The following is a 144,179-nucleotide window of genomic DNA, read 5'->3' on the forward strand; positions in this document are numbered from 1 at the left end:
TGTTTGTATTCCCTTGCACTTAGTCAGCGTAGGGACCGCCGCCCAGTTGTACCCCGTCGCCTAGGGCGGGTCGTTGCAAGTAGGCAGGGACAGGGCGGTGGGTAGATTAGGGCTCACTTATCCCCTCCTTCCTGCCATAACATAATCACAAGCCTATACCTAGTCTACCCTTTCTTCTACTCTATCATGGACCCCCTTGAGACCCTGACCCAGCAGATGCAGGGCCTCTCCCTACAGGTCCAGGCCCTGGCTCAGAGGGTCAACCAGCCTGACGCTGCCATAGTAGTACCCCTCGCCTCACCTCTAGAACCTGACCTCAAGTTACCTGACCGGTTCTCAGGGGACCGTAAGACTTTTCTCTCCTTTCGGGAGAGTTGCAGACTTTACTTCCGTCTAAAACCTCACTCCTCAGGTTCCGAGAACCAGCGGGTGGGAATCATTATATCCCGACTCCAGGAAGGGCCCCAAGAGTGGGCCTACTCCTTGGCTCCTGACGCCCCTGAACTTTCCTCCGTTGATCATTTTTTCTCTGCCCTCGGACTCATTTACGACGAGACTGACAGGACTGCCTTGGCCGAGAGTCAGCTGGTGACCTTACGTCAGGGTAGGAGACCTGTTGAGGAATACTGTTCTGACTTTAGAAAGTGGTGCGTAGCTTCTCGGTGGAATGACCCTGCCCTAAGGTGCCAGTTTAGGTTAGGCTTATCTAACGCCCTGAAGGATCTGCTTGTTAGCTACCCCTCTTCTGACTCCCTAGACCAGGTTATGGCCTTAGCAGTACGACTTGACCGACGTCTCAGGGAACGACAGCTTGAACGTTTCAGTGTTTTCCCCTCTGACTTCCCTGCGATTCCCCCCGAGGTCCCGTCTCCTCGCTCTTCCACGGAAGACTCGGAGGTACCTATGCAACTCGGGGCCTCCGTGTCCCCCCGACAACGTAGAGAGTTCTGCAAGAAGAATGGTCTCTGCTTCTATTGTGGGGATGACAAGCATCAACTGAACACCTGTCCCAGGCGCAAGAATAAGCAGCCGGAAAACTTCTGCACCTAAGTGATCATCGGGGAGGTCACTTGGGCGCACAGGTATTTCCCGTTAATATGAAACGCAATTAAATTTTGCTTCCCTTTCAGGTCTCGTTTGGTGGTCGGTCTGCCACCGGCAGTGCCTTCGTGGATTCAGGCTCATCTGCTAATATCATGGCTGTGGAATTTGTTATGTCTCTAAAAATGCCTTTTATTGATTTGACTAATCCTGTCCCGGTAGTGGGTATCGACTCCACTCCTCTTGCTAATGGTTATTTTACTCAGCATACTCCTGTTTTTGAACTCCTTGTTGGCTCCATGCATTTGGAGCAGTGCTCTGTACTGTTGATGCAGGGATTATCGTCCGATCTGGTATTAGGTCTTCCCTGGTTGCAGTTGCATAATCCCACGTTTGATTGGAATACTGGGGATCTCACCAAATGGGGTAGTGAATGCCTGACGTCATGTCTTTCGGTTAACTCTATTACTCCCCGTGAGGAGGTAAACACGCTACCTGAGTTTGTTCAGGACTTCGCTGATGTTTTCTCTAAGGCGGCCTCCGAGGTGTTGCCCCCTCATAGAGATTACGATTGCGCTATCGATTTGGTACCAGGTGCTAAGCTTCCTAAGGGTAGGATATTTAATCTTTCATGTCCAGAACGTGAAGCCATGAGGGAATATATCCAAGAATGCCTGGCCAAGGGTTTCATTCGCCCCTCTACTTCTCCTGTAGGTGCTGGCTTCTTCTTCGTGGGGAAGAAGGATGGTGGTCTTAGGCCGTGCATTGACTATAGTAACTTGAATAAGGTCACTGTAAGGAACCAGTATCCCCTTCCTTTGATTCCGGATCTTTTTAATCAGGTTCAGGGGGCCCAATGGTTCTCTAAGTTTGATCTACGGGGGGCGTATAACCTTATCCGCATCAAAGAGGGGGATGAGTGGAAGACTGCGTTCAACACGCCCGAAGGTCATTTTGAATACCTGGTCATGCCCTTTGGGTTGTGTAATGCCCCTGCTGTCTTCCAGAATTGTATTAATGAAATTCTGAGAGATTACCTGGGAAATTTTCTTGTAGTGTACCTTGATGACATACTGGTGTTTTCCAAGGACTGGTCCTCCCACGTGGAGCATGTCAGGAAGGTGCTCCAGGTCCTCCGGGAAAATAATCTGTTTGCGAAAACCGAAAAATGTGTGTTTGGGGTACAGGAGATACCATTTTTGGGTCAAATCCTCACTCCTCATGAATTCCGCATGGACCCTGCCAAGGTTCAGGCTGTGGCGGAATGGGTCCAACCTGCCTCCCTGAAGGCGCTACAGTGTTTTTTGGGGTTCGCTAACTATTACAGGAGATTTATTGCCAACTTCTCGGTCGTCGCTAAGCCTCTTACTGACCTCACTCGCAAGGGTGCTGATGTCCTCCACTGGCCTCCTGAGGCCGTCCAGGCTTTTGAGACCCTCAAGAAGTGCTTTATCTCAGCCCCTGTGCTGGTTCAGCCCAACCAAAGGGAGCCATTTATCATGGAGGTTGACGCGTCCGAGGTGGGAGTGGGGGCTGTCTTGTCCCAGGGTACCAGGTCCCTCACCCATCTCCGCCCCTGTGCTTACTTCTCCAGGAAGTTTTCGCCCACGGAGAGTAACTATGATATTGGCAACCGCGAACTTTTAGCCATTAAATGGGCTTTTGAAGAGTGGCGTCACTTCCTGGAGGGGGCCAGACACCAGGTAACGGTCCTTACTGACCACAAGAATCTGGTTTTCCTAGAATCTGCCCGGAGGCTTAATCCGAGACAAGCTCGATGGGCGCTATTTTTTACCAGATTTAACTTTTTGGTTACCTATAGGGCTGGGTCCAAAAATATTAAGGCTGATGCACTGTCACGTAGTTTCATGGCCAATCCTCCTTCTGAGAAGGATCCTGCTTGTATTTTACCCCCTGGTATAATCGTTTCTGCCACTGATTCTGATTTAGTCTCTGATATTGCGGCTGATCAAGGTTCAGCTCCCGGGAACCTCCCTGTGGACAAGCTGTTTGTCCCCCTGCAATACCGGCTAAGGGTACTTAGGGAAAACCATGACTCCGCACTATCTGGTCATCCTGGCATCTTGGGTACCAAACACCTCATTACCAGAAACTATTGGTGGCCTGGGTTGCCTAAAGACGTTAGGGCTTACGTCGCCGCTTGTGAGGTTTGTGCTAGGTCCAAGACCCCTAGGTCCCGACCTGCGGGCTTACTACGTTCTTTGCCTATTCCCCAGAGACCTTGGACCCATATCTCCATGGATTTTATCACCGATTTGCCTCCATCTCAAGGCAAGTCGGTGGTGTGGGTGGTAGTAGACCGCTTCAGCAAGATGTGCCACTTTGTGCCCCTTAAGAAACTACCTAACGCCAAGACGTTAGCTTCTTTGTTTGTTAAACACATTCTGCGTCTCCATGGGGTCCCAGTCAATATCGTTTCTGACAGAGGGGTACAATTTGTTTCTTTATTTTGGAGAGCCTTTTGTAAAAAGTTGGAGATTGATCTGTCCTTCTCCTCCGCCTTCCATCCCGAAACTAATGGCCAAACGGAGAGGACTAATCAATCCCTGGAACAATATTTAAGGTGTTTCATCTCTGACTGTCAATTTGATTGGCTCTCATTCATTCCCCTCGCTGAATTTTCCCTGAATAACCGGGTCAGTAACTCGTCAGGGGTCTCCCCGTTTTTCTGTAATTTCGGGTTTAATCCACGGTTCTCCTCCGTTTCTCCTGGTAGTTCCAATAATCCCGAGGTAGAGGTCGTTCATCGGGAACTGTGCACAGTCTGGGCCCAGGTTCAGAAGAACCTATAGGCGTCCCAGAGCGTACAAAAAACTCAGGCTGATAGAAGACGTTCTGCTAACCCCCGGTTTGTCGTCGGGGATCTGGTGTGGTTGTCGTCTAGGAACTTGCGCCTTAAGGTCCCGTCCAGGAAGTTTGCTCCCCGATTTATTGGGCCTTATAAGGTCATTGAAGTCCTCAACCCTGTATCCTTCCGTCTGGAGCTGCCCCCATCCTTTCGCATACACGACGTCTTTCATGCCTCCCTCCTTAAACGCTGCTCCCCGTCCTGGTCCCCCTCGAGGAAACCTCCTGTTCCCATTCTCACCCCTGAGGGGGTGGAATTCGAGGTGGCCAAGGTTGTGGACAGTAGGATGATCCAGGGCTCCCTCCAGTACCTGGTCCATTGGAGAGGATACGGGCCGGAGGAGAGGACTTGGGTACCTGCTCGAGATGTTCACGCTGGGGTATTGGTCAGGAGGTTCCACCTTCTCTTCCCCACTAAACCAGGTCCTCTTAGTAAGGGTCCGGTGGCCCCTCATAAAAGGGGGGGTACTGTAAAGGATCTGCCAGGCACTACGTCTGTGGATACTCCCAGGATTAATCAATCGACACCTGAGGCCGGACCTCTTAGACTGACTCCGGCTCCCACCAATCAGGGTGGCAGGCTCAGGAGTGGGAGAGCCTATCGCGGCCTGGTCAGTCGGAGTTAGCTCCGCCCCCTGTCCATTTATACCTGCCGTTTTCTCTTCCTCATTGCTTGTGATTCTTCCTGGTTTCCTGGCCCTGCTACAGCCTTGCTCCAGCCTGCTACTGCCTTGCTTCAGCCTTGCTACAGCTTCCGCTTATCCTGCTTCGCTCTGACCCCGGCTTGCTTCCTGCTCCTTGCTCTGCGTTCGTATACTTGGTGACATCCTGATTCTGACTGGCTCGTTGACCACTCTGGTTTCCTCACGGTGTTCCATGGGCTACTGCCCCTTCCCTTGCTTGTTCCCTGTTTGTATTCCCTTGCACTTAGTCAGCGTAGGGACCGCTGCCCAGTTGTACCCCGTCGCCTAGGGCGGGTCGTTGCAAGTAGGCAGGGACAGGGCGGTGGGTAGATTAGGGCTCACTTATCCCCTCCTTCCTGCCATAACAGTGGCACTATCTACAGAGGACACTGTGGCATTATCTACAGTCGTGTGTGGCATTATCTACAGTGGGCCCTGTGGCATTATCCACAGAGGGCACTGTGGCAATATATACAGAGGGCACTGTGGCAATATATACAGAGGGCACTGTGGCACAATCTACAAGGGGGCTGTGAGGCTCTTTCTACAGGGGGGTTGTATGGCACTATCTACGGAGAGCACTGTGGTATTATTTACAGAGGGCACTGTGGCACTATCTACAAGGGGCCATGTGGCATTATCTACATGGGGCACTGTGGCAATACCTACAGGGAGCAGTGTGTAGAACTATCTACTGGGGAACCAATGAAACACCATCTACAAGGGGCACTGAGTGTGGCACTATCTATGCTGGTTTTTACACTACCAGTAGTGGTCACCACATATCGCCTAGCCCTAGTGATAAAGTGAGACATCATCTGCCTGTATACAACTAGATACTCAGAGAGATACAGGCCACCATAGTAGTTGTCAGCCAAACTAGTGCAGACATTTTTGTTCATTTATTTGTATGCAGAAATTCTGGGAAGAAAGCCAAGCCCACACAATAGGATTATATATAGAAGTCCAGCAGACAGCATCACACATGATAGAATTAGATACAGGGACCAGCAGACAGTATCACACACGGTAGGATCACATACAGCAGTCCAGCAGACAGCATCACACATGAAAAGATTAGATACAGCAGTCCAGCAGACAAATGACACTTGATGGTCTTAGATACAGGGCCCAGCAGAGAGTATCACACATGATGGGTTTAAATACAAGGCCTAGCAGAGAGTATCACGCATGATAGGCTTAGATACAGGGCCCAGCAGACAGGATCACACATGATAAGCTTAGATACAGGGCCCAGCGAACAGTATCACGCATGATAGGCTGGGATACAGGGCCCAGCAGACAGTATCACGCATGATAGGCTTAGATACAGGGCCCAGCAGACAGTATTACACATTATAAGCTTAGATACATGGTCCAGCAGACAGTATCCCACATGATAGGCTTAGATACAGAGCCCAGCAGACAGTATCATACATGATAGGATTAGATGCAGGGCCCAGCAGACATTATTTTTATATTTACCCTCCTCTCTCTTGAATCGGGTCCTCTTTATTTCCGGGCCGAGCGTCATGATGGAGCATCATTTAGCGTCATGATGTTTGTTCGCGGCCTGGACCTGACTCGGGAGTGATGTGGGTAAGTATACTGTAACTGTAGTAACACTGGCCCCAGTTAATACAGTAACTGTGGATAGATGTGGCGAGGTGGGCAATGGGCCCCCAGCTTCGAGGCCTGGTCGACCGCTGCGACCTCTATAGCTACGCCACTGTCAAATTTTACCACAAATCCGTCAGAGATGTCAAAATGAGGCAACTTTATTAAGAGGTGTGCACTTTTTCATAAATTTGGTGCAAATTAATCTTCTTCTCTTAGTAAATGTGGACCAACTAAATTAGATAGTTGGAGTTATTTGCGCAAAATTTATTAAAAGGTGCACGTCTCTTAAAATTTGTCGAATTTTGCACTGTCTAATGAGTGGCAGAAAAAAATCTACATCTGCTATGAGCACTCATAATAGATTTGCAACTACATTTGTGGCATTTCAGGCTTTGTAGGGGCGTAGCTAGGGGGGGGGGGGCAGGCAGGGCATGTGCCCCGGGCGAAACATAGAGGGGGCGCCAGCGCCACCTCCTCCTGCCCTATAATTGTACCTGTGTCTATAGGACACAGGTACAATTTGAAGCAATGAATGGCCGGGTACGTTCCGTGCCCAGCTATTCAGCTCTTTTGTACCAGTGAAGTGACATCGCGCTTCCGTCGCTGAAAGGCGCTGACTGAAAGGGAAAGTCATTCTGCCCAGCCAATCAGCGCCTTTCATAGACGCTTCGTTCAACCCCAGGAGACCTGCGCAGAAGAGAGCAGGTCTCCATTGCTGCCGGCCGGCGTGGGAGCGGGATTAAGGTGAGTTTAAATAGTTTATTTTATTGTAATAAACAGTGTGTGGCATTATCTACAAGGGGGGCTTTATCTTTGGGGGGGGGGGCTTTACCGGGGGGGGGGGCTTTATCTACGGGGGGGGGGGCTTTATCTACAGGGGGGGCTTCATCTACAGGGGGGCCTCTATCTACAGGGGGGCTATACACTGGGGTGGGCTATCTATGGTGCACCATATACAAAGGTGGGCTATATCTGCAGGGGGGCTATATACAGGGGTGGGCTATCTATGGAGCACTATATACAGGGGTGGGCTATATCTACAGGGGGCTATATACAGGGGTGGGCTATCTATGGAGCACTATATAAAGGGTTGGGCTATATCTACAGGGGGGCTATATACAGGGGTGGGCTATTTATGGAGCACTATATACAGGGGTGGCATATATCTACAGGGGGGCTATATACAGGGGTGGGCTATCTGTGGAGCACTATATACAGGGGTGGGCTATATCTACAGGGGGGCTATATACAGGGGTGGGGTATCTATTGGGCACTATATACAGGGGTGGGCTATATCTACAGGGGGGCTATATACAGGGGTGGGCTATCTGAGGAGCACTATATACAGGGGTGGACTATGTGGACCACTATACACAGGGGTGGACTATATGTGGAGCACTATATACAGGGGTGGACTATATGTGGAGCACTATATACAGGGGTGGACTATATCTACAGGGGGCTATATACAGGGGTGGGCTATATCTACAGGGGGGCTATATACAGGGGTGGGCTATCTGTGGAGCACTATAGGGGGAGCTATTTGTGGAACACTATATACAGGGGTGGGCTATATGGGTGCACTATCTATGGGGGCACTATCTACAGGGGGCTCTATGGGGGCACTATCTACAGGGGGCACAGTGTGTGTGTGGGACACAGCGTATGGTGCTATTATAATTAGAGGTGCAGTGCAATATATTAGACTGAAATTTATACGAGTACAAACAGACTCTCAAGGCCAGACTCCATTAGTCAGTATCCTAATTAGGATATTTCACCGATATATATCGAGAGAGGAGAAGAAAACACACAGACACGCTGAAATGTTCAAAATGCTCCTCTGAAGGATTTATTACCAAACTCAAACTGTTAAACTGAAATTCAGAAGGGGTGTAGGCTTGAGGTAAACCAATCAGAGACAATGTAACAATATTTGTTATTCAGTAAAAAGCATACAATAAAATACATCCCAGATACATCATTATAATTCTTCACACATTACGTTTTTGTAGGTGTCTTATCTCTTTTGGACACAATATTCTCGTGGAGATGGGGGGAGACCTTCCCTCACGCATACTTGCCACCCTCCCATCTCCCTCCCTGTCCATCTTCGCATGGGAACCAAGGTCAAAGATAAAACATACGAAATCAACATTACTTGTATTAAAGGAACAATGACTTTCCTATTCACTACAATAAAACCAAGATGGGAACTCCAGACAAGATGGCTGCTGCACGAAACTAAATCATTTAAACATTATCATCACTTTCATGGCTTGAATTGCTGGAGGGTGAAGACATGGGTGAGCAGGATCAGGTAAGTAGCTGGGTTAATGTAGTTAGGGGCAGTAGAAAGGGGTCAAAGACAAGGAAGGCCGATCCGGTTTCTGACATTCCAGGCAAAATTGCCAAGTTGGGTGATGATGCGAGGGTGTCAGTCTCAGAAATGGCAGCCCTAGTGGATACTGATCTCCCTAACAGCCGGGAGAACAGCCCAGCTAGTAGTCGGCGGGATGGTAATGCAGGTAAGCCAAGACAATTGATAGTCGTAGGGGATTCTATAATCAGGAAGACGGATAGAATTATTTGTCGCCAAGACCACCTCAACCGAATGGTTTGCTGTCTCCCTGGTGCCAGGGTTCGGCATGTGGTGGAACGGGTGGACAAATTGCTGGGAGGGGCTGGTGATGATCCAGCTGTCGTGGTCCATGTCGGTACCAACGACAGAATAAATGGTAGGTGGAGGAGCCTTAAGAATAATTTTAAAGAACTAGGCTACAAGCTGAAGGGAAGGACCTCCAAGGTTGTATTCTCAGGAATACTGCCTGTGCCATGCGCATCACAGGAAAGACAGCGGGAGCTTAGGGAGTTAAATGCATGGCTGAAGTCTTGGTGTAGAGGAGAAGGATTTGGGTTCCTAGAGCACTGGGCTGACTTTTCATTGGGGTACAAACTGTATTCTGCAGATGATTTGCACCTAAATGGAAGGGGGTCCGCTGTGCTGGGGGAGAGAATTCTAGCTGGGGTGGCGGAGTATTTAAACTAGGGCTGAGGAGGGATGTCAATGTAGAAAAAAAAGGGGTAGCCAGGTTAGAGAGGGGTCAGACTATATTGGTGGGGGGAGAAACAGAATGTGGGGAGAGGACTGGACAACAGGATAAGGAGATCCTTTCGTTACAAAACATCAGTGTAAATAAAAAGGACCGATTAATGTCAAATCACATTTCTGATAATAAAAGTGAAAAACTGACAGGCAAGTTAAAGTGTATGTTCACAAATGCCAGAAGTCTAGCAAGTAAAATGGGGGAGCTGGAGGCCTTGATACTGGAAGAAAATATAGATATAGTTGGTGTTGCTGAAACATGGCTGGACTCTTCACATGACTGGGCTGTAAATCTACAGGGTTTTACACTTTTTCGGAAAGACAGGACAAATAGGAAAGGTGGTGGTGTATGTCTGTATGTGAGAAATGATATGAAGGCGAGTGTGAAAGAGACAATAGTGGGTGAATACTGTGAGGAGATTGAAACCTTGTGGGTGGAACTAGAAAGGGAGGTAAACACTGAAAAAATTACTTTTGGTGTAATCTATAGACCCCCCAATATAACTGAGGGGATGGAAGTTCAGCTATATAAACAGATGGAGCGGGCTGCACAGGCGGGTACTGTAGTGATAATGGGAGATTTTAATTTCCGGGATATTAATTGGTGTCATGGTTCGGCTTCAACTGCAAAGGCGAGACATTTCCTCAACCTGTTGCAGGAAAATTTTATGGGCCAGTTTGTGGAAGACCCGACTAGAGGTGAAGCTCTGTTGGATCTGGTCATTTCTAATAATGCAGATCTTGTTGGGAATGTCAATGTTCGTGAAAACCTCGGTAACAGTGATCACAATATAGTTACATTTTACCTATACTGTAAAAAACAAACGCAGGCTGGGAGGGCAAAAACATTTAATTTTAAGAAAGCCAATTTCCCCAGGATGAGGGCTGCAATTCAGGATATGGACTGGGAAGAACTAATGTCAAATAATGGAACAAATGATAAATGGGAGATTTTCAAATCTACTTTGAGTTATTATAGTGCAAAATTTATTCCTACAGGTAATAAGTATAAACGACTCAAATTAAACCCCACATGGCTTACACCTTCTGTGAAAGGGGCAATACATGACAAAAAAAGGGCATTTAAAAAATACAAATCTGAGGGTACAGCTGTAGCCTTTGTAAAATATAAAGAGCTTAATAAAATCTGTAAAAATGTAATAAAATTAGCAAAAATACAAAATGAAAGGCAGGTGGCCAAGGATAGTAAAACAAATCCTAAAAAATTCTTCAAGCATATAAATGCAAAAAAGCCAAGGTCTGAACATGTAGGACCCCTAGATAATGGTAATGGGGAGTTGATCACAGGGGATCAAGAGAAGGCAGAGTTACTAAATGGGTTCTTTAGCTCTGTATATACAACTGAAGAAAGAGCAGCTGATGTAGCCGGTGCCAGTGCTGTTAATATATCGGCTGATATACTGAATTGGATGAATGTAGAGATGGTCCAAGCTAAATTAAATAAAATAAATGTGCACAAGGCTCCGGGACCAGATGGGTTACACCCTAGAATTCTTAAAGAGCTTAGTTCAGTTATTTCTGTCCCCCTTTTCATAATATTCAGAGAATCTCTAGTGACTGGTATAGTGCCAAGGGACTGGCGCAGGGCAAATGTGGTGCCTATTTTCAAAAAGGGCTCTAGGTCTTCCCCGGGTAATTATAGACCAGTAAGCTTAACATCCATCGTGGGGAAAATGTTTGAGGGGCTATTGAGGGACTATATACAGGATTATGTGACAATAAATAGCATTATAAGTGACAGCCAGCACGGTTTTACTAAGGACAGAAGTTGTCAAACTAACCTAATCTGTTTTTATGAAGAGGTAAGCAGAAGTCTAGACAGAGGGGCCGCTGTGGATTTAGTGTTTTTGGACTTTGCAAAGGCATTTGACACTGTCCCCCATAGACGCCTAATGGGTAAATTACGGACTATAGGTTTAGAAAATATAGTTTGTAATTGGATTGAGAATTGGCTCAAGGACCGTATCCAGAGAGTTGTGGTCAATGATTCCTTCTCTGAATGGTCACCGGTTATAAGTGGTGTACCCCAGGGTTCAGTGCTGGGACCACTATTATTCAACTTATTTATTAATGATATAGAGGATGGGATTAATAGCACTATTTCTATTTTTGCAGATGACACCAAGCTATGTAATATAGTTCAGACTATGGAAGATGTTTGTGAATTGCAGGCAGATTTAAACAAACTAAGTGTTTGGGCGTCCACTTGGCAAATGAAGTTTAATGTAGATAAATGTAAAGTTATGCATCTGGGTACCAACAACCTGCATGCATCATATGTCCTAGGGGGAGCTACACTGGCGGATTCACTTGTTGAGAAGGATCTGGGTGTTCTTGTAAATCATAAACTCAATAACAGCATGCAGTGTCAATCAGCTGCTTCAAAGGCCAGCAAGATATTGTCGTGTATTAAAAGAGGCATGGACTCGCGGGACAGAGATGTAATATTGCCACTTTACAAAGCATTAGTGAGGCCTCATCTAGAATATGCAGTTCAGTTCTGGGCTCCAGTTCATAGAAAGGATGCCCTGGAGTTGGAAAAAATACAAAGAAGAGCAACGAAGCTAATAAGGGGCATGGAGAATTTAAGTTATGAGGAAAGATTGAAAGAATTAAACCTATTTAGCCTTGAAAAAAGACGACTAAGGGGGGACATGATTAACTTATATAAATATATTAATGGCACATACAAAAAATATGGTGATATCCTGTTCCTTGTAAAACCCCCTCAAAAAACAAGGGGGCACTCCCTCCGTCTGGAGAAAAAAAGGTTCAAGCTGCAGAGGCGACAAGGCTTCTTTACAGTAAGAACGGTGAATTTATGGAATAGCCTACCGCAGGAGCTGGTCACAGCAGGGACAGTAGATGGCTTTAAAAAAGGGTTAGATAATTTCCTAGAACAAAAAAATATTAGCTCCTATGTGTAGAAATTTTTCCTTCCCTTTTCCCTTCCCTTGGTTGGACTTGATGGACATGTGTCTTTTTTCAGCCGTACTAACTATGTAACTATGTAACTATGTAACTATGTAACTATGTAACTATGTAACATATTACATATCTTAGTAATTCGGCCTCCTGCTTGATAATTCACAATGTAAATTCATACAGAGAATATAAGCAAATAAATCAACCTTCACAGTCTCATTGGAGACCACACCCACTTTTCTTATCGCTTCAAATTTAGCGAGTGACAAGAAAAGTGGATAATTTTAAAGCATGTTGCAATTTGTGATTCTTTTGTCGCAGTGTACAACAAAACCTGGCGTAAACAGCATGATGAATGCGGGCCTGTGTCTCTATAACATTCAGCTTGAGCGAACAGGAAAAGTCATGAAAGCGCTACAGCACAGCGGCCGTGTTTGAAAAACTAATTATGCCGCCGCATACCAGCCCGCTGTATGACAAAAGGACACCACAGGTAATTGGGGCCCCACGGGATATGTTTGGCATATACACCAGGAACTCTACAGGCGAACAATGAACGTAGTTCACAAACGTAATGTGAACACAGCCTGAGAACTATGATCGGAGACTGCACCCTACCTGCAATGCCTAAATAAAGTAGTGTGAATACTGCCTTGTATCCGCCGATAGCCGTCCGCATTCTCGGCCCATGCTCCCTTATAAAGTAGGGGAGCGCGGCCCGTAAAACGTAAAAGATAGGACATGTCCTATCTTTTGCGGTACATTTCTACGGCCCGGACACCTTCCTGTAAATAAATGGGAAGTTGTTCGTGGACAATAGTAAATGGGTCCAGACCGCAATTGTGGTCCGCAATTAAGGACGATTTTTATGGTCGTGTGCATGGGGCCTTAAACGGGGGGAATATCGTATAAAAATGTTTATATCGAGTAAACGTTCCCAATCATTGGCTAGCGTAAACATGTTCAGCTATTGCTGGTTGGTCGTTGATCTAAAGAGGAAACGGGAATAGAGGCAAGTTCAGAAAAAAACCCTGATTATTGTTACATATAAATGCATGTTTTTCAACTGTATTCGCTATATCGTCGATTGATGCTTGTTTCTACAAATGTACCTTGATGTGTAAAAACCAGTGATTACAGGTATTATAACAGGTTGCTTCAATTGAGGGACCTAATCTATTGCATATTGTGAAACATGGTCGCGAAATGTGTGTTATCTTCTACTGCAAATTCGACAGTGTGAGGTTATTACATAAGACTCACTGCGTAAAATATAACACCCAAAGCATCATCTCAACGGTTACCAGAGATAAACAACTTAGCAACATAAGGCCTGTGCGTGTGTTACCCTGGAGACGCCGCCAGAGGGACAGTCCCGATCGTTGCCGCCTGTGTCTCTATGGAGACGGACGCTAATCTGCGGTGCATTTTGGGATGAAACAAATTGCTTAGAAAAGAACCAGGAGCTGCCGTGCTGGATAACCAATAAGAATACGTGTGGGTGAACAGCTGGCCAATCAGAAAGTGCGTGGGAAAGCAAGGCGGTAAGTAATAGAGGCTGCAGTGCAGCGAGATAGCGTGTTGCAGACTACGCTGCCGCTGGAACATACACATAGCGACCCACTTTTTATTCTTTTTCTTTTCATTACGGTAAGCTGAGGCTGCAGTGCGGGGGAGACAACGTGTGAAAGACATCGTCGTTTTATTGGAAGCAGCCGCAGAAACACCCACACTCCGTAAGTTCGCGTAAATCCATTTTTCTCTACGGTAGGAGTTGCCACGGGTTCTGGGCAAAGGGTAACGTTCTGGAGCTGTTCCATTTCATACCCTAGAATATAGTTTGGTGCAGCTAGGTGTTCCATAGATTGGAGTAAATTCTGTATTGATCAGTCCCTGTACCCGTAGGCCGTCATGTCTGAGAGGAAAGCAGTCATCAAGAATGCCGACATGTCGGAAGAGATGCAGCAGGACGCGGTGGAGGTCGCCACCCAAGCCCTGGAGAAATTCAACATCGAGAAGGATATAGCTGCTTGTATCAAGAAGGTGAGCGGCTCTCCTATGGGCATATATACCGACGTACGATACCTAGTATATAACTTACATGTGCTATCGGTGCTGCAAACGTCTTCATATGTGACTAGTCCGTGGATCTTGTCCGGCAGGTTACTCTCTTTCCCCTATTAATGCTCTATGGTAATGTGTGTGTGGTGCTTCTGGAACTTTTCTCGCTGAATGTTCTATAGTACGGTTGACAAAAACGCATGTCCAAGTTCAATCAAGGGAAGGGAAAAAATTCTACACATAGGAGCTAATGTATTTTTTTTTTTTTTGTTCTAGGAAATGATCTTTGGTTGAGTTAAAGAGGCTCTGTCACCAGATTTTGCAACCCCTATCTCGTATTGCAGCAGATCGGCGCTGCAATGTAGAGAACAGTAACGTTTTTCTTTTTCAAAAATGAGCATTTTTGGCAAAGTTATGAGCATTTTTATATTTATGCAAATGAGCCTTAAGTACAACTGGGCGTGTATTGTGTGTGTAACATCTGGGCATGTATTGTGTGTGTAACATCTGGGCGTTGTGAATGGAAGTGTATGATGCTGACGAATCAGCATCATCCACTTCTCTTCGTTACCACCCAGCTTCTGGCAGTGCACAGACACACAGCGTGTCCTCACGAGATCACGCTGTGACGTCACTCACTTCCTCCCACAGGAGGAACGAGCTAGGACACGCTGTGTGTCTGTTCACTGCCAGAAGCTGGGTGGTAACGAAGAGAAGTGGATGATGCTGATTCGTCCGCATCATACACTTCTATTCACAACGCCCAGCTAGTAAAACAAGTAAACACGCCCAGATGTTACACACACAATACACGCCCAGTTGTACATAAGAAAGCCTCATTTGCATAAATATAAAAATGGTCATAGCTTGGCCAAAAATGCTCGTTTTTTAAAAAAAGAAAAACGTTACTCTTATCTACATTGCAGCGCCGATCTGCTGCAATACGAGATGGGTTCGAAAATCTGGTGACAGAGCCTCTTTAAGGCTATGTTCACACGGGGTATTTTGCAGGAGGAATATCTGCCTCAAAATTCCGTTTGGAAGTTTGAGGCAGATATTCCTCTCCCTGCACGCCGATTTTTGCGCCGTTTTTCGCCCGCGGCCATTGAGCGCCGCGGGCATAAAACAGCGAGAAATACGCTTTCTCCTGCCTCCCATTGAAGTCAATGGGAGGTCAGAGGCGGAAGCGCCCGAAGATGGGGCATGTCGCTTTTTCCCGCGAGGCAGTTTTACTGCTCGCGGGAAAAAGACGCCGACACCTCCTATTGGAATCAATGGGAGGCGTTCTCGGGCCGTTTTGGCAGAGTTTTGCGACGCGGTTTCCGCGTCAAAACTCTGCAAAATACCCTGTGTGAACATAGCCTAAGGCTATGTTCACACGGGGTATTTTGCCGAGTTTTTGGACGCGGAAACCGCGTCGCAAAACTCGGCAGAAACGGCCCGAGAACGCCTCCCATTGATTTCAATGGGAGGCGTCGGCGTCTTTTTCCCGCGAGCAGTAAAACTGCCTCGCGGGAAAAAGAAGCGACATGCCCTATCTTTGGGCGCTTCCGCCTCCGACCTCCCATTGACTTCAATGGGAGGCAGGAGAAAGCGTATTTCTCGCTGTTTTATGCCCGCGGCGCTCAATGGCCGCGGGCGAAAAACGGCGCGATAATTGCCGCGAAAATCGGCGTGCAGGGAGAGGAATATCTGCCTCAAAGTTCCAAACGGAATTTTGAGGCAGATATTCCTCCCCCAAAATACTCCGTGTGAACATAGCCTAACACAGTTTTTTACAGGAGGAAAATCTGTCTCAAAATTCAGTTTGGAATTTGGAGGCAGGTTTTCCTCTGCCTGCACGTCGATTTTTGTGGCTTTTTTTCGCCTGTGGCCGTTGAGTGCCACGGGCATTAAACCCTGTGAAATACTCTTTCTCTGCCTCCCATTGATCAATGGGAGGTCAGAGGTGTAAACGCCCGAAGATGGGGCATGTCCCTTTTTCCCCACAAGCCAGTTTTTCCGCTTGCGGGAAAAAAACAAACTCCTCCGCCTCCCATTGAAATCAATAGGCAATTTCGGCCGTTTGGCGCGGTTTCCGAGTCAAAACTTAGTGTGAACTGGCCCTAAGCCTTTTTTAAAGAAATCCCTGCTGTTACAAGCTCCTGCTGTAGACTGTTTGATAGATTCACAGTAAGGCCCTGTTCACACTGAGTTTTTTGACGCGGAAACCGCGCCAAAAAAACTCCTCAAACTGCCCGAAAATGCCTCCCATTGATTTCAATGGGAGTTGGATGAGTTTTTTTACCGCGAGGAAAAAAAAACGCGTCGTGGTAAAAAAGCGTCATGACCCATCTTGAGGCGGTTTCCCCATTTCAATCAGAGGGAAAAAAAACCTTGACTAGTTTTTGTCAAACCACTGCAAAAACCTACTGGAGCAGTTTTTGAAGGAGGAATTTTCCTCTTGCAAAAAAACTGTGTGTTTGCTCACATGGTGGTTTTTTGCAGGCAGAAAATTCTGCCTGGAAAAACCAGCCCCAGGTTTGTTTTTTTTAAGTGGTTTTGCACCACACGTGATTTTTGACTTTTTTTTTTTTTTTTTTTTTAAGCGATCTCAAACAGAAAGATGGTATAACCGCAAGTGTTAAAAATCGCGGCAAAAAAAAGCATTTATTTCCATCTCCCATGATTTCAATGGAGTTTTTGAGGCGGTTCACGCCTGAAGATAGGGCATGTCGTTTCTCTCTACCACAAGCGTTTTTCTGCTCGCGGTAAAAAGAACGCCTCCACTTCCCATTTGAAATCGATGAGTTAATTTCGGCTGTTTTTTGCCACAGTTTTTACAAAAAAAACTCTGAACAGGGCCTAAAGAAGTCTTGTTGATTTTGTTTCAATCTGCTTGCAATTCACGAACATCTTCCATAGTCTGAACTATATAACATAGCTTGGTGTCATCTGCAAAAATAGAAATAGTGCTATTAATCCCATCCTCTATATCATTAATAAATAAGTTGAATAATAGTGGTCCCAGCACTGAACCCTGGGGTACAACACATAACCGGGGACCATTCAGAGTAGGAATCATTGACCACAACTCTCTGGATACGGTCCTTGAGCCAAGTCTCAATCCAATTACAAACTATACTAAACCTATAGTCCTTAATTTACCCATTAGGCGTCTATGAGGGACAGTGTCAAATGCCTTTGCAAAGTCCAAAAACACTAAATCCACAGCGGCCCCTCTGTCTAGACTTCTGCTCACCTCTTCATAAAAACAAATCAGGTTGGTTTGACAACTTCTGTCCTTAGTAAAACCGTGCTGGCTGTCACTTATAATGCTATTTATTGTCACATAATCCTGTATATAGTCCCTCAATAGCCCCTCAAACATTTTCCCCACGATGGATGTTATGCTTACTGGTCTATAATTTCGTGGGGAAGACCTAGAGCCCTTTTTGAAAATGGGCACCACATTTGCGCTGTGCCAGTCCCTTGGCACTATACCAGTCACTAGAGAATCTCTGAATATTATGTAAAGAGGGACAGAAATAACTGAACTAAGCTCTTTAAGAACTTTAGGGTGTATCCCATCTGGTCCCGGGGCCTTGTGCACATTTATTTTATTTAATTTAGCTTGGACCATATCTACATTCATCCAATTCAGTATATCAACTGATATATTAACAGCACTGGCACCGGCTACATCAGCTGCTCTTTCTTCTGTTGTATATACAGAGCTAAAGAACCCATTTAGTAACTCTGCCTTCTCTTGATTCTCTGTGACCAACTCCCCATTACCACTATCTAAGGGGGAGCTCACACAGTTTTATGACGTGGAAACCGCGCAAAAAATGCCTCCCATTGATTTCAATGGGAGGTGGAGGCTTTTTACCGCGGAAGAACCATCTCGCGGTAAAAAGGGACATGCCCTAACTTCAGGCGTTTACGCCTCTGACCTCCCATTGACCGTATTTTGGCTGCGGGCAAAAAACGGCGTGCAGGCAGAGTAAAATCTGCCTCAAATTCTAAACTGAATTTTGAGGCAGATTTTCCTACTACAAAAAACTCTGTGAACCCAGCCTTCGGATCCTACATGTTCAGACCTTGGCTTTTTTGCATTTATATCCTTTTTTGGGATTTTTTTTACTATCCTTGGCCACCTGCCTTTCATTTTGTATTTTTGCTAATTTTTTTACATTTTTACAGATTTTATTAAGCTCTTTATATTTTACAAAGGCTACAGCTGTACCCTCAGATTTGTATTTTTTTAAATGCCCTTTTTTTTTGTCGTGTATTGCCCCTTTCACAGAAGGTGTAAGCCATGTGGGGTTTAATTTGAGTCGTTTATACTTGTTACCTATAGGAATACATTTTGCACTATAATAACCCAAAGTAGATGTGAAAATCTCCCATTTATCATTTGTTCCATTATTTGACATTAGTTCTTCCCAGTCTATATCCTGAATTGCAGCCCTCATCCTGGGGAAATTGGCTTTCTTAAAATTAAATGTTTTTGCCCTCCCAGCCTGCGTTTGTTTTTTACAGTATAGGTCAAATGTAACTATATTGTGATCACTGTTACCGAGGTTTTCACAAACATTGGCATTCCCAACAAGATCTGCATTATTAGAAATGACCAGATCCAACAGAGCTTCACCTCTAGTCGGGTCTTCCACAAACTGGCCCATAAAATTTTCCTGCAACAGGTTGAGGAAATGTCTCCCCTTTGCAGTTGAAGCCGAACCATGACACCAATTAATATCCCGGAAATTAAAATCTCCCATTATCACTACAGTACCCGCCTGTACAGCCTGCTCCATCTGTTTATATAGCTGACCTATCTCTATAGTTATATTGGTCTATAGATTACACCAAAGGTAATATTTTCAGTGTTTACCTCCCTTTGTGATGCATGTTATCACACATTACCTCTTCTAAAATATATATTTTTTTCCTCCTTCATTTTCCAGGAGTTTGACAAGAAGTACAACCCTACATGGCACTGCATTGTAGGCAGGAATTTTGGCAGCTATGTCACACATGAGACCAAACACTTCATTTACTTCTACTTGGGCCAAGTTGCAATTCTCTTATTTAAATCCGGCTAAGAGGATGAGGAAGACTCAAAGGACTGCTAAAAAATAGTCAGGTTTGAGGGAACCATGCCCTTCCACCCAACTGCATCATGTTACTGGGACTCCAATGTTACGTGTACTGTCTTCACACTGGTTATAAAAAGATCTTTAAAAAATAAATGGAACTGTATTTATTTTGTAAGTTTTCTCTTTCTAAACATTAAATTTTTTTTTTTTATTTTTTTTTTACAATGTTTATGTTCCATGACTGAGAAGACTCTGAGAATGTGATACCTGTTCGTGTCAGTCTTTTGGTATCTCCTCCATTTGTTCTACATTGAATATAATGTTCAAACTGTTTTAGAACACCATTTGAGGGCCAGCTCCACGTTTAAGGTTTATTCCCAGAATAGACTATCACCTAATCACAGGATAGGTGAAAAGTGTCTGCTCTCTATGGGTTCCACAGATCACTGAGGGTACCTGTTTCTACTCACTGCACAATCGCGGTGAAGGAAATTTTAAATAGAAGCGACGACAAGCATTCATGCAGCCACTCTGGGACTGGCAGAGACAGCCAAGTACAGGTCTCTCTCTGGTGGTCCAATAGACATTAAATTGAGTGACAGGGTGCATTCTTCATCCACTTAATATGTATGTTGCTTGTTTCATTAAAGAGAACCTGTCAACTAATCAGTTCAACTTATGATCTAATGACTCTGAGGGTATGTTCACACGTAAGCGGCCCAGAAAACAGCAGAAAAATCTGAAGCGGAACGCCTCCAAACATCTGCCCATTGATTTCAATGGGAAAACGGCATTCTGTTCCGATGGGGCGTTTTCAAAATGGCCGTGAAAAAGAAGTGTATGTCACTACTTCAGCCGTTTTTCATAGACTATAGAAAAACCGCTAGAAAATCGGCCGTTAAAAACGCAACTGATCAGGAGCTGTTTTCCCTTGAAAACGGCTCCCTATTTTCAGACTTTTTTATTTTTTTTATTTTGTGTGTGCACATACCCGAATACTCCTGTCGCCCTGATTCCTGCACTGGGGTTTTTTTTTCTCCTCCTGGACCCACCCCTCCCTAGTTTCAGAGATGTCGCCCACTGCTGTTGGCTCCCTATATGCTAAATTGCTCTTAGCCAATGGGGTGAAGCTAGCTTCCCTGCCTCTGATGCTGACCAATCCGTGCGATGTAGCTTGAGGGTAGTTAACGCCCTATTGGCTATCTACAGCAAATTGGCATAGAGGGAGCCAAAACAACCATGCACTAAGGCCCCATGCACACTAACGTATATATTTTTTTTCCTCCCGTAAATACGGGTCCTTTGTCACCAGTATTCCACCCGTATTTACGGACCAGTTTTCTCTGCACTAACCGGCAGCCCCTTTTATCAGTGCTGGATAGAGAGAAAGGGCAGCCCTTTCGGGCATAGTGTCCGAAGCGACAAAGTACGTTGTCTTGGTGACGCGTCCCTCTTTTGACATCCAGTCTGACGTCACATGGGATGAAACTTCATCCCGGGAGGCTGGACTGGAGGAAGAAGCAAGGAGTTCTGGGTAAGTATTAACTTTTAATACTATTAACTCCAGCGGTAGTCACTGTCCTGGGTGCTGAAAGAGTTACTGCCGATCAGTTAACTCTCAGAACCCTGGACAGTGACTATCCCGACGTCGCCTAGCAACGCTCCCGTAATTATGGGTGTGCACACGTAGCCACCCGTAATTACGGGAGCCCCATAGACTTCTATGGGCCTGCCCGTGCCATAATTACGGCCTGAAATAGGACATGGTCCATATTTTTCAATGGCTCTGGCACCTTCCCGTAAGCAAACGGGAAGGTACCCGTGGGCAATAGAAATCTATGGGCCTGTAATTCTAGGTGTTTTTAAGTTTGTGTGCATGGAGCCTAACTCTGGAACTAGAGGTCCCGTAAACCAGTTCCACTTACATGACCTAGTGACAGGTCCTTTTTAAGCTCCAAATGAATGCATTTTGTACGACGGTTGCATTGTACTGACAGTAATAGCCTGTATTAGTGTATGCTCACACTAGGTGGATTTCATAGCAGAAGATCTGAAGCGCATTATCGTAACAGCCAAGTGGATCATATTTGAATACATTTCAACCACACGCTGCAGAAAAAAAAAACTGGCAAAACATGCATATATGGTCGTTTTTTTTTTTTTTTAATATTCTATTGCATGGATATAATACATGTACATTAGAAGTGTGCTTTACTATTCTATAAATTAAACTAAGTGGGCAACCCCCTTTTAAGTCTCATTGCACAAGCTAAGTTGTTAGAAGTAGTTTATTTTTTTATTTTTTTTAGAACAAGCTTATTGGTATTGTCAACTATCAGTATTGTGAATGCAGCTTTGGGCTATAAATATAATAGGGCTGGGTAATTATGATCAAAATGACAATTAATGATTATTTAGGCCATGCCCCCTATCTGTATGCTACACCATTGAATTTATATAAATCTGCTGAGCCTCCTGTATATAATATGCGCCCACATAACCCCAATAGTGCTTGATAAAATAAATGCTCACCTAACTCCCATTCCATCAGCAAGTAGCACTGATGTCTGCTCTGGCTCGGTGCGGACAGGCGCAATTCAGTGAGCGGCTGGTGTTGCATAATTGTGGAGGACACCGATACAGTTGAAACCGGGGTCAAAAACACGAACTAAGAACACATGCGCAAGATGACATCCGTTGTCTACACTGAATTATTATTTTTCTTTTTAAGTAATTGCCTAGACAATAAAATATTGGTAGTTCATAGCTGCTTTCGCAATTTTGTGGGCTTCAGAGCTAAAGGCCAGCTCTTGCTTGCTGGCTAAATGGCTGCACAGAGATTTGTTCTGGTACTTTTCTTCCAAGAGAGTAATCTATAAGGCCATGTTCGCATGTGACAATTTCCATAGCGATTTATAGCCTTTTCATCCACCTGTTTGTCTTGAGTATTTCACTCTGCTTTGCAATAGATAAAATCTGCTGCAAAAAACCTTAACAAATATGGCATGTTTTGGTGGCATTGAGGGATCTACGCTATATTATGTGGATGATTTTAACCCTAAGGCTGGATTCACACGAACGTGGCGTTTTTGCGGACGCAAAAATCACTTGCCAGCTCCGTGTGTCATCCGTGTATGATGCGCGGCTGCGTGATTTTCGCGCAGCCGCCGTCAGTCACTGTCCAAGGTGCTGAAAGAGTTAACTGATCGGCAGTAACTCTTTCAGCACCCTCAACAGTGAATTCCGATCACCATATCTAGCAACCTGTTAAAAAAAAAAGAGGTTCGTACTTACCGAGAACTTCCCAGCCGTTGCCTTGGTGACGCGCCTCTCTTGACATCTGGCCCCGCCTCCCTGGATGACGCGGCAGTCCATGTGACCGCTGCAGCCTTTGCTTGGCATGTGATTGGCTGCAGCTGTCACTTGGACAGAATTGTCATCCCGGGAGGTCAGACTGGAGGAAGAAGCCGGGAGTTAGCGGTAAGTCAGAACTTTTTTTTTTTTTTACTCGTTCATGTATATTGGGATCGGAAGTCACTGTCCAGGGTGCTGAAACAGTTTAACTCTTTCTGCACCCTGGACAGTGACTATATCCGGACGTCGCGTACCGGAAATTTTTTTGCCGGGTTCGGCCAAAACGAGTTCGGCCGAACCCGGTGAAGTTCGGTTCAGTTGTCCGGGTTCGCTCTTCTCAAAAACACTCCGTTTGGATGTTTGTAAATAGAAAAGCACGTGGTGCTTTTCTGTTTACATTCATACTTTTGACAGCTCTTGCGCGAATCACGCAGTTCGCACGGAAGTGCTTCCGTGCGGCATGCGTGGTTTTCACGCACCCATTGACTTCAATGGGTGCGTGATGCGTGCAAAACGCCCAAAGAACGGACATGTCGTGACTTTTTTTCAGCGGACTCACGCTGAGCAAAAATCACGGACATGTCTGCACGGCCCCATAGACACATATAGGTCCGTGCAACGCGCGTGCAAATCACGCGCGTTGCACGGAAGTTTTTCACATTTGTCTGAATAAAGCCTTAACGACATGTCACACACTGATAAGCGGCAGCTGTTAAGGGAAAGTATGGAGCGGGTGATGGCTGTTATACAGCAGACACCTCACTACAATGGGCAGAATCAAAGATCTGCCCGTTTAACACTTTAAATGCCACAGTCAATCGTGGCCATGGTATTTAAATTGTTAGAATCAGGGGGCGCCACCCCGTGGCACGATCGGCCGTTCACAGGGGTTGACGTGGCAGCCTGGGGGCCTAATAAAGGCCCCCCGGTCTGCCATCTTTGTACTCCTTTTGAAGTTCTGCCTCCGGCAGGGCTTCATAAAAAAACTGTCAGAATCATGATATACTGCAATATATTGGTATTGCAGTATATCATGCAAGCGATCACTACTTCAAGTCTGGTGGTATTGGATGAAAAATTATTTCTATATAATCTATAATTGTCTTTTTAGTTGGCTCTGTAGCTTTTTAGTGTTCCCACACCATGTGCTAATGAGCATAAGGGTATGTGCACACGAGAACTGTCTTTTACGTCTGAAAAGACAGACTGTTTTCAGGAGAAAACAGCTGCGTCGTTTCAGACGTAAAAGCTCCTCGCATTATGCGAGGCGTCTTTGACGCCCGTAATCTTGAGCTGCTCTTCATTGACTTCAATGAAGAACGGCTCAAATTACGTTGCAAAGCAGTGTCCTGCACTTCTTTGCCGAGGCAGTCAATTCACGCGTCGTCGTTTGACAGGTCGTCGGCACAGTACGTCGGCAAACCCATTCAAATGAATGGGCAGATGTTTGCCGACGTATTGGAGCCATATTTTCAGACGTAAAACGAGGCATAATACGCCTCGTTTACGTCTGAAAATAGGTCGTGTGAACCCAGCCTTTGAGTCAAATCTTCATTCCTCAAGTCTTTCTGCGTTTACCCCGCCTCCTTACTTTTGATTGACAGCTCCTCGCCTTCCCCAGCACACAAAATCCCACGCTTGTGCATTAATGGCCTCTTCTGGGGTGTGCGCACAAAGGGACGCCGGATTATTATCATAAAAGGCGCAAAATGTTTGCAGACCGTTATTTAAAGTCGGAGGAGGAGTTTAGGAAAGGGGATAGCGGTAATTAACTTTTGATAGCAGCGGCCAGTGAGGGATAAGTAAAGTTCAATAGGTGAAATGCTGGTGACAGGTTCCCTTTAAATAAGGAGTTTTATAATGCTCCCAAAAAATTAAAATAGGAAGCGTTCAAATAAAACACCTTTTCCCTTTTTTTTTTTTTTTGCCCTAAAGCAATGTTAAAAAATAAAAGTTAACATAACATGCGTCCGTAAAAGTCCGAACTATCACAATATAGCGTTGTTTAACACGCTCGGTGAACGACGTAAAATAAATATATATAAAACATGCAAATTGCTGGTTTTTTTTTGTGCAAAATTTAATCCCTCACACCGCTTAATTGATGGAAAAATAAAAAAAGTTATGGCTCTGAGTGTGGCGACAACTTTTTTTTTTTTTTTTGTAGGAAATAGTGTTGTTTTTTTTTTTTTAAATGGTAAAAGAAGATTGCATATCAACCTGTAGAATAAGGGGTGAATATGTAGTTTTTGCTGCCTGATGGGTGCCGTAAAAACACCACCCCCCCCCAAAAAATAGTGTAATCATGTTTTTTTCTTTTGCCCATTTCACCCCAGAAATGTTTTTCAGATACCCTGTACATTATACGGTATAATAAATGGTGCTGTTAAAAACTACAACTTGTCCTGCAAAAAACTAGACCGTATGGCTATATAGACGAAGAAACAGAAATGTTATGGCTTTTGGAAGGTGGGGAGGAAAAAACGAAAGTGAAAAACTCAAATTGGCCTGGTCTTTAACTCCTTAAAGGGGAAGGTGTCATGAATTTTTTTTTTTTTTATCATATTGCTTTTAATATAATATTTAAAAAAAAATGTTATTTAATTGTGTTCTCATGTTTTACGTTTTAATGTTTTCTGACTTTTACTTCTCTATGGGGGCTGCCATTTTTTTTTTTCCATCTCTGTATGTGTCGATTAACGACACATACATAGATGGAATACGGCACATACAAACCCATAGAGAATGCGAACTGGAGCCGTTCCATTCTCAGTTGCGGGCACCGTCTTTGTGGGAACGGCGCATGCGCCGTTCCCACACAGACCAAAACGAAGCTCATTCGTAGAGCGAAATCCGGCGCCATTTTCATGTAGACCGGAAGCCGCTGCCGGACAGTAAGGCCCCATGCACACGAACGTGTTTTTGCGGTCGCAATTCCCCCGAAAATCCACGGGAGAATTGCGGCCCCATTCTTTTCTATGTGGCCATGCACACGACAGTAGTTTTTACGGTCCGTGCATGGCCCGGGAACTTGCACCGCAGAAAGAACGGGCATGTCCTATTACGGACATCTTCTGCGGTCCAGGCTCATTAAAAACAATGACGACAGCCATGTACACGTCCCGCGATTTGCGGGCGGCGCGGGGCTGACAGTCCGCAGCCGGCCGACCCGAAAATCACGGCCGTGCACACGGCTACGGTCGTGTGCATGACGCCTAAGATGACGACTTCCGGTCTCGGCTTCCGGCCATATGTTCAATGAAGCGAAGGCGCAAGGAAGAGGAGCGGAGGCGGCAGGAGCAGGTAATTTATGTTCGTGTATGTGATGTGTGTATTATGTTCATGTGATACTGTCTGCTGAGCCCTGTATCTAATCCTCCTACACTGTGCAGTCGCTCAGAAAATGGCAGCACACAGTGTAGAAGGTTTGAAGATTCAAACCCCTCCTCCTCCTGGCACTAGCCAGAAGGAGGGGGGATTGTGTGAGGACACTAGAGGAGAGTGTGTCCACCCCAAATTTGCAGCATAAAGCAATGAGGTTGCTTTACCACAGTGACCATGCTGCAATTTTGGGAACTGCTCCCTCTAGTGGCCAGCACATGGAAATGTTATCAATTAGAATCTAATTTATAATATTTCCTGACTTGTGGAAAAAGAAAAAATGTGTAATCACTTAAATACTAATTGTTTAACTGAAAAAAAATATATTTCTAGCAACACATTCCCTTTAAGGACGCAGCCTAGTTTTGGCCTTCGAGAACCTTTCACCTCTCAATACATGTGCAGCATGTAATGGGGAGGGCTGCACAAACCCTGGGGCACTTTAAAAAAAAAAAAATTCTACCTTCCTCCGTTATTTAGATATCTGTGCCGTTATATTTGGCGCACAATATTTAAATAACCCCCTGAATTGTCAATGGGGCGTGTTACTATGGCTGTGACACTGTCCAATCATATATGGAGTGTTACAGCAAGATAGAGGAGAGAGCTCCCCAGATCTTACACTGTCCGTAGCAGTGATACGCCTCCTTGCCAGGTCGGCAGACAAAGTACAAGACTGATCTCTCGCAAGAGATGAGAGCGCGCGTGCGCGCTCTCTCCTCTCCAGAGCTCTTACACTGTCCGTTGCAGTGACACGCCCCCTTGCCAGTTCGGCAGAAGACTAATCTTGAAAGCTGAAGAGTGAGAGCGTGTGCACACTCTCTCCTCGCTCTAACACTGTCCATATCTAATTGGACAGTGTCACAGCCATAGTAACACGCCCCCTTGCCAGTACACGCCCCGTTGACTGTTCAGGGGGTTATTTAAATATCGGGCGCCAAATATAACAGCACTGGTATCTAAATAATGGAGGAGGGTAGAAAAAAAATGTAAAGTGCCCCAGGGTTTATGCAGCCATCCCCATTACATGCTGCACATGTATGGGGAGGTGAAAGGTTCTCTTTAAAGAGGCTCTGTCACCACATTATAAGTGGCCTATCTCCTACATAATGTGATCGGCGCTGTAATCTAGATAAGTGTTTTTTTTATTTTGAAAAACGATCAATTTTGAGCAAGTTATGCACAATTTTAGATTTATGCTAATTAGTTTCTTAATGGACAACTGGGAGTGTTTTACTTTTTTTTACCAACTGGGCGTTGTAAAGAGAAGTGTATGACGCTGACCAATCAGCGTCATACATTTCTCCCCATTCTTGGGAGTGAATAAACATCGCCTCCAGCCAGGACGCGATGTCTATTCATCACTCCCGACACTTTGGTAAAGTTTCTGTCAATAAAAGCACATGTGATCTTGCTGTGTTGCGAGTACTGCTAAAAATGAATGGAGAGAAGTGTAAGAAGCTGATTGGTCAGCATCATACACTTCTCTTTACAACGCCCAATTGGTAAAAAAGTAAAAACACGCCCAGTTGTCTATTAAGAAACAAATTAGCATAAATTGCTAAAAATTTATTCTTTTTCAAAATAAAAACCACTTATCTATATTACAGTGCCGATCACATTATGTAGGAGATACACTTATAATGTGGTGACAGAGCCTCTTTCAGGCTCAGAGCTCATTTTTCAAATCTGACATATTTCACTTTATGTGGTAATAACTTTGGAATGCTTATACCTATCCAAGCGATTCTGAGAATGTTTTCTCGTGAGATGTTGGGCTTTATGTTAGTGGTAAAATTTGGTCGATATATTCAGTGTTTATTTGTAAAAAAAATAGCAAAATTTGAAAAAAATTCATTTTTCTGAATTTAAACGGATCTGCTTGTAAGGGGGGATTCACACGAGCGTGTATTCGGTCCGTGCGGGCCGCGTGGTTTTCACGCGGCACGCATGGACCAATACAAGTCTATGGGGCAGTACAGACAGTCCGTGCTTTTTGCGCAGCGTTTGTCTACTGCGCAAAAAGCGCGACAGGTTCAATAACTGCGTATTTCGCGCATCACGCACCCATTGAAGTCAATGGGTGCGTGAAAACCACGCAGGTTGCACGGAAGCACTTCCGTGCGAACCGACTGAAACAGCGCACCAGCTGTCAAAAGGATGAATGTAAACAGAAAAGCACCACGTGCTTTTCTGTTTCCGAACATCCAAACGGAGTGTCTTTGCGATGAGCGAAGCCGGACAAGCGAACCGAACTTCACCGGGTTCGGCCGAACTCGTTTTGGCCGAACCCGGCAAAAAAATTATCGGTACGCGACGTCAGGAGATAGTCACTGTCCATGGTGCTGAAAGAGTTAAACTGTTTCAGCACCATGGACAGTGACTACCGATCCCAATAAACATGAACCTGTAAAAAAAAACGAAGTTCTGACTTACCAATAACTCCCGGCGTCTTCCTCCAGTCTGACCTCCCGGGATGACAATTCAGTCCAAGTGACAGCTCCAGTCAATCACAGGCCAAGCACAGGCTGCAGCGGTCACATGGACTGGCGCGTCATCCAGGGAGGTGGGGCCCGATGTCGAGAGGCGCGTCACCAAGGACGCGTCACCAAGGCAACAGCCGGGAAGTTCTCGGTAAGTACGAACTTTTTCTTTTTTTTCAACAGGTTTTTCGATATTGTGTTCGGCATTCACTGTCGAGGGTGCTGAAAGAGTTAGCTCTTTCAGCACCTTGGACAGTGACGGGCGTCGACTAGCCTCATCTCTATGATGGCGGCTGCGCGAAAATCACGCAGCCGCGCATCATACACGGATGACACACGCAGCTGTCAAATGGTTTTTGCGCGCGCAAAACGCTGCGTTGTTTGCGCGTGCAAAAACGCAACTTTCGTCTGTATCTGCCCTAAGACAGATGGTAATACCACCAAAAATAGTTACTAGTTCACATTTCCCATATGTCTACTTTGTTGGCATCCTTTTTTGTACATTCTTTTATTTTTCTAGGATGTTACAAGGCTTAGAACATAAGCAGCAATTTCTCATATTTTGAATAATTTTTTTTATTTTTTTTTAGGTACCAGTTCAGTTCTGAAGTTGCTTTGAGGGGCCTATATATTAGAAACCCCCATAAAACAACCCATTTTAGAAATTAGACCCCTCAAAGTATTCAAAACAGCCATTAGAAAGTTTATTAACCCTTTAGGTGTTTCACAGGAATTTAAAGCAAAGTCGAGGTGAAATTTACAAATTTCTTTTTTTGTCAGAAAATCCTTTAATTTTTTTCTGTAAAACAGAAGGTTTTACTAGAGAAACACAACTCAATACTTGTTGCCCAGATTCTGCCGTTTTGAGAAATATCCCACATGTGGCCCTAGTGCGGTAATGGACTGAAGCATCGGCCTCCGAAGCAAAGGAGCACCTAGAGGATTATGAGGCCTTCTTTTTTTATTACACACCATGTCCGATTTGAAGAGGTCTTGTGGTGCCAAAACTGTGGAACCCCCCCAAAACTACACCCCTCAAGGAACTTATCGAGGGGTATGGTGGGCATTTAGACCCCACAGGCTTTTTGCTGCATTTTGTGGAATTTGGCTGTATAAATTGAAAAACACATTTTTCCGATTAAAAGGTACAAATTTTTTATTTTGACAAGAAATAAAGGAGAAAAAGCAGAGCTCAGAAGGGTTAGGAGCGCCATTTGGCATGTAGATTTTGCTGGATTGGTTTCTGGGCGCCATCTTGCATTTGCATATGATGCGCGGCTGCGTGATTTTCGCGCAGCCGCCATCATTATGACACTCCATTTGGATGTTTGTAAACAGAAAAGAACATGGTTTTCATTCATCCTTTTCACTGCTGTTGCGCGAATCACGCTTGTCCCAAGGAAGTGCTTCCGTGTGACATGCGTGGTTTTCACGCACCCATTGACTTCAATGGGTGCGTGATGCGTGAAAAAGGCAGAAACGCGGCATAAAAATCACGCACATGTCTGCATGGCCCTATAGACTAATATAGGGCCGTGCGACGCGCGTGAAAATCACGCACGTTGCACGGACGTATAGCCCGTTCGTCTGAATAAGCCCTTATTGTGAGACACAAGGTGTGGTGATGAATTTAACCTCCATGTGCCTCACATTAATAGTAATTAACCCCATTATGTACCTTACACATTAACCCATTATGACTGAGAAACATGATGGAGTTTATTACTATTAATGTGAGGCACATTCAAAATTCAATAACACCTCGCGCCTCACATCAGAAAATGGAAGAATTTTTTTTTCTATTATTGTTGGCAAAGTATCGTTTTGGTATCGAAATCGCAATACTACACAAAGTATCGGTATCAAAGTCCAAATTCTGGTATCGTGACATCCCTACACTGCACTACATGCGTAGTTAAGTGTATTAGTGCGGACAGCAAGCATAGTGGATTCTGGCTTTGTCAGGACACACTAGGCTTCCATAGATGGCATAGCAGGAGGCCATTGCTAGGTCTCCGGTTGCCATAGCAACCATCGCCGCACACTATTATGTAGAGGGGCGATGATGGTGGTTTAACCCTTAAGAAGCCGCGATCGCTATTGAACGCAGCTTCTAAGTGATCAGAGGGGACACCGTGATCGTTCCCCACTAAAGGAGCTGCGGCAACTGCTGTACGAGACAGCAGTTGTCACAGCTCCTGTATGCGGCGGGAGGACGGTCGAAATGGCTGATATTCCCGTAACGTACTATTAGGTCATGGAGCGCGAAGGATACACTTACCATGACCTAATAGTACATCCAGGAGCGGGAAGGGGTTAATGTTATGGCTGATAGTTGTACATCAAAGGGTGCAGTCACATGTGACACATTTTGAAATAAACTCATCTGAATGGAACTTGCAATAAATCCATACAGCTGCTGCAGAAACAACCCCATTCAGATGAATTGAATTGATTTTGTTGCAGAAATGTCTGCACCCTAAGGCCTCATGCACACCACTGTGTTTTGTTTTTACTGTCTGCAATTACGAATCCGTAGTCATCCACATATCTGCCACGCTGTCCGCAGTGCATCCATATTTACGGATCTGCAAAAAGAGGCTACAAATTATGTCACCAACATGTTGCAACTCCTCAAAGATCACATGATCGCTCAGGCGCCATTTTCTTGGGAATTCCCTGCCGTCGGAAAGCAATGCTTAGACAATTACGGACAGCTACAGCTGCACATTCGTAACCATCTGGAATTTTGACCTCTATGTGCAAGTCTGTGCCGTATCTGCGGACAGGAATAGGACCTGTTCTGTGTTTTGCGAGCCCGCACACATACCTGTAAATACACGAAAAGGTGTCTGTGGCGTATAGAAATGAATGGGTATGCAGATTATCCATAATTACGGATAAAATCTACGGTCGCGTCAAAGTACGCAGCATATTCGACCTAGAACCCGCAGAGAATTCCGCACCTGAAGTTCATACTTACCCTGGGCCACGTACTTCTGTTGTCTGACCTCCTGCGATGATGCTGCAGCTGTCACATGGGATGGAATGGCATCCCAGGAGGCCGGGCTGCACTGGTACGATGGAATGCATTGCTATGACAACGGCCGGGGCAAAGTATAAGCATTTGTTTTTGTGGTGGAATCGCATAATTTCCGCCACAAAAGTTGCAACACTTGGTTATTTGTTGCAGGTTTTACATCTCCATTGAATTCAATGGGAAAAAATTTGCAATAGAAGAGGAACGAATGCATAGCCTAAATCTAATATGCTGCGGACTTAAAATCCGCACCACAGGTCGACTTATGAATGTTTTCTCTGCAGATTTTTTCGTTTGCATATGCATTAGTATTCTTCAAATCTCATTCACTTTGTTGCTACTTTATGTGCCACGGAATTTCTGCACAGAATTCTGTTGCAGAAATTCAGCATTTTTTACGTTAAGACCAGGTTCCCATGGGTCAGATACGCTGCATAAAATTCACACAGCGTATCCGACCTGGATGGAATTTCCACTGCGTAAAAAAAAGCGCTCCTACTTTCCCCCTCCCTGCTTCGACGTCCACTCTGGCCTTCTACGATTATGTTGCAGGCCATGTGATGCTGCAGCAATTGATTGGCTTCAGCTGTCACATGGGATAAAACATCCCAGGAGGCCGTCCTGGGTAAGGCCGCATCCACACGACAGTATTTTTCATCAGTAAATACTTAGGGTATGTTCACACGCAGAGTCAAAAACGTCTCAAAATACGGAGCTGTTTTCAAGAGAAAACAGCTCCTGATTTTCAGAAGTTTTTTGTGCCACTCCTGATTTTCGCTGTGTTTTTTATGGCTGTTTTTGGAGCTTTTTTCAATAGAGTCAATGGAAAACGGTCCCAAGAAGGGTCCTGCACTTTTTCGCTGCCGTTTTTTTACGCGTAAAAAAACGCTGTGAAAAACGCTCCATCGGAACAGAACGCCGTTTTCCCATTGAAATCAATGGGCAGATGTTTGGAGGCGTTCTGCTTCCGATTTTTCTGCCGTTTTTCGTGCGTTTACAGGCCGAAAATAGGCAGTGTGAACATACCCTAACAGTAATTACGGATCCGTTCATTTCTATTGGCCACGGACACCTTTCAGTATTTTTACTGATGGGTGTCCGTGCTGAAAAATAATAATAGAACCTGTCCTATTCTTGTCAGTAAGGCCCCATGCACACGACAGTATTTTCATCTATCCCGAAATACTGGCAGTAAATACGGAACAGTAGGCATCCGTATTTCATCAGTATATACGGATCCATACAAAAAGGCCCTATGCACACGAACATAAAAACGCCCGGAATCACGGGCCGTAATTACGGGCCCATAGACTTCTATTGGCCCACGGGTACCTCCCCGTATGCTTACGGGAAGGTGCCCGGGCCGTTGAAAAATATAGAACATGTCCTATTTTAGGCCGTAATTACAGCACGGGCAGGCCCATAGAAGTCTATGGGGCTCCCGTAATTACTGGTGACTACGTGTGTGCACCCATAATTACGGGAGCGTTGCTAGGCGACGTCAGTAAATAGTCACTGTCCAGGGTGCTGAAAGAGTTAAACGGTCGTCAGTAACTCTTTCAGCACCCTGGACAGAAACTACCGATCACAATATAGATCAACCTGTAAAAAAAAAAAAAAAAGACGTTCATACTTACCCAGAACTCCCTGCTTCTTCCTCCAGTCCGGCCTCCCGGAATGACGTTTCAGCCCATGTGACCGCTGCAGCCAATCACAGGCTGCAGCGGTCACATGGACTGCGCGTCATCCAGGGAGGTCGGACTGGATGTCAGGAGAGGGACACGTCACCAAGACAACGGCCGGGTAAGTATGAATTACTTTTACCTCGGAAAGGGCTGCCTCTTCTCTCTATCCTGCACTTATAGAGAGAAGGGGCTGCCGATTAGTGCAGTGCAATTTTGCAGGGAAAACTTGCCCGTAAATACTGGTGCAATACGGGTCGAATATGTGTGACCAAGGACCCGTATTTACGCCAGTATTTACGGGAGGCCAAAGAGGGAGGTTGTTGACTGTTTTTCCCAATTTTTTTTTTTATTTTTCTTTTGTTTCATTGAAAACTTAATAAAAATATTGAACACTAAAAAGAGGGAGGTTGCAACTGATGGCATCAACATGTTGCCTAGCAATGCTTCCGTAAATACCATTTATCATTTATCCGTAAATACCAATATAATTTTTTCAGCACGGACACCCATCAATAAAAAAGCTGTCCGTGGCCAATAGAAATGAATGAGTCTGTAATTACTGTCAGTATTTACTGTCCGTAATTACTGATGAAAAATACTGTCGTGCCTAATTACGGCAAGGACTCTCCCATTAAGGCCTCATGCCCACTTCAGTGTTTTTCTGACGGCTAGCACACTGACCCATTCATTTCAATGGGGCCATGCACACTTCAGTTTTTTTGACGGTCCCGTTGCCCCGTTCCGATCCAAAGTAGAGCATGTCCTACTTTGGTCCGAGATTCCATGAACGTGAGGCCCATGCAAGTCAATAGGGCCGTCAAAAAAACTGAAGGCACACGGAGCCATTGCCTAGCAACGGCCGGGCGGGCAGAAATATATTACAGATATATTACACTAATCGGCAGCCACTTGTCTATCAATCACTGATCGAGAAAAGAAGCTGCTGATTAAAAATAAAATAAAAAGCAGTTCATATGTACCCGGTCGTTGTATTGGTGACGAGTCCCTCTTCTTCCTCCAGTCCGTCCTTCCTACTTATTTTTTTTTATTTCATAAAATTGTATTTTCGGAGCGTCGAGCATGGTACTGCCCAGGGTGCTGAAAGAGTTACCGCCGATCAGTGCAGCCCATTAACTCTTTCAGCACCCTGGACAGTACCATGCTCGGCGCTCGGAAACACAAAGTGCACACGGCCGCTAAACCGGGCACACGGATCCGTCAAAAACGGCCGTGAAAACGGTGTCGGAAGTGTGCACGAGACCTTAACCCTATGGGAGCTTCCGTAAATACGGACGGTTACTGATGTGCATCCGTATACTGTCCGTACTGAAGCATTGCTAGGTAACATGTTGATGACATCATTTGCAACCTCCCTCTTTTTGTAAGGATCCGTATATACGGATGCAATACGGACCGTATTTACGGACAATATTTCGGGATAGATGAAAATACTGTCGTGTGCATGGGACCTTAGTGATTTTTTATTTTTTAACGGAGTTGCAATTACGCTGCAAAAGTCGCAACACTTGGCTTTCTGTTGCAGGTTATGCGTGCCCATTGAATTCAATGGGGAAAATCCGCAAAAATGCAGCATAAATTAACATGCTGCAGAATTAAATTCCGCACCGCAGGTCAATTTATTAATGTTTACGCTGCATTTTGTTTCCCCGCAGCGTGGGCATGAGATTTACTACATCTCATCCACTTTGCTGCTACTGTAAATGCTGCAGAATTTCCGCACACTTCCGTTGCGGAAATTCTGCAGCGTTTACGCTACGTGGGAACCCGGCCTAAGGCTACATTCACACGAATATAGCCCAGCTTGGACGTGAAAAACAACAGTTTTCCACGTCCGAGGTGGACCCGTGCAGCGTGATCCCCCAGAGACTACAGTCTATGGAGGGGTGCGTAACACGCAGTAAAATAGGACATGTCCTATATTTCAACGGACCGTTCACACTCCATTGAAACAACGGTCGTGTGAACGGCCCCATTGAAATACATGGGTCCATGTGACAGCCGTTGTTTTAACGGCCGTCACACGGACGAGATTCACGTTCGTGTGAATGAGCCCTTAGGGTATGTACCCACACTTGGATATGCAGCAGAATTTCAATAAAACGCTGGTAAATCTGTGCCGGAAATACGTACCAAATAATGCAGTGGTTTTTTTTTTCCTGTAGCTGTTTTACCTGCGGATTTAGTGTTAAAGAGGCTCTGTCACCAGATTTTGCAACCCCTATCTGCTATTTAAGCAGATAGGCGCTGCAATGTAGATTACAGTAACGTTTTTATTTTAAAAAAACGAGCATTTTTGGCCAAGTTATGACCATTTTCGTATTTATGCAAATCAGGCTTGCAAAAGTACAACTGGGCGTGTTGAAAAGTAAAAGTACAACTGGGCATGTATTATGTGCGTACATCGGGGCGTGTTTACTACTTTTACTAGCTGGGCGTTCTGATGAGAAGTATCATCCACTTCTCTTCACAACGCCCAGCTTCTGGCAGTGCAGACACAGCCGTGTTCTCGAGAGATCACGCTGTGTCGTCACTCACTTCCTGCCCCAGGTCCTGCATCGTGTCGGACCAGCGAGGACACATCAGCACCAGAGGCTACAGATGATTCTGCAGCAGCATCGGCGTTTGCAGGTAAGTCGATGTAGCTACTTACCTGCTGATGCTGCTGCAGAATCAACTGTAGCCTCTGGTGCCGACACGATGCAGGACCTGTGAGTGACGTCACAGATCTGCACTGCCAGAAGCTGGGCGTTCTGAAGAGAAGTGGATGATACTTCTCATCAGAAAGCCCAGCTAGTAAAAGTAGTAAACACGCCCCGATGTACGCACATAATACACGCCCACTTGGACTTTTACTTTAAACACGCCCACTTGGACTTTTGCAAGCCTCATTTGCATAAATACGAAAATGGTCATAACTTGGCCAAAAATGCTCGTTTTTTAAAAATAAAAACGTTACTGTAATCTACATTGCAGCGCCGATCTGCTGCAATAGCAGATAGGGGTTGCAAAATCTGGTGACAGAGCCTCTTTAAAGAGGATCTGTCATTAGTTTATTAATGTCCCATCTCGCTATGATTCTAGTAACTACAGTGTTTTTTTTTTAAAAACATTTATTATTTGTAAAGTTATGAGCATTTTTCTAAATATGCTAATTTGGCTATACTTGCCAAATGGAATGTAACACTTTTTTTTTCCACTCTGGGCGGTGTAATGTTTTCTATATGACAGTGTCTAATCCGCATCACACAGTTCTCCTCTTCCCAGCCCAGCAACACAGCGTGATCATATAGTATACAGCTTCTATTCCCGACTGTTTTCAACTGATGATACCTCCGGTTGTAGAACTGCAATCCTGGTGCTATACGAAATACTAGAATTCTATCTTTCATATGCCACCAGAACCGCTGTTCTTTGTGGTCCATAGCTGGAGAAATGGCTATTTTAAGTGATTCCCCCTTCCCTCCAGCCTGAGGGTATGTTCACACGCTTACTAAAAAACATCTGAAAATACGGAGCTGTTTTCAAGGGAAAACAGCTCCTGATTTTCAGCCTTTTTTTTTTTTTTTTTTTTTTTAGCAACTTGCGTTTTTCACTGCCATTTTTGGAGCTGTTTTTCTATAGAGTTAATGAAAAACAGCTCAAGAAGTGACATGCACTTTTTCGCGGCCGTTTTTTTATGCAGCCTTTTTTCAAAACAGCCGCGTAAAAAACCGGCCCGTTTTTCCCATTGAAGTCAATGGGCAGATGTTTGGAGGCGTTCTGCTTCCGATTTTTCGGCCGTATACGGCCCAAAAAACGTCTGAAAATAAGCCGTGTGAACGGTATACCCTCAGGCTCTTACACTGTGTGAAGCAGCTTCATGCTGATTGGACAGCGTCAGAGGCTGTGTGTAGCTCCACCTCCAGAGAATCACTGGTGTTGACACCCACTTGTCTATTATAGCCTCATTTGCATATTTAGATAAAAGTTCATAACTTAAAATCTTTTTGGGACACACTTTCACTAGCATTATCAGTGTGACAGCAACTATCAGATTAGCTAGGAGATTGGGCATTACTAAACTAGTGACAGATTCTCTTTAAAGAGGCTCTGTCACCAGATTTTGCAACCCCTATCTCCTATTGCAGCAGATCGGCGCTGCAATGTAGATAAGAGTAACGTTTTGTTTTTTTTAAAAACGAGCATTTTTGGCCAAGTTATGACCATTTTTATATTTATGTAAATGAGGCTTTCTAAAGTACAACTGGGCGTGTATTGTGTATGTACATCTGGGCGTTTTTACTACTTTTACTAGCTGGGCGTTCTGACGAGAAGTATCATCCACTTCTCTTCACAACGCCCAGCTTCTGGCAGTGCAGACACAGCGTGTTCTCGAGAGATCACGCTGTGACGTCACTCACTTCCTGCCCCAGGTCCTGCATCGTGTCGGACGAGCGAGGACACATCGGCACCAGAGGCTACAGTTGATTCTGCAGCAGCATCAGCGTTTGCAGGTGAGTCGATGTAGCTACTTACCTGCAAACGCTGATGCTGCTGCAGAATCAACTGTAGCCTCTGGTGCCGATATGTCCTCGCTCGTCCGACACGATGCAGGACCTGGGGCAGGAAGTGACGTCACAGCGTGATCTCTCGAGAACACGCTGTGTGTCTGTGCACTGCCAGAAGCTGGGTGTTAACGAAGAGAAGTGGATGATGCTGATTCGTCAGCATCATACACTCCCATTCACAACGCCCAGCTAGTAAAAGAAGTAAAAACGCCCAGATGTTACACACATAATACACGCCCAGTTGTACTTTAACTTTAAACACGCCCAGTTGTACTTTAGAAAGCCTCATTTACATAAATATAAAAATGGTCATAACTTGGCCAAAAATGCTCGTTTTTAAAAAAAACAAAAAACTTTACTCTTATCTACATTGCAGCGCCAATCTGCTGCAATAGGAGATAGGGGTTGCAAAATCTGGTGACAGAGCCTCTTTAAACATTGATTATAGCAAAGTATATGTGCATCTGCAGATTTCCAGCGGCTTTTACAGAGTTTCAGCTGCATAAATTTAAAAACTGCAACAAAACAAATCTGTTGCGGAATTTATGCTCCACATTGAAGTCTATGGGCCAAACATGCAGCACACTATCCGCACAACGTTGTGTTGTCCCCCTGCAGCGTGGGCATGAGATTATCTAAATCTCATTCACTTTGCTGCTACTGTAAATGCTGCGGAATTTCGATAGCCTAAAGGCTTTGTAAACTTTTATTTTTTTTATTGTAATGTATGTATATTTTAGTAAGCACATTGTAGTATACATTAAAAAGGTTGTACCGTTTTAGGGGCGGAGCCTGACCGCGGAGAGTGATGGCAGCTTAGCTCTTCAGCTCCTCACACACACGACCTAGAATCACCGAAATAGCAAGGCACAACCACCGAAATGGTCAAAATTGGTAAGACCGACACAAGGGAACAACAGGGGACGCTGAAAACCCCAAAAGGTCAGGCCGATCTGGACAAATTCTTAAAAATTAAATTGTCTCAGAGCCAGGCCCGCCAACCTAAAATGGCGCCGCACACCATCCCAGAGATGAGACCGGAGGATAAATCTGAGGACAGTGATCAAGAGACTGCTTCTGCTTCTACAGTCTCGCGCACTGAGAAGGCTCCGATTTCTCGGGCTTACCTTAAGAAAACTATCTTGCAAGCACTTACGCCGATGATGAAGGACCTCTCAGACATCAAGGCAGACGTCCGCCATATTGGCAACCACGTGGAGCATTTGGAGTCTGTGGTCACGGACTCGGTCAGCTTCTGTGACTCATTGAGCCACAAGGTACAACAGCAAGAAGTTCAACTCAATCGTGCAATGACTCTCCTGGAGGATCAGGAAAATAGAAGCAGGCGAAAGAACGTCAAGGGCATACCTGAATCCTTTGCGTCTGAGGCATTACATGCGGTGGCTATGCAGATATTTTCGGACATGCTGGATCAAGAACGAGCTTCTGCTATTAAACGGATTCACAGAGCATTGCGTCCAGCACCAAAAGGGTCGGATCCTCCTAGAGACGTTGTCTGTGGATTACTTAGCTTTGTGGATACATCGGCCATTTTACAAGCTAACAGAGCACGTGTAGATATTATGTTGGAAGGTGTGCAGATTCAACTATTTCATGATGTAGCGGCATCCACTCTGTCGAAGCGCAGAATGATGCGTCCCTTACTACTCAAACTCCAAGACATGCGGATCTCATATAATTGGATGTATCCCTTTGGTCTAGCCATATTGAAAAATGGTAAAAGAATCGTCATACATACAACGGAGGATTTGGAAGATGCCTGGAAAAACTGGGTATTGCTCCTCTGGGTATTCCTTCTTGGATGCCTGCTCATACTGACCTACATCTGCTGAATCTACCACAGCTTACTTCATGGGCGACGGCGGGAAAGCTGAGATCTCCTAGGCCCAAGAAAGCTCAAGCAAGAGTTGAAGATAAGGACTATACTGGAGTATAATCTTCCTTGGTTGATATTTCACGTGGTTCATTTAATGTCTTTGCCTTTTAGTTACGTAAAAGGAAGGGTATACCCCAGTTAATTGGGAATTCCCTCATATAATGCATAAGATTTTCTTTTTCGTTTTGATTCTCTATTGTGCCTTAACAATCTGGAACAATGTGTATTTTGATATAGTGGTTCTAGATCAGGTATCGGTTCAGGGTAAATGTTTCTCCGTTCCCCACAGTCTTGGTTCAGTAGTGGTTACCCTAATGATATATACATGTTGTGTTTTACCATGATGACTGGTGACGTGCTGTACTTGAGCCAGGCTCATTTGATTGCCCCAGGGTCTGAGAGTCGAGGGCTCCCTGACAGAGGTTCGATTCTTGGACTCTGGCTGCATTTTTTCTTTGTTATGTACATAAGTTATTGTTCCCTGTGTGTCTTCTGTGTTTCCTAGCTTTCCCACCCTCTTCCACTCATGACAATCACTACAATACTACGGTTGGTGTTGGTTCACGGATCTGAACACTCCGCTATAGTATGGCTGAAATTAATATAGTTACGTATAATGTGAGGGGCTTGAAATCCCTGAATAAGCGGAACCATGTATTGACGCTGTTAAAAAAAGAGAAGGCTTCTATAGTGTTTTTTCAAGAAACACATTTTTTATTTTCTTCCAGTTATACAAAACCATACAACAAATAAGAGCACGCAGGCTCAAACATATTAAACAGTATTACTACAAAGTGTAATATAACAAATAAAGAAATTTGCACATTTGTTTGTATCAAAAAAAAAATAAAAATAAGAATATTCATGAAGCAGTAGTAAGGAAAAAGGGGTACAAACCCCTCCCACCTTCTCGGGAAGAGAAAATCCTAGTTTAGTTTGATAAGAAATTCAGCTGTCCCGCAAATGCAGACGACCCAGCGTACCCTTTAAGACTTCCAACAAGTACCATTTGGTAAGCGTGAAGGGAGACACCGCCTGTTTAAGTTCCGATTCAGATAAATGCCGTATCATAAATGCCTTCCATTTTATGAAAAATTGTTTGGTTTTCATACGTTCTGCATCTAATCGTTCTATGTGTAAACATTGCTTTAGTTGGTTCACTACAGTTTGCATAGTTGGTATTGTCGATACCAACCATTGTTGTAGCAGTAGTCGCTTAACTACCAAACAGATCAGATGAAACAGTTGAGGCAGGTGTCTCCCTTCCGCTCTGCCACCATCCGTCTCCTCCTCCTAATAGTAGAAAAGGACATGTGACATTGGCAAAGTCAATCCCCACAGTGTATCCATCATGTCACGGACCTGAGACCACAAGAGCTGAATTGCCGAACACTGCCATAAACCATGGAACAGATCTGTTTTTTGAATATGACATTTAGGACAGGCCACCAGGCGGTCAGGCATAGCAGTGCTCGGCGGTATAGTAAAACCGAAGATTGCCCTGTGCATTATGCGAAACTGAGTATCTCGCCACACCTCCCTCATCACATGTTTCCGAACTGAAACCCATCCTATCAAAATTTTGTCCCTGAGGTCCCCGTCTCCTAATTGTTCTTCCCATTTTATAAAAAATTGTTCCGGCGGAGTAACAATCAAACTATCCCTAATTTTGCAGTAGATATGTGATACAGACAGCATTCCAGGATGTTGAAAAATTGCTTTATCCATTTTGTTTGCGATCACCTCTCGACCCACTTCCCTTAGCGCATTCCCAAAGAAATGCTGGACCTGAGCATATTGGATACTTTGGAAAGGTCTCAACCCAAATTTATCTATCAATTCTTGACCCGTAAGCCATCTCGGATCCGTGCCATGGAGTAGATGTTCCACCCTTAGAATGCCCCTCGCCCTCCATTCTGCAAAAAGACTACTATGTCTTCCTTGAGCGAATTCTGGATGATTCCATAGGGGAAGATGTTTGGAAATTCGAAAAGATAAACCATAACTCCGTCTCATCGCCCTCCAAGTCATGAAAGTATCTCTACAGATCACCGATTGCTTTATGTACCCAGGCATGGCTGATAGGGACGAATGTAGGAGCGTGCAGAGGTCCCATGGGGCACAAAAATGTGATTCAAGCGCGTGATCTGAATGATAACTAGTAGACGCCACCCAGTCTATGACATGTCTTGCTATACAGGCCAAATTGTACCCTCGTATATTAGGTAAGTTAATACCACCCCTCTCCTTGGTGGCCATGAGCTTGTCTATACGGATTCGAGGCCTCCTCCCTTTCCATAAAAAGTGACCAAAAGCCGACTGTAGTCTTGAGACATCTGTATGCTTCAAAAGAAGTGGCAGGGTTTGTAAAGGGTACAATAGCTTCGAGAAGCTCATCATCTTAAGAAGGTGATTCCCACCCAGTAGAGAGAGTGGTAAACCATGCCACCTTTTCAAGTCATGTAAAATCTTCGTAAATAAGGGGAGATAGTTCAAACGATAATGGGAGTCGGCTGTGCGCCCAATATTTATACCCAGGTATTTGATGGATCGTTTGGCCACTGGAATATTGTACAACTGAGTGGGTAACCACCCCCCCCCCCCCCCGTGGGTCTGTAGTGCCCAGAAACAGAGCCTCACATTTTGACACATTCAGTTTGAATCCCGAAAAAACGCCAAAATCTGATATGACCTCCAGTACTTTAGGCAGCTCTGTATCCGGGTGAGCCATAAATAAGAGGATACCATCCGCAAAAAGAGCCAGCCTCAGAGTCGCACCCCCCCCCCCCCCCCGATCGAGATACCCTGAAAGGTCCGGTCTGTATCCAGGGACCGGGCCAAGGGCTCTGAAGCCAGATCAAATTATCAACCGTTTTAAAAAAAATTACCGTCGCAACTTACATCTTACACATTCACACTGGAAGGAAATGCTGCAAATTTTCCACAGCAAAACATGCACATTTTCTGTGTGTACTTTGCTGTGGATTTCACCCCTTCTACATTGAAAGGCTGAAATCTGCAGTGAACATCCAGAAAAAGAATGCTGCGGTTCTGAAAAGTCAGCAGCATGCTCTTATTTCCACTTGGGAAAAACGTTCAGCAGCACGTGGATGAGATTTGTTCAAATATCCTCATTCACATGGCTGGAACTGCAATCCACTACAGATTTTTCGCAGGGAACATCTGCACCTTTTCTGGCCTGCGAGTCCAGCCTAAGACCTTGTTCTCACACAGTGCAGATTCTGGATATTTTTTTTTTTTTTTAGCCAAACCAGATTTAGGTCGAGGACCCTTTATTAAGGCCTTCCTTTAAGTATTTCTTGATTAGTTTCCGTTCCTGGCTTTGGCTTAAAACATACTTGCAAAATCTGCATAAAATCTGCTCTGTGTGAACTTGGCCTTAATCTGGCCACTTTCGATGGGAGTTGGTCGTTCGGCTGATAGCTATTCCTCCTGACTCCCCCATACACATGCATGCTCTAATTGGCTGAGCATGTATTTGTTTTCAATAGGGAGAAAGCCGCTGACAGACTCCCCTGACAGCGGCTTATGTACTAATGAACAAAAGGATAGGGCATGTTGTAATTCAACAGGCCTGACCCTTTTTCCCCCCTGATATCTGCCGTTGGGATGCTGCCATACACATTCGATGGTCTGGCTGACATGCATCTAATGTGTTTGGCCAGCTGAAGAGTGGTGCTGGCGAGCCCATCTAGACAACATACTGCATTTGAATGTCTGGTGTGCTGTAGGACAAATATATGGCTGAAAAAAGGCTTCTCCAAGTGCCGGACCCATGGCCAGGCAGCTGTTTTTTAAACAACTGGTTGTCTTGATAAGACAACCACTTTGGAGGAATAATTTAATCACACATGAAAAAAAATAATACCCGTGCTAATATTATAATTCTACTCATTTAGTCTGGTGCAGAAACACTGCAAAGGTCTGTGCTACTTGCCAGGCATAAATTGCAGAAAGTGCAAGCATTGGCTCTTGCTCTTTGGATCCCATTTTCACTACAATTTATGTTACACTTTGCACAGTGAGATTCTGTGCTTGGTACAGGTTTTGTCTCATTAGATCCAAATGATTCTGCACTCTAGGCTCTGTGCATATTTGGAGCGAACATATTCTGGGAAGTTGGGGAAGGCTTTTCTGACATTGACAGGATTCTACTCTAAATGTATGTCTCACATGCAGAACTGTGATATATTATGTGCATGTACCCTTGATGTTCAGCAAACAGCAGAAACTTTGGATAGATTGTGATGCTCTTTCACAGAGATGCTGCAGAGAATACGGCAATATTAAAGCGGCACTCCGGTCCGGGACAACATTTTAAATATGATGGTGTATATGAAGAAATAATATCTGATGCCCTCCAGTTGTGCCCTTCTGCCGTTAATCTGCTGTTTTAGGGTCCCCTTTGTACTGTCCTAAAATGGCTTCAGCGCCTCTTATACGGAGTCTGAGACACTCCCACTGCTCTCGGATTGGCCAGAGCTTCTCACATGAGTTCTGTCCAATCTGTGAACAGAGGGCGTGTCTTAGACTCAATCTGAGAAGAGCTGCGGCCAATTTGAGACAGCACAGAGGGGACCTTAAAATGGTGGATCCACAGCAGAGGGGAGCAACTGGAGGGCACCAGGAAATATTACTCCATATACCCCATCACATTTAAAATTTTGTCGTGAGAATAGAGGGTCACTTTATTTAATGCACATAGTAGATTCTAAAATTTTTCTTAAAGGGGTTTCTCATTTTGATATATCACGTACCCACAGGATAGGTGATGAATGTCTGATCGGTTGGGGTTTCACTGCTGGAACCCCCACTGATCCAGAGAACCGTGGTCCTGGATAAATCAGAATGATTGTGGATGCTATTGCCTGTTGCAACTTACTGGTTAGGTTCTGTTCATCCCATGTTTGGGTTTGGAATATATCCAGTTGTATATTGTAATGTTTCCTTAGACCAGGGATGGGGAACCTTTTTTCTGCCAAGGGCCATTTGGATATTTATAACAGCATTCGCCGGCCATACAAAATTATCAACTTAGTAATGCCACCCCATAGCTGCCCTCCACACAGTATAGTGCCCCCCATAGCGGCCCCCACAGTATATTGCCACCCATAGCTGCCACATACAGTATAATGCCCCCCATACACTATAATGCTGCCGCATACAGTATAATGCCCCCCATATAGTATAATACCCTCCATAGCGGTCCCATACAGTATAATGCCCCCCTTAGCTGTCCCATACCCAGTATAATGCCCCCTCAGCAGCTACCAGATGATCCCCCCCCCTCCCATACCCAGTATAATGCCCCCATAGGTATGTACCTAATAGAAAAACAATAACATAGTTACTTACCTATCCCCGTTCCCACGACGGGTGGAGGATCCTCCTCCTCTGCACTGTGCTGTGACTCGGCGCACTACATCACTACATCGCGCCTGCCTGCGCCGAGCCGCTCCACGGCACAGTGAATGCTGGAGCAAGGCTCCAGCATTGAACCCAACTGAATGTGCATCCTGCAGACGCAGATTCATTTGGAAGCAAGACCAGCGCTGTGTGTGAACGTGTACCCCCCAGGCTTAGGGGCCTGATCGCAATTGCGACTGTTAAGACCCTTATAGCTACACCACTGCCGGCCTGGGAGTGGACCAGTCCGGTCACGTGACCTCACGCCACTGACTCTGGTCAGGTGACCGGACTGATCTACTCCCAGGCCGGCACGCACCGACCTCCGCTGCCATGCTTGGCTCCTAAATGTGAGTGAGTAGGGCGGAATCACGGCAGCAGCGGCGGCGGAGGTCAGAGTGAGGTTGGGCCGGACCAAATGATCCTGCAGGCCTTATACTGCCTGGTTTACTTTTTTTTGGGGGTCAATGGCATACATCTCCAATATGTTTCTTAAAACATAAGCTACCTATGACCATAGTCACCGAATATGGTGAGAACAGAGCCTTAATAGGCTCTGTCACCAGATTCTCAAATCCCTATCTCCTATTGCATGTGATCGGCGCTACAATGTAGATAACAGTAACGGTTTTTGTTTTTTTTAAACGTTAATTTTTGGCCAAGTTATGAGCTATTTTATATATATGCAAATGAGGTTTGAAATGGACAACTGGGCGTTTTTTTTTCGTTATGTCCAACTGGGCGTGTATTGTGTTTTTAACTGGGCGTGTTTACGTGTATGACGCTGACCAATCAATCACCAGTCAGCATCATACACATCTCCATTCATTTACACAGCAGCGATATGCAGCCACATAAACAGAGATTAACGTTAATCAAGTGTCCTGATAATGAATACACATGATCATCCAGCCTGGACGTCATGTGTATTCAGAATCCTGACACTTCTAAATCTTTTCTTTGACATTTCCAGCAAGGAAAACAAAATCTCGCGAGATTACGAGGTAAACGAGATTTCGTTTCACTTGCTGGAAATCTCACAGAAAAGATTCAGAAGTGTCAGGATTCTGAATACACATGACGTCCAGGCTGGATGATCATGTGTATTCATCATCAGGACACTTCTGAATCTTTTCTGTGAGATTTCCAGGAAGTGAAACAAAATCTCGTTTACCTCGTAATCTCGCGAGATTTTGTTTCTCTTGCTAGAAATCTCACAGAAAAGAGTTAGAAGTGTCAGGATTCTGAATACACACGACGTCCAGGCTGGACTTCATGTGTATTCATTATCAGGACACTAGATTAACGTTAATCTCTGTGTATGCGGCTGCACATCGCTGCTGTGTAAATCAATGGAGATGAGTGTATGATGCTGACTGGTCACTGATTGTTCAGCGTCATACAAGTATACACGCCCAGTTAAAAACACAATACACGCCCAGTTGGACATAACGAAAAAAAAACGCCCAGTTGTCCATTTCAAACCTCATTTGCATATATATATAAAATAGCTCATAACTTGGCCAAAAATGAACGTTTTAACCCCTTAAGGACGCAGCCTAGTTTGGGCCTTAAGGCTCAGAGCCCATTTTTCAAATCTGACATATTTCACTTTATGTGGTAATAACGTCAGAATGCTTAAACCTATCCAAGCGATTCTGAGATTGTTTTCTCGTGACACTTTGGGCTTCATGTTCGTGGTAAAATTTGGTCGATATATTCAGTCTTTATTTGTGAAAAATTGCAAAATGTAGAGAAAATTTACAAAAAATAGCATTTTTCAGAATTTAAATGCATCTGCTTGAAAAACAGACGGTTATACCACCCAAAATAGTCACTAGTTCACATTTCCCATATGTCTACTTTAGATTGGCATCGTTTTTTGAACATTATTTTATTTTTCTTGGACGTTACAAGGCTTAGAACATAAACAGCAATTTCTCATATTCTTAAGAAAATTTCAAAAGCCTTTTTTTGAAGGTGCCAGTTCAGTTCTGAAGTGGATTTGAGGGGCCTATGTATGATAAACCCCCATAAAACACCCCATTTTAAAAACTAGACCCCTCAAAGTATTCAAAACAGCAGTTAGAAAGTTTTTTAACCCTTCAGGCATTTCACAGGAATTAAAGCAAAGTGGAAATGAAATTTGCAAATTTCATTTTTTCTGCTGAATTTCCATTTTTTTCAATTTTTTTTTTAGTAACAGAGAAGGTTTTACCAGAGAAACACTACTAAATATGTATTGTCCAGATTCTGCAGTTTTTAGAAATGTCCCACATGTGCCTCTAGTGCGCTCGTGGACTAAAACACAAGCCCTAGAAGCAAAGAAGCACCTAGTGCATTTTGAGGCCTCTTTTTTATTAGAATATATTTTAGGCAGCATGCCAGGTTTGAAGAGGTGTTGAGGTATCAAAACAATGGAAACCCACCAGAAGTGACCCCATTTTGGAAATTACACCCCTCAAGGAATTCATTTATGGTTTTTGTTATCATTTTGACCGCACAGTTTTTTCACAGCACCTATTTGAATTGGGCTGTGAAATGAAAAAAATGATATTTTTTCCAATAAGATGTCATTTTTGATCAAAATTTCTTATTTTCACAGGGAACAACATACCCCATTTTGTTGCCCAATTTGTCCTTAGTGCGGCAATACCCCATTTGTGGTGATAAACTGCCGTTTGGGCCCATGGGAGGGCTCAGAAGGAAAGGAGCGCTATGTGTTTGTTGGAGTCCAAATTTTGCTGGATTGGTTTTCGGGTGCATGTCGCATTTGCAGAGCCCCAGAGGTATCAAAGCAATGGAAACCCACCAGAAGTGACCCCATTTTGGAAACTACACCCCTCAAGGAATTCATTTATGGATTTTGTTATCATTTTGACCGCACAGTTTTTTCACAGCACCTATTTGAATTGGGCTGTGAAATAAAAAAAATGATATTTTTTCTAATAAGATGTCATTTTTGATCAAAATTTCTTATTTTCACAGGGAACAACATACCCCATTTTGTTGCCCAATTTGTCCTTAGTGCGGCAATACCCCATTTGTGGTGATAAATTGCCGTTTGGGCCCATGGGAGGGCTCAGACGGAAAGGAGCGCTATGTGTTTGTTGGAGTCCAGATTTTGCTGGATTGGTTTTCGGGTGCCATGTCGCATTTACAGAGGCCCAGAGGTATTAAAGCAATGGAAACCCACCAGAAGTGACCCCATTTTGGAAACTACACCCCTCAAGGAATTCATTTATGGTTTTTGTTATTATTTTGACCGCACGGTTTTTTCACAGCACCTATTTGAATTGGGCTGTGAAATGAAAAAAATTATATTTTTTCCAATAAGATGTCATTTTTGATCAAAATGTCTTATTTTCACAAGGAACAACATACCCCATTTTGTTGCCCAATTTGTCCTTAGTGCAGCAATACCCCATTTGTGGTGATAAACTGCCGTTTGGGCCCATGGGAGGGCTCAGAAGAAAAGGACCACCATTTGGCCTACTGGAGCTTTTCTGGTGCTAAGTCATGTATGCAGAAGCCCCTGAGGTACCAGTACAGTTGAAACCCCCGAGAAGTGACCCCATTTTAAAAACTACACCCCTTAAGACATTCATCTAGAGGTGTAGTAAGCATTTTGACCCCACAGGTACTGTGTAAAAGATAATGCGCAGCAGATGGTGCAGTGTGAGATTTGCAATTTTATATATATATATGCCATTTCCGTGTCCAATATATTGTGCCCAGCATGCGCCACCGGAGATATACACCCCTTAAATTGTAATGTGGGTTCTCCTGGGTACGGCAATACCCTACATGTGGCTGTTATCAGCTGCCTGGGCATACGGCAGGGCTCAGAAGGGAAAGATGAGGGGGGTAAGCTGTGCGGAGTGCATCAGGGTAAATTAAAAATCAAGGGATGTATGATACATTTTAAAACAATCTTTTATACAGAGCCCTGGTTTTTCGGGACACGTGTCACATTGGTATATTGTGTTCTACCTTATCCCCCTCTTATAGCAGACTCTGCACCTCTTTTGACTCTTTCCCTTTCCACCGGTTTGGGGAACTTCTCCTGGAAAGTGTTGCCCTGGTACGATGCGTGTGGCCCCGCTTCCAGAAGTACTGGGTGCCCCCCCTTCCTGGTCCCTAAAGATTAGATCTTGAAATTCCAGGAAAGTTCCCCTCTGGCCTGCACATCGACGTAGCACGTACACATTGTACAAAGCCATCTGTATGATGTGCCCGGCCAGCTTCTTCTACCACACCGCATGGCGCTGTAGGGCTTCAGGACTTGATTTGACAAGTCCACCCCTCCCATGTACCTATTGTAGTCCAGGATGAAGTCTGGTTTTGGGGTGGCCTTTCCTTCATATATCCTAAATCTGTAGGTATACCCTGATGCACTCTCGCACAGCTTATACATCTTCACGCCATACCTTGCCCTCTTACCTGGCAGGTACTGGCGGAATTGAACCCTCCCTTTAAAATGTACCAGGGACTCATCAATAGAAAAACACTTCTCGGGGGTGTATGCTTGGCAAAACCGGGCACTGGAACGGTCTAATAGGGGTCTCCATTTATACAAACGGTCAAAACTGGGGTAATCTTGGGGTGGGCACGGCTCATTATCAGTATAATGTAAGAAGCGAAGTATTGCCTCATTTATTTATTTTTTTAGGTTCCAGTTCAGTTCTGAAGTTGCTTTGAGGGGCCCATATATTAGAAACCCCCATCAAACACCCCATTTTAGAAACTAGACCCCTCAAAGTATTCACAACAGCATTTAGAAGTTTATGAACCCTTTAGGTGTTTCACAGAAATTTAGAGCAAAGTAGAGGTGAAATTTACTCTTTTTATACCATTTTTTTTATAACACAAAAGGATTTATCAGAGAAACGCAACTTAATACGTATTGCCCAGATTCTGCAGTTTTGAGAAATATCCCACATGTGGCCCTCGGGCGGTAATGGACTGAAGCACCGGCCTCCGAAGCAAAGGTGCACCTAGCGGATTTTGAGCCCTCTTTTTTATTAGGCACCATGTCTGGTTTGAAGAGGTCTTGTGGTGCCAAAACATTGGAAACCCCCCAAAAGTGACCGCAATTTGGAAACTAGACCCCTTGAGGAATCCATTGTAGTTTTCTTGGGGTGCATGCGGCTTTTTGATCAGTTTTTATTCCATTTTTAGGTGGCGTGGTGACTAATAAACAGCAATTCTACTATTGTTTTTGTATACTTTTTTTTTTTACAGCGTTCACCGTGCGCTATAAATGATATATTCACTTTATTCTGCGTGGCGATACGATTACGGCGATACCAGATGTTTATAGTTTTTTTTTATGTCTTATGGCGTTTGCACAATAAAATACGTTTTGTAAACAATCATTCACTTTTGGTGTTACCTTATTCTTAGAGCCAGAACGTTTTTATTTTTCAATCAATAAAGCCGTGCGAGGACTTATTTTTTGCGTAACGAACTGTAGTTTCAATCATTACCATTTTTCGGTACATGCGACTTTTTGATCTCTTTTTATTCCATTTTTTGGGAGGTGAAGTGACCAAACAATTGTGATACGGTTTATTAATATTTTTTTTTACGGCGTTCACCGCGCGGGATAAATAACAAAATAATTTTGTAGTTCAGGCCGTTACGGACGCAGCGATACCAATTATGTATAGTTTATTTGTTTGTTTATATATTTTTATTAATAATAAATGACTGATAAGGGAAAAAGTGGGACTTTTACTTTTAAAACTTTTATTTTCTTATTTTTACACATCTTTTTTGAACTTTTTTTTTACTTTTTTACTTTGTCCCACTAGGGGACATGAGGGCAGGAGGCCCTGATCGCTATTCTAATACACTGCACTACATGCGTAGTGCAGTGTATTAGAGCTGTCAGCTACTCACTGGCAGCAAGCATAGTGGGTCCTGACGTTGTCAGGACCCACTAGGCTTCCGTCTATGGCATAGCCGGACGCCATTGTTTGGTGTCCGGTTGCCATAGTCACCATCGCCGGCCGCTATCGTGTAGCAGGCCGGCGATGGCGGATTAACCCCTAAGAAGCCGCGATCGCTATTGAACGCGGCTTCTGAGGGGTTAATCGGCGGGGGAGCTCCGCGATCGGTCCCGGCACATTGAGCAGTGATAGTCTGCTGTCGGAAACAGCAGCTATCACAGCTCATGAACGCGCCCCGCGCGAACGGCGCCGTGTTTACTCCATGACCTACTATTAGGTCACTGAGCGCGAACGCTACAGTTAGCATGACCTAATAGTAGGTCATGGAGCGTTAAGGGGTTAAAAAAAACAAAACCGTTACTGTTCTCTACATTGCAGCGCCGATCACATGCAATAGGAGATAGGGATTTCAGAATCTGGTGACAGGGCCTCTTTAAGCCTAGTTCACACAGAGGAGTTTTCAGGCATAAAAAATGTACCTCAACATTCCTTCAGGAAATTTGTGGCAGATTTTGACAGACCTGCACTGTCTTGCCGCGTTTTTCACCCGCGGCCATTGAGGACCATGGGCAAAAAAACCCTGCTTGATTCCAATGGGAGGTCAGAAGTGGAACCGCTTTTTTTCCCACGAGTGGCTAAAAGCCGCCTCAGAAAAAAATGCCTCCGCCTCCCATTGATATCAATCAGACGTGGTTTCGGACGTTTTTCTGGCGCGGATTCAGAAGCGGTTTCCGCGTCAATCAGCGCCAAAGAACTGGCCATTACAGAGCATTCGAATGGTTTAAAAAACAAAACAAAAAAAAACACAACAACACCCTCCAAATCATGAACGTTTTAGTACGCTTAGTTTAAACACCACCAAAGATATCTTATGTTAGCCATAGACAGTATGACCGAGGGTATACAGAAACCAATTCTAATATTGGAGGATGAACGATAAACATTCCAAGTAAGCGAGTAGATTTTCACAAGTTGGAACTGATAAATTTTAATACCATAGACCACGGCTTCTCACCTTGCAGTACACATACCGAACCAGGAGATCAGGGCTAGCAGAGAAAGCACAAGGAAGTCCTTCTAGGTACACTATATGGACAAACATATTAGGACACCTACACATTAGACCTACAGGAGCTTTTATGACCCCACTAATTCCACAAGCATTAATATGGAGTGTGTCCCTCCTTTGCAGCGAATACAGCTTGCATTATTCTGGGAAGACTTTCTATAAGATTTTGGAGGGTGTCTGTGGGAATTTTTGCCTATTCACCCAGAAGAACATTTGTGAGGTGAGACACTGATGTTGGATGAGAGGGCCTGGCTCGCAATCTCTGTTCTAGTTCATCGCAAAGGTGTTTGATGGGGTCGTGGTCAGGGCTATGGCCAGTTAAGTTCTTCCACACCAAACCATGCCTTTATGGACCTTGCCTTGTGCGTTGGGACACAGTCACTGGAATAAAGGGGCCTAGGCCAACCAATGAAAAACAACCCATAGCATTATCCATCATCCACCAAACTTTACAGTTGGCACAATGTAGTCAGGTATGTAATGTTCTCCTGGCATTTGCCAAACCGAGACTCGTCCAACAGACTGCCAGATAGAGAAGTGTGATTCATCACTCCACAGAACACGTTTCCACTGCTCCAGGGTCCAGTGGCGGCGTGCTTTACACCACTCCATCTGATGCTTGGCATTGTGCTTGGTGATGTAAGCCTTGCATAAAGTTACTTGGCCTTGAAAACCCATGCCATGAAGCTCCCAGGGCACAGTTTTTGTGCGGAAGTTAATGCCAGAGGAGGTTTGGAACTCTGCAGTTATTGAGTCAGCAGAGCGTTGGCGACTTTTATGGAGTATGCGCCTCAGCTCTCGGCAACCCTGCTCTGTAACTTTACGTGGTCTGCCACTTCGTGGCTGTGATTAAACACTTCCACTTTGCAATAAAACTACTCACAGTTGATCGTGGAATATCTAGGAGGAAAGAAAATTCACAAACTGACTTGTTGCAACGGTGGCATTCTACTATAGTACCACACTGGGATTCAGTGAGCTCTTTAGAAGGACCCATTCTTTCACAAATGTTTGTAATGACAGACTACATGGCGAGCTGCTTCATTTTATATACCTGTGGCAATGGGACTGAATGAAACACCTGAATTCAATGAATAAGTTGTGTCCCAATACATTTGTATATATAGTGTATGTGTGCATATATTTGTATGTGTATCTATGTATTTATGTCCGTGTGGAATTTATGGGGCCTTTAAAAAGCACTGATTGGCAGCATTAAAGGAGTTGTTGCAACAATCCAATCCAAAGCCGCCTGAAGTCAAGTTTCTGTAGTTTTGGCCAACCACATATGTAATATTACATGGTGTCCATTCGAAGGGATTGGCCAGTCAACCAGAGTGGGAGCTTCTTTGGCTAATAGAGTAGGTTCTGAATGATGTCCATTTGCTCTAATTGGGCATATGGACAGGGGTTGTAGTCATGAGAATGTATTCTCAGAAGATTACATTACAATCAGGCTTTTGTAATGAAAGTATTTTTAAACATTTGTGATTTGTTTCTTTAATATTACAGTTGTTACACTAGCCATTAGAGCAAAAGAAATAGGCAGACATTTCCTGTTCTATGCAGCGCACATCTCAGCTTTGCTGTATAGACAGGACGAGCAGAGACGCACATGCTGCACATATGTTGCAGGCATTTCTGCGATTGTGCCATTCATCTGAATGGTGCTTGAAGAAATCAAAGCACAGGCTGCAGAAATAATCCCAAAGGGGGCTGTATGGCGTTATCTACAGGGGGGGCTGTATGGCGCCATCTACAGAGGGGGCTGTATGGCGCTATCTACAGGAGGGGCTGTATGGCGCTATCTACAGGAGGGGCTGTATGGCGCTATCTACAGGGGGGTCTGTATGGCGTTATCTACAGGAGGGGCTGTATGGCGCTATCTACAGGGGGGGCTGTATGGCGCTATCTACAGGGGGGTCTGTATGGCGCTATCCACAGGGGGGTCTGTATGACGCTATCCACAGGGGGGTCTGTATGGCGCTATCCACAGGGGGGCTGTATGGCGTTATCTACAGGGGGGCTGTATGGCGTTATCTACAGGGGGGCTGTATGGCGTTCCCTACAGGGGGGGTCTGTAGGGAACGCCATACAGACCCCCTGTAGGGAACGCCATACAGCCCCCCCTGTAGGGAACGCCATACAGCCCCCCCTATAGGGAACGCCATACAGCCCCCCCTATAGGGAACGCCATACAGCCCCCCTATAGGGAACGCCTTACAGCCCCCCCCTGTAGGGAACGCCTTACAGCCCCCCTGTATGTTTTTTACAGCGGTTTTTGGAGCTTTTTTCAAGTCTATGAAAAACAGCTCCAAAAACGTCCCAAGAAGTGTCCTGCACTTCTTTCTCGCGGCCGGTTTTTACCCTAAGATGTATGGCACCTTAAAAGCAAATATGTCAGAGGGGGCTGTATGGCGCCATCTACAGAGGGGGCTGTATGGCGCCATCTACAGAGGGGGCTGTATGGCGCCATCTACAGAGGGGGCTGTATGGCGCCATCTACAGAGGGGGCTGTATGGCGCCATCTACAGAGGGGGCTGTATGGCGCCATCTACAGAGGGGGCTGTATGGCGCCATCTACAGAGGGGGCTGTATGGCGCCATCTACAGAGGGGGCTGTATGGCGCCATCTACAGAGGGGGCTGTATGGCGCCATCTACAGAGGGGGCTGTATGGCGCCATCTACAGGGGGGACTGTATGGCGCCATCTACAGGGGGGGCTGTATGGCGTTATCTACAGGGGGGGCTGTATGGCGTTCTCTACAGAGGGGGCTGTATGGCGTTCTCTACAGAGGGGGCTGTATGGCGTTCTCTACAGAGGGGGCTGTATGGCGTTCTCTACAGAGGGGGCTGTATGGCGTTATCTACAGAGGGGGCTGTATGGCGTTATCTACAGAGGGGGCTGTATGGCGTTATCTACAGAGGGGGCTGTATGGCGTTATCTACAGAGGGGGCTGTATGGCGTTATCTACAGGGGGGGGGGGCTGTAAAAAAGGCACTATCTACAAGGAGGGGGGGGGGGGTTGTGTGACACCCAGAGGAGGGGGGGCCCCAGTTAAAAGTTTGCTATGGGGCCCAGTCTTTCCTAGTTACGCCCCTGCCAACAGCTATCTGAGGGTATGTTCACACACTAGACTAAAAACGTCTGAAAATACGGAGCTGTTTTCAAGGGAAAACAGCTCCTGATTTTCAGATGTTTTTGAAGCCACTCGCGATTTTCGCTGCGTTTTTTACAGCGGTTTTTGGAGCTTTTTTCACACTTACCCAGAACTCCCTGCTTCTTCCTCCAGTCCGGCCTCCCGGGATGACGTTTCAGCCAATGTGACCGCTGCAGCCAATCACAGGCTGCAGCGGTCACATGGACTGCCGCGTCATCCAGGGAGGTTGGGCTGGATGTCAAGAGAGGGACGCGTCACCAAGGCAACGGCCGGGTAAGTATGAATTTCTTTTACTTTTACTGTGGAAAGGGCTGCCCCTTCTTTCTATCCTGCACTGATAGAGATAAGGGGCTGCCGATTAGTGCAGTGCTATTTTGCAGCGAAAACGTGCCCGTAAATACGGGTGGAATACTGGTGACACCGGACCCGGATTTATGGGCACGGGTCCGTAAATACTTGTGCAATACAGGTCGAATACGTGTGACACCGGACCCGTATTTAGGGGAGGACAAAAATACGTTAGTGTGCATGAGGCCTAAGAGCTGGAGAGAGGAGAGCGCGCATGCTTCAGCTCTTGAACTGTCCGTAGCAGAGACACGCTCCCTTGCCATTTCGGCAGAATAGTACAAGACTGTGATCTCTCGCAAGAGATCACAATCTTGTCCTTGCCTGCCGAGAGCTGAAGAGTAAGAGGGTGCGCGCTCTCCTCTCTCCAGCTCTTGCACTGTCCGCAGCAGTGACGTGCCACCTTGCCATTACACGCCCCCTTGCCAGTTCGGCAGACAAGTACAAGAATGTGTGATCTCTCGCGAGAGATCAGTCTTGTCCTTGTCTGCCGAAAGCTGAAGAGTGAGAGCGTGCGCGTGGGCACACGCTCTCCTCTATCCAGCTCTTGCTGTAACACTGTCCGTACTGATTGGACAGTGTCACAGCCATAGTAATACGCCCCCTTGCCAGTACACGCCACATTGACAGTTCAGGAGGTTATTTAAATATCGGGCGCCAAATACAACGGCACCAATATCTAAATAACGGAGAAGGGTAGGAGAAAAATCTAGAGCGCTCCAGGGTTTGTGCAGCCCTCCCCATTACATGCTGCACATGTATGGGGAGGTGAAAGGTTCTCTTAAACAACTTTCTCATATGTATGATAATGTTAATTATAGAGGGTGCCCTGCTAAATTTAACAAGGTATGGGGCCTATGGCGTATTTCTAATTCCATTTTGCAGACACAAGATGGACGATAAACTTTAGCGGATTTCAGTACATGAGCTTTTTTTTACGCAGGTTGTTCTGGTTACCAGTTATGTTTGTTGCTCAGACATGATGTAAGGGCCGGTTCAAATCAGCGTTGGCTTTCCGTTGAGGGGTTCCGTCGGAGGTTTCCGTTGTGGAACCCCTCAACGGAAAGTCAAACGGAAACCTTAGCTTCAGTTTGCATCACCATTGATATCAATGGTGACGGAAACATTGCTAATGGTTTCAGTTTGTCACCGATCCGGCAGGTTTCCGTTTTTCCGACGGACTCAATAGCGCAGTCGATATCAATGACGATGCAAACAAAAGCTAAGGTTTCCGTTGAGGGGTTCCACGATGGAAACCTCAGACGGAACCCCTCAATGGAAAGCCAACACTGATGTGAACCGGCCCTAACTGTCCTTAGATGTGCTGCAGCTGGACTGCGTTCTGGCTCACACAATGTATATTTACTGTTCTCTATCTGCAACATCTTAAATAAAATAAAAAATTGCATATTTATCAACATACTAAACATTTTCTCCTATACTTTTACCAAACATAAAACTTCTGACCTTGCTGTATCATGTAGTTGTATTTTCCCCACCTTTAATGAATACATAATGAACAAGTTTAAAGCAAAGTCTTTATTAAAAAAAAATAATTTACACAAAGTTTCTTTCCACATCAACTTTACAGCTTCCTTCGTTTATAGTTACATATTCTTATTACAGTGTCTGTATCTAAATAGTATCATAATTTAAAACCTGAGTGGACTGCCACAACACCAGATGTCAAATTGCGATAGGTAACCTTGAAAAAGCCAGCGTCTTCAATCATTTCTTTATACTCCTCCTATAATGAAAAAGAAAAATGAATGCTTATCTTAGGACCAGCACTATGAATCACATGATAATACAGTGGTATACAGTCTTAGATTAGGGCCTGTTCACATCACAGTTTGCTTTCCGTTCCGGGGTTCCGTCGGGTGAACCCCGCAACGGAAAGTCAAACTGAAACCACAGCTTCCGTTTCCGTCACTATTGGTATCAAGGGTGATGGAAACATTGCTAATGGTTTCCGTTCGTCACCATTCCGACAGGTTTCCGTTTTTCTGGCGGAATCAATAACGCAGTCGACTCCGCTATTGATTCTATCGTTAAAACAGAAACCAGCCGGAATCGTGACGAACGGAAACCACTAGTAAATTTTTCATCACCATTGATATTAATGGTGACTGAAACGTAAGCTGGGATTTCAGTTTCACTTTCCATTGCGGAGTTCACCCGACGGAAACCGGGAACGGAAATAATATTTTTTCAGTTTTAAAACGCTTATAGAAAAAAGAAATCATGAATTTCCAGAATTTTTCACAAGTGTTTATAGTAATGTTTTTTTATTTTGAAACATTTTGAACCTGTGTTTTTTCAGACATTTTTAAACTATAGAGAAGCCTATCGGAAAAATGGCAGAAAAAACACTATATGCAGAGTGTTTGGAAGAAAAAAAAAAAAGCCACTGACCCCAAAAAGCACGAAGCTAAAACTTGTTTCTATATTTTACTATGCACTTTAAAAGTAACAAATAACTGCAGTGTTTTTAACTTAAAACAAAGAAAAGAAAAAAGGTAATGAAAAGCGCGGGGCTGTGCGCATGGGTGGCGGGGCTGTGCGCGCAAGTGGCGGTGCTGTGCGCTATTTTTGTGCAGCGGATTATGCGCGGGCTCCGCTGATCCTCCACACACACAGTTCTTTTTTTACTAAACAAGTTTTTAAAAAACGCTTGCGATTTTCACGCACGTCGCACGGACCTATGTTAATGAATGGGGCCGCTCAGACTGTCAGTGAATTTCACGCAGCGTATGTGCGCTCCGTGAAACTCATGACATGTCCTATATTTGCCCGTGTTTCGCGCTGCACGCACCCATTGAAGTCAATAGGTGCGTGCAAATCGCGCTCGGCACACGGAAGCACGTTACAGTACTAAAAACTATGAATGAAAACAGAAAAGCACCACGTGCTTTTCGGTTTGTAAACATAAAACCAGAGTGTCATCATGACGGCTGCGCGAAAATCACGCAGCCGCGCATCATATGCTGATGACACACTGACCTTTTGCGCGCGCAAAATGCAGCATTTTTGCGCGCGCAAAATGGACACATTCGTGTGAATAAGGCCTTAGGGTATGTGCACACATAAAATCAAAAACGTCTGAAAATACGGAGCTGTTTTCAAGGGAAAACTGCTCCTGATTTTCGGACTTTTTTTTTTAGAAACTCCGCATCGGAACAGAACAACGTATTTCCCATTGAAACCAATGGGCAGATGTTTGGAGGCGTTCTGCTTTCGATTTTTACGGCCGAAAAACGGCCGAAAATAAGCCGTGTGACGTAAACGTCCCGAAAAACGGCTGAAAAATCGGAAGCAGAACGTCTCCAAACATCTGCCCACTGATTTCAATGGGAAATACGACGTTCTGTTCCGACGGGGCGTGTTTTTACACCTCGTTTTTCGTTCACTCTATAGTAAAACAGCTCTAAACACAGCGAAAAACGTGAGTTTGATTAAAAAACGGCTGAAAATAACGAACTGAAAATCAGCTCCGTATTTTCAGACATTTTTTTAGTAAGAGTGTGACCCTTAGCCTTTTGGTGTGTCCTATAGATTCTGCCAGCTGCCATTTGTACAATCACTCCCAAAATGGTAGCCGGACAATGCTTAGCAATTTGAAGACACCTTTTCCTGGCTTGTAGCCAAAAATAGGGAGGGGGTGAGATTCCCTCCCACATTTACAGCAGCTGTGAGTCAGGTTGCTTTGCCTTATTCACCTTGCTGTAATTATGGGAAGTGGTCCCTCTGGTGGCCAACATAGGAAAACACGTAAAATTATTATTTTATTTTTAATACTTTCCACCATGTGCAAGAAAGAATAAAATATAGCTAAAAACGTAAAAAATATAATAGAAATAAGTAACCTACTTAAAAAAACAAAACGTTTAATTCGCGACACATTCCCTTTAAAGAGGTTTTTTTTGGGCGATTTTCACTCTGACCACTGAGCCTCACAATAGACTACAGAACAGGAAGTGTCAGAGATCACTTCTCAGAAGTCATCTCATTATCATCACAGGCACGATTACAATGAAAGATAACACCTCCATATTGATAACACAGGATCCACCTTGTCAATAGGTGGTGGATACAGCCCCTCTCCTATCCCTTCCTGCACAATGACCTCTGCACTAGAAAACTGACCCATAGAAGTCACAGGTTCCTACAGGCCATGTGGCTGTTGTAAAGCATATCGCTAAATGCTGATAGCAGCTCATAATAATGTACAGAAAATAGAATAAATAAATCTACAATAAAAAATAAAAACATGTTTAGGCTTTGTTCACATCTGCGCCATGGCTCCGTTCCGCCCTAACAGACACAAACCGTAGGTTTTCAATGGTGACGGATCCGGTGCCAATGGTTTCCGTTTGTCTCCGTTGTGCAAGGGTTCGGTCGTTTTGACGGAATCAATACCTTAGTCTACTATGCTGTTCATTCCGTCAAAACAACGGAACCCTTGTACAACGGAGACCAACGTAAACCATTGGCACCGGATCCGTCACCATTAAAATCAATGGTGATGGAAATGGAGACCTACGGTTTCTGTTTATCAGGGCTCCGTTTAGATAGAAAGCTCTGATGGAAAGTCGGAATGGAGCCCTAACGGATATCTTGGGGAAATTTTTTTCACAATCTGGCTTTAATTAGGAAAAAAGTTATACATTCCCTTTAAAAATACAAAGAAAACATTTTTCTATTTTTTTTTTAAATAATGTAATAAAAAAAAAGTAGTATATAAAAGTACGAACTATAATAATAATCTATTATAATAGTTCGTACTTTTATTGCCCATTTTTGCTTATCAAGTCCTTTATTATTGAAAAAAACAATAATAAACCATACATATTTGGTATCGCCGCGACCGTAACGGCCTGAGCTATAAAAATATTATGTTCTTTATTCCACGCGGTGAAAGGCGTAAAAAAACAAAATGTAAAAAACAATGGCAGAATTTGTTTTTTGGTCACTTTGCCCTACAAAAATTGTAATAAAAAGTGATCAAAAAGTCGCATGTATCCAAAAATGGTACCTATAAAAACTATAGCTCGTCTCGAAATAAACAAGCCCTCATACACCTCCGTCGACAAAATTTTTTTTAAAGTTATGGTTCTCACAACATGGCGACAGAAAAAATACATTCTTTTTACAAAAGTAATTTTATTGTGCAAAAAGTTGTAAAACATAAAAAAGTGCTATAAATTAGGTATCGTCGGAATCGAACTGACCCGCAGAATAAAGTTAACATGTAATTTATAATGCATGTTGACCACGCTGTATAAAAAAAACGAAATAACTATGCCAGAATTGCAGTTTTTTCTGGTCACCTTGCCTTTAAATAAATAGGATAAAAAGTGAGCAAAAAGTCACATTTACTCCAAAATAGTACTAATAATAACTACAGCTCGTCCCGCAAAAAAACAGCCCTCATACCGCTACGTCTATGAAAAAATAAAATTAGTTATGGCTCCAATAAGCCAGGAAATAAATAATATGCAGTTGTGCTGGCCCGGGGGGAACATTTCTTCTGTTTCAAGAGACGATTTATCAAGGCCCTAAAATTAGGGAACCAGGAAGGGGAGGCCCAAACATATCTGCTGGAAGCAAGGGTGCCCGTTTTATACCAGGACAATACTGCCCAGCAAAATTCCCCAAACTGCAAAGGTGCGGAACGTGTCCAAACAGCCATTTATTACCACATGTGGGGTATCGTTTTACTCGGGAGAAATTACTTTACAAATCTGGCGGTGGAAAATGAGAAAAAATAAGCTAAACCTACATTTTCTTTGAAAGAATGTATATATACATTCTTTCAGCCTACTTACAATAATTTCTGCAATAAACCTGTGGATTCAAAATGCTCACTATACCCCTAGATCATTTTAATTTCCTTGAGGGGTGTAGTTTCCCAAATTTCGGTCACTTTTGGGGGATTTCCACTGTTTTGGCACCGTAAGAGCCCTTCAAACCTGACATGGAAATATAATAATTATATTCTAAAAAAAAGGAGGCCCCAAAATCCACTAGGTGCTCCTTTGCTTCTGAGGCCTGTGTTTCAGTCCATTAGCCCACTAGGGCCACATGTTGGATATTTCTAAAAACTGCAGAATCTGGGCAATAAATATTGAGTTGCGTTTCTCTGTTAAAACTTTTTGTTACACAAAAAAATTTAAATGTATTAAAGAGGCTCTGTCACCACATTACAAGTGCCCTATCGCCTACATAAGGAGATGGGCGCTGTAATGTAGGTGACAGCAGTGTTTTTTATTTAGAAAAATGATCTATTTTTACCACGTTATGAGCGATTTTAGCTTTATGCTAATTAGTTTCTTAATGCCCAACTGGGCGTGTTTCTACTTTAGACCAAGTGGGCGTTGTGGAGAGAAGTGTATGACGCTGACCAATCAGTGTCATACACTTCTAGCCATTCATTTACTCAGCGCATAGTGACACTGCGTTGTTCACTATGTGCTGTCTTATACGGACACATTAACGTTACTGAAGTGTTTTGACAGTGAATAGACATCACCTCCAGCCAGGATGGGCTGTCTATTCACAATCCCGACACTTCGGTAACAGTTCGATACAGTTGGGCATTAAGAAACTAATTAGCATAAAGCTAAAATCGCTAATAACGTGGTAGAAATAGATCGTTTTTCTAAATAAAAAACACTGCTGTCACCTACATTACAGCACCAATCACATTATGTAACAGATAAGGCACTTCTAATGTGGTGACAGAGCCTCTTTAAATATGAATTTCTGCAAAAAAAATGAAATTTGTAAATTTCACCTCTACTTTGCTTTAATTCCTGTGAAACATCTAAGGGGTTAAGAAACTTTCTAAATGCTGTTTTCAATACTTTGAGGGGTGAAGTTTTTAAAATGGGGTGACTTATTGGGGGTTTCTAATATATAAGCCATAAAAGCCACTTCACAACTGAACTGGCTCCTGTAAAAATATCATTTTGAAATTTTCTTGAAAATTTGAGAAATTGCTGCTAAAGTTCTAAGCCTTGTAACGTCCTAGAAAAATAAAAGGATGTTCAAAAAACGATGCAAACATAAAGTAGACATATGGGAAACGTTAACTAGTAACTATTTTGTGTGGTGTAACTGCCTGTCTTACAAGCAAATACATTTACATTTTTCAATAAATTTTGGTGTTTTTCACAATGAAATACTAAATGTATCAAGCAAATTTTGCCAGTAACATAAAGTCCAATGTGTCACGAGAAAACAATCTCAGAATCGCTTGGATAGGTGAAAGCATTCCGAAGTTATTACCACATAAAGTGACACGTCAGATTTGAAAAATGAGGCTCAGGAAGGTCAAACGTGGCCAAAGCGGGAAGGGGTGAAAAAATAGGAAAAATCTTTTCCTATTGCTATCTCATATGATTAACGCAGTAAAAACAAAAACACGAGAATTGCTGTTTTTTGATCAGCTCTCTTCCTCCAATGAATTGGAAATATAACTTTGTATGTACCCCAAAATGGTACCAATAAAAACTATAGCTTGCTCTGTAAAAAGCAATCCCTCACATAGCGGCATAGATGGAAAAATAAAAAAGTTATGTGTTTTAGAATATGGCAACACTTCTTTTTTCTAACATTGTTTTTATTTTGTAAAAAAACTATATAGGTTTTTACCGCAGGGTAAATGTTGTAAAAACAAAACCTAAAAAATAATGGCGGAATTGCTGTTTCTTTTTCTATTCCACCCCACAAATATTTTTCAAACTCATCCTGCAAATAGCAAGCCTTCATACAGCTACCGGAAATATAAAAAAAAGTTATGGCTCTTGAAAGGCGGGGGAAAAAAAAAAGCCTGTTCCTGAAAGGGTTAATAATAATGGTGTTAGTTGTTTTATTACGTCTTGTTTATCTTTTTATCAAACATATGCTTTGTTAGACCTCTAAAACGGTCAGCCCCAAGCATTGCTGTCGCTGAGGCTGAAGATCAGCTGGGCAAAGGGATCACAAGGGTTTAAGGGCTAGGATCAATGTTTTCTGTGACTGAAGTTATTCCTGGTGTCAGTCAAAGACAGAAAAATGAAACGCATGCTGCCTAAGGCCATGTTCACACAGAGTTTTTGCCACGGAAAACGCGGTCAAAATTGCCTCCTATTGTTTTCAATTGGCGGTGGAGAAGTTTTTTCCCGCAAGCGGAAAAAAAAACACTCGTGGAAAAAAAAACTGACGTGCCCTATCTTGAGGCTTTTACCACCTCAAAAACCCCATTGAAATCAATGGTAGACGTAAAAAAAACGCTGCAAACGGCCACGGCGTCTTTTAACGTGTTTTATGGCAAAAACCTTTCACGTTTTTTTCATTGCCTGTTGAAGAAAGAGGAAGAAAAACTGCCTCAAAAAATGGGGGAAAAACCACCTGTGGTGCAAAACCACTTCAAATAACCCGAGTTGATTTTTCCAGGCATAATTTTCTGCCTGCAAAAAAACTCTGTGTGAACAGGGCCTAAGGAAAGAGCTGCATGGGTCAACATGGATGGATATGTTTCATATGTTACCTGAGGAGGAAAGCGTCGGATACTCTCTACTAGGTATTGGTAAGACTTCCAGTCTCCAGCAATGACTTCCCCAAGCACTGGGATTACCTGGAAACTATATAGGTCATAAAGGCTGCCAAGAAAAAAAAAAGAACACATTTGATGGATTACTTTCATGTAGCATTAGGTCCTTTGTTATATTCGGCTCTCTTTAAGAGACAATTATCAGAAATACGTTTTACATAACTTTTGGTGAGCTGCCAGGTAAAACTAATACAGTTCTATTTACTGCAGGAGTCTAGGTATGCAGCGTAAACTCTAAATTTACACGTGGTATTAGAGAAATATTAGACTTGTCAGCTATAAGCAAAACACATTGGCATGAAATCACCACTACAGCATGTACTTGCTGGATAGTTTACAGAATATAAACATATATATATATCTGACATTATAGATTTGTGACATATTAGCAAATATAAAAGTGATATATATATATATATATTAGTCCTTCTCTATGAATTAGAATATCATCAAAAGGTAAATTTATTTCAGTAATTCAATTCAAAAAGTGAGACTCATATATTATATAGATTCATTACACAGAGTGATCTATTTCCAGCATTTTTTTATTTTAATGTTGATGATTATGGCAAACAGTTAATGAAAACCTGAAATTTTGTGTCTCAGAAAATTAGAATATTAAATCAGCACAATTTTAAAAATGATTTTAATACTGAAATGTTGGCTACTGAAAAGTATATACAGTATATGCCCTCAATACTTGGTCATGGCTCCTTTTGCATGAATTACTGCAGCAATGCGGCGTGGCATGGAGGCGATCAGCCTGTGGCACTGCTGAGGTGTTATCAATGCGGCATGGCATGGAGGCGATCAGCCTGTGGCACTGCTGAGGTGTTATCAATGCGGCATGGCATGGAGGCGATCAGCCTGTGGCACTGCTGAGGTGTTATGAATGTGGCGTGGCATGGAGGCGATCAGCCTGTGGCACTGCTGAGGTGTTATTGAAGCCCAGGTTGCTTTGATCACGGCCTTCAGCTCGTCTGCATTGTTGGGTCTGGTGTCTCATCTTCCTCTTGACAATACCCCATAGATTCTCTGTGGGGTTTAGGGCAGGCGACTTTTCTGGCCAATCAAGTGTAGTGATACTGTGGTTATTCCACTAGGTAGTGGTACTTTTGGCAGTGTGGGCAGGTGCCAAGTCCCGCTGGAAAAAGAAATCAGCATCTCCATAAAGCTTGTCAGCAGAGGGAAGCATGAAGTGCTGGAAAATTTCCTGCTAGACGCTGCGCTGACTCTGGACTTGATATAACACAGTGGTCCAACATTGTTGCTCAGTGTCCAAAGTCCTGTTTTCAGGTGAAAGTAAATTCTGCATTTCATTTGGAAATCAATGTCCCAGAGTCTGGAGGAAGAGTGGAGAGGCATCAATCCAAGTGTCTTGTGGTCCAGTGTGAAGTTTCCACAGTCAGTGATGGTTTGGGGGGGGGGGCCATGTCACCTGCTGGTGTTGGTCCACTGTGTTATATGAAGTCCAAAGTCAACGCACTACATTTTTGGTTTTCATGAACTGTTCGCCATAATCATCAGCATTAAAAGAATAAAATGCTGGAAATAGATCACTCTGTGTGTAATGAATCTATATAATATATGAGTTTCACTTTATGAATTGAATTACTGAAATAAATTAACTTTTTGATGATATTTTAATTAATTGAGAAGGACTAGTATGTATATATATATATATATATATATATATATATATATATATATATATATACATACATACATACATACACACACACACACACACACACACACACACACACACACACACACACACACACACAATTACATTATGTATGTATCATGGGCCCATCAGGTAATTGAGTCTCAGCATATGGTATCATATATGCAGCAAGTAACTGGTTGTATAAACAGAGTACAGGTAAACCAGGTCCCCAAATTTTACGTATGGCTACGTCATAGCCGGGTAGTATGGAGTGGGCTCACGCACGGAGCTCGCTCCATACTAAGAGGGTGTCTGCTGTATGCTACAGTTGACACCTCACTGCAATGGCTGCGATCTGAGAGATCTCCAATATCAGACATTTAACCACTTAGATGGCACGGTCAATAGCGACTTCGGGATCTAAGCCGTTAGAGTGGACGGTACCCTCCGACAGACCAGCGCCGCGCGATCTTCTTCTGCTCTTATTAAGCCCTGCCAGGGAGCTTAATAGGAGCCGGTAAAAAAAACACAATATACTGCAATACGTAAGTATTGCAGTATTTTGTGCCAGTGATCCAACAAGTCCCCTAGGGGAACTAATAAAAAAGAAAAGAAAAAAATCGGTTTTAAAGTTTTAAAAAAAAAAAAAAAAAAAAAAAAAAGAAAAAGGTATTTAAAATTGGCATTGCCGTGTTTGTAAAAGTCTGAACTATTACAATAAAACATTATTTAGCTCACGTGGTAAACACTGTAAAAAAAAAAAAATAGAAACGCCATAATTATAGTTTTCTTTATTAACTTGTCTCCCACAAAAAAGAAATGGAATAAAAGTGTAGCCAAAGTGATACTAATAAAAACTACACTTCGCTCTTCAATAAACAAGCCCACGCACCGCTCAATAGACGGAAAAATTTAAGTTATGGCACCTAGAATATGGTGACACAAAACTATTTTTTTTTTTAACAATTTGTTTTTTCCTTGTAAAAGTAGGAAAACAGAAAAAAATGTTTATTTGGTATCGCCGGAATCGTAGTAACCCACAGAATAAAGCTAGCCGTAAAAAAAAAAAAAAAAGTTTTTTTCCCAGTACATTATTTGGTACAATAAAATGTGCCATAAGAAACGACAACTCGTCCCACAGAAATCAAGCCCGCATACATTTATATAGATGGAAAAATAAAGAAGTTATGGCTTTTGTAATGTGGAGAGGAAAAAACAAAAATGAAAAACCCCAAAAATAGTTGCGGCAGCAACTTCCTAGTTAAAGGAAGAAATTGAAAAGACTGCCCTCTAGAGGGCTAGTAAACCAGTTCTCACTGTGCCTCAGAGACTGCCAGCTGACTGACTATGTAATTTTTATTGGGGTAAATACTTCAAATGGTTTAATGTTTAGTAGGGCATTGACAAATACTTGAGATCCACAGAAAAAGAAATCAAATGCGGTCACTGTCGTTTAGTCTGGAGAGGGCATTCAATGTGTCTGTAAGGCTGTGGCAGTAGTTACATTCACTGCCGATCTATGGGCGTTGGCAAGAATATGTGGAGCATTTGTAGTAGGTGGCATGTGTCCTGGACTGGAGAGAGCTGTATCTGTGTGTACCTCCTGAATATCAATGTGAGTGACGGCTTGTGCTTGAATGAGAGGATCTCAATAAACAGTATGAACTGGAATTTATAGAAAACTCCAGCCTAAACCTCCCCATACACCAATTTGAGGGTCAGACTGGAGTGCCAGGCTAGCTGGGCAGAACTAATATCTGTTTTCCTTCATGTAGGCATAGTGTAGAGAGCGGACAGTTATCCATCTATATACAGGGTATAATGCTCTGTAAACAAAGACAATAAGACATACCAAGGGTCTCGAATACAGGTCCTCTATTTAAGGCCCTATTACATGGACCAATGATCGGGCAAACGAGCGTTCATATGAACGCTTGTTCCCGATCATTGCCATGTGTAAACAGTCTACTGAAATCACAAGAAGTAATAAACCGCTTATTTCAAGTGACTCTGAGGCTATGTGCACACGCCTGAAAAACGGCTCAAAATTACAGAGCTGTTTTTAAGGGAAAACAACATCTAATTTTAAGCAGTTTTTAAACCCAAAAACATTTTTTGAGGCTTTTTTTTTTTTTAGATGTTCTTGGAGCTGTTATTCCATTGACCCTATGGAAAAAAGGCTCCAAAAACAGCTCAAGAAGTGACATGCTTCTTTTTACGCGCCGTTTTGTTACACGTAGAAACAGCCCTGTCTGAACTAAACGCTGTTTTTCCCATTGCTTACAATGGGAAAGTGTTTGTCGGCGTTTCAGTAGAGTTTTTCAAGGTCTATTTTGAGGCGTTTATGCCCTGAAATACGCCTGAAAACACTGCGTGTTAACAGACCCTTAAAGATAAACCATAAAATGTATGTGTGTAGCCCTAGATTCTGAGATATGTAAATTGTATCAATAATAGAAACAACTCATTAATTACCGGGCTAGTATTGGATTGTTAACGTGGCTGAATTCCAGACATAAAAATCGTCCCCCTGGTTTCAAGACACGATAGGCTTCTTCAAGAGCCTATGGATGGAAAAAAAGCATTGTAAAACATATGAGAATAGGTTAGACATGGCATGTGAAACTCTACTGTAAATGCCTCTCGGAATATTGCTACAAGTTCATTTATAGAAGTGGTAAGTATCCCAGAATATAGATCGATTTTTTCTGTCTATCTGACATGTCAGAGAATAATAGTGTACAGATTTTCACCTTTAACCTCTAAACAACCAGGCCTGGATACATAGAAGCTGTATCTTGCGCTGAAACCTGAATCCGTCAGGTCAGCGGGACTGGCGGCTTTAATAACAGCGAGTCTGACATGCAGGATCCCCGTTGTCGATCACATCTAAGTTCATAACTTAGATGTGATTGATAACAGGTGGATCCTAAGTGTCAGTGAAACGCAGGACCCGCGGTCACAGAAACCAGCTATTCCAGGATTGCTTTTCAAGTTTTAAATCTACCCCGGTCACTAGGCAGCATAAATAACATGTTACTTTTATTCTATGGTTCGGTACGATTACGGCGATACCAAATATGTATAGGTTTTTTATGTTTTACTACATTTGCACAAAAAAAATTTTTGTTTTTGCATCGCCGCATTCCAAGAGCCGTAACTTTTTTCATTTTCTGTCAACGTAGCCATAGGAGGGCTTGTTTTTTGCGGGCGAGGTGTAGTTTTCATTGGTACTATTTTGGGTTACATGTGACTTATTGAATGTACAATGTTCATCCAGTGGTTTAATTAATGTGGAAACTTTATTGTTCAGGTCATCACGATCGCGGAGATACCATATGTGTATTTTTGTAAAAAAAATATTTACATTTTTACTAAATTAAACCACTTTTTTTTATGGGAAGAAAGTGCTTTTATTTTATTTTTATTGTCATTTTTTTTTTTTTTATTCAACTTTATTCAATGTAAACGGACAGGCAATATATTAGGACGTGCATCTGGCACGGTCTAATAGGCATATAGTGATGACAGACCTTGTGGCCTTTGTAAGGCCCCTGGCTGCCATGGCAACCTGTCAGCGGCCGGCGATCCTAGCCCGACGATGGGTGACAGAAGGAGCCCCTTTTCTCTGTCAAACCACTTAAATGTCGCAGTCGCTATTGACCGTGGCATTTAAGGGGTTAAACTTAAATAATGGAAGCTTTTTTTAATCCCAGCCATTGCAATTACAGCCGGGCTCCCACTGTGATCGTGCGGGCATGCCCAAACAATCACCATCATGTACATGCACATGATAACGCACGTGGTACATACACGTCATAGCGCATGTATGTGACTATGCCTTAAAGTGTTAACCGATGACCGTAACTCGGGATTTAACCCCTTCAGGACCAAGCTCATTTTGGCCTTCAGGACCAGCCTCTTTTTTTTCAAATCTGACATGTGTCAATTTATGTGGTAATAACTTGGGAATGCTTTTACCTATCCAAGCGATTTTGAGATTGTTTTCTCATGACATATTGGACTTTATGTTAGTGGGAAAATGTAGTTGATAAATTCACGGTTTGTGAAAAACACCAAAATTTTGAGAACATTTTCAAAAATTATGATTTTTCTGAATTTAAATGTATCTACTTGTAAAACAGATAGTAATACCACAGAAAATAGACACTAGTTTACATTTCCCATATGTCTACTTTATGTTTGCATCATTTTTTGAACGTCCTTTTTTTTTTTCTAGGACGTTACAAGGCTTAGAACTTTAGCAGCAATTACTCACATTTTCAAGAAAATTTCAAAAGGCTATTTTTTCAGGGACCAGTTCAGTCCTAAAGTGGCTTTGAGGGGCCCATATATTTGAAACCCTTATAAAACACCCATCAAAGTATTCAAAACAGCATTCAGAAAGTGTTTTAACCCTTCAGGCGTTTCACAGGAATTAAAGCAAAGTAGAGGTGAAATTTACAAATTTCATTTTTTTTGCCATGTTAAAGAGGTTCTGTCACCACATTATAAGTGCCCTATCTCCTACATAAACTGATCGGCGCTGTAATGTAGATAACAACAGTGGTTTTTATTTTTAAAGGCTTTATTTTCAAAACTTTTTTCTGTAGAAACATGCATACAAGTTAGACAAACTACGAGACATTAAGATAGGCATCATTACAGTGAATACAGAGTCAATTTAGAGCAGATACAGGATTCACAAAATATCCATGTCACCATACCCCAACCCAGTCCAACCTTACATACACACACATTCATCCTAGTGCCCTAACCCCCCCTCCCCCAAGAACCAACTCCACTTATGAAAATTGCAGCTAAACCGCAGTCTCTAGGTTCTCTAACCACCTTGACCAAATTTTACCAAATTTAACTGGACATCGTCTGTTTAGATATAATTTTTGATACATAGGTATATATTTATTCACCAATTGCTTCCAGTGTATCAAACTCGGACCCTCCGGATTCTTCCAAGCCATAATCACAAGCTTACTAGCACAAAAAAGTATGGATCTAAAAAATATCTTATCATAGTGATTTGGTATGACTTCATTCATAATACCCAAAAGACACATCTGAGGTGTAAGAATTCGCAGAAAATCATAATGAGCGTGTGGAAACTCAACTACTTCCGACCAAAAGGGGGCCACTCTGGGACATACCCACACACAGTGTAAATAAGTACCCACATCCATCTGGCAGCGAAAACAGCTATCTGAGGTCAATGCCCCGATCCTGCGGAGTCTGACGGGTGTGTAATATATCCTATGTAAAAACCGAGACTGCATCAGAAAATCCCTTGCACCCACAACCGAGTCAAAAAAAGAAAGTTCCACCTCCCTCCATTCCTCCTCCACCAAATCAGGGATATCTCCCCTCCATCACGTAAATGCCTTATCAAAGGGTCTTTGTCCCAGTGAGGACAACAAGATGTAGACCTGGGTAAGGACCTTGGAAAAAGCTGAAACTCCAAGGTCCTCCAGCCTAGAGAAACCAACCTGAGGTGACAGAGCCAAATTGGGCACACTAAGCATGACGCAGCTGAAGATAATGGAAAAAGGCCGTCCCTGGAATGTCAAATCTATCCTGAAGTGCGGAAAAGGATACAAAGCCAGAGTCTGCATTACAAACCTGACCAAGGAATTTAACCCCAGCCCCAGACCACATCACCGCTCCCGGGAGCAACTCAAGATGGGAAAACCAGGGATTATTCCATAGTGGAGTTCTAGGTGAGGATGAGGGAACCTCCAATACCTTCATCAGATCATGTGCCGCCATCCAAGCAACAGCCACCGTACGAAGCGGCAGTGGCAAGCTCCCAGGGGACTTAAATCTATACAGCAAGTTTGTAAGACTCAAAGGAGGACATCGGTGCACCAGCCAGTGCAGTGGCTCCATTAGTCAGATCTAGGTCTATCCACCAACGCGCAATCACTAGTTGAGAGGCTAAGTAGTACAAATGAAGATTTGGCGCCGCCATTCCCTCGATTCTCCTAGAAGCCTGCAGCAGACCGAGACTGAACCTAGGCACGCCACCCTGCAAATAAAACGATCGCAGTATACCATCAAGCTGTTAAAAGAACCTTCTAGATAACACAACTGGACAGGCACGAAATAAGTATAAAAATTTGGGTAAGTATATCATTTTAAATAAATTAATCCTGCCATATAGTGACAAAGGAAGGTTCCTCCATGTACCAAGCCGCTTCTCAGTAGACACAACCAAGGGATCAAGGTTGAGTTCACCATACTCCGACATCTTAAGAGAGACCCTAATTCCCAGATAGGTAAACTGGGAAACTATCTGCAGGGGCACAGGAAGCAATCCAGAGCAATAACCAGGAGTAAGGGGAAACATAACAGACTTAGCCCAATTCACTGATAGGCCAGAAAAGCTGCCAAACACATCTATCATCGTAAACAGAGAAGCCAGGGAAGGACCATCATCCATCAAGTACACTAGAGTATCATCTGCATATAAAGATATTTTTTATGTTATACGGCCTCTAGTAATACCCTGTATGTCAGAGGATTGGTGTATAGCCACTGCCAGAGGTTCTATTGCAAGGGCAAATAATAACAGGGAGAGTGGACAGCCCTGACGGGTACCACGGCCCATTAAAAATGAGTCAGATATATCCAGATTCGTCCTCACCCTAGCACAAGGCCCTTCATAGAGGAGGCGAACAAGAGCCAAAAATGGAGGACCAAAATTCAACCTAGAAAGGAGCATCCATAGATACCGCCATTCAACAGAGTCGAAAGCCTTATATGTATCCAGAGAGAGAACGAACCCTGGTGACCCATCATCTTTGGCCGCATCAATATTCAAAAACAAAGTCTATGTATATTAATGTCCGTAATCTTCCCTGGCATAAAGCCCGTTTGGTCAGGATGAAATAAAGAGGCTCTATCACCACATTATAAGTTCCCTATCTCCTAGGAAAGAATTTGATCCAGCGCTGCAGGTATGTGATTTAAAAAGGATCTCGGTCCCACTTTTATTTGTATCAAAAATTTAAAATTCGATATCAGGTGCATTCAGGCATCAAGGCAGTATTTTGTAGGTATTCAGCGCCTACGCGTTTCAAGCACGACTAGTGCTCTTAATCATGGCATCCATTCACACACTGGGGCCCATGGATATGAACTTATATACTGTGTTATACTGGGTGGAGCTAGGAGGCCAGCTGAATTAAATGATTGCGAACAGCTTGTGTGTTTCTAAAACACAGGAAAATTTGTCTTGTCTTTTAAATCATTATATGTGTCAGTTTGTATACAAAGTACAAAAATCTGACTTATTATTCTATTATTGTTGCAAAAAAGAAGAATTGTTATGCGAGCAACATTGGCTCAGTTGCTATATTTTCCCTTTGCTGTGTTATCTTGCTATTTGAAAGAGCCCCGATGTAAGAAAGGGGAAAATATACTGGCTTACTTCAGAACCGCATGAGAAACCGTGGTTCAAGCTTTCCACAATAAATAAAAATGGGGCTTAGTATCTGTGTGTGAATGGGTGCTGAATTAATACCGATGTTACATCTTGTTTCGAAATTAGACAATTGTATGTAAAAACAAACCGATCTAAATAGAAAAGTCAAAACATAAGACAGAAAGAAAACATATAAAATTAGACTTTACGAATACCAACAAATAGTGTGCTGGGATCTGAAGATAATTAACATAGTAAAATAAATGAGTATATCATGAATATTACATCTAAGAATATAAAATATTTTGATATTTTTTATTTCTATAGTACCTCGCCGTGGTATTCATTGTAAGATAGTGGAAAAAAAAAAAAAAAAAAAAAAACCTCTATATATGCATATGAATTAATTTCTGTACAGAACATTACTGTGTCATATTTACACAGCTATATAAGATAGAATTCATTGCTAAACGCAATTATATATAGCTATGTTACAATGCATATCTTTACTATAATCGATGTTACTGCCTGAATATTTTTTCTGTGCATATATATTAATTTTTTTATATCGTTTATCATTTAATGTTAACATAATTCGATCAATATGAAATAATTATTAATGAGTAGGTGTTATTTTTAGTTGAACATATTATATATGTGTAGATTTTCAAGTTTATAGTATGTTTATCATGCAGTATGAAGTTATATAAACTGGATCTATGTTAGATAAAGAGATATGGGATTTGACAATCTTGCTATTGAAAACATGAATTTGAGAATTAACTTGTATCTCATATGCTACAACATATATTGACTACATTGCCAACTTATTTTGACTGTAACCTCTAGATTTTGTATGACAGATTACATTCATTTTTATTCTTTTTTCCAATGGAACATCTACAATCGAGCAGGATGGAAAGACTTCCTATTGTGTACACCCTCTCCCGCAAAACACTCCCACTCCGACCGAAAACCAATGACACTCAAATTTCGTCTGGCCATGGATTATGTGGTATGTATTGTTGCAATTTAGTTTTTCCAATATATTTTTCCCATAGGCAATTTATTTATCCATTTTTAATTTTTGGTTAATATAGGAACATTAGCTCTCTTTTTAAATTAAGTCCGTGCGGAAACCTGGTTTGTAAATTAAATATCCAAAAGGCTTCTCGTGTTAGGAGTAATTTTTTAAGATTTCCCCCACGAGCCGTGTGTTTAATTTTTTCGATGGCATATGTTTTTAGATATGTGGTATTTCTGTCATGACACGTAATAAAATGTCGTGCGGCATTCGATATGTTGACAATTGCCGGGTTCCTAATGTAACCAAGATGTTCTAAGATTCTTGTTTTGTATTTCCTGGTGGTACTTCCTACATATTTCAGGTTACAGCTGGTACATTCTATTATATATATTACAAAATCGCTGTTGCAATTAATGTATGATTTAATGGGATGACTCTGTTGTCCACTAGAGTTTTCAAATTTTTGGACTATTCTCGTGTAATTGCATATTTTACAAGGGTGGGATCCACACTTGTAGAAACCCAATTGCTCCAACCATGTGGCTTTAGTAGTGTTTGATGGTAGTAGTGAGGGGGACAATGTGTTCCCTATTGTTAGACCTCTTCGTGCTACAATTCTGCATCCTTGTTTTAATATATCTACTAGTTTGTCATCATCATATAATAGTGGAATGTACTTTTGTACCATACTTCTGATAGTGGAGAATTGATTGCTGTATTGCAAACTTAATGTAGGGATTGCTTTGGTTGGTTTATTGGTATTGGTCGCTACATACTCTTTGTCCATTAATAGAGTGTGTCTATCCTTGGTCCTAACAATTTCCTTGGCCCTGTTCAACATCCAATTCTTATACCCCCTTTTGGCTAGTTTTTTACTCATGTTTGATTGTTCTGTCTCAAAACTCTGTGTTGTACTACAATTCCTTTTGGCTCTTGTGAGTTCGCCTACCGGTATAGATGTAATCGTATGTTTTGGATGGTTCGAACTGGCGTGTAATATGGTGTTTCCTGAAATAGGTTTTTGATATATTTCAGAATGTATCACTTCATTAATTGTAGCAACTATGTTTAAATCTAGGAAATTGATGTTGTTCCTGCCTATTTTATGTGTGAATCTCAAATTGAATTCATTGTTGTTAAGGTAGGTAAGAAAGTCTTGTATGGCAGATACATCTCCCTCCCATATGAGTAGGAGGTCATCGATGTATCTGCCATACCAATGTATGTATTTGTTGAAGGGATTGGACATAGAAAAGATGGTAATTTCTTCCCACCAGGCCATAACGAGGTTGGCTACTGATGGTGAAAATTTGGCTCCCATGGAGACTCCACGTTTTTGGAGATAGTACTGGCCATTGAATTTGAAGTAGTTATGGGACATAAGGAAGACAAGGGAATTTCTCGCGAAATCCTGTAAATGCTTGTCATATGTGCCATATTTTAGTAAGTGAAAATTGAGAGCTTTGACCGCAATTGTGTGTGGTATACTTGTATATAATGCGATCACATCGCAACTTAACCAAGAATAATCCTGTTCCCATACTTTGTTGGAAAATATCTGGAGGACGTCTTTCGTGTCCCTAAGATGACCAGGGACCCTCTGCACAAGAGGCTGTAATAACAGATCGAGCCATTCTGAGAGCCTCTCTGTGAGAGACCCTATGCCCGACACTATAGGTCGCATAGGGGGTGGGACTATACCCTTGTGAGTTTTGGGTAGGGCGTGAAATATGGGTATAATGGGATGCTCGGTAAGTATATAATCCAATTCTTTTTTGGAGATAACCCCATTATCTAAACCAATGTTTAGTAGATCTTTTAGTTCTAACTGATAGATTTGGGTTGGGTTATGATCTAATTTTAGATACGTCTCTGTATCCATAAGAAGCTCCATAATTTGTTGGACATATATATCCGTATCCAATACTGTCACGCTACCCCCTTTGTCGGACATACGTACAACTAAATTCCTGTTGTCTTGTAGTGACTTGATGGCTTTTTTGTGTGCAATGGATAAGTTGTGTCTATGTTGGCCCCCTCTAGTAAATTCTTGTAAGTGTAATAATTCTTTTTCTATAATGGCTTGAAATTTGTCCATAGACTCAGTCCTTGAATTGATAGGATAATATGCTGAGTTGGATGTTGTGAAATTGTTCAATTTTGAAATTGGTTCTTTTACAGTGTTATCTGCAAGTTCTTCCAGATTTATAAGCGTCAGCTGTTCTTGAAACATGAATTGTCGGTATTCATTCGAGTTTTTCTTTGTAAGGGGGACATCTGATAGTGCCGAAAGTGTGTCCGTTTCCACTTGAGATGAAAAATGTCTCCTTATTGTAAGGTTCCTAATGAACTTGTTAATGTCCAATAGTGTAGTAAAGATGTCAAAATCTCTGGTCGGCACGAAATTAAGACCCAGCGTCAGTACCTCTATTTGGGCCTTTGTGAGTACAGTAGAGGACAAGTTGATAACGTCCATATTTAGTACTTCTGATTCCTCAATTTCCGAGGTGGGTAATTTACCGCTGGATTTGTGTTTCCTGCCCCCCCTTTTTCCCCGTTTTTTGACATGTTTGATATTTCTCTGTAATTGGATCTTTGTGCATAATGGCTTGCTGGAAAATCCACGTCCAATCCTCCTATGGCTTCATCCGAAGTTTCCATTTCTGTTGAACTGAAGCTTACTCTATGGGGACTCACATTGCGTCTTTTAAATTTTCTCGGTTTTTTCAGGATGGATCTTGTTCCTTGTCTGCTATAATCCCGATGATTCCAGTTGTATACTTCATTTTTGGCATAGTCATTCATATCTCTCGTGAATTTGCTTTTTTTAGTCTCGGCAATCGATTTGTCCAGTTGTTCCAAATATTGTGATGTTCTTATTTCCAACTTTCTGTAGTCTGGTAGGGTGGAGGATTTTTGGATTTCCTCTTTGAGAGTTTTGATATCCACTTGTAATTCTACCAATTTTAGCTCTTCCTGTTCCACAATAAGATTCATCAAACTTAAGGAACACTGCGATAATATGTTATTCCACTCCGCTGTAAAGTTGGGAGAATAAGCAAACGTTGGCGTTTTTCTTAAACGCAGTCCTCGGGGAATCATTTTCTTGGTGAGATAATTGCGTAATGTGGTGAGATCCCACCATATTTTGGTCTCTTGCGTCGACACTTTTTCCAACTCTCTGAATTGGTTTTGTAGTGAGAGATCCATATTGTGGTGATCACTGTTATCAAGAAAAACCGAGGCTGCCAGTTCAGCTCTTGAACTCTGCTGGTTGTGTGACATATTGATCGATATAATTAATTCCACTTTAATATCTTGAATTGTAGCCAGATAACTTTCATTTGTTTTCCTTATTTGATGGTTATATGTATAAAACAAAGAATGAACATATACTGCCTTGTGTGGTAACTGTAATCATTTGTTGTTCGCTGAACAATATATATTGCATATAGTTACTCTTGATATATGTGTAGGTGAGCACGAGAGATATGACCGTAATGACTAGAGTAAAGGGGAGGAAGCCTCCAGCTGGAGGCTTCCTCCCCTTTTCCCTATCTCCTACATAAGGAGATCGGCGCTGTAATGTAGGTGACAGCAGTGCTTTTTATTTCCAAAAACGATCTATTTTAAACCACTTTGAGCGATTTTTAGCTTTATGCTAATGAGTTTCTTAATGACCAGGTGGGCGTGCTTTTACGTTAGACCAAGTGGGCGTTGTACAGAGGAGTGTATGACGCTGACCAATCAGCGTCATTCACTTCTCTCCATTCATTTACACAGCACTAGCGATATAGTTATATCGTTATGTGCAGCCACATACACAAACACTAACATTAGTGTAGTGTCCTGATAATGAATATACATCACTACCAGCCTGGACGTGATGTTTATTCAGAATCCTGACACGTCTGAATCTTTTCTGTGAGATTCCAGCAAGGCAAGTGTAATCTCGCGAGATTACGATGTAACCTGTCATTTCAAACGAGATTACGCTTGCCTTGTTGGAATCTCACAGATAGCAACCACTGGCATCCTGGCAACCGCGACGCAGGAATGCCGACAAGCTAGAAACCACATAGATGCAGCGATCGCTGCATCTAAGGGGTTAAATCGGCAGGATTGGAGCCAAGCTCCGGTCCTGGCTGTTACAGCGGGATGTCAGCTGTAATATACAGCTGACACCCGCTGGTGATGGCGCTGGCTCAGCCTCTGAGCCCGCTCCATCACCATCACATATAGTTAAGGGGGTTTTACACAGGACGATTATCGGGCAGATGAGCATTCATAGAACACTTGTGTAAACAGGGGAATCGGTCAGCAGATGAACGTGCAAACGCTTGATCATCTGCTATTCGTATCATTTAAAAAAAGTGAAATATTATCGTTGTTGGCAGCACATCTCCCGATGTAAACAGGGAGACGCGTTGCCAACTTTATGATAATGTATGGGGACGAGCAATCGGAGTAGCGACCGCTTGTCCCCATCCATAGCTCCGTGTGACTAGAGCAAACAAGTGCCGATCAACGATGTCTCGTTGATCGGCGCTCGCTGCACCGGCCGCTTATCGGCAGGTGTAAAAGGGACTTAACGTGAGAAGGCGCTAACACATTAGCGCCCATCACGTAACTGTACGTGGTTGGGCGGGAAGAGGTTAAAAGGAAAATTCTGGACAAGACTGCCCAGTGGAGGGCCTTAGGGGTGGAGCAGGACACAGAGATTCAGGGAATACCAAAGACAGAATCCCTGTGTCATGCTCAGGGCCTGCATTAGGCAAAACACAGTATCAGTTTTGCCCGGAGTGTTCCTTTGAAGCAGCTTCACAAATAAATCTACGTAATTAAGAAAAATGAGATTTTTGTATTTTAGGACAAATGCCTTTGTTATATTTTATTTTTTTCCAGCCACAAGACTAATGAAAGAAACACGTACAAGTACACCGATTTTAGAGTCAGTTTATACTGAAGCAATTCATTTGTTTTTACTACTTACTTTCTCTACATGCGTTACATTCCGAATTCCAAAGGCAATAGTGTAGACATCAAATTTTTCATCAGCAAAGGGCAGTTCCTCAGCATCACCAGCCACCCAAGAAAGCCCTTAGTAAGACAAAATACAGAATTTTCAATAAAATAAGGTTCTTTAAATAAAAAAATTAAAAAAATGTGCCAGAAATATCTGATCAGTAGGGGTCAGAAACAGAAAGCAGAAATGCCAGCCGTCTCTTCCACCACATTATAAGTGGCCTATATTGTACATAATGTGATCGGTGCTGTAATGTAGATCACAGCAGTGGTTTTTATTTAGAAAAACGATCATTTTTGACGGAATTATGACCTATATTAGCTTTATGCTAATGAGTTTCTCAATGGACAACTGGGCGTGTTTTACTATATGACCAAGTGGGCGTTGTACAGAGGAGTGTATGACGCTGACCAATCAGCGTCATACACTTCTCCCCATTCATTTACACAGCACATAGCGATATAGCTATATCGCTACATGCAGCCACAAAACACACTATAACGTTACTGCAGTGTCCTGACAATGAATAGACATTACCTCCATCCAGGACGGGATGTGTATTCACAATCCTGACCACTTCTCTGTGATTTACAGCACAGCAGGCGTAGTCTCGCGAGATTACGCTGTAAGCTGTCATTTACAGCGAGAGCTCGCTGTGCTGTAAATCACAGAGAAGTGCAGAGAAGTGGTCAGGATTCTGAATACACATCCCGTCGTGGCTGAAGGTCATGTATATTCATTATCAGGACACTGCAGTAATGTTAGTGTTTGTGTATGGGGCTGCAAATAGCGATATAGCTATATCGCTAGTGCAGTGTAAATGAATAGGGAGAAGTGTATGACGCTTATTGGTCACTGATTGGTCAGCGTCATACACTCCTCTGTACAACGCCCACTTGGTCTAAAGTAAAACACGCCCATTTGTCCAGTGAGAAACTCATTAGCATAAAGCTAAAATAGGTCATAACTCCGTCAAAATTGATAGTTTTTCTAAATAAAAAACCGCTGCTGTAATCTACATTACAGCGCCGATCACATCATGTACAATATAGGGCACTTATAATGTGGTGACAGAGCCTCTTTAAGCCTGAAATGCAACAAATAGCCCAAGATCCATTTTGAACACTAAGTCTAAACATAAAAGTAAAGATGCGGTCCAGAATAAAGCCAAACCTGCGATAGTCGCTGACCCAACTTCTACAAAACACCACTTTGCTCACCAGAAAAGTATGCCAGAGTTTCATGTGAGACAGCTGGCGGTCCATCATGTACAATATAGGCCACTTATAATGTGGTGACAGAGCCTCTTTAAGGACAGAAACAGGAGTAATGGGAAATGCCACAAATCTGTCTCAGAAATACCCCTTTAAGGTCAGGTTAAAAGAGTACTGAATGGATAGTCAGAGAGAAAATCAGCACAATAAATACCTTCAGAATAACCAAGCCGCAATGACCTCTCCTTCCCGACCTTTAGCATCTCCTTGTTTATGTCACAGATCACAGCCTTAGAACCCATCAATAAGCCTTGCTGCTCCTGGCTATAAGACCTTGTGATGTCCGACCACGATAGATTTTGTTGATGATCCAGTTTATTACGGTTTAACTTTTCCCTCTGTGCCCGGATATAATTAATAAAGCGAAAAGCAACATCACCTGTAAATACAAAAGTTATGTCAATAAAAGGCAAACAGCGGTTTTAATGGCAGCCTAAAAAAAAATATGGTTATAGTTAAAGGGGTTCTGCGGAATTATAACATTGATGGCCTATCCTTAGGATAGGCCATAAATGTTTACTAAATAGGGGTCCAACTAGCGGGACACCTAAGATCAGCAAAATGGTCCCATTCACTAAGGATAGGCCATCAATGTTATAGTCATGGAAAACCCCTTTAACAAAAGGGTCGGCAAATTAAAAATGAACATTATTACAGATCAAAAAAAGAAAATTGACATTAGACTGGCCACAGTATTTATATTAGACTGTGGACTGACCGACCAGATGGCAAGTGAGGCATGTTTGCCTGGCACGCTGATTGGTGAGCCGTATGAACATTTATGTACCAGAATCAAAAACTATCACCTGATTTTCTGATTACTGGGGGCATTAGTGATGGGTCCCCAACCGATTGTCAGAAAAGGGGTCCTGAATTGGGGTCCCAGATGGGGTTACCAGTGGTCAGACAAATATCACCTGGATAGGTGATCATTTTTGATTCTGGGAACATCGCGAAACCAAAAATGTTGTCAACTTGATAAGGAATTCACGTGTCAGGGCCAATTTTCACTTGCTCGTCCCCATATGTAATATTGAGAAAAGTTAAGAAAGTGGTCTAAACCATAACATGAAGCCATTACCTGTTCCTCCTGCTACATCTAGTAGCTGAGTGCCTGGGGTAGGGTTCATGTGACGTACCAGCCAGTCCTTCCACAACCGATGAATTCCCAGACTCATGGAGTCATTCATTATATCATATTTTTTAGCGACGCTCTCAAATACGTGATACACTAAAAAAGTTAGAAACATTACAATGAAATCGGATTATCAGCAGTAGCACATATTTTCATTACACCGACAAAATCTCCATCAGGAAAACAGAAGCGAAGATTCATGAAACCTACAGCAAGGGAAACTTACTCCCTAAGGCAGAGGCAGTAAAGGGGCATCTGTGACTGGCACTCACTGTTAGGTCTCTTTCACGCGGCAGTATTTAAGTCAGTATTTAAATGCCAAAACGAGGTCCAATATACCGAAAGATGTAGAAATCTGTCCATTATACTTTTTTCTCTGTGTAGGTTTCACTCCTAGTTTTTCCTTTCCAAATACTGACTAAAATAATGTTATGTTAACCGGTTAAGGACTAGGCTGTTTTACAGCTAAATGACCAGAGCAAATTTCACAATTTTGCTATGCGCTTCTTTAGATGACTATAACTCAGCAGGTGAATAAAGTTCGAATTTTACACTCTTTTTAAAGGACAGATAGGGCTTTGTTTTAGTGGCATTTGTCAGTATACATAATTTTTATTTTTTTCTCTAAAGTGGGCAAAATTGGAAAAAAATGCAAGAATTTAGCAATTGCGCCAGTTTAAGCTAGCATTTTTCACACACGGTATGGACCACGGCCAAAATTCATCTCCTTTCACGTTCTTCCACTTCTCCCATGCATGGGGATACCAAATATGTGTGCCTTATTCGCTGTGCGGGCATGTACCAGGGCTTGGCATAAAAGGAGGCTTTTTGGCCTTTTCGGTCCAGGAATTTTGCATTTGATTTTATAGCCGTATACTGTTTTCTGGGGGTCTTAATGCTGCTGAAACATTAGAAACACCCCATAAATGACTTCATTCACACAAGTAGACCCCACAAGGTTTCCTTCAAGGGGTTTATCATATTTTTAGCAAGTCCAGTTTTCTTCTGAAAGTTTCTTGAATAAGATGGAACAAAATAAAATCAGCACTTTTTTAGCAAATGCGTCAGTTTAGGCTAGTATTTTTCACACACGGTATAGACCACGGCCAAAATTCATCTCCTTTCACGTTCTTCCACTTCTCCCGTGCATGGGGATACCAAATATGTGTGCCTTATTCGCTGTGCGGGCATGTGCCAGGGCTTGGCATAAAAGGAGGCTTTTTGGCCTTTTCGGTCCAGGAATTTTGCATTTGATTTTAGAGCCGCATACTGTTTTCTGGGGGGCCTAATGCTGCTGAAACATTAGAAACACCCCATAAATGACTTCATTCACACAAGTAGACCCCACAAGGTTTCCTTCAAGGGGTTTATCATATTTTTAGCAAGTCCAGTTTTCTTCTGAAAGTTTCTTGAATAAGATGGAACAAAATAAAATCAGCACTTTTTTAGCAAATGCGTCAGTTTAGGCTAGTATTTTTCACACACGGTATAGACCACGGCCAAAATTCATCTCCTTTCACGTTCTTCCACTTCTCCCGTGCATGGGGATACCAAATATGTGTGCCTTATTCGCTGTGCGGGCATGTGCCAGGGCTTGGCATAAAAGGAGGCTTTTTGGGCTTTTCGGTCCAGGAATTTTGCATTTGATTTTAGAGCCGCATACTGTTTTCTGGGGAGCCTAATGCTGCTGAAACATTAGAAACACCCCATAAATGACTTCATTCACACAAGTAGACCCCACAAGGTTTCCTTCAAGGGGTTTATCATATTTTTAGCAAGTCCAGTTTTCTTCTGAAAGTTTCTTGAATAAGATGGAACAAAATAAAATCAGCACTTTTTTAGCAAATGCGTCAGTTTAGGCTAGTATTTTTCACACACGGTATAGACCACGGCCAAAATTCATCTCCTTTCACGTTCTTCCACTTCTCCCGTGCATGGGGATACCAAATATGTGTGCCTTATTCACTGTGCGGGCATGTGCCAGGGCTTGGCATAAAAGGAGGCTTTTTGGTCCAGGAATTCTGCATTTGATTTTATAGCAGCGTACTGTTTTCTGGGGGGCCTAATGCTGCTGAAACATTAGAATTACCCCATAAATTACTTCATTCACACAAGTAGACCCCACAAGGTTTCCTTCAAGGGGTTTATCATATTTTTAGACAGTCCAGTTTTCTTCTGAAAGTTTCTTGAATAAGATGGAACAAAATAAAATTAGCTTTTTTTTTTAACAAATGCGTCAGTTTATGCTAGCTTTTTCACACACAAAATGGACCACGGACAAAATTCATCGCATTTCACATTCTTCCTCTTCTCCCGTGCATGGGGATACCAAATATGTGTGCTTTATTCATGGGCATGTGCCAGGGCTTGGCATAAAAAGAGGCTTTTTGGCCTTTTCGGTCCAGGAATTTTGCATTTGATTTTATAGCCGCATACTGTTTTCTGGGGGGCGTAATGCTGCTGAAACATTAGAATCACCCCATAAATTACTTCATTCACACAAGTAGACCCCACAAGGTTTCCTTCAAGGGGTTTATCATATTTTTAGACAGTCCAGTTTTCTTCTGAAAGTTTCTTGAATAAGATGGATCAAAATAAAATTAGCAATTTTTTAGCAAATGCGTCAGTTTATGCCAGCATTTTTCACACACAGCATAGACCACGGCCAAAATTAATCTCCGTTCACATTCTGCCACTTCTCCCGAGCATGGGGATACCAAATATGTGGCCTTATTTATCACATAGAGAAGTAGGAGGGCGGACGATAGAAGAAGATTATTTCACATATCGCTTTTTTGCAAAGCTGGTTTTACAAAACTCAACAGAGTTTCTATAACACTTCCAAAATATCTGCTCTTGAAGCAGAAATCCCAAAATATTCATCTAGGGGTATAATGGGAATTTATTTTTTGGGGTTTTCTAAAATAAGAAATTGCAGGTTAATGCAAATGGAGCTCTCCAGCAGATGAACTTTAGAAAACATCAAACATGACATCCACCCCCCACCCATTCCCTCCCTCACCCTTGGAGTAAAATCATGGGAAAAATAACAACGTAATGTAGGGCAAATATATTTTCAACAAATTAACTAAAATCTAATAATTCAGAACAGTGTGGTATTTTTTAAAACATGGCTCAATGCACAGGCCTGGTTGCGAGGGACATGAGGGACAGAAATATCGGGAATCTTTGCGGTGCCCGTCTTTTCTGCAGACGCGGCACTTTTTCTGGGGGTTGCTTCTGGTTGCTGTTGGGGGAATCCGACTGATGAAGTGTCTTTCAGTCAGTCGCGTGACATCCTCAGACTGGGGGCATTCTCGGGTGTCCTGAACATCAAAAATGAGGCCTTCAATAATTTTCTCCTGGAAATCCAGGTATGTGTCTCTGCCTCTGTTTTTTTTATAGAGCACAAATGAGTTGTGGATTGCCACCTGTAACAAATAAATGGCCACCTTTTTGTACCAGGTTTTAGTTTTGCGTTTTACTAAATAGGGCTGTAAAACCTGGTCGCTTAAATCCACCCCCCCCCCATGTACTTGTTATATTCGGACACGCTCACTGGTTTGTGCTTGTCCGATGTTGCCCCTCTTTCCCTCACTGCCACTGTTCCTGCGGTATGAATCGTGCTTAGCACATACACATCTTTGCGATCCCTGAACTTGACCGCCAGCAATTCTTCAGATGCATAAGCACAGGAGTCCCCCTTTACCATGCGCTTCCCCACTAATTGCTGTGGAAAACCAATTCTGTTTTTGCGCATGGTACCACATGCCCCAGTCCTTGCAGCATGCAAATGCCTAAACAGGGGCACACTAGAATAAAAATTATCACAGTACAGGTGGTACCCCTTGTGAAGCAGAGGCTGCATTATCTCCCACACAATCTTACTGCTGGTGGAAAGATCAGGGGGGCATCCAGGAACATTTATTGTGCGGTCCCGCCCTTCATAAATCCTGAAGGCGGTGGTATATCCTGACCCGCTTTCACACAATTTGTAGAGCTTAACGCCATATCTTGCCCTTTTGGAAGGTAGATATTGGCGAAAGCTAAGTCTGCCATGAAAGTTGAGGAGGGATTCGTCCACACTTACATTCTGCTCAGGGGTGTAGAGTTGCAGAAATAAATTATTCAGGGAATTTATTAGCGGTCTTATTTTGAACAACCGATCCCGGTTTGCATCGGTACTTGGGGGGGCCTGTGCGTTGTCATTGAAGTGGAGGAACCTCATTATTGTCTCATAACGAGACCTGGGCATTACTGCAGAATATACTGGGGTGGCTTGGGCGGGTCTTGTTGACCAGTAAGACCTAATGGAGGGCTTTTTTACAATACCCATATTTAGGGTGAGCCCCAAAAAATTTTTTAATTCCTGCAAATTGGTGGGCGTCCAATCTCTGGCATGGGTGGATGAAGGTTTCTGCCTTATATATTGCGTGGCATATAAATTTGTTTCGTGGACAATCTGATTTAGGATGTCGTCCGTTATAAATAAATGGAAGTAATCCATTTGGACAAAATTTGTATTGTCCACGGTTATGCCAGGAGTGGCCGTAAATCCGTGGATTCTAGGCCCAAAAGATGGGGCAGGTGCCCATACAAGAGCCTGGACTGGAGGGACCAGGCTCTCCCGTGCTACAGCGCTACTTGGCCCTGCGCTTTCATGTTCTGCAGTTTCGACTGCATCAGGGACAACGTCCCCTGAAGATGAACCTGAAGTGACGCTGTCATCGTCACTACCTAAAACAGGTTCCATCTCGGACGCCATCTCTGATGCGGTCTCCGACTCAGACCACAGCATGGCGTATGCCTCCTCGGCGCTAAACAACTTCCTCGCCATAACGTAACTAACACTAACACAACAAATTTTTTTTTTTTTTTATAAAACACACAAACTAAATGCTATATATATCTACACTACCGCTAACAAAAAAATAAACCGCTATTGCTATATATATTATATATATGTGGATATATATATAATTATATACTCCCTACCTGCCTATTCTAATAGAATAAAAGATAGAAAGGTAGATATATAGAAAAAAAGATAGATGGATAGATAGATTGTATAGATAGATAGAAATCTATCTATACAGAGAATGTTTTATAGTGTAACTGTATTTTTTTTCACTGTAATCTTCTGGCAGCAATTCTCCCGAGTCTCTTCTTCTCCTCACACTGAAACAATGTTTGAGGAGAAGAAAAGAGGCAGGAGATTTACTGCCAGAAAAGTCAAAATAAAACAAATGTGGTCGCTGTGATAGGTTTTCACAGCGACCACATGTTCAGGGACCATCAGATTGGTCCCTGATACTCTGCCCAGTGCCCAGAGCTGTTGGTAACAGCGAGGGCACAGGGCTGTGTGCACGCGATCGCGTGCACACTGTTTTCTATGCAGAAATGCATGTGATCGCTGTGATTGGTTGTCACAGCGATCACATGTTCAGGGGCCAAAAGATTGACCCCTGACATTCTGCCCAGTGCCCATGGCTGTTAGCAACAGCCAGGGCATAGAGCTGTGTGCACGCGATCCCGCGTGCACAGTCTCTGAAGTGCGGCCGTATATATACTATACGCCGGACTTTAGAGACCCTGACCGCTGGCCGTATATTTACGGCCAGCGGTCGGGAACCTGTTAAAGAGAACTGACAATGTTGATTTTTTTTTCCCCCTGGATAATCAGTTGAAATTTTCTTGGCAAAATTAAAAAAAACAAAATAAAAAAAACACGTGATATTACGCGATAGTGAGGAAGAAGCCACCCCTAAATAGAAGAAAATAACATGTAAAATTGTATGTGATTTTCAGTGATTCTGTCTCGGATAACATCGCATGCAATTTTCATATTGCAAGCAACACATGCCATGAGGTAAGTAATATTTACTCTTTATATATATATATATATATATATACACACACATACACACACGCACAAACACACACACACACACACACACACACACACACCTGTGTACTATCTACTACAATTGCAAGAAAAAGTAAGTGAACCCTTTGGAATTACCTGGATTTCTGCATGGATTACTAATAAAATGTGATCTGATTGGTATCTATTAAAAGAAAACAGAAGATAGCCCAGTAGGCGGTGGGTAGAACTAGGTTTGTCACAATACCAGAATTTGGACTTCGATACCGATACTGTGTGTAGTATTGCGATTTTGATACCAAAACGATACTTTGCCAACAGTAATAAAAAAAAATAAGTTCTTCCATTTTCTGATGTGAGGCGCGAGGTGTGATGATGAATTTTGAATGTGCCTCAGATTAATAGTAATTAACCCATCATGTTTCTCAGTCATAATGGGTTATTGTGTAAGGTACATGATGGGGTTAATTACTATTAACGTGAGGCACATGGAGGTTAAATTCATCACACCTCGTGCCTCACAATAAGTGAAAGAAAGCACACAGCGTAAACATTATAAATGACGAAAAAAAATTGATGTGCAGGTTATTACGGCCGTGCCAATACCGAATATGTGAATATTTTATGTATTGAGACTTATTTTAATGTTTATTGTAAAAAATGTGTACATGTATTTTTTTATTTAACATTACATTATGTTTTTACTTTATTTTTAAACTTTAACGTACTGGCATATATCTATACTGATAGTACACAGGCAGTTGTTAGGCCATACCTCAGTATGCCCTAACAACAGGAAATATGGTCAGACAGCCGTGGGGTCCTTCAATGGACCCTGGGCTGTCTGCCCATATATGGTATGTCCCTCAATCGCGTCACAGGAATTACCTGTGACGCGATCCAAAGGGTATCCCCCCCTTCTCCTTTTCCCCTGAATGCTGCAGTCAGCTTTGATTCAGGGGAATAACGGCGAAGATGAGAGGTTTCTCTGATCTCCGCCAGCGGGGCTGCGGCTGTGTAATACAGCCATTGCCCCGCTCCTGACATTAAGTGCGGGCGCGGTCAGCATGAGGTGATGCGGCCGGCGCTGCACTAATGAGCGGCTGCAACGGCACTGAAGACAGAACATGGGGGTGTTTTGCAGTGCGCCCGCAATGTTCGGTCTTCAGTGCCGCCGCTCATTAGTGCAGCGCATCACATCATGCTGACCGGGGCAATGGCTGTATTACACAGCCGCAGCCCCGCTCTCATACATTCATGTATAACTATACTTAGCTGTGCGACCGCACAGCTTAGTATCGAAATACATGAAATAACGGTATCGAACCGTTTGGGGGTGCAGGGTATCGAAACAGTATCGAAGTTTCGATGCATCGTCCATCCCTATACTCGATACCAAAACGCTACTTTGCCAAAAATAATAATAAAAAAAAAAGTTCTTCATTATCTGATGTGAGGTGCGTGGTGTGATGAATTTTTAACCTCCATGTGCCTCACATTAATAGTAATTAAACCATCATGTACCTCAGCCATAATGGACAACATTGGGTTAATGCATGAAGTACATGATGTGGTTAATTACTATTAATGTGAGGCACATGGAGGTTCATCACACCTCATGCCTCACATTAATAAGTGAAAGAAAGAAGTTTTTTGTTTTTTTTTACAGCGTACACATAAATGACGCTATAAATTTGTTGTGCAGGTTATTACAGTCGCGACGATACCGAATGTGTGTATATTTTATGTATTGAGACTTTTGTTTTAATGTTTATTGTAAAAAATGTGTGTTTTTTTTGTTTGTTTTTTAATTTAAAATTACTTTTTTTATTTTTAAACTTTAATGTCCTGGCATATATCTATATACTGATCGTACACAGGCAGTTGTTAGGACATACCTAAGTATTCCCTAACAGGAAATATGGTCAGACAGCCGTGGGGTCCTTCAATGGACCCTGGGCTGTCTGCCCATATATGGTATGCCCCTCAATCGCATCACAGGTGTTCCCTTTGACTCGATCCAAGGGGCATCCCCCTTCTTATTTCCCCCTTGAATGCTGCGGTCAGCTTTGATCACGGCATTCAAAGGAATAGCGGCGGCGATCAGAGGTTTCTCTGATCTCCACCGTTAGAGCGGGAGTGCGGATGTATAATACAACCATTGCCCTGCTCCTGACAACAAGTGTGTGTGCGCGTGGTCAGCATGAGATGATGTGGCCGGCGCTGCACTAATGAGTGGCCATGTCGGCACTAAAGACAGAACATGGGGGTATTTTGCAGTGCGCTCGCCATGTTCTCTGTCTTCAGTGCCGGCAGCATCACATTTTTCAAGAGCTGGGCAATGGCTGTATTACACTGCCGCAGCCCCACTCTGACTACATTCATGTGTTATAATACTAAGCTGTGCGGCCTCACAGCTTAGTATCGAATATTGGTATTGTGGTGTACGGTTTCGGGCACAGAAGTATAAGTATTGCACCGTAGCAGAATGTGTAGAAGGTAGAAAGCACGAGGCACTCACCGTATGCGGCAATAAAAGGATTTATTGAAATTGATCTCGGTCTGTCTGATGTGGAAAAGCCAACGACCGTTTCACGCTACAAGCGCTCAAGGCTAATGTGTCTGCAGCACGCTACACCCTAAGGGCATGTTCAGACGTGGCAGAATTCCACTGCGGAATCCGCAGCAGCCGTTTTTCCCTTTGGTTTCTATAACTTCTTAGGTCACTTAGTTTAGACGTTGCGGAAAATAACAGTGCGGAATTTAGGCTACGGTGCAGAAATTACACTCCGCAGCATGCACAGTTTGTTGCGGAGAAGCAGCGGATTTCAGCCTTTGCAATGCAAAAACTGAAATCTGCGGCAAGTCTGCTGTGATATCCACGTCTGACATAAGCGCTGAGTCTTTACCTCTCTCTCCCTTCTCCTCTTCCGGCACAGTCTGGAAACCGAAGTGAGTCTCTTTCCCAGGGGCCTGCGTCTGGTGGAAGCGCTGACAGCCGAGACTCACACTCCTCCATGGAAACAGACACCAGCGGCTCACAAAATTAATAGGAGCGACCATACTACCGATCCCAGAGCTGGTGACCTCTGTGCCGTGTGACAAATTCTATCACAGACTTCACAGGCCAGAAACTACATGTCCCAGAAGTCCCGCGACTGAGCCACACCCCTTTGTAGAAAACTCGTCATCCGGGGACGTGAAACCGTCAGGCGGGCAGTCGCCATTACAGACGCGACTACGATTGTCTGCTCCTTCACGGGAGCGGGGGGGAATCCTACAGCAAGCAGACAAGTGAGTCCCCTCAGGACTCACACTAACCGGGTCCAACCCGCTCCCTGGGGCCGCCTGCTCTCGGAGTCACTACGTCCTTTGGGGCTGTTGCTCCTGACGAGGCCTTCTTTTTCTTCTCCTCCTCCTCATTACGTCTCTAGTTAGGCCTGCTGGTCTCGAGTTTGACTGCTCTCTAGCGGGCCCGAATCACCGACACCCTCCATTGGGGCCCAGCGCTCCCCGCTCCAGACCCATAATCCTCCTCTCGGCCTCCCTTGTTTATTTTCTTTTCTCTTCTGGTTGGATATCAAGATGTCGCCATGAATCCCGCTGTCCGTTACCCGCAGCTTCTGAACGCCATGCTCTTGGCTCCAAGGCGGCCCCTGCACGGCGTTACCCCCGCTCTCCCTGCGGTCTATGCCGCTGAGCTCAACCACAGACATGGATCCCGGATCCAACAACACCGGCAAAACCCAGAACCGTTCGGGCTCTACGGGGCCTTCCGGGGACTCTAAGCCCAAGAATGGTAATGATCCTGTATGTGTCTGCTCACTGGGCCTGTAATGGTGGCTGCTAGGCTACGGGTGTAGATCTAATAAAACAAGTGATGACTTTAGATCGTGGAGGTAGTGTGGCTGGTTATGTAAGATTACTTCTACCTGGCATCAGAACTTCAGCATGACAACTACAGGCCCTCGCGTTGTCGCAATTCCATCCTGTATCTGTTTCTGGGTGACGACAGATATGCCTGCTATTAGTTTCTATATGGGGGGTTTCCCGCCGCATTTCCTAATCCTGACTGGTAAATTCCTAGGCGGCTAAACGAGAGTGACAGATCGATCACTTTACATGTAGGAAAAAGCTTCATTCAGAAGTCTGATGAGCTGTGATGGAGATCTAATTCGCACATAGTCTGGTATCCCCATATAGGTAACGCATGTAAACAATGCCTCTGGTTACGATTCCTGAGATCAGTATAGGGCAGGGGTCGGCAATTTCCCAACATGCCCTGCCATCCTTTGGCTAGTATAATAGACTTTGGCTGTCAGGGCATGCTGGGAGTTGTAGTTTAACAGCTAGCTTGCCAGAGGTTGCTGACTTGTTCAGACCGTGCTGGTTTTGCGTGTATTTTTTTTAAAGCCAAAATTGGATCCCGAAAAGCAGACTTATAAGGTCTTCCTTTATATATTCCTTCTGTTTACGTTCCAATCCTGGTTTTGGCTTATAAAATACATGCAAATCTGCACTGTGAGAACAACGCTTTAGAGAACAGACAAAGAAATGGGAGAACTTTGGGGAAAGGTCTTCCTGCTTTGCCTTTACGGCTCATACACACGACCAAGTGTGCCGTCCGAGTCCCGTCAGTGATCCGAGGAAAAATAGGACATAGTCTTCGATCCGAGGAAAGATAGAACATCGGGTGCCACTCGGACGCTGTCAAACTGCCCGAGTGGCACAACGGTCGTGTACAAGAGACCTTAGTCTGATCGGATTCTGTTTTGGACATTAAGTATGCAGACTAGACACAAGACAGACCGATGCAAAGCTTCGTTAGGCCTTGTTCAGAGTTTTTGGACGCGGAAACCTCGTCGGAATTAATTGCAAAAAACGTCAAAGCGCCTTCCATTGATTTCAATGGGAGGCGGAGGTGGTTTTTAGCCGCTCACGGTAAAAAAACAAACAAACTGCATGCTCTTTCTTGCTGCAGTTCCACCTCTAACCTCCCACTGAAATCAATGAGAGGCAGAGAAAGCATTTTTTGCCCCCTGCGCTCAATGGCTGCGGCCAAATAACGCGGCAAGAATTTGCAGGCAGGTCAAAATCTGCCTGCAAATAAACTGAACAGGGCCAAACCGGCGGTTGTTTTCTCCACTGCATTCTGGACGGTCATGTTGCCTGACGTGACGTTACTATCTGATCTGGTTACATGAGGATGTCACTCTGATATTGCTCCACCCAGTTGTGCTGTTGCAGATAGTGTCACAACCCTGTGTAAACTTGTTTACTTCAAGGGGATAAAAAGAAAATTAACACTTTCACAATCCTATTCTTTTTAATTCCCCACTTGAACTTGAGTAATGTTGTCATATGTAGACTTCGTTTAGATGTTTTTTTTTTCAAAGGAATGCATTGGTGTTGGAAAAACGCATCAGTTTACATCCTCATCAGGAATTCGCTCAACTGGTTTGTTAGTCTGATACGGTAGATCTTACGACGCCCTGCCCACCAACTTTTTGTAGTAATTTCTTCTTGATGGACTTTTGGATCGCTTAATGCATTACTGCCACCCAATAAAAGGCTAGCGTGACCATAGCTAATTGTTTGAAAAGGAGCTGTCATTGGCTCTAGTAGCATGTATTACCTTGCAGTGATATCGGGCCCATCTCTAGCTTTTCTATATCCCATATAGCCGATATATCTCGCAGGAACCAGGGATCCGATGAGCCTAGACATTTGCAATAACTACAATATATTGTCTGATCCACAATCTACTAGTAAAGACTTCCTGCTGTAGATAATTTTTTTTGCTCGAGCCTTTAATTGTAGCTTGTGACCTATGGTACTGTTATTTACTGCATTTATCTGAATTTTAGATGGAAAAAATGGCAGTAGCTCAAAACAGCGCTATAGCCGCAAGCGTGAAAATTCTTGCCCCAAAAATGAGAGCTGTGCCGGTCAGACCCGCCGCCCCGGTCCACAGAAAAGCAAGACTTTTAACAAGGTTCCCCCTCAGAGAGGTGGCTCTAAACAATACACATATGGAAGAAGAGAAGAGGTGAGAAGTTAAATGAGGAATTGCGTATATTTTATGCACGATTACTGAAAATAATTGTTTCATTGCCACCAATGAGACATTAAGATAGCCGCCATACTACTTGTCTGAGTTCCCAGGGATATGGCATATGATTGTTTGCATCTGAAAATTTACACCACTTCTTGTTTGCAGGTAGCAGAAACTCAACGGGCAGAGTTTAGCCCGGCCCAGTATTCAGGACCTAAGAAAATAAGCTTGAACCATTTGTTGAACTTTACGTATGAGCCACGTGGTCATCCTGGAGCTCATAGAGATGGACAAGGAAATTGGGGAAGAAGAAACAAGTGGGGCCACAAACCATTCAACAAGGAGTTGTTTTTGCAAGCCAAGTATGTTCTCCGTTTGTAATCTCTGAAAACCGTGCATTTGCCATAATACATTGGCAAGATACACTTTTTTGCCAAACCCGGCGGCTTCTTGTCTGTTGTACTCTTATTTTTTTATATATATATATATATATATATATATCTCAAGACTGCTCACTAGGAATGTTCAATGTCCTGTCTCTCTAAAGGGATTTTCCAGTTGTAAGAAATTGATGGCCTATCCTCAGGATAGGCCATCAATATCTGCTTGTTGGGGGTCCGACTCCCGGCATTTGGAGTGTGTTGATTCTATACAAGTCTAGCTACATGCATTCATTCTTTTGTCGTTCTAGCTGCCAGTTTGTGGTGTCTGAGGATCACGATTACAGTGTACATTTCACTGATCCTGACGTGCTTGTCAGCTGGGATCTGGTGGAGCAAGTGGTAAGTAGTCCATGCTTTCTACTTTCTTAATAGCACTGATTAAATATTAAACTAGTAACCCTGTAAACCTCAGTGCTCTTAAAGGATTATTCCCATGTCTGACAATTATGGCCTATTTACAGTATATGCCTTAAATGCGTAGTAGATCCGGATCCCAGCTCTGAGACCTGCACCTTTATCTAGAATGGGGGATTTACTGGCAGGGACTAAGTGGAGAGGGGGCCACTTATGCTCGCAGCTCTCTTCATTCTGTTCATTGGGAGTTATGGAAACAGCAGCACTTTCGGAGGCGGCATTTTGTCCCCTAGAAGAGAATGCCACCTCTTGGACCTCGCCTGGAGTCAGCAGCTGCCTCATCCTGGCTATATAACAATTCTAGACATAGGTGCTGGGACCTGCATCTATCAGACATATGTGGATATGCTGCAACTGTCTGAGACTGGAGGAACAATTTAAAGGATTCTTTCTAAGCTTTAGGATCAAGCAGAGTTTGCTATTTGGTGTAAGTTTGCAGTGCGGTTTCTTCTAATATGAAAAAATTATGCTAATGAATGCAAGTCATATAATGGGCAGAGTGTTATTCCTCATGTACACACATGACGGCTTATTCTGAAAGAGGCCTACCAGTATGACCCCATTCACACGTTCAGGATTTGATCAAATTCTCATTTTGTATCCAGTGCATGTGAATGGGATTTACGTAATTCCGTTCAAATGCAGCAGAGAATTTTTTCTTGTTTTGTATAGAATGGAGGTAATACTTATGCGGATTCGTAGCACATCAAATTGCACATCCGCGGCAGAATTTAGTGTCCGCCTCAGATTTCTGCCGCAGAGCCTTAAGTTAAAATATAAGGTCTAATCACTTGAATGGGACCGTCCCCTGTACAGAGGGTAGTCAAGCGCACCGATATGCGGAGCTAAATTCGTGCGCCAGCTGCTTCATGATTTGTGAGATCGGACCCCACAGATCATAAAGTGGTGGCATTGCTTAGCCTTATGCCACGACTTTAGAAGATGAGAATAACCCTTTAATGCTTTAGGATCAGTCTGAACTGGATACATGAATCCCACACCAGCCCTGCAATGCTATTCAATTTGAAAATGTTGTTTGTGTTGTAGCGCATCTCCAGTCATGAAGTGCCATCCTGTCCTATATGTCTGTATCCTCCTATTGCTGCAAAGATCACTCGATGTGGGCATATATATTGCTGGGCTTGCATATTGCACTACCTGTCGCTAAGTGAAAAGGACTGGAGTAGATGCCCAATTTGCTACAGTTCAATTCTGAAAAAAGACCTAAAAAGGTAATTTTTGAAACCACAATGGATTGTGAATTTAGTCAAAGTGTCATGCAGAATGGAAATGAAGATCTATTTCATATACAATGTCACATAGATTAGTGTTCTGTAATGAATGCAGAGAAAAGTAAACCACTTCTCACTCCTTTAATACATATCTACAAAAAGGTTATTCATATGGTTTTAGAAAATACATAGCTCAAATACAAAAGTTTCAGATGCTTAACTCAAGGAAAAATGATTTGAAGAAGTATTCGGCACACAAAATGTAGTTTTTAAATTCTTCAGGTTTATTGTATTTGATGCCAGAGGCTTAGTGCGTGCGACGTTTCGGTCAGGAGACCTTCATCAGGCACTATTGGTGTACAAAATTTTACAAGTAAATATATTTGCATCATATAAATACGTAAATAATCATATATCATGACATAAAGGAAAAGAGAAATGAAACTAAAATAAAAAGATAAAAGTACAAAATAAGGTAAGAACAGATTCATTTCACCAAAATACATACAGAGTTCCTACATCGTGGAGATTTACATGATATACATATTTTTTGGTATAGAAGGATACATAAATATAGATATATGTATATGGATGGATGACATCCTAGCTCTGGGCACAATATCCATATTCAAGGCTAAGATATAATGTAATAACCCCAAAAATATGTTTATATGATGCAAATATATTTACTTGTAAAATTTTGTACACCAATAGTGCCTGATGAAGGTCTCCTGACCGAAACGTCGCACGCACTAAACTAAGCCTCTGGCATCAAATACAATAAACCTGAAGAATTTAAAAACTACATTTTGTGTGCCGAATACTTCTTCAAATACGATTGGGTTGGGACCCTATTCGTGCACCTGCCTTCGTCCAGTGCATTCTGAACCACTACCTATCAAGGAAAAATGATGCTCATGATTCTTATTTACAGTTTTTGATTTGTCCGCAGCGTTGTTTCCACAGAGAGACCACTTTATGGTGTTGGGGACACCATTACAATGCAGCTGATGAGAAGAGAAAAGGGTGTGCTGGTGGCTATGCCTAAATCGAAGTGGATGAAACTGGAGGAGCCTATTCACCTGGGAGGTAAGGAGACCTCATTTCTCGATCATATCATTGGGGGACATAGCACCATGGCTATAGGCTCTTGCCACTATTAGGCTGACACTTTAAGAAAAACTTGTTAAGAGTCCAGGTCATACCCTTCCCACAGACTGAGCTAGTAAGTTTTGGCCTAATGTCCATAGGATTTTAGTTTTATTTGTAATCTCTCCCTTTTTAGGTTCAGGGTGGACTGTCAGTCTAGTTAACAGCCTAGTCAACCCACTGAGGGTGTCAGTAAACCAAGCTGTATCCTGCACTGTACTTCCTCCTTTACCGGTCACAACACTTGTTTATGCTTCCACAGATGGCATGCTGGTAATCTTACTGTATATAGAAGAGGTGACCCTGTGCTCACCCGAAGATGCTGGAGAGTATATGGGTAGACAATATCCCTCACCTTGGCCTATGTGGTATCACTGTCAGTCATGGCCCTGCAGTCTAAATCCTTGTTGGCCTTCAAAATAAAAAAAAAGGGGGGGCGCTGATACTTCACTGTGGTGACGTTGGCCACGGTGCTGCTTGGGCCTCCTTACTTTAGTCCCTTCCTACTTGGAGGACTAGGCTGCAAAGTTCTTGGTGGTTTCCCCACCCAATCTAGTTACGTGAGTTTTCTGAACATATCGAACGCTTGGCTGCTGAGGGGCCAGGGCTTGAATTTTCCTCTACGCGGGCTTCTTTTTCTTTTTTTTTCTTTTTTCTCCTGTGCAGGCATCTCTCTCTCCAGCATGGTGGCATCTCTTCTGTCAGTTCTATAGCTGCGTCAGCGCCATCCTCTTCAGATTTGCGTGAGTCTGTCAACTCCCAGGGTTCTGTTTTGTTTACTGTTTTCTAGGGGGGTCCACCCCCCCCCCACTTCAGGGGAGCTGTCACATCTAATCAGTGTGGAAGTTACTCTCCTAGCATGCCTTACTCCCAGGAGAATTCCAGACAACTGGTCCCCGTGGCTTTAATGACAGTGCTTCAGGAATATGGCCCTGGACACCTTCTCTAGGGTTGACAAAGGTTCAGACCAACAACTCCACTGCAGTCACCTATCTAAAGCATCAGTGCGGGAGCAGGGCGCCTCATGTGGGAGTCTCTTGTATTCCCCACTGGGCAGTCACGTCCCTGTTCTGGGGGTGGACAACTATGCTGCCGAATTCCTCAGTCGGGAGAGGCTGGAACCGGGAGACTGGTTGCTTCGTCTGGACATTTTCACCAAAATCTCACGAAGATGGAGCCACTCCAGACATCCAGGACGCTTTGCGTCTTCACTTTACCACAAGGTGCAAGTGCTCTTGTAATCGATGCCCTTGTTACTCCTTGGGGTGGGTTCTCCCTCCTATTTCTCCTACCTCTTCTGCTTTTTTACAGAGCTCTCAAGCAGATCAAGGCAGAGGGCATTCTGGTTGACCCAGACTGGCCTCGCTGGGCCTGGTACACAGACCTAGTCAATCTGCTTGCCTACACCCCTTGGTGCCTTCTGCTGCAACACTACCTCTTTTCCCAAGGTCCACTATTCCACCCCACTTTACCTCAGCTTTAAGTGGTGGGGTTGTTAAAGGGTAATTAAACTTTCAGTAAACTTCTGACCTGTCAGTGACGTGCCATAAGTTTTGATCTGTGAGAGTCTGAGCACCGACACCCACCGATTGCTAAAACTAAGTGGCAGATGCGTTTGGGTAAGCGTTGAGCCGTTTTGGTTTCTGATCAGCTTTTCTCGGAAAACCGATGTAGTGGTGTACGGACTCTAGAGAGTCTATGAGCCCGTACACAGTGGCATCGACTTTCTGAGTAAAGCCGATCGGAAACTAAGCGGCTCTTCGCTCACTCGAGCGCTTCTGCTGCTTCGTTTTAGTGATCGGTGGTGTTGTGGATAATTCAACATCAAACAGTTGCTCCAGATTCATTCATATTTATTCTTAAAGGGGTTCACGGAAGAAGTGTCATATTAATGTCACTTTGCATGTGATGGCAAATGCTCCCTTCCGTACAATGTGAGGGAGTTTATATTCAGCTTTTAGAAATATACAACCCCAGCACTCACAGAGGTACGCAAAAGATCCAGATGCAAACAAATTTTAAGTTTTATTGCAACAAAAGATGGTAAAGTTGAGGTGGAAAGCGACTTGGTAAGACGTTTCGGCCGAACCTCGGCCTTTGTCACGGTCGCTGTGACACAGGGAATATCCGGCGGACAACCCATACCAGTGATATCGTCTTACAGCGACCGTGACAAAGGCCGAGGTTCGGCCGAAACGTCTTACCAAGTCGCTTTCCACCTCAACTTTACCATCTTTTGTTGCAATAAAACTTAAAATTTGTTTGCATCTGGATCTTTTGCGTACCTCTGTGAGTGCTGGGGTTGTATATTTTCAATATTGTGGGATTCTCGTCCCTACCTTACTAGCACCACGCCAATTGATTGAGGAGTGCATCCCAATATCTATTTTTGTATATTCAGCTTTTAGACTGCGATTTTACTACATCCGCTATAATTTCTCTTGGGTTTGCACAAAACCTTACATTACATTCAGAATATTTTCTATGAATTCATTATCTAGGATTATTTTATTTTAGTAGTCATCTCTCCTTTATCACCTTCTGTGGAGGATGTGGTCTTGAGTCTGTTTTTTCCCTTAGGGTATGTTCACGCGACCTTTTTGTTGGGCCAAAAACGGCCAAAAAATCAGAAGCAGAACGTCTCCAAACATCTGCCCCTTGATTTCAATGGGAAAACGGCATTCTGTTCCGACGGAGCGTTTTTCACTGCATTTTTTTTACGCGTAAAAAAACGGCCGCAAAAATGGTGCAGGACGTTTTTGGAGCAGTTTTCCATAGACACTCTTGAAAAAAGCTCCAAAAACGGCCGTAAAAAACGCAGCGAAAATCGCGAGTGGCACAAAAAAAAGTCTGAAAATCAGGAGCTGTTTTCCCTTGAAAACAGCTCCGTATTTTGAGACGTTTTTGACTCTGCGTGTGAACATACCCTTAGTCAGAAAGTGTTAAAGCTGTCAAGTCAACTTCTTTGTTATCCAGCAAAGATTCTCTTATACACAGCAAAAACACACTACGTTCTCGAAGTATCATTCTTTCACAGTGGGGGTCTCAGTGCTTGGACCCCCACCGATCAAAACTTCTGACGTCACTATGACATAACAGAAGTTTGACAGCTTAGTTACCCTTTAAAGCCACAGTTCTGAGATTCTGTGGTCTTTCTGAACTTGTCATACAGACTATATTGAAGGCCAGAAAATCTCAGGTTGCTAAGGTGTACCATCGGACAAGGAAGGCATATTTACGTTGGTGAGACTTCATCTTTTGGTGTGCTCCACCCCTAGGATATGGTCTTAGTCTGGTCTGGGTTTGGGCCGATTTTCTCTGAAGGGCCAGGTTTCCGCTCACCCACTTTTTATTTAGCATATGCTATTCTTCTGTTTCCAGGTGAAGACCTTCTTGCAGGGGGTAGCACATGCCAACCCTCCTTTTTTGTCATCCCTCTGAGCACGGAGATCTCAATCTGGTTCTTGGAGCCCTCCAGGTGTCACACTTCAGCCATCGTAAAGCATTTCACTCCGTTTTATTTCCTGAATGGTTGCTTTACTGGTGGCTAATACTTCCATTAGGTGTGTTTTAGAACTAGCAGTGCTATCCTATAGGTCTGCCTTCTTGGTCATCCCCAAGGATAAGGTGGTGTTCCAACTGGTCCCATCCTTTCTCCTGAAAGGGGTCTCTGCCTTTCACATCGTTGGTGACACTCCCCATTCCACCTGTGGTAGCGTGCGCTTCACTCCCTTTATGTGGCTAGAGCGGTTAGCATCTACCTTCCAGCAGCTTAAATCCTTCAGATGCTATGACTTTGTGAACCCGAAGGGCCATTCAAGAGCTTAGGGGCTCGTTGGATTAGGTCTTATCCTGGAATCCCATTGGTCCTTTTGGGTTACAGCCCATTCCATGAGGGCTGTCGATGCATCCTGGGAACTATGACAAGTTTCGGTCTCGTTTGAAAGGCTGCTATCTGGGCTTTGGTGCATATTTTCATGGCGTTCCATGCAATTTTATTCTCTGGCTTCCTCTGATGCTCCAAGCTGCTGTCTTATGCGGGTCGCACAGTAACTTTATTTTTGCCCACCCTCTACTACTGTCGGACGTCCCATGGTGCTGTCCCCAGTTGATCTTAACGAGAATTTTATTTTTGTACGCTCATTGAATTTATTTGGGAAACAGATCCCGCCCTCTTACTTATTGTTTTGGGCCCGGGGCTTGGGTTATGGTTGTTCTCCCTGGATATGCGGTTTTGTTCTACTTCTTTTTGTACAAACAGATTAGTTTAGTGTCAGTGGGAGGGGTATGGCCTGCCTGGGCGGAGCCAACACTTTTACTACCTAGTGTCTGCCTCCCAGTGGCAAGGTCCTGTGCTGTGTTCAATGTGATTTTACGGGGAGTACAAAAATCAAACTTTAAGATTAAAAAAAGTTTTGAAGAATTTGCCAATCCTATGCCAAATGAGTACTTAATTTTTTTTATAAAATCTATAATAGGCAGACGTATGCAAATGTCTGTTGCATACATTTGGTCATATGTTCAGCAGGACTTGTGCAGTTGCCAAACTTAGGACCCTGCAAGTTGAGCTCTGAAAACTGCCCTTACTTTAACCCCTTAATGACCAGCCTATTTTAGACCTTAATGACCAGGCTAAGTTTTTCCATCGTCTCATTCCAAAAGCTATAACTTTTTTATTTTTGCGTCGACATAGCTGTATAAGGTCTTGTTTTTTGCGGGACAAGTTGTATTTTTTAATAGCACCATTTTTAGGTACATATTATTTATTAACTTTTTTTGGTGGGGGGGACAGAAAAAAATCGGGAATTTCGCCACTCTTTTTTGCGTCCTAAATCTACGCCGTTTACCGTGTGGTATAAATAACACAAGTTTATTCAGCGGGTTGTTACGATTGCAACGATACCCAATTTGTATAGGGTTTGTATGTTTTACTACTTTTACACAGTAAAAACGCATTTTTTTTTAAATTATTTGTTTTTGTGTCTCCATATTTGAAGAGCCGTAACGTTTTTATATTTTCGCCGATGCAGTTGTATGAGGGCTTTTTTTTTGCGGGATGACTTGTAGTTTTTATTGGTACCATTTTGGAGTAGATGCGACTTTTTAAAATTAACTTTATTAAACTTCTTTTTTTTTTACTTTTTTTTTACTAGTCCCACTAGGGGACTTCACTATGCGATCCTCCGATCGCTATTATAATACACTGCAATACTTCTGTATTGCAGTGTATTACTGCCTATCCGTTTAAAATGGACAGGCATCTGCTAGGTCATGCCTGCGGCATGAGCTAGCAGGCATTCATTACAGGCAGACCTGGGGGCCTTTATTAGGTCCCCGGCTGCCATGGGGGAGACACTCGGCGATCTTATCGCCGGGTGCCGGTGGGAAGAGAGGGAGCTCCCTCCCTCTCTCCAAAACCACTCCGATGCGGTGCTCGCTATCGAGCACCGCATCTGAGGGGTTAAACGGGTGACATCGATACTAATATCAATCTCACACTGCAGAGCAGGGACGCCCCCAGCCCTCCGCTACGTCTGGCAGCTGAGAGCAGGGAGATTTGACATCTCCCTGCTCTGTTTACTTATTCCGATGCCGCGGCGTAAAAAGTCTATGGCATCGGAATAAGGCCCGTTAGTGACCGACGTCAAAAGACTGGGCCGGTCACTAACTGGTTAACAATACCCCATTTGTTTGTGTTATTAAAATTCAAGTTCCAATTTAAAAAAATAACTAACCGTAACTGATTTCTTTTTCTTCTAGATGAGGTGCATACCCTGTTTTCCAAGCTTCTCGTGGCCTCAAAAGACCAGATCCTCCACCAGGTGATTTCAAAGGAGAAAGCAGCACTGCTAGAGCAGTACAGTATTGAGGGGGAAACCCCAGAAGTCTGTTTTATAGAAGCTGCCATTCAGGAGTTGACGGTGAGTGCTGAAACAAGCAATTCTTTAGAGTCGTTTGTGGGAGTTTTGGGGAAAAGTGGTCTGGTCTCTAATAATATGCACTATAAATTTATTTTTTTTCAATGTGAGACCAATTCTGCACATCTTGTGAGTACATGAAGTTGTTGGGTGGTCTATGAGAGTCATAATTCATTAAGCATCTGTTCTGACTTATAATAGGAACGTCAGGATAGTCTTCAGAATCTCAGACTTCAAGTTGAAGCAGCTACAGTTTCTATGGAGGCTTTGACGTTGGAGACAAAGGTTGAAGAAAGAAATCCAGGCTTGGATCGTAAGGTAGGTGTTGGATTACTTTGATGTTTGTCACACTTGTATGTAGTTTAAACACTCGTCACATTCAAAATTGGAAGTATTCTTGTCAGTGACCTGATCCTACTGAGTAGCATTTAAAAAACGTGCTAATACACGGTTTAACGTTGTATCAAATGTCTAAATGGTCACTAACTTTTCAACCAAGTTTGCATAAATCAATAGTACAAGCGAATGAGACTTTGTAATCTTATTACACAAAAAAAAGCCTCTTTCTCCACTTGACTCCCTTCCCTCAGTCTGAATTTACTGCTTAAAGAGGCTGTCACCAGTTTATGGGTATGTGCACACGTAGTGTTTTCAGGTGTATTTTGGGGCGTTTACGCCTCAAAATGCCTGAAAAATCGGAAGCAGAACGCCTGCAAACATCTGCCTATTGATTTCAATGATAAATACGGCGTTCTGTTCCAACAGGTTTTTTACGCCTTATTTTCAAAAAACGGTGTGTAAAAAGACGCCCACAAAGAAGTGCATGTCATTTCTTGAGCCGTTTTTGGAGCGGTTTTTCATTGACTCTATAGAAAAACCGCAACAAAAATGGGCGTAAAAAACTGCACGAAAAACGGGAATGGCTTAAATAACGTCTGAAAACCAGGAGCTGTTTTCCCTTGAAAACAGCTCTGTATTTTCAGACGTTTTTGATTGTGTGCACATACCCTAATACAGCTGCCCATAGAAGTCTATGGAGAGGGGTGGGGTGGTAGGAGAAAGCAGGAGCAGAATAAGAGGCAGAGACTGACATGCTGCAGCTTCTAGTAAGTGTTTTACTGCTCAGTACGTCATCCATACTGCTTCTGTATACGTAATAGAGGTAGGAGAGCAGGATTCTCTTCTGTGTGCTGTGTATAGAAGACATGATAGCTGTTAGAGCTCCACCCGTTCACTCAGAGAAAAATGAGGATTAGAGTGCCTGCAGAGGGGAAAACTGCTTAAAAAAATCAAAATACAAGTCATCTAATAGCCAGAAATAGTGTTATTCCTCATATGACCGCTTACTTTGAAAGGTTAGGTACACTTTATGCCTCTTGACTGACTTTTTGGACAATTTCGACAAGTGCAGGTCAATGAATAAATACATTATCTATTTTTATACATAGGTGGTGCAGTACCTCTCTGCTTTTGAAGAGACAATTGACCCACTGGATGAGGAACTTTGTACAGCCCCAGTTCAGGCACATGTGGAACATGTGTCTGCTGATGGCTGTGATTTTGGCCCTGCAGATGATTCAACCCTTACTTTAGGCAGTCATCTGGAAGCTGTTCCTTTGGACTCTGGGCAACTTGCAAACCCGCATTACTACTACTTTTACCAAGGTGCGTGCATGCCCATTTAAAAAAAAAAAAAAAATGTACATTTTTATTCCATTAGTAAAAAAAATTAATAGACTGTTGTCCATGCAGCTGTGGATGGACAGCATGTGTATCTCCACCCTGTCAATGTACGATGCCTGGTTCATGAATATGGCAGTCTTGAACGATGTCCAGAAACTATTACAGCTGCAGTGGTTGAAATTGATGGCTTCACAGTGACTGAGGTAAATTGGAAACTTATATTGAGGAAAGGAAATATGTGGCAAATGGTTTTCAGCAGTGTGACTGAAATGTTACCTTCTTTTGCAGGAGGTGCGTAGACGTCACCGTTACCTATGCCATCTTCCGCTTACCTGTGAATTCAGTATTTGTGAGATGGCACTTGGACCGCCAGCTGTTTCACAGGAAACTCTGGCATACTTTTCTGGTGAGCAAAGTGGTGTTTTGTAGAAGCTGGGTCAGTGACTATCAAATGTTTGGCTTTATTCTGGACCGCCTCTTTACTTATGTTTAGACTTAGTGTTCAAAATGGATCTTGGGCTATTTGTTGCATTAAAGAGGCTCTGTCACCACATTATAAGTGGCCTATCTTCTCCATAATGTGATCGGCGCTGTAATATAGATTACAGCAGTGGTTTTTTTATTTAGAAAAATGATCATTTTTGACGGAGTTATGACTTATTTTACCTTTATGCTAATGACTTTCTTAATGCCCAACTGGGCGTGTTTTACTTTTTGACCAAGTGGGCGTTGTGGAGAGAAGTGTATGACACTGACCAATCAGCATCATACACTTCTCCCCATTCATATACACAGCATATAGTGATCTTACTGAAGTGTCCTGACAGTGAAGAGACATCACTACCAGCCAGGACGTGATGTCTATTCACAATCCCGGCACTTCGGTAACGTTTGTGTGTGATTTACAGCACAGCAAGCGTAATCACGTTTTAAATGACAGTTTACAGCGTAATCTCGCTGGACTACGCTTGCTGTGCTGTAAATCACACACAAATGTTACCGAAGTGCCAGGATTGTGAATAGACATCACATCCTGGCTGGTGGTGATGTCTATTCACTGTCAGGACACTTCAGTAACGTTAGTGTGTGTGTGTATGTGGCTGCACAAAGTGATCTAGTAAGATCACTTTGTGCTGTGTAAATGAATAGAGAGAAGTGTATGACGCTGATTGGTCAGCGTCATGCACTTCTCTCCACAACGCCCACCTGGTCAATAGTAAAACACGCCCAGTTGTCCATTGGGAAACTCATCATAAAGCTAATATAGGTCATTACTCCGTAAAAAATGTTAGTTTTTCTAAATAAAAAACCACTGCAGTAATCTACATTACAGCGCCGATCATAACATGTAGAAGATAGGGCACTTATAATGTGGTGACAGAGCCTCTAAGCAGAATGTGGTAAAGTGACATTTCTAATTTAATCCATATAAACATTTTGTAATGTGCGTTAAAATTATTTAGATGAAGTGGAAAAGAGAAAAAAGCAACGTCAGCGGAAAGCTCGAGATGAGCGACGCAGAGAGAAAAGGATTGAGATTGAGGAGAACAAAAAGCAGGGAAAATGTAAGATCTAATTTTGTTTCTTTACAGTAAAAATATCTAACCTGCATCTTGCTGTACCACTGCTTATTTGCAGTCATTTTATAGATGTTTGACATAAATTAAAAATCATCCCCCTTAAAGGGGGGTTGTCTCATGAAGATATCCCTGTCCATATATTCTATTAGGCCACCCCAACCCCACCCCTCTATGTGCACACATTGATATCTACTCTGTAAGAGTGGCTCCCACTCTGGTGAACTTGAGACCTTCATCTCAATGGCCAACATGTAATAGTACGCTTCCCCTGCAGCAGCCACTGGCTGCAGTTCCCACTCACAGCTTATCTTTTGAAGGGGGATCCACGTCAATCTCAAAGGAGTAGTCCGTAATAAGACATCTCTTCAGGGGCTGGTAATGAAACCGACAAGGAAGCTCTTCCTAGCCACTGTATATTTTAAGGCCCCATGCACACAACTGTAGATTTCTTCCTTAATTGCAGTCCGCAATTACGGACCCATTCATTTCTATTGACCACGGACACCTTCCCGCGTATTTGTGGGAAGGTGTCTGGGCCGTAGAAAGCGTCTGCAAAAGATAAAACGTCCTATCTTTTGCTTTTTATGGACTGTCTCCCATACTTTGTGAGGGAGCAGGGGCCGAAAATGCGGCTGGCTGTCCGTGGTGCGCGACATCGCGGACCGTGATCGTTGGCATTGTAGACGTGTGCATGAGACCTAATGGTCCTATTACACGGCTCCTACGTGGGCTGTGTAAACGAGCGCCGATCAGGGAGACAGCTCAATGGGCGCTCACTTGCTCCTTTCACACAAATATCTTATGTATAAGTTTTCATCATGTTGGCAGCGCATCTCCCTGTTTACATTTTTATAAAAGTGTTTTTGTAGTGGTGCTTCTTGCTGCAATTAGGCTGGGTTCACACAGTTTTTTGCAGGAGGAAAATGTGCCTCCAAGTTCCATTTGGAATTTTGAGGCAGATTTTGCTCTGCCTGCACGCTGATTTTCGCCCGTGGGCAAAAAAACACAGCGAAATACGCTTCTGCCTCCCATTGTCAATGGGAGGTCAGAAGCGTATACGCCCGAAGTTAGGGCATGTCCCTTTTTCCTGCGAGCTGGTTTTTCCACTCGTGGGAAAAAGACGCCTCTGCCTCCCATTAAAATCAATGGGAGGCATTTTCATCCGTTTTTTGGCGCGTCAAAAAAACTTGCAAAAAAAAAAAAAAACCTGTGTGAACTGGCCCTTACATACAGCCTCATTTGTAGCGATCGACTCACACACTGTAGTTTTTTCCCACTGGTCTCAAAGCTGTTCAGGCTCAACCCAGGCTGAGCATGAGCAAAATTGATTCTTTAGCTAGTCTGGGCACTGCAGGCTATGAACGTTTTTGGCATTGCAGATTATAGGCCTTGGTTACACAGCAGTAGTTTTTGATGCATTTTTTGTCAGCCAAAACTGGGTCAAAGCTTTCTTTGGGTTCTTTGTCTTGCTAGGAAACATCCTCTCCAAAGTAGCAGTTCTGATCACAAGAACTTGAGAGAATAGGAGAGATCTTTATCCTTAAAGTGTAACTAAACTTTCAAAAACTTCTGACATGTCCTAGTGCAATGTCAGAAGTCTTCATCAATCGGGGGGTCTAAGCACTGAGACCCCCACCGATCGCTAAAACAAAACGTCTGAAGCGCTCTGGGGAGCTCTGTGCTGCTTAGTTTCTGATCTGCTTTTCTGGGAAAGCCGAGCAATTGGTGTACAGACAATAGAATGTCTGAGCCCGTACACCAACTGCTCGGCTTTCCCAGAAAAGCCAAGCAGAAACTAAGTGGCTCAGAGCTCACCTGAGCGCTCCTGCTGCTTTGCGGATTGGTGGATCGCCGTGCTCGGAGCCCCAGCGATCAAGACTTCTGACATTACACTATAATATGTCAGAAGCTGGAAATTTTAGTTACCATTTAAATGTTCATATTTCTTATTCAGACCCATGGGGCCAGCCATGCTGTTGCAAGGGAAATGTATAGCCAGATGCAGCTAGACCACATCGATCAGCTGATAGCCTGGCCTGCTTCCATACAATAAGGGGTTGTCTTAAAATGTTTACGTGGTGTGTCTGCATAAATATGTAATCTTATCTAGCAAATCGTGAACTCTACATTTATCTTACAGATCCTGAAGTGCATATTGCACTTGAAAATTTTCACCAGTTCCCTACAGTCAGTTCTGCGACAGAAGCCACAGTGCCTGGTTCACTTTCTTTGCTGCCCATTGCAGATACTCTGAGGTCTTTAACACCTTCTTCTTTGAGCTGTAGCCCAGCCTCTCAAACTAGTAAGAACTCTGGCTTGTTTAGCTTTATTTTAATTTCTGAAATATTGGTTATTCTAATTTTCTGATTCATGTTTTATGAAGGTTCTACTCTTGGCCATGAAAGCCCTATCGATTTCCATGGGAACCTTGAGGATGATGCCAGGTCTCCTTCCTTTGCTCAGGTCTGTGACAATTGTGGAGATACATATATAGGAAAACATTTGGGAACTCTTAGACATTGTATTTCGAAAATACTTTTCCCCCTAGTTGAATTATTTGTTTTGCCCTTTGTAGATGCTAAGGGTTGGCAAGGCAAAATCAGAGTTGTGGCCGAAGGCTGCAGTAAAGAAAGGTAAGTATTGACAAAGCTTGTCATCTAGTATGGGTTAGGAGGACTATTGCACACACCAAAGCCATGGGCACGTAGCCTATACAGCCCTCTTTGAAGCACTGTATTCTCCTCTGAGCAATGTTTTTTTGGGGGAAAATGTCTGCAATACTACAGGAGATGGTCATTGATTCCCACAGAAAATGTCCAATCATAGTGCTACAGTATGGGGATGATAGGCTATGGCCACAGAAATTGGCATCCTAAATACAGCCGTGTGCAGAATTTGGGCAAAATTTAGACCAAATATTTTTATTCCATAGAAAATCCAGTTGTGAGCACAGCACCTGCAGACAGTGATGGGGAGAGTGACTGTTCTGAGAGGGTCCCTGTACCAAGCTTCCAGAACTCTTTCAGTGAAGCCATGGAGGCAGCCTTTCTAAAGCTGGACACTGCACTTCCTACTCCGCCATCTGGTGAGATTACTTTCCAAACTATCTATTTCATGTGGGTTGGCCTAGTTTCTGTAACTATTTTTTTCAAAAAATTTTATTTAATTTTTTTTTATACAGTTGATAAAGGAGGAAAGAGAAAGAAGAAGCAACAGAAACTTCTGTTCAGTACTTCTATGGTTCACACAAAATAAGCATCACGCACATTGCTTGGTATAACATTTAAACTCTCTGCAGTATTTATGGTGTTTTTTGTTAATTTGGTCACCTCTGCCAGGGTGGGTGGGTTTTCTTTGCCAGTAATTCATCTGGTCTGGGCCAATTCTGCCTGCACAGGGTTAATTCCAGGATTGTAGCGCAGAATGTTGTACATGAATTGTAGAACTCTACCAATGTCTGGTGAGTTGCAGGCTTGTTAATGCTCAGCTATAGAATTGACAAGCTTTTTGCCACGTTGAAAGTACCTGAGTTGCTTATCTGGTATTTTTTATTTTTTGCTGCCCTATCAGATGGCAGTATAAAGTAGTGCCAGAGACCCCGATGGCAACGCTATATTACTTGTCAATGGCTAGTAGTTCTGGTATAAAATAACTTCTGAAGCTCATATTCATGAGCGGAGGCTCCCCATACTGCGCAAAGTTAGAAAGATGCCAATCGCTGGGGTTTGGAGGGGCTACAGCATGCACTACCAGCCACCCACTGCTGATTGACCACTTTCTCCCTATGCATGGTATGGGGGGGAAAGCTGTCAATCAGTGGCCGGTGAGCATGGCTACCTGCAGCGCATGAAAAAGTGATTTTATAGAAACTACCGATCACTGACAAGTAATACTGCATTGAAGCAGAGTTTTGGGCAATACTTAATGCTGCACTCAGGGCAGCATGAACCTGGTTACAGACTGCTTTCAGATGAAATGGATGGACCAGTAATTCATTAGAATTTTTTTTTTGTCCCACCGTCATGAAGATTGACATCACTCTGGTTGTGGCTTTTGTGTATGAAGGTTGTTTTCCCCCTCCGGTCTGTAGTTTAAACAATAAATTACTTGTCAGACATGTTTTGCCTCTAGTTTTTTTCATCTCTCTACCCCTCCAACTTGCTGACTTAGCAGCTGACAGTATGTTTGTTTGAGGTCTTGGTATTATGGGTAAAATCTGTTACTGACCTGTCTGTTTCAAACCATTAAAAGTTGATCAGACCTATCTGAGCATGCTCTTCTGACTGCCACAAATAGAAGCCTGACTGAATGGAGGCTAGTTAAAGGCAATTGACATTTGCCATCATAGAAATTCCACTGAAGTCGATGGGGGTATTCATGTAAAAGTTCTGTATCCCTACTGTAAAAGACAAACACAGATGTAGATGGCCCATTACTCTGTTCCTAAGTTCTGTGCATCAAGCCTTTCTTAATGGACCTAGAAGAACAGTACTAACTTATCAATGGCCACTAGCCTCCTAAGATCGTATGTTGGTTTGACATACAGCAGCATAATATAATCTGTCCCAGTTTACACTGACCAGTTGTCATACAATATTGTAATAGGTTTCTGGGCTCTGTTTCTACAGTACAGATGTTCATATTTCTTAGAGGCTCTGTCACCACATAAGTGCCCTATCTCCTACATAAGGAGATCAGTGCTGTAATGTAGGGGACAGCAGTGCTTTTTTTTTTATTTAGAAAAACTATTTTTACCACATGAGCGATTTTAGCTTTATGCTAATTCGTTTAATGCCCAACGGGGCATGTTTTTACTTTAGACCAACTGGGTGTTGTAAAGAGAAGTGTATGATGCTGACCAATCAGCATCATACACTTCTCTCCATTCATTTACTCAGCATATAGTGACAAATGACAGGTTACAGCGAGATTACGCTTGCTGTGCTGTAGTGCCGGGATTGGGAATAGACCCCGTCCTGGCAGGAGGTGATGTCTATTCACTGTCAAGACACTTCAGTAACGTTAATGTGTCAGTATAAGACCGCACATAGAACAACACAGTGTCACTATGTGCTGAGTAAATGAATGGAGAGAAGTGTACGACGCTGATTGGTCACTGATTGGTCAGCGTCATACACTACTCTGTACAACGCCCACTTGGTCTAAAGTAAACACGCCCAGTTGGGAATTAAGAAACAAATTAGCATAAAGCTAAAATCGCTAATGACGTTGTAAAAATAGATCGTTTTTCTAAATAAAAAAACTCCTACATTACAGCGTCCATCTTCTTATGTCAGAGATGGGGCACTTATAACGTGGTGACAGAGCCTCTTTATATATAAATTTCTGCTGCTACTAGGGGAGCAAACGGATGGCTGATTTGAGCTGTTAACATGTGTTGTGGCTTCCGTTATGACAACGAATCCAATTGCAATGCTATTTGTCTTGACAAATGACAGAGCCTCAGAACTAGCTGTCCTACCTAGTGTTTGTATATTTCTAGATAAAAACCAGAGCATATCCCATCAAAGAAAGGTAGCAAAAACAATCACTGCTTAGTTGCTACTTGTCTGAGAATTCTTCACATCAGGCTTGAAGTTATAGCGGTATTCAAGATGTGGGATAAAGCTCTTTTGATGGCTACATTTTTAGAAGTCACGCTGTGACATATAAGAACATTCAAAACCAGCGGCACCTTTCCACTCTGTTTATAATACCCATATTTATAGGAAGGAAAAAAACTGCTACATAAATGTGTTGCACGAGATGGTAACATTTTATTACATGTTATGGGAGCTGCTATTCTTAAAATTCAAGAAATTATGTAGGCAGTAAACGAATGCAAATTTGTAGTGTGGACGAAAGTCTCCTAATCCATGTCTTCAACGTCAGCCATGAATTCTGCTTCTTGTACATTTTGTAAGGAACAACTCGCTATGGACTTCTGGATGGCATTTTTCTCATCTATAATAAAAACACGTTTAGTGGAATCTGGTGACGTTATCACCAGTTTACAGATGCAGCGTACTTACCAGGATTTGTAGTGTTCTTCAGCAACAGGGCCAGTTGTTTCCGGTTGTACTGAATGAGGAATTTCTGACATGTACGTATTGTGCCTGTAAGAATACAATATAACAGTGGTCCAGCAAACCGGTTTATTGTAGAATTAAAGAGGCTCTGTCACCACATAAGTGGCCTATCTTCTACATAATATGATCGGCGCTGTAATGTAGATGACAGCAGTGGTTTTTATTTAGAAAAAGTAATTTTTGACAGTTTATTACCTATATGAGCTTTATGCTAATGAGTTTCTCAATGAACAACTAGGCGTGTTTTACTTTTTTGCCAAGTGGGCGTTGTACAGGGGAGTGTATGACGCTGACCAATCGGCGTCATACACGTCTCCCCATTCATTTATACAGCATATAGCGATATAGCTATGTGCAGCCACAAACACTAACATTACTGTAGTGTCCTGACAATGAATATACATTACCTCCAGCCAGGACGTGATGTGTATTCAAAATCCTGACCACTTCTCTGATTTACAGCACAGCGAGATTTCGCTGTAAAGGACAGCGTAATCTTGAGACTATGCCTGCTATGCTGTAACTCACAGAGAAGTGTCAGGATTCTGAATACACATGTCCTGGCTGGAGGTAATGTCTATTCATTGTCAGGAGACTAACGTTATAGCGTGTTCATGAGGCTGCACATAGCGATATAGCTATGTGCTGTGTAAATTAATGGGGAGACGTGTATGACGCTGATTGGTCAGCGTCATACACTCCTCTGTACAACGCCCACTTAGTCAAAAAGTAACACGCCCAGTTGTCCATTGAGAAACTCATTAGCATAAAGCTAATATAGGTCATAACTGTCAAATGATCGTTTTTTGTTTTAAATAAAAACCACTGCTGGAATCTACATTACAGCACTGATCATATGTACAATATAGGGCACTTATAATGTGGTGACAGAGCCTCTTTAAAGGGGTTTTCTGCTACTGGACAACTGACGACCTAGCCACCGGATAGGTCATCAGTAGGGGGCCCTGACACCCATCCACTGCTTCAGCGCTCTAGGCTCGCTCTGTCCGTGGGCCGGCTCTGGTCATGGAACAGCAGCCAAGCTGCAGCTCTGCTCCTATTCATGTGAATAAGAGGCGCTGCAGTTCGGCTGCTATGCGATGAACAGAGCCAACTGCATAGTGTGCAATGACATCCGATGTCCGCAGGCAGCTGATTGGTGCAGGGTCCAGGCAGCAGGCATGCACCGATCATACTAATGACCTATCCACCGTATAGGTCATCAGTTGTCTGGTAGTGGGAAACCCCTTTAAGTTATGCAGGTTTGCATCCACGAAGTTAACTGCTGAAGATAAGGAGCTGTTTAAGGGAAAACCTCTCTTGCTCTTTAGCTGTTTTTTACAGCTGTTTTTGGAGCTATTTTTCTATTGTCAATGAAAAACATTTTTAAAAACAGCTGTGTAAAAAATACCCCACAGTAACAGAATGCAGTTTTTCTCCACTGAAATCAACAGGCAGATGGTTGTAGCCGTCAAGTCCCTGCATTTTTAGGGGCATTTACGGCCCGAAAAACAGCTGGAAATAGCCCATGTGAAGATACCCTCAGGGTTGAATGACAGCAAGATGCCCTATAAATTTCACAGAATTTCATTTTTTTATTACCCAGCCCTAGTTTGAAAACAAGTTGTAGTGAGTGCTGTCATTTTCCACAGCTACCAATATAAGTTGAGACATGATGCACAATCTACCAAATCCTGGTCTTCAGAGAAAAGATGAGGATCCACACCCTGAAAACACTATAGTGCAAATAAACAGATTCCCATTAAAAAAAAATAACAGCTCTTGCACACGGCCCAAGTCAGCCCATAAAAAACAGTCCGTGTGTAGGCCGGATTGCCCGGCCAGGCCCCGTACACCGGTGAATGGGACTCCGGGCATCATAAACCTTTCTAATGCTAGGTGTGTCTGCCTTCCCCATGGAACTGCTGTTCCATACTTAACAAAATGATACAGTATAGTAACAAAGACAGATGTGCTGCAGTTTCCTGGTAAGGGAATGTTCACACGGCAACGCCAATTACGGCTGAAATTACGGAGCTGTTTTCAGACGTTTTGGCAAGTGCACGCGTAAAAAGTATGATTGAAAACAGAAAAGCACCACGTGCTTTTCTGTTTACAAACAGAGTGTCAATGATGGCGGCTGTGCGAAAATCACGCAGCCGCGCATCATATGGTGATGACACACGGAGCTAAGTGCCTTTTGCGCACGCAAAACGCACACGCTCGTTTAAATCCGCCCTAAGTGTTACTCCAGTGCTACACTGCTCATTACTACTGTATAATTTCCTTCATGCGGCTGCAGCTTCTATATACGTGATAGAGCAGGATTTTCCTTTTCTATCTGTGCAGTGTATAGAATTTATAATAGCAGTTCGGCTAGCTCAGAGACAACTGAGTGAGAAAGTGTCTGCAGAGGGGAAAACTGCTAAAGAATCTGTCATAACGGCCAGAAAGTGTTATTCCTCAAGTCACCTGAAACATTAGGTATGCTTACGGTTGTGGAAAAGCTTATTGTAATGATCAAGTCTTATGGATTAATGCCAAGGTTACTTACCGCCAATATGTAGTGTGTTAATGAAGCATACATAGCGCTGACCTCTGTTCTCAAGACTGGTGATGAATGGAAGAGATGACCACAGCAGCTGGTGGAATTCTTTACGACATCGTAGCAAGATGATGCCGGTATATGCGTTAAGATATTTTACTGTTAAAGCAATATAGTGTTATCTTATTATTTACCCAAAAATTACATTTCAGGCAAAAATAAAGAACCTTGTAGAATAGACATGTTAGTTCAGATGGATCACTCACCAATATGAACAGTGATTTTGGATTAAATAATACTTACATCTGTAAGGTCATGGACTGAACGTGAATGAGATGTGCCAAATTTATCAGCCAGCATGAGCCACTAATAAAGTTGGGGCATCTCTAGATACTTCTATCTAACTTTGTATTGCCTCATGGTTACCTTACTTTATACACATCTTAAAGAGGCTCTGTCATCACATTATAAGTGCCCTATCTCCTACATAAGGAGATGGGCGCTGTAATGTAGGTGACAGTAATGCTTTTTATTTTAAAAAAAAACCGATCTATTTTCACAACGTTCGGAGCGATTTTGGTTTATGCTAATGAGCTTTCTTAATGCCCAAGTGGGCGTATTTTTACTTTCGACCAAGTGGGCGTTGTACAGAGGAGTGCATGATGCTGACCAATCGGCATCATGCACTCCTCTCCATTCATTTACACTGCACTAGCGATGTAGTTATATCACTATGTGCAGCGCGCGCGACACACACACACACACACACACACACACACACACACTTCACTGCTTTGTCCAGGACTCACAGGTGTGCTGGGGGAAGGCGAAGAGCGGTCAATCAAAAAGTAAGGAGGCGGGATTAACTTGGAAAGGTTTGAGGAACAGACTTGGTTACATAAAAATGATTTTTCACCAGGTATTGCTGGTTTAATAGGTGAAATGCTGGTGACAGGTTCCCTTTAAGCCATGCCTTTACATCTGACCACGCCTCCTTGTTGAGTGAGTCTTAAAGGGTCTACAAAGCTTTATAAATGTAGCACACGACATGTGCACCAGAATCCTACTGCATTTTTATAAGTACATCCTCCTCATTCTGTGGCGATTGTATACGAGCCTCTTATACTTGGATTTATGTGGCACTATAGTGAGGACTGTGGTGTCCGATGCATCTTAAAATTATAATATTCAGCTGTTAGGCTTTAGTCCCACAAGTTTTCTTTAGCTGCGTGAGAGACAAATATTGGCACCAAAAAACATCAGATCAGGTTCTGGGAAAAGGGAAAATGTTATTTTGTAATATTTTCGAGGTTGCTTGTGACTTTCCTTACCGAACAAATAGGCAGGGTTCACACGACCTATTTTCAGACGTAAACGAGGCGTTTTAAGCCTCGATTTACGTCTGAAAATACGGCTCCAATACGTTGGCAAACATCTGCCCATTGCTTTCAATGGGTTTGCCGACGTACTGTGCCGACGACCTTTAATTTTACGCGTCGCTGTCAAAAGGCGACGCGTAAAAGGACTGCCTCGGCAAAGAAGTGCAGGACACTTCTTGGGGCGTAATTTGAGCCGTTTTTCATTGAATCCAATGAAGAACAGCTCCAATATATGTCCGTAATAGACGCCTCGCAAAACGCGAATACGAGCAATTACGTCTGAAAGGCAGGAGCTGTTTTCTCCTGAAAACCGCTCCGTAATTTCAGACGTAATGGTCGTTATCGTGTGCACATACCCATAAAGTCACATTCATCTGACCGTGTTGCCCTAGTCTAAGGCCGGATTTACACGAGCGTGTGCGTTTTGCGCACGCAAAAGGTACTTAACAGCTCCATGTGTCATCACCATATGATGCGCGACTGCGTGATTTTCGCGCAGCCGCCATCATTATGACACTGTCTGTTTGTAAACCGAAAAGCACGTGGTGCTTTTCTGTTCTCATTCATACTTTTTACTGCTGTTGCGCGAATCACGCGCATCACATGGAAGTGCTTCCGTGTGGTGCGCGTGATTTTCACGCACCCATTGACTTCAATGGGTGCGTGATGCGCGAACAATGCACAAATAACGGACATGTCGTGAGTTTTACGCAGCGGACTCACGCTGCGTGAAAATCACGGACTGTCTGCACGGCCCCATAGACGAACACAGGTCCGTGCGAGGCGCGTGAAAATCACGCGCGTTGCATGGGTGTATATCACGTTCGTCTAAATAAGCCCTAAGGCTGGGTTCACACAGTTTTTTGCAGGCAGATTTTGCTCTGCCTGCACTCCGATTTTCGCCCGCGGCCATTGAGCGCCGCAGGCATAAAATGCAGCGAAATACGCTTCTGCCTCCCATTGATGTCAATGGGAGGTCAGAAGCGTAAACGCCCGAAGATAGGGCATGTCCCTTTTTCCGCTCACGGGAAAAGAAACTCCTCCGCTTCCCATTGAAATCAATGGTAGGCATTTTCGGCCGTTTTCTCCGACACGCTTTCCGCGTCAAACTCAGTGTGAACTTGGCCCTAAAGCCTAAAATGGGTTGTCCGGGCACAGGGCAGTTTTTCAAACTGATGACCAATCCACAGGATAGGTCATCAGTATATGATTGGAGCAGGTGTCAGGCCCCCACCAATCAGCTGTTCCAGCTGACTCTGGTCACAGTATAGCAGCCGTGCTGCAGCACACCCGCTATACAGTGTACGGAGCCATCTGCTTCCGACACCGGTGCCAGCCGGAACAGCTGATCGGTACGTGGCCCATGTGTGGGACCTCCACCAGTCATATACGGTATTAAAGGGGTTGTCCAGGTACAGGGTGGTTTTTAAGGCCATTTTAGCCATTTAACCCCATAAGGCCATGCTCGTTTGCCCGATCGTTTCCCTGCGCAAACAGGACAAGGATCAGCCGATTAACAAGCAAACGCTTAGGGCATGGTCAAATCAGCGTTGCCCTTCCATCTGAGGTTTCCGTCGGGTTCACCCCTTAGGCAGGATTCACACGACAGGGTTTCCTGGCCGGGTGCCGGCCGTTCATAAATCGGCCGGCACCCTGCTGCATTAGGAATAATAGACCCCTAATGGGGCTATTCACACGACCGATTTTTTGACGGCCGTCAAAAAACAGGACATGCTCTATTTTCGGCCGGGTGCCCGGCCCTCATAGAAGTCTATGGGGCCGGGTAATACACGGCCATCACCGTAATGTGTCCCGAGTGATGGCCGGGTCTACCGTCGCTCGCGCACTCTCTCTCTCCTCCTCCTCCTCACAGTGCAGAGTGCATGTGAGGAGGAGGGTCTTTTATTGCTCGCTGTAGGAGTCGGAATCCCCAATCCCCGGCCGGGGATTCCGCTACAGGAAAAGTGCGTGACTACACTGTCCATATATGGACACAGAGAAGTCACGCACTTCTGCAGCGGAATCCCCGACTCTATGGCCGGGGATTCCGCTACAGGAGAAGTGAGTGACTACACTGTCCATATATGGACACAGTGGCGTCACTCACTTCTGAAGCGGAATTCCCGACCTGTGGCAGGGAATTCCTCTTCAGGAGAAGTCAGTGACTACACTGTCCATATATGGACATTGAAGTCAGTGACTTCTCCTGGAAGGGGGGGGGGATGGGTGCAACCTGCAGGGGGCTGTGTGGCATCGCCGGCAGGGTGGCATCGCCGGCAGGGGGCAGGGTGGCATCGCCGGCAGGGGGCAGGGTGGCATCGCCGGCAGGGGGCAGGGTGGCATCGCCGGCAGGGGGCAGGGTGGCATCGCCGGCAGGGGGCAGGGTGGCATCGCCGGCAGGGGGCAGGGTGGCATCGCCGGCAGGGGGCTGGGTGGCATTGCCTACAGGGTGGCATCGCCTACCAGGGGGCCGGGTGGCATCGCCTACCAGGGGGCCGGGTGGCATCGCCTACCAGGGGGCCGGGTGGCATCGCCTACAGGGTGGCATCGCCTACAGGGTGGCATCGCCTACAGGGTGGCATCGCCTACCAGGGGGCCGGGTGGCATCGCCTACCAGGGGGCCGGGTGGCATCGCCTACCAGGGGGCCGGGTGGCGTTATCTACACAGGGCTGTGTGTGGCAACAAATTTAAATGAAATTCATCCGATTGTAAAACGGACAGGGAAAAAAACGGATGCAAATGGGCCGGTAAAAACGGCCCGGAACGGATGCAAACCGGCTGGGAAAATCGGCCGATTTTCCCGGCCGACACTCGGACCCTGTCGTGTGAATGAGGCCTTAACGGAAACCTAAGCTTTCGTTTCCCTCACCATTGATAACAGTGACGGACACCTAGCTATTGGTTTTTGTCGGTCACCGTTGTGCCAGGGCTCCGTCGTTCTTGACAGTCAAAACTACAGAACCCTGTCATAATGGTGACAGACGGAAATCATTAGCTAGGTTTCGGTCACCATTGAGTTCAATGGTGAGGGAAACGGAAGCGGAGGTTTCAGTTTGCAATTCCGCTGAGGGGTTAACCCGACGGAAACCTCTGATGGAACCCCTCAGCGGAACACAGACAGTGATGTGAACAAAGTCTTATTCATCGGCTGATCACATCTTTTATGCAGTACTAAATATTATCATTGTCGGCAGCACATCTCCCTGCGTAAACAGGGAGGCGCGTTGTCCAACGATGGAAACGTATGGGGACGAACAATCGCTTGTCCTCATACACGACCGATCATTGCTCCTTGTGAAAGGAGAAAACAAGCGGTCTCGTTGACCGGCGCTCGTTTTCACGACCCATATTGGACCATGTAAAAAGACCCTTAGGTTACCAGTGCCAATTCCTGTGAGCTTGTTTACACATATCCATGATCTTAAAATCCACAGCGTGTTCATTATTTGCCCAGATTCCACAAGGAAAAGCCATGGATTAGCCCCATTGAATTACAATGGGGCTAATCCACATGCGAATACTGTCAGCCTCAGATTTCTGCTGTGGATTTGAAAAATCCACACGGGATTTGACTATGGCAAATCCTGAACGTGTAAACATAGTCTTAATGTACATACTATTTATGCCACCAAGATATGTTCTACAATGGATTGTCACTATAATGCACTGATGCTACGGGAACTAACCAACCCCATGCTTACCGGACAGGCCAATAGAGCACGCCGCAGCCCCGAAGTCCCCGTGCAGCCTTGCCACCGTCTCTTTCACGTTGTACAACACTGTGCCCTGCGAGATATTCTGCTTCCAACGGGGATCCTCCAGCACCAGCTCACACAGGAAATACCTGAAGGGACGAGCGCGTTACTGGCGTTCTTTTAAAAACTTTCCCCTTCGTTACAGCGCTCGCAACTTGTGTGCTTACCTAGACTTGAACCGCATGATGACGTCAAATAAACGCGCGGGACAGCATGGATTTCGCGTTATTAACAATTGCGTCACTTCCGGAAGACCTGAACCTACCGCGGCGGCCATATTGCTTGTGGCAAAAGTGAGCTTTTTCCATCAATCTTGGTACATGTTGTTTTATTGTGACTCAACGGTTATGTCTTGTCTTGACTCTTTACTGGTACATTCATTACACATCACATGACATGCTAATGCCTGTTTATTGACTTTATTTTGTCATTTTACAAACTAGTTAAGGTAAAACTATAATGGTAATTTTTGTGCTACTTTGAACAAAATAAATCCAGGGAAATATTGGTAAAAAAAACAACCCACAGTTCCCATAATTACATGAGACTTGTTCAAAAGCTGTATGGCACACTTTCAGTTGCCAAGTGTGACTACAAACTCCACGCTCATGTAGAGAACACTCAGCGGTGTGCTCACTCCATTTATTATATAAAACCGTCTCGCGGGAGAAAGAAGGGACATGCCCTATCTTCAGGCGTTTACGCCTCTGACCTCCCATTGACATCAATGGGAGGCAGAGAAAGCGTATTTCGCTGAGTTTTATGCCCGCGGCGCTCAATGGCCGCAAGCGAAAATCGGCGTGCAGGCAGAGGAAAATCTGCCTCAAACTTCAAAACGGAATTTTGAGGCAGAATTTCCACCTGCAAAAAACTGTGTGAACCCAGCCTTAGGGTATGTTCACACGCAGTGTTTTCAAACGTAATTCGGGCGTTTTACGCCTGGAAAAACGCCCCTAATACGTCTACAAACATCTGCCCATTGCTTTCAATGGGTTTTACGGTGTTCTGCTTCCACAAGCCTTCATTTTACGCGTCGCTGTCAAAATACGGTGCGTTAAAAGACGCTCGCGAAAAAGAAGTGCATGTCATTTCTTGGGACGTTTTTGGAGGCGTTTTTCATTGACTCCATTGGAAAACAGCTCCAATAACGGCCGTAAAATACGCTGCGAAAAACGCAAGTTGCTACAAAAACGTCTGAAAATCAAGAGCTGTTTTCGCCTGAAAACAGCTCCGTATTTTCAGACGTTTTGGTCACTGCGTGTGAACATACCCTTACTCATAGGGTATGTTCACACGCAAACTCAAAAACGTCTGAAATTACGGCGTTCTGATTCCGATTTTTCGGTCGTTTTTCGTCCGTTTACGGTCCGTAAAAAGGCCGAAAATTGGCCGTGTGAACATACCCTTAGTGTTTTCAGCCATTTTTCGGGCCATAAACGTTCCGAAAAACGGCTGAAAAATCGGAAGCAGAACGCCTCCAAACATCTGCCCATAGATTTCAATCGGAAAAACGTAGTTTCTGTTCCGACGTTTTTCAAAACGGCTGCTTAAAAAAACATCAGTGAAAAAGAAGTGCATGTCGTTTTTGGAGCCGTTTTTCATAGACCATAGAAAAACAGCTCCAAAAGTGGCCGTTAAAAACGCTGCAAAAAACGCGACTTTGAATAAAAAAAACTTCTGAAAATGAGGATCTGTTTTCCCTTGAAAACAGCTCCATATTTTCAGACGTTTTTGAGTTTGCGTGTGAACATACCCTTGTTGTTAACGGCCGCTTTTGGAGCTGTTTTTCTGTAGAGTGAATGAAAAACGGCTCCAAAAACGTCACAAAAAGTGATATGCACTTCTTTTTCGCGGGCGTCTTTTTAGGTGCCGTTTTTGGAAACCGAGGCGTAAAAAACGCCCCATCGGAACAGAATGCCGTATTTCCCATTGAAATCAATGGGCAGATGTTTGGAGGCGTTCTGCTTCCATTTTTTCAGGCATTAAACGCCCCGAAATACGCCTGAAAACACTCTGTGTGAACATACCCTTAGGGTATGTTCATGCAGCCTATTTTCGGCCATTTTTCGGGCAGTAAATGCTCAAAAAACGGCCGAAAAATCGGAAGCAGAACGCCTCCAAACATCTGCCCATTGATTTCAATGGGAAAAACGGCGTTCTGTTCCGACGGGCCATTTTTTTACGCAGCCATTTTGAAAAACGGCCACGTAAAAAACCGCCGCGAAAAAGAAGTGCCCTTCTTCAGCAGTTTTTGGAGCCGTTTTTCATAGACTCTATAGAAAACAGCTCCAAAAACGGGCGTAAAAAAACGCAGCGAAAATCGCGAGTGGCATACAAAACGTCTGAAAATGAGGAGCTGTTTTCCCTTGAAAACAGCTCCGTATTTTCAGACGTTTTTCAGTTTGCGTGTGAACATAGCCTTATTGTTGTGTGAGTATAATAAACTTGCGTTTTTTTTTACCTAAAGAATTGTTTCATTATCATACCATTGAGGGCCAGTATCTCCCCTTTTTCCCTTTTCTAATGATTAAGGGGCATACAGACCCGCGGTTGGGATCATATGCCACCTGATCTATAACCGGGATATTCTATGCAATGTGAGCTGCGCAGATCATATTTTTAGATTGACTGTTGTATTATGAAGTTTGGATCTACTTCACATTGATTCCGCAGCGCTCTGGTTATATACACCGCGTTCCAAATTATTATGCAAATGTTATTTTTCGCTGATTTTCCTAAATAGTCGATGCAAATGACAGTCAGTATAATCTTCAAGCCATCAGCCGTTGGAGTATAATGCGAATTTTATTGAACAAATCTAATGATAACAGATTTTTTTTTAGAAGTAAAAAAACTCAAAATGCACTGTTTCAAATTCTTATGCACAACAGAGATCAAAACATTTTAAAGGTTGTAAAGAGAACTAAAATGGTAATTTGTTGAATTTGCAGCATCAGGAGGTCATATTTACAGAAATCCAAAGCTCTTTCAATCAAAAAAAACTTAGCAGGCCAAGTTACATGTTAAAGAGGCTCTGTCACCAGATTTTGCAACCCCTATCTCCTATTGCAGCAGATCGGCGCTGCAATGTAGATAAGAGTAACGTTTTTTTTCTTTTTCAAAAACGAGCATTTTTGGCCAAGTTATGACCATTTTTATATTTATGCAAATGAGACTTTCTTAAGTACAACTGGGCGTGTTTAACCCCTTAATGACCGGGCCATTTTGCACGTTAATGACCAAGGATTATTTTTTATTTTTTCACGGTCGCATTCCAAGAGTCGTAACTTTTTTTTTATTCCATCGACATAGCCGTATAAGGGCTTGTTTTTTGCGGGACGAGTTGTATTTTGTAATTGCACCATTTTTAGATGCTTATAATATATTGATTAACTTTTATTAACTTTATTTTAGGAGAGTATTGAAAATAAGCAGCTATTTCAGCATTGATTTTCACGTTATAAATTTCCGCCGTTTACTATGCAGCGTAAATAACATGTTAACTTTATTCTATGGTTCGGCATGATTACGGGGATATCAAATATGTAAAGGTTTTTTATGTTTTTTCTACGTTTGCACAATAAAAACCCTTTTAGAAAAAAATTACTTGTTTTTGCATCGCCGCATTCCAAGAGCCGTAACGTTTTTATTTTTCTGTCAATGTGGCCGTATGTGGGCTTTATTTTTGCGGGCCAATGTGTAGTTTTCATTAGTACTATTTTGGGGTACATAGGACTTATGGATTAATTTTTATTTAATTTTTTATGGGGGGAATGGGAGAAAAGAGCGAATTTTGCCGTTGTTTTTTGCGTTTTATTTGGACGCCGTTCATCCGGCGGTTTAATTAATGTGTTCATTTTATTGTTCAAGATGTTACGATCGCGGGGATACCATATATGTGTATGTGTGATTTGTTTTGACACTTTTACTAAATAAAACCACTTTTTGGGCAAAAAAAGTAGTTTTATTTGATTTTCACTGTAATTTTATTTATTTTTTTTCACCAACTTTATTTAACTGATTTAAATTTTTTTTTTTAGTCCCATCAGGGGACTTCACTATGCAATCTGCTGATCGCATATATAATGCTTTGGTATACTTAGTATACCAAAGCATTATTGCCTGTCAGTGTAAAACTGACAGGCAACCTATTAGGTCATGCCTCTGGCATCGCCTAACAGGCAGATGCTGAAGACAGACCTGGGGGTCTTTGTTAGACCCCCGCTGCCATGGAAACCCGACGGCGACCCGCAATTTTTTTGCGGGGGCGCCGATGGGGTGACAGAGGGAGCTCCCTCCCTCTCTCAAACACATTAGATGCCGCTGTCACTATTGACAGCGGCATTTAATGGGTTAAACTGCCGGAATCGGAGTGCGCTTCGATTCCGGCAGTTGCAGCAGGATCCAGGCTGTGTAGAACAGCCGTGCTCCTGCCGCTGATCGCGTGGATACAGTGACAGTACCCGCGCGATCACAGGACGGATATATCCGTCCTCCTGCGCGAACTAGCAGCTGCTGAGGACGGATATATCCGTCCTTCGGTGTTAAGAGGTTAAAGTTAAGTACAAGTGGGCGTGTATTGTGTGTGTACATCTGGGCGTTTTTACTTGTTTTACTAGCTGGGCGTTGTGAATAGAAGTGTATGATGCTGACGAATCAGCATCATCCACTTCACTTCGTTAACACCCAGCTTCTGGCAGTGCACAGACACACAGCGTGTTCTCGAGAGATCACGCTGTGACGTCACTTCCTGCCCCAGGTCCTGCATCGTGTCGGACGAGCGAGGACACATTGGCACCAGGCGACAGAGGCTACAGTTGATTCTGCAGCAGCATCGGCGTTTGCAGGTAAGTCGATGTAGCCTCTGTCGCCTGGTGCCGATGTTTCCTCGCTCGTCCGACACGATGCAGGACCTGGGGCAGGAAGTGACGTCACAGCGTGATCTCTCGAGAACACGCTGTGTGTCTGTGCACTGCCAGAAGCTGGGTGTTAACGAAGTGAAGTGGATGATGCTGATTCGTCAGCATCATACACTTCTATTCACAACGCCCAGCTAGTAAAAGAAGTAAAAACGCCCAGATGTACATACACAATACACGCCCACTTGTACATAACTTTAAACACGCCCAGTTGTACTTAAAAAAAGCCTCATTTGCATAAATATAAAAATGGTCATAACTTGGCCAAAAATGCTCGTTTTTGGAAAAAAAACAAAACGTTACTCTTATCTACATTGCAGCGCCGATCTGCTGCAATAGGAGATAGGGGTTGCAAAATCTGGTGACAGAGCCTCTTTAACATAGGACCCCTTCTTTGGTATCACCTTCACAATTCTTGCATCCATTGAATTTGTAAGTATTTGGACAGTTTCTGCTTGAATATCTTTGCAGGATGTCAGAATAGCCTCCCAGAGCTTCTGTTTTGATGTGAACTGCCTCCCACCCTCATAGATATTTTGCTTGAGGATGCTCCAAAGGTTGTCAATAGGGTTGAGGTCAGGGGAACATGGGAGTCACACCATGAGTTTCTCTCCTTTTATGCCCATAGCATCCAATGATACAGAGGTATTCTTTGCAGCATGAGATGGTGCATTGTCATGCATGAAGATAATTTTGCTACGGAAGGCACGGTTCTTCTTTTTGTACCATGGAAGAAAGTGGTCAGTCATAAACTCTACGTACTTTGCAGAGGTCATTTTCACACCATCAGGGACCCTAAAGGGGCCTACCAGTTCTCTCCCAATGATTCCAGCCCAAAACATTACTCCGCCAACTCCTTGCTGACGTCGCAGCCTTGTTGGGACATGGTAGCCATTCACCAACCATCCACTACTCCATCCATATGGACCATCCAGGGTTGCACGTCACTCATCAGTAAACAACACGGTTTGAAAATTAGTCTTCATGTATTTCTGAGCCCACTGCAACCGTTTCTGCTTGTGAGCATTGTTTAGGGGTGGCCGAATAATAGCTTTATGCACACTTGTAAACCTCTGGAGGATCCTACACCTTGAGGTTCGCGGGACTCCAGAGGCACCAGCGGCTTCAAATACCTGTTTGCTGCTTTGCAATGGCATTTTAGCAGCGACTCTCCTAATCCTATTAATTTGTCTGGCAGAAACCCTCCTCATTATGCCTTTATCTGAACGAACCCGTCTGTGCTCTGAATCAGCCACAAATCTTTTCACAGTACGATGATCACGCTTAAGTTTTCTTGAAATATCCAATGTTTTCATACCTTGTCCAAGGTATTGCACTGTTTCACGCTTTTCGGCAGCAGAGAGATCCTTTTTCTTTCCCATATTGCTTGAAACCTGTGGCCTGCTTAATAATGTGGAACGTCCTTCTTAAGTCATTTTTCTTTGATTGGGCAGACCTGGCAAACTAATTATCACAGGTGTCTGAGATTGATTACAATGATCCAAAGAGCCCTAAGGCCCCATGCACACAAACGTAAAAACGCCCGTAATTACGGGCCGTAATTACGGCACGTTTTTACGGGCCCATGGACTTCTATTGGCCACGGGTACTTCCCCGTATGCTTACGGGAAGGTGCCCGTGCCGTTGAAAAATATAGAACATGTCCTATTTCAGGACGTAATTACGGCACGGGCAGGCCCATAGAAGTCTATGGGGCTCCCGTAATTAAGCCCCATGCACACGACCGTAAAAACTCCCGTAATTACGGCACGTAATTACGGCCCGTAATTACGGGCCTATAGACTTCTATTGGTCATGGGTACCTCCCGGTATTCTTACGGGAAGGTGCCCGTGCCGTTGAAAAAGATAGAACATGTCCTATTTCAGGCCGTAATTACGGCACGGGCAGCTCATAGAAGTCTATAGGGCTCCCGTAATTACGGATGACTACGTGTGTGTACCCGTAATTACGGGAGCGTTGCTAGGCAACGTCAGTAAATAGTCACTATCCAGGGTGCTGAAAGAGTTAAATGATTGGCAGTAACTGTTTCAGCACCCTGAACAGTGACTTCCGATCACAATATAGATCAACCTGTAAAAAAAAAAAGACGTTCATACTTACCCAGAACTCCCTGCTTCTTCCTCCAGTCCGGCCTCCTGGGATGACGTTTCAGCCCATGTGACTGCTGCAGCCAATCACAGGCTGCAGCGGTCACATGGACTGCCGCTTCATCCAGGGAGGTCGGACAGGATGTCAAGGGAGGGACACGTCACCAAGACAACGGCCGGGTAAGTATGAATTTCTTTTACTTTTTCTGCGGAAAGGGCTGCTGATTACTGCAGTGTAATTTTGCAGCGAAAACGTGCCCGTAAATATGGGTGGACTATGGGTGACACCGGGTCCGTAAATACTGCCGCAATACGGGTCGAATACGTGTGACCAAGGACCCGTATTTACACTAGTATTTACGGGAGGACAAAAATACGTTCACGTTCATGAGGCCTAAGGCTGGGTTCACACGATCTATTTTCAGACGTATTGGAGGCGTTTTACGTCTGAAAAAACGCCTCCAATACGTCGGCAAACATCTGCCCATTGATTTCAATGGGCTTTACGATGTACTGTGCCAACGACCTGTCATTTTACGCGTCGCTGTCAAAATACGACGCGTAAAATTACAGCCTCGTCAAAAGAGGTGCAGGACACTTCTTGGGACGTTTTTGGAGCCGTTTTCTCATAGACTCCAATGAAAACAGCTCCAAAAACGGCCGTAAAAAAACGCAGCAAAAAATGTGAGTTGCTCAAAAAACGTCTTAAAATCAGGGGCTGTTTTCAAGGGAAAACAGCTCCGTATTTTCAGACGTTTTTTGTTAAGTGTGTGAACATACCCTTAGGGGTATGTGCACACGCTAGCTGGCTTTTACGTCTGAAATGACAGACTGTTTTCAGGAGAAAACAGCTGCTTCGTTTCAGATGTAAATGCTCCTCCTCGCATTTTGCAAGGCTTCTCTGACAGCCGTAAATTTTGAGCTGTGCTTCATTGAGTTCAATGAAGTACGGCTCAAATTACGTCTGAAAGAAGAGTCCTGCACTTCTTTTGACGAGGCTGTATTTTTACGCGTCGTCGTTTGACAGCTGTCAAACGACGACGCGTAAATGACAGGTCGTCTGCACAGTACGTCGGCAAACCCATTCAAATGAATGGGCAGATGTTTGCCGACGTATTGTAGCCTTATTTTCAGACATAAAACGAGGCATAATACGCCTCGTTTACGTCTGAAAATAGGTCGTGTGAACCCAGCCTAAGGGTATGTTCACACGAGGGCGTCCGTTACGGCTGAAATTACGGGGATGTTTCAGCCTGAAAACATCCCCGTAATTTCAGCCGTAACGGCATGTGCAGGCGCTTGAACACCGCGTCCATTACGGACGTAATTGGCGCTGCTATTCATTGAAGTCAATGAATAACGGCTCCAGTTACGGCCAAAGAAGTGACAGGTCACTTCTTTGACGCGGGCGTCTATTTACGCGCCGTCATTTGACAGCGGCGCGTAAATTACGCCTCGTGTGAACAGATAAACGTCTGCCCATTGCTTTCAATGGGCAGATGTTTGTCAGTGCTATTGAGGCGCTATTTTCAGACGTAATTCGGGGCAAAAACGCCCGAATTACGTCCGTAAATAGGCCGTGTGAACATACCCTTAGACAGAATACCATCCATGAGTTTAATTGAAAAACTAATAATTAAATGTTTATGACACTTAAATCCAATGTGCATAATAATTTGGAACACGGTGTAGATAAAAAACCCTAGCTTTTCAGTACTAATTTACACATTGCAAATATTCCATTGATCTGAATGGAATTGTTTCCATAGCAAGTACAAAATCTGCAGCGGGTGCAGGGGCCTTAACCCCTTAATGACCAGCCTATTTTAAACCTTAATGACCAAGCAATTTTTTACGTTTTTCCATCGTCGCATTCCCAGAGCTATAATTTTTTTATTTTTGCGTCGACATAGCTGTATAAGGTCTTGTTTTTTGCGGGACAAGTTGTATTTTTTAATAGCACCATTTTGATGTACATATTATTTATTGATTAACTTTTATTAACTTTTTTTGGGGGGGGAATATAAAAAAACCTGAAATTGTGCCACGCTTTTTCGCGTCCTAAATCTACGCCATTTACCCAGTGGTATAAATAACACAATAACTTTATTCAGCGGGTTGTTACGATTGCAACGATACCAAATTTGTATAGTTTTTGTATGTTTTACTACTTTTACACAGTAAAAACGCTTTTTTTTCAAAATTATTTGTGTTTGTGTCTCCATATTTGAAGAGCCATAACTTTTTTATTGTTCCGCCTCCGGCATGAACTAGCAGGCATTCACTACAGGCAGACCTGGGGGGCCTTTATTAGGCTACCGGCTGCCATCGGAGACACAGACACTCTGCGATCTTATCGCCGGGTGTCAGTGGGATGAGGGGGAGCTCCCTCCCTCTCTCCAAAACAACTCAGATGTGGTGCACGCTATTGAGCACCGCATCTGAGGGGTTAAACGGGTGAGATCGATACTAATATCGATCTCACACGTTCGAGCAGGGATGCCCCCAGCCCTCAGCTACCTCTGGCAGCTGAGAGCAGGGAGATTTGACAGCTCCCTGCTCCGTTTATTTATCCTGATGCAGCGCCGTAAAAAGGCTTATGCATCAGAATAAAGCCCATTAGTGGATGACGTGAAAAGGCGAATTGGCGGTCGCTAACGGGTTAAAGGCTATGTACAGCTTTGAAATATTTTTTTATTTTTTTTTAAACAGAAATGTCTATCAGTGTGTTTTATGCAACTTTCTAAATACTTTTTTTTATTACAAATTATTAATACTTTGTACTGCTCTGTATTCTGTATACAGTATACAAAGAAGCTGTATCTCAAAAAGTAAAAATTATTTACGTGTGAAAAGACAGACTGTTAACAGCTGCCTCGTTTCACACGTAAATGCTCCTCCTTGCATTTTGCGAGCCGTCTGAGACGCTCGTAAATCTTGAGCTGTGCTTCATTGAGTTCAATGAAGAAAAGCTCAAATTATGTGGCAAAGAAGTGCCCTGCACTTCTTTGCCGAGGCAGTCCATTTACGCGTCGTCGTTTGACAGCTGTCAAACGACGACGCGTAATTTACAGGTCGTCTGCACAATACGTCGGCAAACCCATTCAAATGAATGGGCAGATGTTTGCCGACGTATTGTAGCCCTATTTTCAGGCGTAAAACGAGGCATAATACGCCTCGTTTACGCCTGAAAATAGGTCGTGTGAACCCAGCCTTATGACATATCCAGAACGTCAGATAGATCCAGGTCCCACCTCTGGGACCCACACCCAGGGCCGGCCTTAGGGGTGTGCGACATGTGCGATTGCACAGGGCGCTGCAGCCTCCCACCATGTAGGGGGCGCCACTGTGCAGGCCGTTTGGACCCTATATTCTCTGCTCCTCCTTACACACTGAGGAAGCAGAGGTAGAGCAGAGCAGGAAGCTCCGCCCACTTCCCGTCCTGCAAGAAACCTGTGTAGCAAGGAGAGATGGTAAGTTCCTTTCTGTATACATATGTCTGTGTGTATATGTGTATATTTTTGTGTGTGTTTGTCACTGTGTGTTATTTGTGGTGTTTATACATGCCTCGTGCGTGTATATGTATACATGCCGTGTGTGTGTATATATATATATATGAATACATGTCTCGTGTGTGTGTGTATACATGCCTTGTGTGTATGTATACATGCCTCCTGTGTGTGTGTGTGTGTGTGTGTGTGTGTGTGTATATATATATATATGTGTATACATGCCCCCCATGTGTGTGTATATGTATACATTCCTCTTGTGTGTGTGTTTATATGCATACATGCCTCGTCTGTGTGTGTGTGTGTGTGTGTGTGTGTGTGTGTTTATATGCATACATGCCTCGTGTGTGTATGTATATATGTATACATGCCTCCTGTGTGTGTGTTTATATGCATACATGCCTCGTGTGTGTGTGTGTGTGTGTGTGTGTGTGTGCAGGGCCGCCATCAGGGGGTATTACTGGTACTCCCGTCAGGGGCCCGGCCACATGGATGAAGAAAAGGGGCCCGCCGGGCTGCCGTCGCCCCCCCTCGGACTGTTGCCCCCCCTCGCAACGCTCACGGGCCCCCCCTTGCAACGCTCGCGCCCGCCCCTACTAACGCCCGCGGCACCCCCCTAGCAACGCCCGCGGCACCCCCCTAGCTACGCTCGCGGCACCCCCTGCATACCTGTTGAAGATGCAGCATGTGCAGAAGCTGTGTGTGGAGATCCCGCCCCCCAGCTCCTCTACACTGCCGACAGGACCTGCAGGCTGGTGAGTATGTTCCCCTATCCTTCCTGCTTCCCATTCCCCTGACCCCGTTTTCTAGTATGTATAAAGTTGATCAAAATGTTTTTAGGTATTTTTTCATTTTCCTAGCGTTTTTTTGCCGCGATTTTCGTAATCGCGGCAAAAATGGCGCAGTTTTGCCGCGATTATATAAAAATCGCGGCAAAACCGCGTGATTTGTGCCCCAATTACGAAAATTGCATAAAAAAAGGATTCAAGACATGAAAAGTGCTAATATAATGGTGGTTTCTCTTGGCTCAAATACCCACAAAATCTCTCTCAGACCGGAGCAGGCAAAACTAAATTGGGTATGATCCAACAAATACCCTAAATAACATATATAAAGTACAGTGAAGTTTACCGCTCAGACGGCACTGGTAACAGTCCAATCTTTTTGCAGAGGGTGTTGCACTATGTGTCTTCCTTTTTCCATCTATTAGAGACATAAGATCCTTTTCCTACCAGGAGTTCTTTGAATGTGGAGAGAGACGATAAGGAGCTTGGTGGAACTACAAGGATAAGAATTACCATCCACACCCTCATTGGATTGCGGACTGTCCACTGCATTTTTCTGGGAGAGAACCCATACTGAATGATATTGGACTGTTACCAGTGCCGTCTGAGCGGTAAACTTCACTGTACTTTATATATGAAAAGTGCTGTTAGGCTATATTCTCACAGTGCTGTCAAATCACGTTTTTGCCGCGATTTTGCAAAAATTGTGGCAAAAAAATGGGATTTCACCGCACTGTGTAACTAGACTAAGGCCTTATTCAGACGGCCGCGTTCGGTCCGTGACATACGGAGCGTGTATCGGCCGTATTTCCCAGGCTGACCACAATTCACGGAGCCGGACTCCTAGTATCATAGTTATCAGTGTTGCTGGGAGTCCCTGCCTCTCCGCGGGAATACTGCCCCATACGGTAATGATGCTTTCAGTACGGGACCGGGGACAGTATCTCCATGGGATAACTGTGATGCTAGAGACCCGGCTCCCTGAACTGTGGTCGGTCCGGGAAATATGGCCAATACACGTTCCGTACTTCACAAACCGAACATGGACTTCTGAATAAGCCACTTACTTGCCTCCTATTTTTGGTGCGGATTGCGCACTGAAAATTCACTACAAATTACAATATAAGGCCTTATTCACACAAACGTGTTATACGTCCGTGCTACTAGCGTGATATTCACGGGCGTCGCACGGACTTATGTTAATGAATGGGGCCGTTCAGACTGTCAGTGAATTTCACGCAGCGTATGTGTGCTGTGTAAAACTCACGACATGTCCTATACTTTGCCCGTGTTTCGCGCAGCACGCACCCATTGAAGTCATTGGGTGCGTGCAAATCGCGCACGGCACACGGAAGCACTTCCGGGTGACACTCGTGATTCGCGCTACAGCTGGTAAAGAAGAGAAGGGAAACATAAAAGCCCCTCCTTCTTTACTGTGTTGTAACATCAAAACAGAGTGTCATAATGATGCCGGCTGCGCGAAAATCACACAGCCACGCACCATATGCTGATGCCACACCGAACTTTTGCTTGCGCAAAACGCAGCGTTTTTTGCGCGTGCAAAACAGACACGTTTGTGTGAATAAGGCCTAAGGCGATATTTAGACCAACGTGTGTGAAATCAGACGTGAAGAACGGCCGATTTGCAGTCGTGCGGGAACCCGTTTTCACAGACTTGAGTCTATTGAGGGATCCGTGAAAACGCACAAAAATAGGACATGTCCTATTTTTTTACAGGCCCTTCACACGGTCTGTTAGAACAACGACCATGTGAATAACCCCATAGAAATACACGCAGCCGTGTGACGGCCATTAAAAAAAACGTCCTTCACACGGACGATTAACACGTTAGTCTGAATAAGCCCCAACTCATGTGAATGGGGTTTGTTAAAACCTCATGCATGTGCAGCATTTCAACCCACAAATAAAAAAATTTCAGCTTCCCAGTACATTATGCGGTACAATAAATGGTGCCATGAAAAACGACAACTTGTACCGCGAAAAACAAGTCCTCAAGTAAAAAAAATTATAGCTTTTGGAGGGTGGAGAGGAAAAAACAAAAGTTAAAATCCAAAAAATGGCTGAGAAGGGAAGGGGTTAAATAAGCTGCAAGCCTATTAGGGTATGTTCACACAATTCGCAAAAACAGTCTGAAAATACGGAGATATTCAAGCGAAAACAGCTCCTGATTTTCAGATGTTTTTTACGGCCGTTTTTGGAGCTGTTTTTCTATAGAGTCAATGAAAAACGGCTCCAGAAACGTCTGAAGAAATGACCTGCACTTCTTTTTCGCGGCCATTTTTTTTATGCGGCCGTTGTAAAAAGAACGGCCCATCGGAACACAACGCCGTTTTTTTCTCATTGAAATCAATGGGCAGATGTTTGGAGGCGTCCTGCTTCTGATATTTCAGACGTTTACGTCAGAAAATAATCTGTGTGAACATACCCTAATGTTGCAGAGTTGTAACGTATTTCATCCTTTACAATGTAAAGGGTTAATTTGCTGTAAACCCCCAGCAAATTCTGTAACGCACACATTGAGGAATTTGGTGCACAAAATCCGTATCAAAACCGCAGGTAATTCCGCAGGTAAAATCTGCACCTAATAGTGCGTTTTTTTATACGTTTTTAGGTGCGGTTTTTACTTTTTGATGCGGAAATAGGTGCAGGTTTTATGCTGCAGATTTTTTTTTTTTAAACTAGTCAAACAATTCGCAAGCGGAAACGCAAGATAAAGTGACATGTATCATATTTTCAAATAAGCACCGCAGGTCAATTTTTGTGCAGAAAATGCGACATGTAAATGAGATTTCTTGATCTCATTTACTTTGCCGGTCCTGTATTACACTGCAGATTTGCCGCACGAAAATACCCGCGACAAATTTGCACGTAATAAGTATCGTGCGCATTTGGCCTAACAGAGATTTTTTTTAACTCCCACTAAGGCCCCGTTCACACATGTTGGATTTGATACGGATTCCGATGACATGTCGATGATTCTGCATCCCATGCATATGAGGTTTCCGCAACCCAGTTCACATGCTGTGAAAAATTTTCCACGTGTATTTTTGTCCGCACCATGAAAATAAATCCACCACAGCAATAAGTAGCATGCGACTTATATTACATGGAAAAGCCAAGGATGAGGAACTTTGAATGAAAAAGGGACTTAGGCCTTGTTCACCCAGCTTTTTGCAGGCAGAAACATCTGCCTTGAAATTCCTTCAGGCTTTCTCTGCCTCCCATTGATGTTAATGGGAGGTCAGAGACGGAAATGCCTGAAGAAAGAGCATGTCGCTTCTTTCTCTCGCGGGAAAAAAACACCTTCGCCTCCCGTTGAAATCAATAGGAGGCGATTTCGGAAGTTTTTTGCCGCGGTTTCCGCTGAAAATATGTGGCAAAAAACTCTGTGTGAACAGGGCCTTATTCTCGTGCGGATCTGCTACACGCTTGTAGCATCTGCGCCAGGAATCAAAGGGAAAGCCTCCGATTTTTGCTGTGGAAAAACACATTGAACTTTAATGGCAACGTAAGAGCGGAGCATTAGTGCTCCTTACTTCCTCACAAGCACTGCCCCCTCCCTTCCCCCTTCACATCGTGTTGTTGCCCTAAGTTTATCGTGTAGTCAGGAAATCTCCTACCTTACAGTATAAACAACGTAAACGATAATTCACAGGGCTCCATTATGTCCTTTTAGCCTCCGTCGGGCCGGCAGACGTCGGTTTACCTTATTTTTGAAGGATGAAATGGCGTAGTAGACTTTGTTATTCCGGAGTCCCCAGGCAGCATCACGAGTGCTCTACCCGTGGACTTTATCCCTGGGAAAGCTTCTGACATCACTGACTGCCGTGTTCTCCGGCTTTGCAAAGCTTCGGACGTCACTTTATGTATATGGACATCCCTGGGCAGACTGACGAAGCCGGTCGCAGGCGAAACGCGCGTCGAGGCGTTCCTGTGCCGTCTCTCCATGTCCCGTGCTGCCATCATGTCCACAGGTATATCCGTTTTCACACTACCTTTTTTGGCATATATCTGTGACTTTTGCCTGTATCTGCGCCAGTGATCTGTAGCGTGCACTTGCTATGCACATTTTGCAACGGGCAGCATTTCTTTTATAGATGTAGCCTCATATACATATATTTTGTATACCCTATTGGCATTATATTATACTTGTGCGCATGGCATGTCTAGTATTGGGACGTGTTTCAGAGTTTGGTTGTCTCTTGTTTCCCTCATGGTATGTTGTTCCTTCACTGTAATTGACATCGGCACCAAAATCAGTTAATGCGTATAACGTACAAACGTGAGCGCCACAATTTCCGTTGCCCACCCCCGGTAATGGAGCGGGGGCCCCAGACATCTTGGCTGTATGGGGCCCAGAAATTCCTGATGGCGGCCCTGTGTGTGTGTGTATGTATGTATATATGTATACATGCCTCCTGTGTGTGTATGTGTGTGTGTGTGTGTGTGTGTGTGTGTGTTTATATGTATACATGGCTTGTGTGTTTGTATATGTATACAATTCCACCTGTGTGTGTGTGTATATACATGCCTCGCGTGTGTGTGCGTGTGTGTGTGTATGTCTATATATATATATATATATATATATATATATATATATATATATATATATATATATATAGTGTGTATATTTGCCTGTATTTGGGCAGCAATAGTGTCCGCACAGGGCGCCATCCAACCTAAGGCCGCCCCTGCCTGCATTTATCTCTAGTGGATATGTCATAAATGTCTCTGATGGGAAAACCCCTTTAAAAAGGCTCTGTCATCACATTATAAGTGCCCTATCTTGTACATAATGTGAACGGCGCTGTAATGTAGATTACAGCAGTGTTTTTTATTTAGAAAAACAATCATTTTTGACGGAGCTATGAACGATTTTAGCTTTATGCTAATGACTTTCTTAATGCCCAACTGGGCGTGTTTTACTTTTTGACCAAATGGGTGTTGTGGAGAGAAGTGTATGAAGGCTGACCAATCAGCGTCATACACTTTACTCCATTCCTTTACAGAGCACATAGTGTTCTTACTAGATCACTATGTGCAGCCACATACACACACATTAACGTTACTCAAGTGTCTTGACAGTGAATAGACATCACTACCAGCCAGGACGCGATGTCTATTCAGAATCCTGACACTTCGCTAATGTTTGTGTGAGATTTACAGCAAGGTAAGCGTAATCTCACGTAAATCACAGTTTACAGCGTAATCTCGCAAGATTACGCTTGCCTTGCTGTAAATCTCTCACAAACGTTCCAGTTAGGGACTCGCAAGTGTGTGGATCCGTGACGAGGATTGCGAGCTTGCGTGCTTTTGGCCAAAATTACTACCAATACCCCATGTATTTTCCATGGTTACTTGCATTATATTTACTACTTTTTGGACGCAGCCATGTCTTCAATGCTGGGAGAGCATGGAATGTTGCTGTTTGACATAGCAAGCAGGGCAGCCCGCTCTATGTATTATCATGGCGTTACAAATAGGCTGCTACCTGGCTATACACGCTACGCCTCATGATTTACGCATTATCGCTCCATGTTTCACACACTGCACCCACACTTCATGCATCACTCACATTCCTGACCCTTATGCACTATACCCAGTACTGCCCCCTATATTTTACATATTTTACACATGTTATTCACCACTTGTATATTATTCACATTTCATTTATTTTAATTTATGCACTATACTCAGTACTGCCCCCCATATTTCACACATATTATTACTACTTGCATATTATACACAATTCATTTATTTTTTACTACACATCCCATGCACCACATGCCACTCCCCTCAAGGCTAGTGGGAGTGGCTATTATTATTTAACACACCTGAGCACTTTCCTTCAGCAGCATTTTTGACCTGTCTGCGTCCTGCTGGGATTATACCTGCCCAATTTGTGAGTATGGCCTTTTTTTGTGTGTTTTTGGCTGGTAGTGATGTCTATTCATTGTCAGGACACTTGAGTAACGTTAATGTGGGTGTATGTGGCTGCTCACAGTGATCTAGTAAGAACACTATGTGCTGTGTAAATGAATGGAGAGAAGTGTATGACGCTTATTGGTCACTGATTGGTCAGCGTCATACACCTCTGTACAACGCCCACTTGGTCAAAAGTAAAAACACGCCCAGTTGGGCATTAAGAAATTAATTAGCATAAAGCTAAAATCGTTCATAACTCAGTCAAAAATGATCGTTTTTCTAAATAAAAAAACACTGCTGTAATCTACATTACAGCGCTGATCATATTATCTACAAGATAGGGCATTTATAATGTGGTGACAGAGCCTCTTTAACTCCTTAACGACCGGCGTATAGTGTTTTTACGTCGGCCGTTCAGGGTAGTTCTTCTGAAGTGTCGGCTTTTCACGTCGGCACTTCAGAATAACTTTCCCCACATCGTGCGGCGTGCTGCTGAAGACCGGGCTGCTGGTAACCGCCTCGGGCTTCAGGGCAACGATCGGAGACCACTAGCAGTGGTCTCCGATCGTATTTAACCCCTCAGATGCGGCACTCCATAGCAAGTGCCGCATCTGAGTGGTTTGGGAGGGAGGGTGCCGCATCAGAGCGGTTTTCTGGGGCATCTCCTGAAAACCGTGCTGCTGGTAACAGCCTCGAGCTTCAGGGCAATGATCGGAGACCACTAGGAGTGGTCTCCGATCAGTTTTAACCCCTCAGATGCGGCGCTCAATAGCAAGCGCCAGATCTGAGTGGTTTGGGAGGGACGGGGCCGCATCAGAGTGGTTTTCCCGGTCATCGGGTAATCTGCCTCTGAAGCCAAGGCTTCAGAGTGATGATCGGAGACGAATAACAGTGGTCTCCGTTTCACAAAATGAAAAACAGTATTTCTCCTACCTGTCTCTCTGTCTCTCCTCACACTTGTTACTCTGTATGAGAAGAGACCGAGAGAGAATTTTACTGTGACACCAAAGACACTAAATTACAATAAATCTAATATATAAACTTTATATAAATTTCAATTGTATACCTAGGCTAGGGTTATCCTTAGGGCACGTTCATACGTGGCGGAGTTTTTCCGCTGCAAATGTTGGTGCAGATTTGGGGCAATTACGCAACGAATCTGCACCAACATTTGCATATGTGACAGGTAATTCAGACGTTGCAGAAAACACAGCGGACTTGCCACATATTTCAGTTTTTGCATTGCAAAGGCTGAAATCCACAGTGCATGCTGCAGACAGAAAATTCAGCACCGCAGCCTATGGTCCGCAGAGGAGTTTTCCGCAACGTCTGAACTAACTTTCCTAAAAATGTATGGAAACAAATGTAAAAAACGGCCGCTGGAGAATTCCACTGCGGACTTTCCGCAGCGGAATTTCACAGCAATTCCGCCACGTGTGAACGTGCCCTTAGGGTTAGTCTAGGGTTATTCTAGGTTCTATTCTAGAGTTAGCCTAGGGCTAGCCTAGGTTTAGTCTAGGTATAGCCTAGGGTTTTTGTGTAGCGTACGTGTGTGACGTCTGTATATTTTTGTCTGTGAAAAAAAATAAAAATTTGTCTGCGTGTGTGTCTGGTTACAGTCTTTGCCGTACGTGTGTGTAATTACAATGGCCCATAGAAGGTTCACGGTGGAAGAGGCATACGCCATGTTAATTTCTGATGAAAGCGATACAGAAATCGCATCCGAGGTAGAAATGTTGTCTACCAGTGATAGCGACGACAGTGATACGCTTTCTGCAATTCAAGTGTCGCTGCAGAGTCCACAAGCGCAGGGCATGCCGCAGAAGTACCACAAAACACGACCTACTCTGTTCCCCCAGAATATATTGAGTGGGTACCCACAGAATCATTTCCCCCTAATATCCCAGAATTTATTGCCACACCAGGGATAAATATTAATGTGGAAAATTTTACAGCCCTCGATTTTTTTTAAATTTAACATATTCATTACAGATGAACTATTGGAGCTGGTTGTCAACCAAACCAATCTGTATGCTCGCCAATTCTTTGCTGAAAAGCCAACGTCCTACTATGCAAAGCAGTGGCACCCCACAAATACTGGCGAACTTAAAAAAAATTGGGGCTCATCCTCAACATGGGGTTAGTGAAAAAGCCCTCAATCCGGTCATATTGGGCAACAAGCCCTACACATGCCACACCTGTTTTTCCAGCCGTCATGACCAGAAGCAGGTATGAAGTGCTAATGCGCTTCCTTCATTTTAACGACAATCACCAGGACCCACCCCCCCCCCAGTGATCTAGGCCGTGACCGCCTGTATAAAATAAGGCCCCATATAAGAATTTTGGAGGAGTCATTTATGCCGGTGTACAACCCCGAAAAAAACCTAGTGGTGGATGAATCGCTGATGAGTTACAAAGGCAGGCTCTCATTCCGCCAGTACATCCGCTCAAAGAAAGCAAAATATGGGGTTAAAATCGACAAGCTCTGTGAGAGCGGTACAGGCTACACATCTGCCTTTAGAACCTATGACGGCAAAGACCTTGATATTACCCACATTATTAACTCATTTACTTTCACACTGGTTTTGTAGGGAGAACCAAAAGGGAGGGTTACTTATTGAGTAATGTTTCACTGTAAAAATGCAGCAATACTGTATTCTCTGGAAAAAACTATTTTTTATTTCTTTCCACCTATTAAAAATACTCACTATACCCCTAGATGAATATTAGCAGGATATTTATACTTGTCAAAATGACCTGCAGTACCACGGCAAATATAGCGTGGTGCCCTAAAATCAGCTCTGGCGTAAAAATGCCTCCAAAAGCCAAAATGGACTCCTTCTATGATATGCCCCATAACGGGTCCATATAATAGATTAGACACACATATTTGGTATCACCGTACACATGAGAAATAGCAGAATGTGGAAAGGTCTCACTTTTACCAGTATGTCATATGGTGTTTCGAAATGGCTTAAGAAAATTGTCACTTTTGTAAAAAAAAAATGCAATTTACATTTTTTTGGCCCAAGTTTGGACAAATTCTGTAAAGTGTGAAGGGTTAAAACAGAAATTGAAGCGCTAGAAATAGATTTGAGTGTCTAGTTTGTAGAACACAATGTTTTTTTACCATTATTTATTGGACTTCAAGTCCATTACCCATACATTAACCCCTTCCCGACATTTGACGTAAATGTACGTCATGGAAAGCATTGACTTCCCGCAAAATGCTGTACATTTACGTCAAATGTTTGGCACCGGCTCAGAAGCTGAGTCGGTGCCATCATCGTCGGATCTCAGCTGTATCTTACAGCTGACATCCGACTGTAACGGCGGGGACTGAAATTAGCTTCGATCCCCGCCATTAACCCCTTAAGTGCAGCGCTCAAACGCGATCGCTGCACTTAAGGTGTTTGCAGCTCATCGGAGCCCCAGCAATGAAATTGCCGGGGTTCCGGTGGCTGCAATGGCAACCGGAGGCCTAATACTGGCCTCCCGATCTGCCTAGCACCGAAGCCGGTCAAGATCCGCCCGGCGGTGGAGCCTGATCGGCTTCCGTAGCTGCCGGCAAGATGGCGCCAGGTCAGGAGCTGATCTGGCGTCATCAGCGGTGGAAGTCAGCTGTACTGTACAGCTGACATCCACCTGTAACGGCAGGAATCGGAGCTAGCTCCGATCCCTGCCATTAACCCCTTCGATGCAGCAATCAAAAGCGATTGCTGCATCGTAGCGGTTACTAGCAGATCGCCAGCCCTGAGAGGCAATCGGGACTGGCGAATGCTGTTATGGCAACAGGAGACACAATGGTCTCCTGCTCTGCCATTACGGAAGCCGATTTAGGCCCCGCCGGGAGGCGATGCCTAATCGGCTTTCTGTCAGTGAATGACTGACAGATCTAATACATTGCACTACATAGGTAGTGCAATGTATTAGAAAAAAAAAAATCTGACCATTGGACCTTCAAGTCCCCTAGTGGGACTTGAAGAAAAGTGTAAAAAAAAGTATAAAAAAGTGCAAAAAATAAAAGTTTGAAAACAATAAAAGTTTCAAGTAATCAAATAAAACACAATCCCCCTTTTACTCTTATCAAGTCCTTTAGTATTGAAAAATAATAATAAACCATATGTATTTGGTATCGCCACGACCGTAACGACCTGAGGTATCAAAATATTATATTATTTATTGCACGCGGTGAACAGCGTAAAAAAAAAACTTAAAAAACTTTACCAGAGTTTCTGTTTTTTGGTCACTTTGCCCTACAAATATTAGAATAAAAAGTGATCAAAAAGTCGCACGTATCCAAAAATGGTACCTATAAAAACTATAGCTCGTCCCGCAAAAAACAAGCCCTCATACAACTCCGTCGACAAAAAAATTAAAAAGTTATTGTTCTCACAACTTGGCGACAGAATAAATACATTCTTTTTACAAAAGTAATTTTATTGTGCAAAAAGTTGTAAAACATAAAAAAGTGCTATAAATTAGGTATCGCCAGAATCGTACTGACCCACAGAATAAAGTTAACATGTAATTTATAACGCATGGTGAACGCTGTATAAAAAAACCGAAAAAAGCTGTGCCAGAATTGCGTTTTTTTGTTTACCTGGCATCCCAAAAAATAGGATAAAAGGTGATGAAAAAGTCACATGTACCCCAAAATGGTACCAATAATAACTACAGCTCGTCCCGCAACAAACCAGCCCTCATACCGCTACGTCTATGAAAAATAAAATTAGTTATGGCTCCAATAAGTCAGGAAATAAAAAAATATGCAGTTGTGCCCGAGGGGAACATTTCTTCTGTTTCAAGAGGCGATTTATCAAGGACCTAAAATTAGGGAACCAGGAAGGGGAGAGCCCAAACATATCCGCTGGAAGCGACGGTGCCCGTATTATACCAGGACAACACTTTCCCAGCAAAATTCCCCAAACTACAAAAGGTGCGGAGTGTGGACCAAAAGGGGGATAAGAAATGACACCATTTATCAGTGCGACAGCGTAACACACATCTATGGATTATAATTTTTTTTATATACCACCTGACTATGCCCCTTATATACTCCGCCCCGCTTACATGTACGCCTACATTATAAAACACCAGCAATACTCAAACAAATATAGTACCAAGCAAAATCCGCTCTCCAAAAGCCAAATGGTGCTCCCTCGGCTCTGAACCCTACAGCGTCCCCAAACAGCAGTTTCCTTCAACATATATGGCATCGTCATACCCGGGAGAACCCTTTTAACCGTTTTTGGCGTGTGTGTCTCCAGCATCATAAGCTGGGCATGACATATTTGCCACTGAATGGCATATTTAGAAAAAAATATAAATTTTTAATTTGCACCATCCGCAGCGCATTCATTTATGGAAAAGACCTGTGGGGTGAAAATGCTCACTACACCCCTTAATAAATGCCTTGAGGGGTGCAGTTTCCATAGTGGGGGTCACTTATCAGGGGTTTCTTTTTATTATTTCACATCTGAGCCTCTGCAGTTGTGAACCAATACTTTGTAAATCGCCAAATTAGGCCTCCACTCTGCATGGTACTCTTCACTTCTGTGCCCTGTCATATGTCCAGACAAAAGATTAGGGCCACATGTAGGGTGTTTCTAAAACCGGGAAACACCGCATAATAATTAGAGAGCTGTCTTGTTATGGTGGCACAAGCCAGGCACCACATATTGGCATATCTATGGAAAAAAATCCCATTTTCACTCTGCAACATCGAGTGAACACTAATTTCTACAAAACACCTGCAGGGTTAAAATGCTTACTACACCCCTTGGTAAATGCATTGAGGGGTGTAGTTTCCAAAATGGGGTCACTTCCGGGGGATTTCCACTGTTTTGGACCCACAGGCGCCCAGAAACCAATCCAGCAACATCTGCACTCCAAATGGCGGTCCTTCCCTTCTGAGCCCTGCCGTTTGCCCAAACAGCAGTTTATGACCACATATGGGGTATTGCCGTACTCGGGAGAAATTGCTTTACAAATGTTGGGTTCTTTTTTTCCTTTATTTGTTGAGAAAATGAAAAAATTTGCGCTAAAGCTACGTCTTATTGAAGAAAAAGGACTGTTTTTATTTTCACTGCCTAATTCTAATAAATTCTATGAAACATCTGTGGGGTAAAAATGCTCACTACACCCCTAGATGAATTCCTCAAGAGGTGTAGTTTCCTAAATGGAGTCCCTTTTTGGGCGTTTTCATTGTTTTGTCCCCTCAGGGGCTTTGCAAATGTGACCTGGCCTCCGCAAATCATTCCTGCTAAATGTGATCTCAAAAAATCCAAATAGTGCTCTTTCCCTTCTAAGCCCTGCCGTGTGTCCAAACAGCCGTTTATTACCACATGTGGGGTATTGTTTTACTCGGGAGAAATTGCTTTACAAATTTTGTGGTGCTTTTTCTCCTTCAGTCCTTCTGGAAATGAGAAAAAATTAGCTAAACCTAGATTTTTTTTTAAAAAATATAGATTATTATTTTCAGGGCCTACTTCCAATAATTTCTGCAAAAAAACTGTGGGGTCAAATCGCTCACTATACCCCTAGATAATTTCCTCAATGGGTGTAGTCTCCAAAATGGGGTCACTTGTGGGGGGTTTCCACTGTTTTGTCCCCTCAGGGGCTTTGTAAATGTGACATGGCCTCCGCAAACCATTCCTGCTAAATGTGAACTCCAAAAGCCAAATAGCGCTCTTTTCCTTCTCAGCCACGCCGTGTCTCCAAACAACCGTTTATTACCACATGTGGGGTATTGTTTTACTCGGGAGAAATTGCTTTACAAATTTTGCTTCAGTCCTTGTGGAAATTATAAAAAATTAGCTAAACCTACATTTTCTTTGAAAAAATTTAG

At 43.5% G+C, this 144,179-nt stretch overlaps 4 protein-coding genes across 4 annotated transcripts; 2 read left to right on the plus strand and 2 right to left on the minus strand.

Moving 5' to 3' along the window:
* Window positions 1–13,679: 13,679 nt before the first annotated feature.
* Window positions 13,680–19,573, plus strand: DYNLL1 (dynein light chain LC8-type 1). Its single transcript, XM_075854006.1, has 4 exons — window positions 13,680–13,808; window positions 13,920–14,000; window positions 14,170–14,307; window positions 19,275–19,573. The coding sequence occupies exons 3-4, from the start codon at window positions 14,176–14,178 to the stop codon at window positions 19,410–19,412; spliced, it is 270 nt and encodes an 89-aa protein (XP_075710121.1). The 5' UTR covers window positions 13,680–13,808; window positions 13,920–14,000; window positions 14,170–14,175; the 3' UTR covers window positions 19,413–19,573.
* Window positions 19,574–57,289: 37,716 nt separating this feature from the next.
* On the minus strand, window positions 57,290–91,322 carry COQ5 (coenzyme Q5, methyltransferase). Its single transcript, XM_075831358.1, has 7 exons — window positions 90,728–91,322; window positions 81,881–82,030; window positions 80,954–81,178; window positions 79,493–79,599; window positions 68,510–68,598; window positions 64,303–64,414; window positions 57,290–57,516 (listed from the first exon to the last, which is right to left on the minus strand). The coding sequence occupies exons 1-7, from the start codon at window positions 90,879–90,881 to the stop codon at window positions 57,415–57,417; spliced, it is 939 nt and encodes a 312-aa protein (XP_075687473.1). The 5' UTR covers window positions 90,882–91,322; the 3' UTR covers window positions 57,290–57,414.
* RNF10 (ring finger protein 10) lies at window positions 90,873–110,409 on the plus strand. Its single transcript, XM_075831348.1, has 17 exons — window positions 90,873–91,617; window positions 93,686–93,867; window positions 94,039–94,235; window positions 94,565–94,655; window positions 95,778–95,962; window positions 96,915–97,051; window positions 102,872–103,032; window positions 103,231–103,347; window positions 104,478–104,694; window positions 104,782–104,915; window positions 105,001–105,118; window positions 106,176–106,277; window positions 108,433–108,594; window positions 108,676–108,755; window positions 108,868–108,925; window positions 109,225–109,377; window positions 109,474–110,409. The coding sequence occupies exons 1-17, from the start codon at window positions 91,509–91,511 to the stop codon at window positions 109,545–109,547; spliced, it is 2,277 nt and encodes a 758-aa protein (XP_075687463.1). The 5' UTR covers window positions 90,873–91,508; the 3' UTR covers window positions 109,548–110,409.
* Window positions 110,410–112,049: 1,640 nt separating this feature from the next.
* Window positions 112,050–120,326, minus strand: POP5 (POP5 ribonuclease P/MRP subunit). Its single transcript, XM_075854019.1, has 5 exons — window positions 120,229–120,326; window positions 120,008–120,150; window positions 114,936–115,085; window positions 112,325–112,408; window positions 112,050–112,256 (listed from the first exon to the last, which is right to left on the minus strand). Exons 1-5 carry the CDS (start codon window positions 120,243–120,245, stop codon window positions 112,162–112,164), a joined length of 489 nt encoding a protein of 162 aa, XP_075710134.1. The 5' UTR covers window positions 120,246–120,326; the 3' UTR covers window positions 112,050–112,161.
* Window positions 120,327–144,179: the final 23,853 nt, after the last annotated feature.

This window comes from Rhinoderma darwinii, chromosome 1, assembly GCF_050947455.1.
Source record: "Rhinoderma darwinii isolate aRhiDar2 chromosome 1, aRhiDar2.hap1, whole genome shotgun sequence".
NCBI lineage: Eukaryota > Metazoa > Chordata > Amphibia > Anura > Rhinodermatidae > Rhinoderma > Rhinoderma darwinii.

Excerpts from the sequence above, each read along its gene's own strand:
- RNF10 (XM_075831348.1), top strand. The coding sequence starts at position 91,509 with ATGCCGCTGAGCTCAACCACAGACATGGATCCCGGATCCAACAACACC. Across the intron at positions 93,868-94,038 it reads CATATGGAAGAAGAGAAGAG|GTAGCAGAAACTCAACGGGC; the intron begins GTGAGAAGTTAA and ends TCTTGTTTGCAG. Across the intron at positions 106,278-108,432 it reads GAACAAAAAGCAGGGAAAAT|ATCCTGAAGTGCATATTGCA; the intron begins GTAAGATCTAAT and ends TTTATCTTACAG.
- POP5 (XM_075854019.1), bottom strand. Across the intron at positions 115,086-120,007 it reads GTGCTCTATTGGCCTGTCCG|TAAAATATCTTAACGCATAT; the intron begins GTAAGCATGGGG and ends TTGCTTTAACAG. Across the intron at positions 112,409-114,935 it reads TAACACACTACATATTGGCG|GCACAATACGTACATGTCAG; the intron begins GTAAGTAACCTT and ends GTATTCTTACAG.
- COQ5 (XM_075831358.1), bottom strand. The coding sequence starts at position 90,881 with ATGGTCGCTCCTATTAATTTTGTGAGCCGCTGGTGTCTGTTTCCATGG. Across the intron at positions 79,600-80,953 it reads GCGGCTTGGTTATTCTGAAG|GGCTTTCTTGGGTGGCTGGT; the intron begins GTATTTATTGTG and ends TGTCTTACTAAG. Across the intron at positions 68,599-79,492 it reads ATGTAACGCATGTAGAGAAA|GCTCTTGAAGAAGCCTATCG; the intron begins GTAAGTAGTAAA and ends TTCCATCCATAG.
- DYNLL1 (XM_075854006.1), top strand. The coding sequence starts at position 14,176 with ATGTCTGAGAGGAAAGCAGTCATCAAGAATGCCGACATGTCGGAAGAG. Across the intron at positions 14,308-19,274 it reads TAGCTGCTTGTATCAAGAAG|GAGTTTGACAAGAAGTACAA; the intron begins GTGAGCGGCTCT and ends TTCATTTTCCAG.